We start from the raw sequence: 121896 nt of genomic DNA, 5'->3' as shown, positions 1-121896 counted from the left end.
GAGGAAATACTTTTTATAACCCTTCAACACAGTGTCTTCCCCCATCAAAATGTGTCTGATTAATGCACGCTCTATAACAAACAAGGCTCACATTTTAAATGACTTGTTCATAAGTCATAATTTGGCTTTTTTATTTCTGACCGAGACCTGGCAACGAAATATGGAATGCATCCATTTCAATGAACTCTGCCCTGTGGACTGTTCTTATGTTGGGACACCGCGTTTGACGGGCCGCGGTGGAGGCCTCGCCGTGGTCTGGAAGAATCAGTTTTCCTGCCACTTGGGGAGCACAGAATCCTATGCTACTTTTGAACTACAGCTGACTAAAGTGGGCCGGCAAAAGCCGTTTTACTGTTTTTTAATTTACCGACCTCCAGGTCCTGCAGGTCAGTTTTTATCAGAATTCACAGACTTTCTGACCTCTATTATCAAGCTAGACAAAGTGCTTCTGGTTGGTGATTTTAATCTGCATGTCAATGATACCACAGACTGTATAGCTACTGAGTTTCTCAATATTACTGAATCTTTTAATTTCACGCAACATGTTTCTGGCGCCACTCACAGGGGTGGTCACACCTTGGACCTTGTGTTTTCTCTGGGTCTTGATATTGATAATACCCGTTGTGAGGACCTATTGATCAGTGACCATGAATGTATTTTCCTTGATCTTTCTGTCAATGCTGACCCCTTGTGTCTGAAACAAACATTCCACTCACGCATTATTACTCAGAGTACAGCTGATCAGTTCTCTATGCACTTCTGCTGTGACTTTTACACAAATCTCAATGATGTTGAACACTTGATACAGTCATTTAATGAACATTGCACCACTTTGCTGGATAAAGTGGCACCTCTTAAGGAAAGGACCAGGGCTGCCTACAACACTACTCCGTGGATGACAGAAGCTGTGTGCAGCGTGAGACAGAAGCGTCGCAGGACAGAGCGGCTCTGGAAAGCTACTGGGCTAGAAGTGCATCGTTTACATCTCAAAGACCTAAGAGTTTCTTTTAATACCACAGTAAAGGAAGCTAGAACTGCTTATTTTGCCAACCTAATCTCTTCTTCAAAGAAAAATCCCAAGATTCTGTTTGACACAATTAGAGGAATTGTTTCACCGTCTGTCTCCACTGTACCATGCTATTCTGTTGACGATTGCAACAAATTCCTGATCTATTTTAATGATAAGGTAACAGGTATTAGGTCTGGCATTCAGCCTGGGATCTGTTCGGCTACTTGTAGCTCCTCGCAATCTCCTGCTGTTATGGGCTCTTTCCAGCCTATCAGCCTTCAAGACCTGATGGACTTAATTAACAAAACAAAGCCATCATCTTGCCCTCTGGATATTATACCATCCTCTCTATTTAAGAACGTTCTGTTAACTATTGGCCCTGCAGTAACATGTATTGTCAATTCCTCATTGTCTACAGGAATTGTCCCTTCCTATTTCAAACATGCCACTATCCAGCCCATATTAAAGAAACCTAACTTAGATCCAGCTTTGCCCATGAACTACAGGCCCATATCAAAACTGCCTTTCCTGTCCAAAATGTTAGAGAAAGTGGTGGCCAAACAACTTACTGCTGCACTGGAGAGGCACAATATGTACGACAAGTTCCAGTCTGGGTTTCGTAAGCAACACTCTACTGAAACCGCTCTCCTGAGGGTTTCAAATGACATTCTCATGTGTGCTGATGCAGGTGACTGCTCTGTGTTAGTTCTTCTGGATCTCAGTTCTGCATTTGACACTGTAGACCATGACATCCTGATTAAGAGGCTACGTGATTGGGTGGGCATAACTGGCATAGCGTTAGACTGGTTTACATCTTACCTCAGTGACAGAAGTTTCAATGTCTCTGTGGGTGCTTTTGTGTCTGTTACCTCTCCACTGTCTTGTGGTGTACCGCAGGGCTCGGTTCTGGGGCCTCTGTTATTTTCCCTTTATCTGTTACCTTTGGGACCGATCATAAAAAGCTATAATGTGTCCTATCACTTATATGCAGACGACATCCAACTTCATCTGTCATTCAAACCCAGCGAGGCATTCACATTAACTCGGCTCCTGGACTGTGTCAATGCCATCAGAGACTGGACGGCAGAAAACTGCTTACAACTCAACGACTCTAAGACGGAGGTCCTAGTTATTGCTCCAGAGGAGTTTGTCCCCATGATCAGGCAGATTATTAGTCCACTCTCCTCTGCTTCCCATTGCAACCTGCGCAATCTTGGGATTTTCTTTGATCGCTCCATGTCATTTGACCCTCATGTTAAGCAGCTGTCCAGGTCATGTTTCTTCCATCTAAGAAATATCAGTAAACTGAGATCTGTATTATCAACGCCTGAATTAGAAATGATCATACACACATTTATCTCCTCTCGCATTGACTACTGCAACTCACTTTTCACATCACTCAGTGTATCTGCTCTTAACCGTCTGCAGGTCATCCAAAACGCTGCCGCCAGATTACTCACCAGGACAAACCGACGGTCTCACATCACCCCCGTACTCCGATCTCTCCACTGGCTTCCTGTAGCATCTCGGATACACTTCAAAATTCTCACCATCACTTACAGAGCACTTCACGGTCAGGCTCCGACTTATGTAGCTGATCTACTTCGCCCCTATTCACCCGCCCGCACTCTCAGGTCAAATGCTCTAGGTCTTCTGTCAGTCCCACGCACACGATTTAAGACCCGTGGTGACCGAGCCTTTGAGGCAGTGGCCCCGAGGCTCTGGAATGCTCTGCCTGCCACTCTGCGCCTCGCAGATACTGTGGATACTTTTAAAAGCCAGCTAAAAACCCACCTGTTTAGGCTGGCGTTTGTGTAAAAGTAAACCCATGTCCTAGACCTGCTCTTAAAATTTGTTTTACATTTTTATTTTATTTTTATTTTATTCTCTAACATTTTTTATTCACTCTGTGTAGATAATTTATTGACCCTAGGGTCACATTGTGTTTTTTATGCTTTTAAATGTCTGCTCTGTTAAGCACTTTGTGATAGTACTGTCTGTGAAAAGCGCTATATAAATAAAATTCATTCATTCATTCATTCATTCATTCATTCATTCATTCAAATATTCAGTAATATTTCTTGGAACATATGTAGGACATTTACTTTAAAAAATCTCTTAATTACCACAGTAAAAATGTTTCATTTTCTGTATATGTGTAGTCAGAGATTTCCTCAACTTATATGCATCAGTCATTGTGTGGAATTATTGAGAAAAGTATTTCTATATCACCTCAAATATTCTGAAATGAGCTTTTTGAACGTTCAAATTTAGGACTTTTACTCTGCAATATCTCTTAATTTGTACAGTAAAAATGTCTAATTTTCAGTATGGTGGAGTCAACGATGTCCTCGACACACACATATCAGTCATTGTCTGAACTTATTGAGAAAATACTTTTTATTACACTTCAAATATTCATTTATTAGATATTTTCTCGATTCAAATGTATGACTTTTACTTTGAAATATCTCCTAATTAGGACAGTAAAAAGGTCTAATATTCAGTATGGGTGGAGTCACCGATGTCCTCAACACATACATATCAGTCATTGTCTGAACTTATTGAGAAAATACTTTTTATTACACTTCAAATATTCATTTATTCGATATTTTCTCGATTCAAATGTATGACATTTACTTTGAAATATCTCCTAATTAGGACAGTAAAAATGTCTAATTTTCAGTGTGGGTGGAGTCAACGATGTCCTCAACACATGCATATCAGTCATTGTCTGAACTTATTGAGAAAATACTCTTTATTACACTTCAAATATTCATTTATTCGATATTTTCTCGATTCAAATGTATGACTTTTACTTTGAAATATCTCATAATTAGGACAGTAAAAATGTCTAATTTTCAGTATGGGCGGAGTCAACGATGTCATCAACACATATATAGCAGTCATTATCTGGAATTATTGAGAAAAATATTTTTGTGGCATCTTAAATATTGTGATATTACCCATTTTGTCCTGAACATTATGCATTAGTCATTTTGTGGAATTATTGAGAAAAACATTTTTTTAGCACCTTAAACATTTAAAAAATGTGCCATTTGAAGATACAAATTCAGTTCAGAGTTTTTGCTTCGTAAAATATCTTAGTCAGTCAGGTATTCCAGCAACCCTCAAATCAAAGAATAAAGACACTTTACGCACAATTTAGGTGTATTTTCCATTTAACTCAGGAGATGCAGGTAGCATGTGTTGTACTTCATGAGAATATAATTCATTTAATCTCATTTCCATTATGTATACTTTGTTGGCATCTTATTCTGAAAACCGGATGTTCATCTGAAGAAAACCGGAAATCGTCTCACGTAAATCTTTCCGCTAACTTTGCAAAGTCCTTCGCTCGCTCCCGATCTGTGCCGTTTACCGTGAATTTTAGCATATAGGTGCACTAAAATGTAAGTGTCTGCTGACTTGACCGCAGTGTTTATCCTCTGCGCCATGCTAACACATCTATCGGAGAGCTCTATTTACTGTTAATATCAGAGAACATTGTGCTGACAACACCAGACACATCATCCATCACTACCGGAAGGAGATATTCACGGAATAACGTGTGTTTCGCTTCTTCAGGAGCGTCATTTCATATTCCTGGTTGGCATAAGTTGCTAGTTAGCTTAAAGCGGGTCGTAAGCTAACGTTAAAGCCGTGGGCGTTAGCCAAAGCCTGATTATTCAAGTATGTATTAGCGTTGTGGTAAAGCGGCTTCGTCCCTGTGTTTCCAGAGAGCTGTCCGGGTTACAAGTCGCGATGCAGCAAACGGAGAAGGGCGGCGCAGAGGAGGCGACGGTGGACGTCAAGTTTACCGATTTACCGAACGCCCTGATAGCCTGCAAAGTACCGGAGGATTTGTTCAGTGAAGGCAGCAGCCTGAAGGTAAGGACGGAGCGCTGTGTGTCATTTACAGACGTTGGTATTTAATGCAGCTGCGGGCCTTCTTGTGTAGGCGGACCTTTAGAGAGTCACATTTGGATTGTAAAACATGTGAAGTAATGTCCTGTGGAACATTGCTTTAAGCAAATGTGCAGGAAACGCTTAAACTTGAGACCAGCTTGAATGGAGTTTGGTGCTACACACTCTAGCTGTAGTAACAGAGATGCGCCACTAGATGGAGTTATGAGTTATTAGAATACTTCTATGGTTATGACTAAGTTGACAAAAAAAGCATCCACACTTCCTGGTTCCTTAGTCATTGTGAGTGAACTTGCCTCAGTTTAATGTAATGCTGGATGACACACACATCAGCCACAGAGATGCATCATTGGGAAGTTTCTAATAATACTATGAAAATAATAATACTCCGTTGGCGGTTGCTACCGGCCTTTCTTTGGTTCGGGGACAACGGGACGTCCTGAAGCTCGAGCCTTGCTGACGAAGTTTAACATTTAAGATGGAAGAAAAGCTCTGGTAGAAAACCATATTCTTCTATTCATGGACCTTACAATGTGGGCATGCCCAGTAGTCTCATCACAGGACATCATGTCACCACTTCTCTGCTACTTGTACCAGCCATATGCACACACAGGCCAGTGTTTGGGAGATGCTATGAGGTTTTGCCGATGGAAAAGGAAAAACAACAGAGTAAAGGGCGTCTGATGAAGAAGTGTCTGGTGTTGTGTTTTTTTTCCCCCTTCTCCCCTTTCCTCCATCTTCCTGCTGAGCATCTTCAAGGATCAGCAGGTCAGCTGATGTATCTTATGACCGAATATTCCACCGAGGGTGTGTGAATGTTTCATGAATTCTCGAGCACAGTTCATAAATAGTCCCAGCGAGCGCTGTTGGAACGTACCGTTGTTAGCAGCGCACTGTCAGAGCGGAGTGCTGCTCTGGATGCTCTGTCTATTTATATAAGTAAACATGTCGGCATGCGGTAGAGATGGTCCTGCTGGTCTTGCTGCTGGTCTTGCTGGTCTCTGTATGTCATTCTCCTCAATTGTTGTTGTTGTTCAGCACTTGTAGCCTACATACAGGATGAGACGGTTGGTCTTTGGGGCATTTGTCCTGCCCCTCCATTGCGATTGGACAGCTGGGTAAAAACGTTTTTCAACTCTAAAGCTCTCTCACAGTGATACTCGTTACTTACCACTGACTCTGAGTGAGAGATCTACTGTTGTTGTTGTGAGGCGTTCAGGGACACGTGTGTCACGTGCTCCAGGCCTCTGTTAAAGACACAAGGAAACGTTCCGTCAGTGGAGTCTAAACCGAACACAGAACTGGGGGGGGGGGGGGGGGTCATGATGTGTCATTGGAATTTGACTTGAGGGAAACTGGAATCCACCTAAAAGTACAAAGAGTGTTGTAGTCTGTTTGCATGTCTTTAACTACTGGAAGACAGACGCTGCTGAAGGGACTGCATTTCCATGTTTATTGTTAAGCTTTATAAGGATTTAATTTCTGTCTTTATTAATGGCACGCAGTTGTTTTCTTTCATAACTGTATTTTAGGGATCACTGCAAAAAGTGTCAACTGTAATCAAGTGTGTAAAAAGTGTTTCTTCTAGAACAGCGGTCCCCAAACTTTTTAGGTCACGCACCCCCTTCTACATCCCGACCGGGTTCACGCACCCCCAACCCCCCCCCCCCCCCCCCCACACACACCTTAAAAAAAAAAAGCAACAGAGCCGCATAAAAATCGGACGAATGAGAGAACAGTTTGCTCGCGCGTGGCGTTTGTTTACAAGATAAAGAACACAAAAACTCTTCCTGCACCGTGCCTTCGAAAAGGTAACGGACGTAACGTTACGAAGGTAACGGACGATTGGCCAGATTGGCCACATCTGTAGGCTCGTCTACTTGCAGAGAGTAAAACTCACTCTTCTTCACGCGACCGACCAATGTAGCCAGGATGTCTTCGGACAAAGCATCGATGCGCGCGACAGTGTTGTTGGACACCGGGATCACGTCCAACTTTTTCGCTTCTCTCTCTCCAATCATACATTCCACCATCTCTTTAACATTTGTTTCCCTCTCCACCACCACCTCTCCTCCCTATTACGCGGCCAGAATACTACCACAACACGCCGCCTGTCTTCGGCAGAAATGCGCTCATCCACGCACGGGAACAACACCGAGTTGTAATATATACCTCCATAACACCCCGCCACTCTCGGCTCATACCTCCCCAGCAACGAGGCACATCACCCGGTCACAATACCTCCAGAATGTCCCCCGGGTGAAATCCGGGACTTGGTTTTATGGTTCCGAGTGGCGCTCGCTCACCCGTTGGCGCTGGGACGCGAGGTCTCCAGCCGTCCCCGCCGCGAGGCACCCGATCGTCAGGTCTTCAGCCCTCGGAACAGGCCGCGGGTCAATAACTTGTGGGTGGCGGGGCAGAGGCGAGGCAGATCACAGAAAAATAATAAAGACTAAAGTACAGCAAAGATATGTTGATGAGAATCGTATTTGTACGTCAAACACAAACGTAATCAGGGAGAAAATACGTTCGTGGTAAAACGTAATTGAGAATGCATTTTAGTTTTGGGGGAACGTAATTTTTAGGAGACAGGACTGCACCGCCATTACACTTTTCCTCTCGCGCACCCCCTAGAGGCAGCTCGCGCACCCCCAGGGGTGCGCGCACCCCACTTTGGGAATCCCTGTTCTAGAAGATCATGAAGGAAGTGTATTTTCGTTCATGAGCATTTCTTCATACTGTGGGTCTAGTGAAGCAGCTGTCTTCTCCCTAACAAGGAGCATGAATGCATCACAGAGCAGAGGTCAAAGTTCAGAGACTGGACCCAGAGAGGGGTCTCTCACGGACTTTATTATGATGCGTTCAAGCTCTACTCAGTGCAGAGGAGTATTGGTACATTTAAACGCTGTCATGGTGTGTTCAAATGTAATTTTGTAACTTTCACCAATAAAAATCTAGCAGCTGGCTATTAGCGCAGTGTGTGTTTGTGTGTTGGCCAACCAAGAGCGGTGCATGTGTGTGTGCTCTGTGTGCACACCTGTCTGTCTGCGCATCGCCTGTCTCCCTGTCTACTGAGGGAATGGAAAAAAAAATGGGAAGATGCAACAAAAACACAGGGATGGAAACAATGCGGGGCTGTGCACACGCTCGCATAGAGCGGCCACAGCGGGGCGAGGTCTGGAGTTGATTAGCACCTTCTCTCTCACACACACACACACACACACACACACACACACAGTAATGTTTAACACCAACAAACACTTGCATGGGAGGCTCGGCAGCATTACAACACTTTATTTTCCATCCGACACACACACCCAGGACAGTGCTATTAATCATTTCACCGTGCATTTACACCTGCACTCGGTGAGCCTCCGACTTCAGTGTGCTCCAGGCACGGTGGATTTGAATACTGTCTTGTCAAATGCGTCTGTGTTGCTGTTGATTGCATAATTAATGTTCCAAAAGCAAGAATAAACACGTCAACAAGTCCAACAGAGTGCTTCTTCCTGTGTCGTTCGAATGACAGCTGTGTGTCGTCCCGTGTTCTCTGTCTCAGTGGCGTCGTGCTCTTCTTCCCAACCCACAAGTGTTTAAGTACTCGCACAAAGTGCAAATGTTGGTGGATCGGCCGCACAGCCTGCTCTTGTTTTTCCAACTGCCGGCTGCACACGCACACTCACACACACTTCCTCTCCACTTGAAGCGCTCTGCTATTAATACCTCATAAAAGCATGTTATCAAACTGCATACTTTCCATGAGCACCACCTCTTGCTTTTTAGCCCTCCATCCTGCATTCTTTCTACCAGTCATGTCTCCTGCCACTCTTTTTTTTTCTCCTATCTCCCCTCTTTTTTTTTTTCTCCTCTCTCTCTCCCCCTTTGTCTCCCCCTCTCTCTCTCAGCTTCATCCATACTAAGGCTGACGTGTTCTGCAGTCAGCTGATGCGTCTTCGGCACGTGTGTGAAATCAGAGTTCAGAGGCTCTTAGTCACATGTTTTCCATTCAACAAAGGGTTTTTGTGAATGCAACAGAAAGCAGATTGATGCGTCAGTTTGCTCAAGGGTGATGTCATTATTTTCCAGTATCTCCACACACACACACACACACACACACAGCCCTCCTCTCTGTGTGGTTAGTCAACATTGGCTAGTATCTGTCAGCAGAGGAAAAAGTAGAAAGAGGCCGCCCCTCCCTCCTCTGCGGACGATTGGCTCGCGCTGAATGAACGAATGGATGAGACCGGGCTGAGGAGAGGGGAGGGGATTGTGGGTAATGCGTCATCGGCTGGCTCGAGCTCATTTAAGCGGCGGCGGAGCAGCAGGAGGAGAGAGTGAGCTTAGAAGAGGCCCAGTGACATTTTCTGCTGCACACCTAAATCTCTGGAACATTCCTTCAGTGAGCCGGCAGGCCCAGACCAGACCTTGGACTGTGACTGTAGAATAGTGTATCGCTAACATCGTGGATGGTTCAGTGTGAAGACAGAAGAAGAGAAACGACGACTTCACCACCACAGAAGAAGATCCAGGTGGACGAGGCCAGTGCTGGAGGAAACGGAGCAGCTTCCTGTTAAGGAGCATCTATCACTTCCTCCTCATCTGTCATCCTGGGGAAGGCAACGCTCCACCGATCTCCCCCCTCCTCTCCATCGTCATCGTCGGCCCCATTGAAGGCCGTCTCAGGTATCGGGTGGACAAGGTTTCGGCTCTCCGGATCTCCCATCATGCACATCAAAACCACCAAGTGTAACCGCTTCTGCCTGGTTGCCTCGGTGACCAACCAGGAAGTGTTCCACCGTCCCGAGGCACAGGTAAGAGAGCGCCCAAACCAGCTCCATGGTGCTCATGGCGTCTGAATAGTTTTGGATTCCATGACTTAAGTTTCCAAGAGAACGCTGTGTTTTCCTCTGAGACCCTGTCAGTGTGAACAAGGACAGTTTAGTTTCTGTGTGTGTGTGTGTGTGTGTGTGTGTGTGTGTGTGTGTGTGTGTGTGTGGTCCACTTCATTCTTCTGTCTTCTCTCTTGTGTCACTGATTGGTCATTTAAACACGAGGCTCTCACACAGTCAGACACAGAGGAGGGTGAGCCTCTATTTATATCCTTCATGTCTGATAACTGTATTCATGGCTGCCTCTGGCTCCAAGCCTCCAGCTGAAGGGAAACCATTGAGTGACTTCAGTCCCTCTTTGCAGACCACCTTTGAGGCCCTGTTCCGCTCCTTCGACCCAGAGGTGCAGTTCCAGTACTTCAAGTCTTTCCGGCGGGTGAGGATCAGCTTCAGCGACGCTCTGGCTGCGGCCGAGGCCAGACTCCGCCTCCACAAGACGGACTTCAGCGGCAAAGAGATGAGGCTCTACTTCGCCCAGGTAGTGTGTTTGAACCCGTTTCCACACGCTGCATTGATCTATCGGAGGAGTTGTAGTTTACCAACGCCCCCCTGGAGCCCAAAAGAACTCAATGTGGAATTAATAAATGAAACTGTTATTTCATCTTGCATATATTTACAATCGTATGTTCTTTGTCTTGTGTCTTCAGTCCGTCCACATCGGGAATCCTCGTCTGGAGCCCCCCAAGCCAGACAAGCAGTTCCTGATCTCGCCCCCCGCCTCCCCTCCGGTGGGCTGGTCCCAGTCTCTGGATGCCACGCCAGTCGTCAACTACGACCTGCTGTGTGCCATATCCAAGCTCGGACCAGGTACGCCCCCCTTTGAACACACTCCTCCCACTAAGAACCGAGCATCATTACATCATCGCCTCATTCTTTCTCCATACCGGCCCCCTCCTGAAGGCTCCTGCATGACTTCTTGAACCTCTTCTTTGTGTGATTCCAGGGGGCAAGTACGAGCTGCACACCGCCACCCCCACCACCCCGAGTGTCGTGGTCCACGTCTGCGACGACGAGCGCGGCGGCGACAGCTCCGCCCCTGACGACAGCGACCAAGACGACAAGCCCCGCCCCCTGCGGCCAAAGATCGTCCAGACGCGCCGGCCCGACTACACGCCCGGAGAGGAGCAGTGAGCGGCTCTAACATTTTCATCCCGACGCGATAGGTCGAGAGCTCAACTCGCTCTCGGAGCTCTGAAGGTTTGGGGGACGTTGGAGAGACACCCGAGGGTGCTGCCGTGTCCCGTAGAGACCAGCGCTGCGTTCATGTCCTGTGGGAAAGACGGGAGACGTGACCTTCCTATTGGAAAACCACTATGATGAATGCGATGTCTGCCTGAACTGCGGAACTGAAGCGAATGTTCGTGTTGAAATGTAGGAACTCGTGTTTTGTCGTGTTTTGATCGTAGTGCTCCAGTACGATGACGAGACTTTGCTGGATTCTTTTGGTTTGTGGTGATATTTTGCACAAAAAAAAAGTGTGTGTGTGAGAGAGAGAGAGATGAAGCTGGTCAGGAGCAAATAAAGTCTGTCTCACTTCATCATCATGATCTGGATGTGTGTTATTCAGTCTGTGCTTTGCTTGTTGAGCTAACAGCTGTTGCTATTTGACATTTAACAGAGCTTCATCACGCGGCCTTTTCTTTTTGAATGCGAAACACGCAACACCAGCCTTCGTTAATGTGAGGGCTTCAGCCACACCCACCTTGATGTCTGTAAAAAAGAACCAGGGCTAACCTTCTAAAGTTCATACTCGGCCTAAAAAGTATTGTAAAAGGATCGTCGGAGAGAAGTGAAGCTGTTATTCAGCCTCTTCTGGTGCTGCTGCTGTGTCCATCAGCTCATGTCTTGTGTTCTTACTGTCTGTCAGACTGTGTCTATTGCTGCTTATGGTTTGTTCACACGTCTCTTTGGGATTTCTTCACTTCCATGTCTCGTAATAATGTCTCGTTATCTCAGTTTTTATACAACTCCCCTGTTTGAATTCTATGAATAGGCATCATATCGGGGCTCGGGCCTCTCTTCTTACACAGAGACACAGAGGTGAGATCTGATTGGATAAGAGCTCTACTTAAAACAAGCTGTGCTGGAAGCAGAGCAACAGAGGAAGACAGGAGCTGTGCAATGAGAAAATAAGCTCATGGGGAAAAAAAATGATGATACATGTTTATGAAAAATTATTGAATTCCTATCATATTATAATTAAATTCTCACCGCTGAGCTTGAACCATAGACTGCATTTGAGAAGTGGACGTAGTCACAGACATCATATATTGATGACGGACCAATCGCAAGCCGCGCAAGAGGCATTTTGTCCATCGCCTTCTTGGTTTCTTGGGTGGAGATCAGTACAACTGAACACTGAATGAGACATTTTTACTCCCAGACCGGACAACGCTGTGGTCGCAATCTCAATGACTGTGTAGCCCCGCCCCCTGCTTTATGGTCTGTTTGACTCTGAATGGACCATAATTTACTCAATGAACATCATGCTCAGGCAAGACTTGAAGAAGACTTGAAACTAGAGATTGAGACCATAAACTCATGTTTACAATGTTTACTGAGGTAATAAATCAAGAGAAGTAGAGTCATTTTCTCATAGACTTCTGTACAACCAGAGGAGTCGCCTCCTGCCACACAACTGCATCAAAACAGCAAAAGACTTCAAAGTTCTTGTGAAATGAGATGGGTTCATGTTCCATCTGTTGTTGCAGTGATGCTGTACCTCCTGCAGAGGGAGTGTCGTTATTGTAAATGTACTGACTTTCCACCTCGATCATGACAGTTACATTTGATTCGTCTATAACATGAATTGTCTTTCAGTCTTCTTGGTGAATGAAAGCAGCTTATAAACTAAGTCATCAAATCAGAAAAGGATCCCAACCTACACCAGGTACTCACTGGCCTTTTCATATGGAGAGGACTACATCTCAACAATGAACTTTAGCGGCTTTATTTTAAAATGCCATTTCCTCTTGCACCACTTGCAGGTTGACATGTTTAGCTGAAATATCTATTGGATGTATTGGTGTGCTATTTGGCTCAGACATCCATGGTCCACAGAGGTTGAATCCTAACATTTCATCGATCTAGTCATAGATATACAGCTTTGTAAAACATGAATAAATGGTAACAAGTGGTGCAGAGGTTAACGCTGCTGCCTCACAGGAAGAAGCTGCATCAGTTGCAACTTCTGAACCTTTGGGCTTTATCAGAAGGACTGTGAGGAACAATCCTCATTGTTTCAAAGGGGCCTCACACTGTTTTTCTCGGTGTAAAATGATTTAGAATCAGTATTAAGACAGTTATGCATTTGTAAAGTACATGCTTGTATTTGATGTATCCCAATACATTAAAGAAACTGTGTAACTAAAATGCCAACCGTATTTGTTGCTTCCAGTAAGACTAAAATATAGATTTCAAGATTTCTTCCCATGTTAACTTCTTTTCCCCACTTTTCTCCCTCTAATCCTTCCTCCATCGCTCCTCCCATTTTCCTCCACCTCCACCCCCTCTGCTCTCTCCTCTTCTTTCTTCTCGAGGAGCAGCTTGCTTTCACATTGAAGAATGGAGGAGAAGAGCGACGAGCCGATGGCTTTCTCTGTGAGGGTCTTCACTCTGCAGGAGGAGGTGCGGGCCGAGGAGGAGCACATGGAGACACCTGAGGAGGTAACAGTGGAGGCTGCAGAGGGAGCACTCGTGAATACTCATGCATTTTAAGTTTAGGGTTCAAGATGTAACTGATCAAGCTCTTCTCTCAATACTTACTCACAACTTGTGCGGTTATAATTTAACCAGCTCTAAAACGGAGCTCTTCTGGTTTAATGCTATTTGATCTGGTTAAAAATGGCAGAATCAGCAAGAAATGAGATAACAAAACCATGCTAAGCCAAAGGCAGTGTGTATACTGTGTTTATATGCACTAAAGTAGTCTAAGTATCCCTATTAGCTGAAGATATCTTGTTTAACTACTATGTTTGATAAAGTAATTAACAGAAAGGTTTTTCATAATCAATTATTTCTGACTAAATTGCCCTTTTGTTATCATGTCGTCTGACATCATGTTGGTGTGAATATGAACATTGTTTGACTTTACAAAGAAGCGGTTGTGAGGAGCAGTTCACTTTTAAGTCATTCAGGTTTGTCATGTTGAGTGAAGAAATATGTTGCTTTAAAGGGGAACGACACACATTTTCAAAATGCATACATGTTACTCCTATGGTCTAAGTGAACGTGAACAACTCTCCCAAATCCAAAAAGTAGAGTGCAAAAAACTCAAATGAGTGATGTCATCAAGTATAAAGTGTGCTCCATAGACCATGAATTGGGGGAGATTAGCACCCAGAGGAATGTTCTGAGGATATGGGAACATTTTCTGCTGAGAACGACACAAAAGAATAAAGCTTGATGACATCACAAGTAAGAGACTGACATCTCTGGTTTGTGGCTTTGAGAGACAGCAGCTCATGTTCACAATTATTGATTGAACTCTGCATGGAAATAACATATTGGGAATCCTAATTTAGGTGGTGTTGCCCTTTAAGAGATGTAAGTCCACATAGAACAACCGAGCGGCAACCTCCGGTGCTGACCTAAAATTACCTATTTTTGTCTCTATAACTAATATCCACGTTCATGACAATGTAGGTATGGGGAATTTTTTCATAACCAGTGGTGGGCCGTCCATTTTATACCTGGGCCTTCACTGCTGTCCTGCAGCTGAAATACCACCTTATGGAGCCACAGCTATTATTCATTTTTAAGGCTGTAACTATGTACATCTTTGTATTAAACCGTTCAGGACAAGTTGTTTGAATAACGCTCGAGCATTTAGAAAACGCAAAAGCCTAAATTCAGGAAAATATAATGTTCTCAGCTGGTCTGGCTGTGGGATCCACCGTCATTCCTTAATGACAAGCCACGACCCAAAGAGATTATCATAGGATTTTACTTTCACAACTTGAATGTTAAACGTACTGCTCTGCAGTGTCTTTCCTCCTCTCAGCACCCTCTGTGTCATGGTGCAACTCACTCGGTCAGAATGCTCATATTTGATTGGCAGAGCTGCATCACGTGACGTGATTCACCCATCAGCCTCTACTGGCTGTTAAGTTTCGTTTCACGATAGTCACGTGCTCGCCCACTGACCAATCACAGCACACTCTGCACCTAGTGGGAACGCTACACACGAACACTGAGCGGCATGTAATGCTGACGTCATTATAGGCCGGCTAGCAGACGCTGACACGTCAAAGAATACGCCCAACATGTCAAACTAAAGATCTGATTGGTTGAACACTATGACAATCAACAATATCGTCTCCATTTACTTTAATCTGCACTGGATGCACCTGAGACTCTGCAGGCCTCTGGCTCTGTTCTTACCTAGAGACACAGAGGTGAGATCTGATTGGATAAAAGCTCTACTTAAAACAAGCTGCACTGGAAGCAGAGCAACTGAGGAAGACAGTAGCTGTGCAATGAGAAAATAAGATAATGGGAAAATCTTTTTATAAATTATAATACATGTAGTGCATTTAAGAAAAATTATTAAATTATAAAACAGATATAACTTTGTGATTCTGTTTCGGCCAGCAGAGAAAGCCTTGCAGGCCCTGACAGCCCGCCACTGTTCATAACTCACCAGTTGTAATTAAAATTGTGCATAATTAAGGCTCTGAAATCTTGGTGTAGTGATTATTCTTGTTTGTGTGAAACAATAAAATTTACTTGACTGCTGTTCCAGCAAAACTGAAGGGTCGTCCAGGCTCAACTTTTCATAAACCTCTAAAACCACCAGGAGACAGTCTGTGTAAAACCAGAAGTCACCGTTGACTTATGCGTCATGAAACTTCCGTACTTTAGTAACGCACCACTGATTGCTCACGTTGCTGGACATTCGTTGGAAAATGCACAAAAAATAACAAACCTTTTTGTAAGATATCGTACAAACCATAGTATGTGGATACAATGTTTAAGTTCATCCACTAAGAGCTGGTCCAAAGACCATCCATCCATTATTTATACCTGCTTATCGTCTCAGACACATTCACTCTCACAGCTACAGGCAAACCTAACCTAACCCAACCTAACTTAACCTCAACCAAACCTAACCTAATTTAATCTAACCTAACCTCAACCAAACTTAACCTAACCTCAACCTAACTTAACCTAACTTAACCTCAACCAAACCTAACTTAATCTAACCTAACCTCAACCAAACTTATCCTAACCTCAGCCAAACCTAACCTCAACCTAACTTAACCTAACCTAACCTCAGCCAAACCTAACCTAACCTCAACCAAACTTAACCTAACCTCAGCCAAACTTAACCTAACCTCAACCTAACTTAACCTAACCTCAGCCAAACCTAACCTAACTTAACCTAACCTAACCTCAGCCAAACCTAACCTCAACCTAACTTAACCTAACCTAACCTCAGCCAAACCTAACCTAACCTCAACCAAACTTAACCTAACCTCAGCCAAACTTAACCTAACCTCAACCTAACTTAACCTAACCTCAGCCAAACCTAACCTAACTTAACCTAACCTAACCTCAACCTAACTTAACCTAACCTAACCTCAGCCAAACCTAACCTAACCTCAACCAAACTTAACCTAACCTCAGCCAAACCTAACCTCAACCTAACTTAACCTAACCTCAACCAAACTTAACCTAACCTCAACCTAACTTAACCTAACCTCAGCCAAACCTAACCTAACTTAACCTAACCTAACCTCAACCAAACTTAACCTAACCTCAGCCTAACCTAACCTAAACCACACACAACTAAACCTGAACCAAATCTGTGAGAGAAAACTGTAGCACCCGGAGGTTTGTTTTGGTGATGATTTGGAAAGGTTCTGTTAAATTAAAATCATACTTCAAAAAGAGGTATGGCTAAACGTGTTTAATAGACTGACAGGTGTATCACAGTCAGCAGGCTTGTCACACCCCGGGCTTCCTCCTCTTTGCCCAAACGTAGATTTGAATAGTCTGCAGGGTGAATATTAAAAGTAGCTGCACAGAGGACTTCCTACTGGATCTGATCTGGTGTAGTTTGGCCCGATGCGGTGTGCAGTCATACAATCCAGTGTGCTGTTCTCTGAAGGAGGTGCAGGTCCAGGAGGAGGTGAGCAGAGAGCAGCAGGTCAGTGTGTGCAGACAGGGAGCAGAGCAGGAGCTCACTCTGCTCCTCAGCCCAGGACTGGAGGCTCAGCAGCTCACTGTGCAGGATGGTGAGCGCGCACACACACACACACACACACACACACGCAATGTTTGTTTATTTAGAGAATGGCTGTAGTAGTGGAAAAAGTGTGTGCCAAAAGTGCAGTGTTTGGATAAAGCTGAGGACCCAACCAGAGATGGAATGTTGGAGTCCTGATGACAGCTGATCATTAATAACATCATGTGAAGTTAAAGCTGGTCAGTGGTGGAAGATTTATTATATTATCTATTATGGCGAAAGTACCACAGTGTTGAAATACTCTATTACAAGAAAAAGCTCTGCATTCAAATGGAGAGAAATATAAATTGTACCTGAGTATTAAAAACTAAATGTATGATGCAGAGTGTTCTATCATTATATATCATACCATTGGATGGTTAGGTTGTAGCTGCTCAACATGGAGCTAACTTTAACTCCTGCATAACAGTGTGTCATGTTTTATACAATGGTCATTAATCTCCATCTTAACCAGTAATTGTGTAAGTATCAATTAATTATGGAGACCTGAATGTCTTGAATAAAAATGTGTGAAATAAGTGAAACACGTAAAAAGAACCCTCTGGTTCTAGTTAGCACCTTTATTTTTGGTGTCTCAGATTTCTGTTCCTGTGTGGTTTAAAGCAAAATGTTTTCAGCCAACAGAGCATCAGTCTTCCATCTCACTGTTTCCAAGGAGATGGACTGCTGCCAGGTCGGAGGACAGTCCTTCCTGGTTACCGTCGGCAAACAGAGTCTCCTGCTGCAGTTCACAACTCCAACTGGTTTGTACATACGTGCTTAAGTTCACACTGCTTATGATCCTGGGGTTCAGGACTTTAAACTAAAACATCATGTCCTCTCTGACTCTCCAGATATGAAAAACTTCCAGCGGTTATTGAAGAGAGGGGATGATGAAGAGACTAGGAAAGGTTGCACAGAAGAAGATGAGAGGGGAAACAAGGATGTAGAGAGAGGCCAAACAAGACATCCAAGTACTGAGAATGGCCCTACACAGGATTACCAGGTAGGCCACTCAGTCGTTCTGACTTTGCAGGTGTAGGAATAAAGAGATACTTGAAAAAGAACTTCAAACTGTTCATTGTTGTGTGTTTAGTTCCACAGCTGTCTGTCCCAGCATCAGAACCTGCTTCAGGACTACCTGAGGATCACCACCTATCAGAGGGCCATTCTACTCAATGAGAGTGACTTCAGAGACAAGGTGACAGCGTGTGTGTTCACATGTTCCCCAAGACACACATCAAACTCCATCCATTTCGCTGATAGAGGCGGAAAGTTATGCATCATTAATGGGGTTGCTGCTTTAACGGCGTTGCTCAGTGTTTAGTTGTGCTAAATGACATCGTTTAATCTTTCCGGTAAGTACGTTACAAACAAGCCTTTTTTTCGCGAGCCAAAATTAGCATGCCAATTAATATCACATTAAACATGAACTGCTGATGCACCTTGATAATCAAGCTAGCTAGCTTTTTTTTTGTTTTTTAGGCCTAGCTCCTCCATAGCTCCACCCTGTCGTCCAAATATGGTCACTTTTGGTAAAAAAAAAAAACAACAACCAAGAAGTCGACGACCAAAATGCCAAACCTGAGGCTTCAAACCGGCAGTCCACGAACCAATGGGGGACGTCAAGAGGACGACGTCCACTTGTATATACAGTCTGTGGGCCAAAGCTGTACTACATTTTTCCGTACACACCATTTGGGGTTCAGCATACTGAACGATAGTTCAATCAGCCAACCCTCCAAACAATGGTCTACCTTACGATGTCACTTAAAAGAAACAGGTCATAGGTCGTGAACCTCAGTCAGACGAGGAGACGTGTTGTAAACAGGTTAGTGGTCACAAGTTATTTGTGATGTAACAGTTACCATCACAGTGTACAAACCCACTTCCTGCTTCAACTGCGATTTGTTCGAGTGATGTCACCATGTTCCCATATCTCCCAGAGAACAATTACTCTGGTGAGTATAATGTGATAATATGTCATAGGAATGATGGCAAAACTTTAAAAATATGACCCAATTTGTGATAAACAAAAATGAAATTTTTTGTTTTTTCCATTAAAAAAACAGTTTGGGTAAAATGGAACCAGAGAGTAAGCTAATACAATTAGAAAATAAACCAACCAACAGTAGCTGCTGTGATACTACATGAATCCAGCTCTGCTTGCTAAAAATAAGATCACAAACCAAATAATCAAAGTGGTTTTATCCACACAGATACACTGAAGTACTGGTTGTATGAGGGTTCGTGTTTCTTGTTGTTGGACCTTGTCAATATAATGTTGTCATGCTACTTTAATACTTCAGTGACTACACTATCATCATAACCTACATAAATGATGACCAAAACTACAAAAATAAGACTTGATGATCATTTAAAATACTTCCCGCAGTTCAATGCTTCCAAAATGAAGAAATGTAGAAAATAAATAATTGGGGGCGGGGCCTAGTGGTCTACGACTCATACCGGCTAACAGCAACCTCCCCGCTTCAAATCTCTCAGAGACGCATGTCGTATATGTTTTGGGAGTGCATTTGTATTTAGTTTGTTCTAACCAGCCCTCCCGTTCTCTTTCTGTCTCTGTAGGTGGTTCTGGATGTGTGTTGTGGTTCTGGTATTCTGTCTTTCTTTGCAGTCCAGGCAGGAGCCACCAGAGTGTATGCTGTTGAGTCCAACCCGATGGCCAAGTACACACAGGTCATCCTCCCTCTTTGTCATTATAATGGCGTAAGCTCTAATGCTCACATGCTTTAAAACGGCTCTTTTTCTCTGCAGGAAATGCACTTTGACTGAATCTCCCATGCAGATTTTTGGAGAGCAATGTTATGTGTCTGCTGGCCTAGTTAGAGCCTAAAAAGAAACCACAGCAATGCACTAAACGCACTCTCACACACATAGAGTACATACATCACATGCAGAGCATGGCATACTCGGGAGTTAATGGGTTGCAGCAACATCTGGCCCGATGTTCAGAAGGATATGGGCTGCAGCACAGAGATGCTGCTGCACACAGTACTGGATTATACCTGCCTTCGTAGGAATATTGCATTTTAGTTTTGGGGGAACGTAATTTTTAGGAGACAGGACTGCACCGCCATTACACTTTTCCTCTCGCGCACCCCCTAGAGGCAGCTCGCGCACCCCCAGGGGTGCGCGCACCCCACTTTGGGAATCCCTGTTCTAGAAGATCATGAAGGAAGTGTATTTTCGTTCATGAGCATTTCTTCATACTGTGGGTCTAGTGAAGCAGCTGTCTTCTCCCTAACAAGGAGCATGAATGCATCACAGAGCAGAGGTCAAAGTTCAGAGACTGGACCCAGAGAGGGGTCTCTCACGGACTTTATTATGATGCGTTCAAGCTCTACTCAGTGCAGAGGAGTATTGGTACATTTAAACGCTGTCATGGTGTGTTCAAATGTAATTTTGTAACTTTCACCAATAAAAATCTAGCAGCTGGCTATTAGCGCAGTGTGTGTTTGTGTGTTGGCCAACCAAGAGCGGTGCATGTGTGTGTGCTCTGTGTGCACACCTGTCTGTCTGCGCATCGCCTGTCTCCCTGTCTACTGAGGGAATGGAAAAAAAAATGGGAAGATGCAACAAAAACACAGGGATGGAAACAATGCGGGGCTGTGCACACGCTCGCATAGAGCGGCCACAGCGGGGCGAGGTCTGGAGTTGATTAGCACCTTCTCTCTCACACACACACACACACACACACACACACACAGTAATGTTTAACACCAACAAACACTTGCATGGGAGGCTCGGCAGCATTACAACACTTTATTTTCCATCCGACACACACACCCAGGACAGTGCTATTAATCATTTCACCGTGCATTTACACCTGCACTCGGTGAGCCTCCGACTTCAGTGTGCTCCAGGCACGGTGGATTTGAATACTGTCTTGTCAAATGCGTCTGTGTTGCTGTTGATTGCATAATTAATGTTCCAAAAGCAAGAATAAACACGTCAACAAGTCCAACAGAGTGCTTCTTCCTGTGTCGTTCGAATGACAGCTGTGTGTCGTCCCGTGTTCTCTGTCTCAGTGGCGTCGTGCTCTTCTTCCCAACCCACAAGTGTTTAAGTACTCGCACAAAGTGCAAATGTTGGTGGATCGGCCGCACAGCCTGCTCTTGTTTTTCCAACTGCCGGCTGCACACGCACACTCACACACACTTCCTCTCCACTTGAAGCGCTCTGCTATTAATACCTCATAAAAGCATGTTATCAAACTGCATACTTTCCATGAGCACCACCTCTTGCTTTTTAGCCCTCCATCCTGCATTCTTTCTACCAGTCATGTCTCCTGCCACTCTTTTTTTTTCTCCTATCTCCCCTCTTTTTTTTTTTCTCCTCTCTCTCTCCCCCTTTGTCTCCCCCTCTCTCTCTCAGCTTCATCCATACTAAGGCTGACGTGTTCTGCAGTCAGCTGATGCGTCTTCGGCACGTGTGTGAAATCAGAGTTCAGAGGCTCTTAGTCACATGTTTTCCATTCAACAAAGGGTTTTTGTGAATGCAACAGAAAGCAGATTGATGCGTCAGTTTGCTCAAGGGTGATGTCATTATTTTCCAGTATCTCCACACACACACACACACACACACACAGCCCTCCTCTCTGTGTGGTTAGTCAACATTGGCTAGTATCTGTCAGCAGAGGAAAAAGTAGAAAGAGGCCGCCCCTCCCTCCTCTGCGGACGATTGGCTCGCGCTGAATGAACGAATGGATGAGACCGGGCTGAGGAGAGGGGAGGGGATTGTGGGTAATGCGTCATCGGCTGGCTCGAGCTCATTTAAGCGGCGGCGGAGCAGCAGGAGGAGAGAGTGAGCTTAGAAGAGGCCCAGTGACATTTTCTGCTGCACACCTAAATCTCTGGAACATTCCTTCAGTGAGCCGGCAGGCCCAGACCAGACCTTGGACTGTGACTGTAGAATAGTGTATCGCTAACATCGTGGATGGTTCAGTGTGAAGACAGAAGAAGAGAAACGACGACTTCACCACCACAGAAGAAGATCCAGGTGGACGAGGCCAGTGCTGGAGGAAACGGAGCAGCTTCCTGTTAAGGAGCATCTATCACTTCCTCCTCATCTGTCATCCTGGGGAAGGCAACGCTCCACCGATCTCCCCCCTCCTCTCCATCGTCATCGTCGGCCCCATTGAAGGCCGTCTCAGGTATCGGGTGGACAAGGTTTCGGCTCTCCGGATCTCCCATCATGCACATCAAAACCACCAAGTGTAACCGCTTCTGCCTGGTTGCCTCGGTGACCAACCAGGAAGTGTTCCACCGTCCCGAGGCACAGGTAAGAGAGCGCCCAAACCAGCTCCATGGTGCTCATGGCGTCTGAATAGTTTTGGATTCCATGACTTAAGTTTCCAAGAGAACGCTGTGTTTTCCTCTGAGACCCTGTCAGTGTGAACAAGGACAGTTTAGTTTCTGTGTGTGTGTGTGTGTGTGTGTGTGTGTGTGTGTGTGTGTGTGTGTGTGTGTGGTCCACTTCATTCTTCTGTCTTCTCTCTTGTGTCACTGATTGGTCATTTAAACACGAGGCTCTCACACAGTCAGACACAGAGGAGGGTGAGCCTCTATTTATATCCTTCATGTCTGATAACTGTATTCATGGCTGCCTCTGGCTCCAAGCCTCCAGCTGAAGGGAAACCATTGAGTGACTTCAGTCCCTCTTTGCAGACCACCTTTGAGGCCCTGTTCCGCTCCTTCGACCCAGAGGTGCAGTTCCAGTACTTCAAGTCTTTCCGGCGGGTGAGGATCAGCTTCAGCGACGCTCTGGCTGCGGCCGAGGCCAGACTCCGCCTCCACAAGACGGACTTCAGCGGCAAAGAGATGAGGCTCTACTTCGCCCAGGTAGTGTGTTTGAACCCGTTTCCACACGCTGCATTGATCTATCGGAGGAGTTGTAGTTTACCAACGCCCCCCTGGAGCCCAAAAGAACTCAATGTGGAATTAATAAATGAAACTGTTATTTCATCTTGCATATATTTACAATCGTATGTTCTTTGTCTTGTGTCTTCAGTCCGTCCACATCGGGAATCCTCGTCTGGAGCCCCCCAAGCCAGACAAGCAGTTCCTGATCTCGCCCCCCGCCTCCCCTCCGGTGGGCTGGTCCCAGTCTCTGGATGCCACGCCAGTCGTCAACTACGACCTGCTGTGTGCCATATCCAAGCTCGGACCAGGTACGCCCCCCTTTGAACACACTCCTCCCACTAAGAACCGAGCATCATTACATCATCGCCTCATTCTTTCTCCATACCGGCCCCCTCCTGAAGGCTCCTGCATGACTTCTTGAACCTCTTCTTTGTGTGATTCCAGGGGGCAAGTACGAGCTGCACACCGCCACCCCCACCACCCCGAGTGTCGTGGTCCACGTCTGCGACGACGAGCGCGGCGGCGACAGCTCCGCCCCTGACGACAGCGACCAAGACGACAAGCCCCGCCCCCTGCGGCCAAAGATCGTCCAGACGCGCCGGCCCGACTACACGCCCGGAGAGGAGCAGTGAGCGGCTCTAACATTTTCATCCCGACGCGATAGGTCGAGAGCTCAACTCGCTCTCGGAGCTCTGAAGGTTTGGGGGACGTTGGAGAGACACCCGAGGGTGCTGCCGTGTCCCGTAGAGACCAGCGCTGTGTTCATGTCCTGTGGGAAAGACGGGAGACGTGACCTTCCTATTGGAAAACCACTATGATGAATGCGATGTCTGCCTGAACTGCGGAACTGAAGCGAATGTTCGTGTTGAAATGTAGGAACTCGTGTTTTGTCGTGTTTTGATCGTAGTGCTCCAGTACGATGACGAGACTTTGCTGGATTCTTTTGGTTTGTGGTGATATTTTGCACAAAAAAAAAGTGTGTGTGAGAGAGAGAGAGAGATGAAGCTGGTCAGGAGCAAATAAAGTCTGTCTCACTTCATCATTATGATCTGGATGTGTGTTATTCAGTCTGTGCTTTGCTTGTTGAGCTAACAGCTGTTGCTATTTGACATTTAACAGAGCTTCATCACACGGCCTTTTCTTTTTGAATGCGAAACGCGCAACACCGGCCTCCGTTAATGTGAGGGCTTCAGCCACACCCACCTTGATGTCTGTAAAAAAGAACCGGGGCTAACCTTCTAAAGTTCATACTCGGCCTAAAAAGTATTGTAAAAGGATCGTCGGAGAGAAGTGAAGCTGTTATTCAGCCTCTTCTGGTGCTGCTGCTGTGTCCATCAGCTCATGTCTTGTGTTCTTACTGTCTGTCAGACTGTGTCTATTGCTGCTTATGGTTTGTTCACACGTCTCTTTGGGATTTCTTCACTTCCATGTCTCGTAATAATGTCTCGTTATCTCAGTTTTTATACAACTCCCCTGTTTGAAATCTATGAATAGGCATCATATTGGGGCTCGGGCCTCTCTTCTTACACAGAGACACAGAGGTGAGATCTGATTGGATAAGAGCTCTACTTAAAACAAGCTGTGCTGGAAGCAGAGCAACAGAGGAAGACATGAGCTGTGCAATGAGAAAATAAGCTCATGGGGGAAAAAAATGATGATACATGTTTATGAAAAATTATTGAATTCCTATCATATTATAATTAAATTCTCACCGCTGAGCTTGAACCATAGACTGCATTTGAGAAGTGGACGTAGTCACAGACATCATATATTGATGACGGACCAATCGCAAGCCGCGCAAGAGGCATTTTGTCCATCGCCATCTTGGTTTCTTGGGTGGAGATCAGTACAACTGAACACTGAATAAGACATTTTTACTCCCAGACCGGACAACGCTGTGGTCGCAATCTCAATGACTGTGTAGCCCCGCCCCCTGCTTTATGGTCTGTTTGACTCTGAATGGACCATAATTTACTCAATGAACATCATGCTATGGCAAGACTTGAAGAAGACTTGAAACTAGAGATTGAGACCATAAACTCATGTTTACAATGTTTACTGAGGTAATAAATCAAGAGAAGTAGAGTCATTTTCTCATAGACTTCTGTACAACCAGAGGAGTCGCCTCCTGCCACACAACTGCATCAAAACAGCAAAAGACTTCAAAGTTCTTGTGAAATGAGATGGGTTCATGTTCCATCTGTTGTTGCAGTGATGCTGTACCTCCTGCAGAGGGAGTGTCGTTATTGTAAATGTACTGACTTTCCACCACGATGATGACTGAGTTACATTTGATTCGTCTATAACATGAATTGTCTTTCAGTCTTCTTGGTGAATGAAAGCAGCTTATAAACTAAGTCATCAAATCCGAAAAGGATCCCAACCTACACCAGGTACTCACTGGCCTTTTCATATGGAGAGGACTACATCTCAACAATGAACTTTAGCGGCTTTATTTTAAAATGCCATTTCCTCTTGCACCACATGCAGGTTGACATGTTTAGCTGAAATATCTATTGGATGTATTGGTGTGCTATTTGGCTCAGACATCCATGGTCCACAGAGGTTGAATCCTAACATTTCATCGATCTAGTCATAGATATCCAGCTTTGTAAAACATGAATAAATGGTAACAAGTGGTGCAGAGGTTAACGCTGCTGCCTCACAGGAAGAAGCTGCATCAGTTGCAACTTCTGAACCTTTGGGCTTTATCAGAAGGACTGTGAGGAACAATCCTCATTGTTTCAAAGGGGCCTCACACTGTTTTTCTAGGTGTACAATGATTTAGAATCAGTATTAAGACAGTTATGCATTTGTAAAGTACATGCTTGTATTTGATGTATCCCAATACATTAAAGAAACTGTGTAACTGTAAAATGCCAACAGTATTTGTTGCTTCCAGTAAGACTAAAATATAGATTTCAAGATTTCTTCCCATGTTAACTTCTTTTCCCCACTTTTCTCCCTCTAATCCTTCCTCCATCGCTCCTCCCCTTTTCCTCCACCTCCACCCCCTCTGCTCTCTCCTCTTCTTTCTTCTCGAGGAGCAGTTTGCTTTCACATTGAAGAATGGAGGAGAAGAGCGAAGAGCCGATGGCTTTCTCTGTGAGGGTCTTCACTCTGCAGGAGGAGGTGCGGGCCGAGGAGGAGCACATGGAGACACCTGAGGAGGTAACAGTGGAGGCTGCAGAGGGAGCACTCGTGAATACTCATGCATTTTAAGTTTAGGGTTCAAGATGTAACTGATCAAGCTCTTCTCTCAATACTTACTCACAACTTGTGCGGTTATAATTTAACCAGCTCTAAAACGGAGCTCTTCTGGTTTAATGCTATTTGATCTGGTTAAAAATGGCAGAATCAGCAAGAAATGAGATAACAAAACCATGCTAAGCCAAAGGCAGTGTGTATACTGTGTTTATATGCACCAAAGTAGTCTAAGTATCCCTATTAGCTGAAGATATCTTGTTTAACTACTATGTTTGATAAAGTAATTAACAGAAAGGTTTTTCATAATCAATTATTTCTGACTAAATTGCCCTTTTGTTATCATGTCGTCTGACATCATGTTGGTGTGAATATGAACATTGTTTGACTTTACAAAGAAGCGGTTGTGAGGAGCAGTTCACTTTTAAGTCATTCAGGTTTGTCATGTTGAGTGAAGAAATATGTTGCTTTAAAGGGGAACTACACACATTTTCAAAATGCATACATGTTACTCCTATGGTCGAAGTGAACGTGAACAACTCTCCCAAATCCAAAAAGTAGAGTGCAAAAACTCAAATGAGTGATGTCACCAAGTATAAAGTGTGCTCCATAGACCATGAATTGGGGGAGATTAGCACCCAGAGGAATGTTCTGAGGATATCGGAACATTTTCTGCTGAGAACGACACAAAAGAATAAAGCTTGATGACATCACAAGTAAGAGACTGACATCTCTGGTTTGTGGCTTTGAGAGACAGCAGCTCATGTTCACAATTATTGATTGAACTCTGCATGGAAATAACATATTGGGAATCCTAATTTAGGTGGTGTTGCCCTTTAAGAGATGTAAGTCCACATAGAACAACCGAGCGGCAACCTCCGGTGCTGACCTAAAATTAACTATTTTTGTCTCTAACCTAACTAATATCCACGTTCATGACAATGTAGGTATGGGGAATGTTTTCATAACCAGTGGTGGGCCGTCCATTTTATACCTGGGCCTTCACTGCTGCCCTGCAGCTGAAATACCACCTTACGGAGCCACAGCTATTATTCATTTTTAAGGCTGTAACTATCTACATCTTTGTATTAAACCGTTCAGGACGAGTTGTTTGAATAACGCTCGAGCATTTAGAAAATGCAAAAGCCTAAATTCAGGAAAATATAATGTTCTCAGCTGGTCTGGCTGTGGGATCCACTGTCATTCCTTAATGACAAGCCAAGACCCAAAGAGATTATCATAGGATTTTACTTTCACAACTTGAATGTTAAACGTACTGCTCTGCAGTGTCTTTCCTCCTCTCAGCACCCTCTGTCATGGTGCAACTCACTCGGTCAGAATGCTCATATTTGATTGGCAGAGCTGCATCACGTGACGTGATTCACCCATCAGCCTCTGCTGGCTGTTAAGTTTCGTTTCACGATAGTCACGTGCTCGCCCACTGACCAATCACAGCACACTCTGCACCTAGTGGGAACGCTACACACGAACACTGAGCGGCATGTAATGCTGACGTCATTATAGGCCGGCTAGCAGACGCTGACACGTCAAAGAATACGCCCAACATGTCAAACTAAAGATCTGATTGGTTGAACACTATGACAATCAACAATATCGTCTCCATTTACTTTAATCTGCACTGGATGCACCTGAGACTCTGCAGGCCTCTGGCTCTGTTCTTACCTAGAGACACAGAGGTGAGATCTGATTGGATAAAAGCTCTACTTAAAACAAGCTGCACTGGAAGCAGAGCAACTGAGGAAGACAGTAGCTGTGCAATGAGAAAATAAGATAATGGGAAAATCTTTTTATAAATTATAATACATGTAGTGCATTTAAGAAAAATTATTAAATTATAAAACAGATATAACTTTGTGATTCTGTTTCGGCCAGCAGAGAAAGCCTTGCAGGCCCTGACAGCCCGCCACTGTTCATAACTCACCAGTTGTAATTAAAATTGTGCATAATTAAGGCTCTGAAATCTTGGTGTAGTGATTATTCTTGTTTGTGTGAAACAATAAAATTTACTTGACTGCTGTTCCAGCAAAACTGAAGGGTCGTCCAGGCTCAACTTTTCATAAACCTCTAAAACCACCAGGAGACAGTCTGTGTAAAACCAGAAGTCACCGTTGACTTATGCGTCATGAAACTTCCGTACTTAAGTAACGCACCACTGATTGCTCACGTTGCTGGACATTCGTTGGAAAATGCACAAAAAATAACAAACCTTTTTGTAAGATATCGTACAAACCATAGTATGTGGATACAATGTTTAAGTTCATCCACTAAGAGCTGGTCCAAAGACCATCCATCCATTATTTATACCTGCTTATCATCTCAGACACATTCACTCTCACAGCTACAGGCAAACCTAACCTAACCCAACCTAACTTAACCTTAACCAAACCTAACCTAACTTAATCTAACCTAACCTCAACCAAACCTAACCTAACTTAATCTAACCTAACCTCAACCAAACTTAACCTAACCTCAACCTAACTTAACCTAACCTCAACCAAACTTAACTTAACCTCAACCAAACCTAACCTAACTTAATCTAACCTCAACCAAACTTAACCTAACCTCAGCCAAACTTAACCTAACCTCAACCTAACTTAACCTAACCTAACCTCAACCAAACTTAACTTAACCTCAACCAAACCTAACCTAACTTAATCTAACCTAACCTCAACCTAACTTAACCTAACCTCAACCTAACTTAACCTAACCTAACCTCAGCCAAACCTAACCTAACCTCAACCAAACTTAACCTAACCTCAACCTAACTTAACCTAACCTAACCTCAGCCAAACCTAACCTAACCTTAACCAAACTTAACCTAACCTCAGCCAAACCTAACCTAACCTAAACCACACACAACTAAACCTGAACCAAATCTGTGAGAGAAAACTGTAGCACCCGGAGGTTTGTTTTGGTGATGATTTGGAAAGGTTCTGTTAAATTAAAATCATACTTCAAAAAGAGGTATGGCTAAACGTGTTTAATAGACTGACAGGTGTCTCAGCCTATCACAGTCAGCAGGCTTGTCACACCCCGGGCTTCCTCCTCTTTGCCCAAACGTAGATTTGAATAGTCTGCAGGGTGAATATTAAAAGTAGCTGCACAGAGGACTTCCTACTGGATCTGATCTGGTGTAGTTTGGCCCGATGCGGTGTGCAGTCATACAATCCAGTGTGCTGTTCTCTGAAGGAGGTGCAGGTCCAGGAGGAGGTGAGCAGAGAGCAGCAGGTCAGTGTGTGCAGACAGGGAGCAGAGCAGGAGCTCACTCTGCTCCTCAGCCCAGGACTGGAGGCTCAGCAGCTCACTGTGCAGGATGGTGAGCGCGCGCACACACACACACACACACACACACACGCAATGTTTGTTTATTTAGAGAATGGCTGTAGTAGTGGAAAAAGTGTGTGCCAAAAGTGCAGTGTTTGGATAAAGCTGAGGACCCAACCAGAGATGGAATGTTGGAGTCCTGATGACAGCTGATCATTAATAACATCATGTGAAGTTAAAGCTGGTCAGTGGTGGAAGATTTATTATATTATCTATTATGGCGAAAGTACCACACTGTTGAAATACTCTATTACAAGAAAAAGCTCTGCATTCAAATGGAGAGAAATATAAATTGTACCTGAGTATTAAAAACTAAATGTATGATGCAGAGTGTTCTATCATTATATATCATACCATTGGATGATTAGGTTGTAGCTGCTCAACATGGAGCTAACTTTAACTCCTGCATAACAGTGTGTCATGTTTTATACAATGGTCATTAATCTCCATCTTAACCAGTAATTGTGTAAGTATCAATTAATTATGGAGACCTGAATGTCTTGAATAAAAATGTGTGAAATAAGTGAAACACGTAAAAAGAACCCTCTGGTTCTAGTTAGCACCTTTATTTTTGGTGTCTCAGATTTCTGTTCCTGTGTGGTTTAAAGCAAAATGTTTTCAGCCAACAGAGCATCAGTCTTCCATCTCACTGTTTCCAAGGAGATGGACTGCTGCCAGGTCGGAGGACAGTCCTTCCTGGTTACCGTCGGCAAACAGAGTCTCCTGCTGCAGTTCACAACTCCAACTGGTTTGTACATACGTGCTTAAGTTCACACTGCTTATGATCCTGGGGTTCAGGACTTTAAACTAAAACATCATGTCCTCTCTGACTCTCCAGATATGAAAAACTTCCAGCGGTTATTGAAGAGAGGGGATGATGAAGAGACTAGGAAAGGTTGCACAGAAGAAGATGAGAGGGGAAACAAGGATGTAGAGAGAGGCCAAACAAGACATCCAAGTACTGAGAATGGCCCTACACAGGATTACCAGGTAGGCCACTCAGTAGTTCTGACTTTGCAGGTGTAGGAATAAAGAGATACTTGAAAAAGAACTTCAAACTGTTCATTGTTGTGTGTTTAGTTCCACAGCTGTCTGTCCCAGCATCAGAACCTGCTTCAGGACTACCTGAGGATCACCACCTATCAGAGGGCCATTCTACTCAATGAGAGTGACTTCAGAGACAAGGTGACAGCGTGTGTGTTCACATGTTCCCCAAGACACACATCAAACTCCATCCATTCCGCTGATAGAGGCGTAAAGTTATGCATCATTAATGGAGTTGCTGCTTTAACGGCGTTGCTCAGTGTTTAGTTGTGCTAAATGACATCGTTTAATCTTTCCGGTAAGTACGTTACAAACAAGCCTTTTTTTCGCGAGCCAAAATTAGCATGCCAATTAATATCACATTAAACATGAACTACTGATGCACCTTGATAATCAAGCTAGCTAGCTTTTTTTTTGTTTTTTAGGCCTAGCTCCTCCATAGCTCCACCCTGTCGTCCAAATATGGTCACTTTTGGTAAAAAAAAAAACAACAACCAAGAAGTCGACGACCAAAATGCTAAACCTGAGGCTTCAAACCGGCAGTCCACGAACCAATGGGGGACGTCAAGAGGACGACGTCCACTTGTATATACAGTCTGTGGGCCAAAGCTGTACTACATTTTTCCGTACACACCATTTGGGGTTCAGCATACTGAACGATAGTTCAATCAGCCAACCCTCCAAACAATGGTCTACCTTACGATGTCACTTAAAAGAAACAGGTCATAGGTCGTGAACCTCAGTCAGACGAGGAGACGTGTTGTAAACAGGTTAGTGGTCACAAGTTATTTGTGATGTAACAGTTACCATCACAGTTTACAAACCCACTTCCTGCTTCAACTGCGATTTGTTCGAGTGATGTCACCATGTTCCCACATCTCCCAGAGAACAGTTACTCTGGTGAGTATAATGTGATAATATGTCATAGGAATGATGGCAAAACTTTAAAAATATGACCCAATTTGTGATAAACAAAAATGAAAATTTTTTGTTTTTCCATTAAAAAAACACTTTGGGTAAAATGGAACCAGAGAGTAAGCTAATACAATTAACAAATAAACCAACCAACAGTAGCTGCTGTGATACTACATGAATCCAGCTCTGCTTGCTAAAAATAAGATCACAAACCAAATAATCAAAGTGGTTTTATCCACACAGATACACTGAAGTACTGGTTGTATGAGGGTTCGTGTTTCTTGTTGTTGGACCTTATCAATATAATGTTATCAATATAATATAATAAGGCCTAGTGGTCTACGACTCATACCGGCTAACAGCAACCTCCCCGCTTCAAATCTCTCAGAGACGCATGTCGTATATGTTTTGGGAGTGCATTTGTATTTAGTTTGTTCTAACCAGCCCTCCCTTTCTCTTTCTGTCTCTGTAGGTGGTTCTGGATGTGTGTTGTGGTTCTGGTATTCTGTCTTTCTTTGCAGTCCAGGCAGGAGCCACCAGAGTGTATGCTGTTGAGTCCAACCCGATGGCCAAGTACACACAGGTCATCCTCCCTCTTTGTCATTATAATGGCGTAAGCTCTAATGCTCACATGCTTTAAAACGGCTCTTTTTCTCTGCAGGAAATGCACTTTGACTGAATCTCCCATGCAGATTTTTGGAGAGCACTGTTATGTGTCTGCTGGCCTAGTTAGAGCCTAAAAAGAAACCACAGCAATGCACTAAACGCACTCTCACACACAGAGTACATACATCACATGCAGAGCGTGGCATACTAGGGAGTTAATGGGTTGCAGCAACATCTGGCCCGATGTTCAGAAGGATATGGGCTGCAGCACAGAGATGCTGCTGCACACAGTACTGGATTATACCTGCCTTCGTAGGAATATTACCGATTTTGATCCTTCTAGTTTTCTTTTTCCAAAGATAATCCACAGAATTATCGGAAAGTCTTTCTGCAGAGTTTTGGATTCTGTGGACACCACAAACTGAATGATTTTGACCTCTAATGTATTGGGGTGGAAATCTCAGAGAAAGATCTCTCGAAAAGTCAACAAATGGTTTACGAATTTAAAAATCTTCCCGTAGACAACAATGCGTGTCGTCAGAGCTTGAAATGATCGTGCTTTGTTCTCAAAGTGTTCTGAATTGGCTCCCACTTAAATTCCTGCCTGTGACTGGCTTTTTCTCCATGGCAACGGCAATGACAGAGGCACTTGACTATTGTAATATTTTGAGAATTAGAAATTGGCCAGAATACAAACCGACAGGATTGCTTCATTATCTGGGAGACTTCTGTGTGTCTATGTTAAGCACCATTGAGGATGAAAGAACTCTATAGCAGCAGCATCAGAAGAAGATAACGTGGTGTTTCTTCTTCATCTTTTACTGAACTCATCGATGTTGGCAGTGAAGAGAGCATAGAACGGCTTTAGTTCCCCGTCAGAAGGGTAACACGGTGACAATATTCTGAATATTCCAACTTTGAAACGGATATTCTTCTTAGAAGAATCTTCTTAGGTGTCTAAAATACGTTTTGCTGCTGCCCTCTGCCCACAGCAGTACATGGCGTTGCTCCAGTGCTGGTCTGTTCCTCCAAATTAGGGAAGTGCCAACCTAGTTCAGGTAAAACACAGACTGTGGATAAGTACCTAAAAACGATCCCTTTAAAGGGAAAATTCACCCTGTTTCATGTGGAAAGTCGAATCAGTGCTGATGGTAAATGTCATCCACTGAAGAAATACATTCCCTCGTGCTGCTTTATTGACAGAGAAAGCTAATCTCTCCTGCTGCCGCTTATGCACACAAGTACCAGGATGCATTGCGCGCCAATGGTGTTTTTACTACTTCTACAAGAACTCACAAAACGTCAATGAGGAAAATATTCTTACGCCGAACCCGACACCTGCAGCTCTCACTCCTTCTGAGTCACTCCTTAAGAATCAGCCAAAACGCTGTCAAATCTAGATTGTAAAATCGACAATGGAACAAATGTACACTCATATTTTGGGATGCCATCTTCGCTGTTGGAAACGTAACGCAAGAACGAGCAGGAGAACAAGGATGTTTGTCAGCGGCATTGCGCCCCACAGACACCAGAACTGAAGGATCCATCTTTTGTTCTTTAGGATGCAGATGTTTAGAAAGAACAGCCGATTTTGCAGCTGCGCCCCAGAGACACAGAACATTAGTAAGACCTGCAGGCGTGTTTCACACTAAATACCTAACTCGGATAGGTAGAGATGAGGTTAAAAATCAGTGAATTGTCAGTGAAGGAAGTTGTATTCTGATTGGGCTCTTATTCAGATAATTACTGGAATTAACGGCTGTATGTGAACAGCTAATCATGTGTCATTTAAATAAAAGAATGGAATTACTGGCTGGTTTTAGTGGTAAGATTGGTGTTTGGCACAAATAACAGCAACTGGAAACCTGAAATGACTTCCCTCTCCAGATGTTCATCGCTGTAGGCCTGGTTGTATAGTATCTAGATGGACCTTTCCTTCTCACAACAATGAGACATTTACTGCCTTCTCCATACAGCATGGTCCAATGTATTTGTCATGGTCTTATGGGGAAAATGGGGATGCGTTAGTAGCTTGTTTGATAGTGCACATGTGTCTTTCTCCTGTGCAGATCCTGGTCCAGAATAACTGTCTGTCTGAGCGGATCAGGGTTCTAGAAGGGAAGGTGGAGGAGGTCAGCTGCCCCGACATGGTCGACGTCATTGTCTCTGAGCCAATGGGATACATGCTGCTCAATCTAAAACTCATGGAGAGCTTCTTGCATGCCAAAAAATGGCTCAGACCCAATGGTAGGAGTAGAGAAACATCAGGGATGCAGAGGACAAAACCTCAGTCACTGTTTCCCCAAAGTGTTGACATGACAGTGAATAAAACTAATACATTTTCATTTTAGTACTGATGTAAGGTATTAGGTCCCAATTAAGCTCCCAATCTTGAGGACTGTTGTGTGTAGGGGGCCTATGGTAAACTCTAGTTTGAGGAGGGGAATTACTTGGGACTAGTTTGTGTTGACTCGGGACTTTCTTTGGGACTTAATTGTCAGACTTGGGACTGGTTTGCATTGACTTGGGTCCTGCTTTGGGACTTTCCCGTCATGACTCAGGACAAGTTTGTGATGACTTGGGTCTTGCTTTGGGACTTTCCCATGTTGACTCTGCACTTTTAGGTATTGACTTGGGTTTTGACTTGGGACTTGTTGGTATTGACTTGGGTTTTGACTTGGGACTTGTTGGTATTGACTTGGCACTTAGAACTAGAATATCCTTTCTTGACCTGGGACAGCTCATTTCTTCCCCAAGGCCCTCCAAAGGGGTTACTCCAGCTGTTTACCTCGTCAGTCTAAGTGTCTGCTTATGTCTCTGACTTTACTTCTGTCTCTGTTTACTGTCACTGTTCGTTTAGCTCGCTGTCTTATTTGCCCTTTATGTGTGTCTCTCTCGCTGTCTCCAGGTCTGATGTTTCCCTCCTATGGTGATATTCATCTGGCTCCTTTCAGTGATGAGCAGCTTTACTTCGAACACTACGCACGAGCTAGTTTCTGGTCTCACTCACACACACACACACACACACACACACACACACACACAAGCATGTATAGGCATAAATCCATGCATGAGGACGCAAACACACTGGCTCCCTTTCATTCCCCTGTCTCCGTCTCTCTCACAGAGACACACATGTTCCTCAGTCAGCCATGTTTCCTGTTGAGTGTTAAACGCTCGAGTTCAGTCCAGTCCTGACTCACACAGGGGAACCAAGAGACTGACTGGTATGAGCTTTTGGAGGCCGATAACTTGGGGTTAAAGCTGATGTTATGTGCCATTGATATGATTACATTGTCCTCTCAGTCAGCTGAATGTTTTTGAAGAATTGGATTCTGACAGGACATGGCATCTAAAGGTGGTAGGGTTGGCCTGGGCGATTAGTCAAATTTTACAGCACATGCAATTACATTTTTTGCATCCAATGATTATGAAAACGAGATATTCAAGACAAAAAGTTCCCCATCCCACCACAGCGTACAAATAAAAAAGATCTGTGTTTAATTGACTACCATGTATAAATCTTCAGGTATATAGAATGTTACTATATTCTATCAAAACAGGATGTGACAGTATCATGCAGAGAGGACCCTGTAAAGACCAAACTACAGTAAAGAGCCTCATTCAGGCTGAACAATACAAGTCATCTGTGTAACAGTGAACCAGTATTCTGGCCTGAACAGCTGCTACATCTGGATATAGTGATGCAACGAACATAACCGAGTTCACCAAATGGGATAGACATGGAACCCATAGTGATACACAGACATGAAGATGAGAAGCATTTCTTTTTGACTCACTCATTTATTTTGTTCCACAGAATATTTCTTCTTCTTCCACAAAAGTGGAAAAGATCTATTCTGCTGTATCCATGTTTCCTGGAAAACCTGTGCAAACAATACGACATCTGCTGTACAGTTTGTTTGTGCACAAGTGCATGCAAGCATACCAGCGTGTGTGTGTGTGTGTGTGTGTGTGTGTGTGTGTATGTGCACTGCCACGGTCTGTGCCCTTCACTGCTCCTCCACTATGTGTAAAAGTCAGGCTCAGTCAGCCTTGAGGAATGAGGGTCAACTATATGCTGATGCAATTAGCAACATTACTGTGGAAAAAACATGAAGTCATTGGTTCATCGACCGTTGCGACACCATCAACGTTACGACCCTCACGTGTGGTCGTTGGCTTTGAGTAGCGACCGAAAGAATGAGATTGTGGATAAAAGCGGCCAAAGACGGCTTTGCTCCTTAAATCTGTGATCACTTCACAGATCGGTGAAATCTGTGACGTGATTTTAAAGATGGATAAGTTGGTTGCATTCAGGATATGTAACTTTTGGTGAGACCTCCAGCATCCCAACAGGAAAAAAGTTACCTGAGTCACAGTAATCATCCTCAATATATCCTTCCATCACATACTGTACACAGAGCGGCACTCGGCTGAACGACATGAGAGGCAACTCTTGATAAATCCAACAAACATGCGACAGTATCCACAGGAACCACAGTAACAGCAGAGACTAAAGAATGATTTGATCATTTGTTGAATAAAGGAATCTGCTCATGAACTACCACCTGTGTCAGTCAGCTGACTGAGTTCTCTGCTCTCTCTTCAGGCAGCAGAGAGGCTTCTATGGAGTTAACCTGAGTGCTCTCCACAGTGCTACAATGGAGGAGTTTTTCAGACAGCCGATAGTGGTACGTGTGGCACAACTCGGTAACCTTCAGTGTGTTAAGAAAGGAAATGTTGGATTTCAGATGTGAAGAATAATGCAGAGGGCATCTAAAATATTCCCCAGAAGGAAAAATGCCCCAACTCTAAGTATGGCTAAAATACAATAAAATAAATACTGAATCAGATTCTTTAATCGTTGTCTGTTTCAGGACTCATTTGATGTTCAGATCCTGATGGCCAGGTCTGTCAAGCACTGCATCAACTTCATGGAGGCTAAAGAAGAAGACTTACACAGGTTAGATCCATAATCATGACGGATGATGAGGTGTTATCGGTAAAACTGGATTTTAATCAGTGCATTTAGTGACGGTATAAGTAGTGTATACACATTTAATGAACACTATAATGCACCACAGATGCTCATCAAGCAATCAGCACTATTCTGATGTCATTTTATGGTAAACACTTCCTGTTTGTTGAAAGGGGCTTTAGATGCCTCTACTATAAGAACTTATTAAGTCCACTAACAACTACAAATGTGTGCTGAATCAGCAGAACATTGAGAGTAAATGAAATGGCGTACTGCCAGAGCTGTTTGATTGACACATGATAGTGTTTTAAAGTGAAGAGTCACCAAAGATCTGAAATATATGAAGTGATATTTCTGATGCAACCAATGATCTAAATGCTGACGTGATCAAATGAATTCGTCGAAATGCAGAACAACTTACTGAGTCTAGGAATCAAACCTGTTTGTTTCTTCCAGAATGGAGATTCCCTTTGTGTTCACACTGCTGCAGTCTGGTCTGGTCCATGGACTGGCCTTCTGGTTCGATGTGGCCTATATAGGATCCAAGTAAGAGATGCACAACAGTTGATCCACAGTGGGCGAGATATGTGAAGAACACACAGACAGACAGACAGATTCCTTGCTTTATATGATAGACTGGTACATAAGAAGTGGACGTATAGTTGCCCATTGGTTTGTGGATTGCCGCATTGAAGCCTCAAATTCTGCATTTTTGCATCTTGGCTTTTTGTAACAGTGAACAGGAAGTGACCATATTTGGACTGAGGAGTAACGTAGAGACGCCGTATACGGCACTGGTAGAGACCTGTCAATCACAAGGTAGCCCCGCCCTAAAGCATCCCCTGCTTTGTGGTCTATTTTCTCGTAGACTTCGATACAATCAGACAGCTCCCTGCTGGCCATTAGGAAGAATGCAAGTTTAAGACACTTACTCATTGGCTTCACTCTTCAGAACCGGAGGCTAGTGCCTGCTTTAGATGTACTAGTGACACCCCGCCCTCTCTCTCTGGGCCTTTGCAGGTCAACAGTGTGGCTCTCCACAGCTCCCACGGAGCCTCTGACCCGCTGGTATCAGGTCAGATGTTTGCTTCAGACGCCGCTCTTCGGCAAGCTGGGACAGACTCTGTCTGGGACGGTCCTGCTGGTCGCCAACGACAGGTACAACTGTACTTCCATCAAGCCCGGTCTTCATAATGTTTCCCCTGAAGATCTTTGAGTGGGACGGGAAACGTAGATCGTCTGTCTCCTTGCTACTGCAGCATTGTTTGCTTCAGAACAGTTCCAGATCAATCAGTCAACAGTGAACACTCTCATGATTTCTGTCTGTGACCTGTGAGTGTAACGAATAATCAGGAACTTTTTCCACATCCCAGGCAGAGCTATGACATCAACATCACCGCCACAGTTGACCAATCAGGCTTCAGATCTGGAAACGTCCTGGACCTCAAGGACCCCTTCTTCAGGTTACTCCTTTTCCCTCTGATACATTTAACAATAAGACCAGATGCTATTCTATTCACATTGACATGTCACAGGAAATTCTACTTCATATTGACCGTGGATATGTTGACCCCATTGGTTTCCTTTGGATTACCGTATATATGTTTTTGCCAGGTTTGAATCAGTCTGACTGGACTGTTTCAGAAAGCAGGTTTAACAACTCTGAGCCTAACCCTGAACTCTGAGTTCAATAATCCTGAGAAGGAGAACTCAGAGTTTTCGGTCATCTGATTAGAGTTTATTCCCCCTGAGTTAAGCTCGTGCTTTGTAAAGAAAGAAAGCCATCATCATTGGTGCCATGGTGTTAATAGACCCAGAGTTTAAGTTCACTCTCTTTCAACTCAGGGTTAGTTTTCTTTCTGAAACGCTTCTTGTACTCATCATCTCCAAGTTGCTTTATGAAACAGGTTGGTTCCGTTTGTTCGGTCCATTCAACACATGCTTGTCTTCCATGAAACAGCCCTCTAGTGAGAAAAACACGAAACATTTGAATGACAAGTGAAACTGTGTGCAGGACTCCATTTTGTTAGAGAGCCGCAGACCGTTGGCCACCAAGAGGTCCAGGCAGCGAGGCCTCTCTCCTCCAGGACAACACAGGTGACCTTTGAACTGAGTCTCGTGCACGTTATGGAACGACCAAAACATGCACAGAGAACGGCGTCCTGGAGAATCCACTAGAGGGCAGCAAAGTGCCGGCAATACTGTAGAGCGTTCACCTGCAAAGATAACATCTACTGTGAAACACCAACCACAAATATGCAAATGATGTGGAAATTAAGCACATCTTACATTTTTCATGTCAAAAATAAATATTGATTCATTTGATTGAGCTAGTACATTAAAAACATGGTCCACATGGTCAAGGGCCATCCTGCACAAATACGATTTGTTTTACTTACTGCAGTATTATTCAAATTCACCTTACACGCTATGTTAATAAGTATGATATTATTGTTATTATTCTTTACCATATGTCTCTCTTTCATCTCAGGAACCTCATCAGGAATCACCAGATGTCACACCTCCACACAAGTCAACTGACATTGTTTGTTGTTTGTTGTTGTTCTTTAATACAGGTTGTCAGCAAAACATTGGTGCTGAATATAAAGCCCGAACAAATATTAAATGTGACAACCTTTTAGTATGAAGTTCAGATTTTGTATCTTTGTATCATACACATTCATAAACAGACCTCACAATGTGGTTAAAAAACACATAAGCACAAGGAAACTGGAAACTAATATTTCTATAGCAGCAGTTTTCTCTGTGAATATATTTAATATTCAATAATAAAACTTTTCCCTCACAAGCCCTTTTAATGGGATTCATGATTGTGTTGACTCCACACGGTGTATCGCAGGGCTGTATAGTATAATATACTTTGTAGTTTGGGGCAGAACATTCATTTACTGTGTGGAATGTGTTTAACTACATCACAACAAAAGCACAAAATTATGCTTATTCGCTTATTTTTCAACAACAGAAGGAAAATAAATGTCTATATGTGTGTGTATAAAGTACCCAAAAGCCATACTTGAGTAAAAGTAAAGATACCTTCCTGGAAAATGACTCCAGTAAAAGTCACCTATTAGAATACTACTTGAGTAAAAGTCTTAAAGTATCTGATATTTATTGTACTTAAGTATCAAAAGTAATTTTCTGATGTTAAATGTACTTAAGTATTGAAAGTAAAAGTACAAGTAAATGCTGTTAATAAAGAAGCAAAGGGTCAGAATTGTGAGAATGATGAAGTTTATTCTGTTAAGTGCTGTGGCACCATGACCAAGGACATGGAGCTGTGTTGAACATAATTGGGTTGGCTGTGATCCATCCAGGAGCAACAATGTTCAACATAATATATTGTACATAAGTATACTTTTGCATCTACTATGAACTTATCATCATAATTCTCCGAAAAGCAATATGACACTATGAAGGAGTTGTAACAGTGCGTTTATAAGTCTGCTCATTAGACTAGAGGATGTAGAGGGCCAATGCATAATATTGTGTTCAGCAAAAAATATCCACTTGATGCATCAGGTCAGTGTTTAGAGAAAGGACACCTGCCTTGTAAACTCCTATGGGCCTGATTTAAACACAATAGGCAAAGGTTTTGCTCAAGTTGAATCTGCAATTGGGCGACTGCTACCATCATAACTCCATCTGATCATCCACAACATGACTCAAATATCAAAACATGATCAATACTAAAGCAGCACCGAAAGTAACAACCCAGTCATTACTTGAAACTGAAAAATGTTCTGTTCATCTTCAAAAGACAATTCTATTAGAATGTAAAGAAGTTACATTGTATTACAATGTAACTTCTTTACATTCTAATACAATGCAACTTCTTTACGTTCTATTAGAATGTAAAGAAGTTACATTGTATTAGAATGTAACTTCTTTACGTTCTATTGGAACGTAAAGAAGTTACATTGTATTAGAATGTAACTTATTTACGGTCTATTAGAATGTAAAGAAGTTACATTGTATTAGAATGTAACTTATTTACGTTCTATTACAATGTAAAGAAGTTACATTGTATTAGAATGTAAAGAAGTTACATTCTAATACAATGTAACTTCTTTACGTTCTATTAGAATGTAAAGAAGCTACATTGTATTAGAATGTAACTTCTTTACGTTCTATTGGAACGTAAAGAAGTTACATTGTATTAGAATGTAACTTATTTACGGTCTATTAGAATGTAAAGAAGTTACATTGTATTAGAATGTAACTTATTTACGTTCTATTAGAATGTAAAGAAGTTACATTGTATTAGAATGTAACTTATTTACGTTCTATTGGAACGTAAAGAAGTTACATTGTATTAGAATGTAACTTATTTACGTTCTATTAGAATGTAAAGAAGTTACATTGTATTAGAATGTAAAGAAGTTACATTCTAATACAATGTAGCTTCTTTACATTCTATTAGAACGTAAAGAAGTTACATTGTATTAGAATGTAACTTCTTTACATTCTATTAGAATGTAAAGAAGTTACATTGTATTAGAATGTAACTTCTTTACGTTCTATTGGAACGTAAAGAAGTTACATTGTATTAGAATGTAACTTATTTACGTTCTATTAGAATGTAAAGAAGTTACATTGTATTAGAATGTAAAGAAGCTACAGTGTATAGAATGATTCTATTGAAGTTATTCCTTTTTTAAATGTTTTAGACGAGTCACTTATCACTTTAAAAGAGTGATTATAGCTGATTTAACTTACAGACATGAGATTGATCTTCTCATGTCACTCTCTTCATACAATGATATAAATTCATCCCCGTTTTATTGATATCTTACAAAAAGTTACTTCTCATTTTGCGTGCGTTTTTCCTGCAAAAGTCCAGCAACATGAGTCTGTTTTGGCTTGTTACATGCATTCTGTCTTTTCAAAACAAACTTCCATCTTCACAGGAAACAACGAAGGTTTAGGCGATGAAACTACTTCGTTAGGTTTAGGAAAAGATCGTGGTTTGCGTTCAAATATCTGGCGTTTATTGAAATAAAGTGGCGTTGCTTAAGTGCGGAAGTCACGTCACAAATAAATCAACATTGGCTTCTTGTTTCACACACAGCACAAACTGCGGCCTCCTGGAGGAAACACCAGTGTTAGTTTGACCCATCCACCTCTCCTCATCCCACCCGTCCTGTGTGGAATTCTACTCATGTTGTCGCTCGCTAGCTTATAGCATGTAGCATCCTGGGCATCACTGGGAATCAAAGCACCGCGGCTTTGAGAGCACTTGTTTGCAATTGCGCATTAACGTGATTAAATGTGTCATGGTCCCTGTACCAGAGAGAACTACATGTCCCATCATGCTTTCAGCACTGGCACAAGTGGACAGAGAAAAGATCCACCAGTGGATCAGCGTGCTGTCCGGTCCAGAGACCAGAGAGTCCGCACGCGATCTGGCTCCCACGCTGTTTACCGTAGCGGACCTGCTGCAGGTGAGTCGGGCCAGTGTTTTCCACACATCTCGGGTTACACGTGCTGGATTCCCGCCAGGTTAGGCAGGAGAGGCACTGACACTCAGGCGTTATCCTCCAAAATGAAATATTCTCTGCCATTGCTAGGAAATCTACAACAGCTCTGATAGAGGAATCATATGCACACAGCTTATTATTTCGACCAGTTCAGCCTCTTCACTGTTGTTGCTGCAGCTTTCTGCATAATCCACAGCTGGTCTAGCTCATGAGCCTAGTCCTCATATGGCCCAATCCCACATGATTTATGTAACATTCTCATTATATTTAGTTTGTGACGCACAGCAACAAAATACATCACATCTCACAAGTGAGTGATGTGGATTGCGGCAATAGTTTGTAATGAACAATTCAATTTATTGCTTAATTTAATCCATGTCCATATGATTCCCGATTATTATCATGGTATTAATGCAGACATACCCATTAGAATGTGGATTATTTTGACACTAATCATGACTCTGAATCTGTTCATTTAAAGGAATGCCCCAAAAGTGGTTCCTTGAATTCTTGAAGGAAGTGTGGTTGAGACCAACAGTCTGGAGAGTAGACAAAACCTCAGACTGTTTGAAAATGTTCATCGGTCAATATGTTCAGCATGTTCATCATCATTGCATCAACATCAACATTGGCACCTTCTCCAGCAGTATTGTTATAGTATTTAGAATTCTAAGGGTGATGATGGGCGGTTGACGCTTTGGGGCGTTGTTTCTATTTGTTCTGAAAAAGAGAGGAACATTATTAATAAATGCATTATCCAAAAGGAAATAAAAAGGTACCATCTTGGTGTAGTTTAGACCCAGTGTCCGCTGTGTCTCATCTCTGATATTTATGTTACATGTTATATAATTAGTAGTGCTCGGCAAATTAATGCGTTAATTTCACGTTAATCCCTTCATCCCTGTCCTCAGGAGTCACCAGGGGAAGCTTTATGTGTTCTTGGGTTAGTGGGTTGGTGCTCCATTATGAGGAATCAATGGTCCAGTGTTTGGGATTTATAGAATATAGCACTCATAACTATGTTTTCATTCGTGCTGCAGGGATGATGTATTCTTGTTTGCCAACAGGAAGTTATAGAAGACATCCTAATAAACTTGGTGGGAGGGTGTAGAAAGGGCCAGAGAAGAAGCCATTACATTAAGGAGTGGATGTAGTGTAAATGACTTCAGGTCACTTATTGTAGAGGTGGCTGCTGGGTATTGTAGTTTTTCTCTCCTGAGAGGTCATTGTGAGGGAGCCCCTCCATTTTAGTCTTGGCTCGCTGTGTGTAATCTGAGCTGGGAAGCTGATCTGAAGCTGTGGATTATTAATGCCTCAGAACCTGAGCAGGGATCACAGATGAAGACCACAGAGAGAATATTAATATTCACAACTTCTGAACGTATGAGTGTGAGCTCTCCGCTGGGATGTGATGGGATGTCAGCAATGACTGCAGAGGTGATCTGGGGTCAGTTTGTTCATGTGATGGTCTGCTGCTAAACTGGCCTGATCAAAGTTTGATGAGCGCGTCTTAGTAACATTACACGGGACAGACAACACTGTGGAGCTCTGCTGGTCCTCCACCTGATGGGATAGAGGGGGTCCAGGACCAGATCTGGTCCGACATGAGGACCATAAAGGGTCTTTGGATCAGATGCTGGGAGGGTCCGGTCAGACACAAGACGCACCACTCTGCTCAGAGAAAGCAACATTTGTAACTCACATTTCTTTATGTATGACAGTTTCCTTAATATTAGATTTAAAAGAAATCCCAAGATATTGAATGGTAACTGTATCGTGATGCTTATTGTATTGCATTACAGTCATTTAGCAGACGCTTTCAGCCAAAGCGACTTACAATTCGGAGTCTATCACATTTCTACACCGTAGGCACAACTACGGGAGCAATTTTGGGGTTAAGTGTCTTGCTCAAGGACACATCGACATGCGACTAGCAGAGCCGGAGCCGAGGATCGAACCGCCACCCCTCTGATTGAAAGACGGCCCTGCTATCCACTTAGCCACAGTCGCCTCTGATTCTTGCAAATATACCGTCCTCCTCTCCTCGTCCACGGGACGTGATGAGGTTAGATGTCAGAGTAGTTTAAGAAATGCTAAGCGGGGCCAAACAGCTGATCGAGCAACAGGACTGAGGGGATCTGGAGAGGGGGAGGAGGGGGGGAGGGGGGAGGGGAGCGTCACAGAGAGGACACTCTGGCTTCAGTCGTCCTCCATCACTGCAGCTCGGCATGCAGAGGGACGGCAGCAGCTCCCGGGCCATCTGATCTGTTCCAGCTCTGCAGCACCGACCGGGACTCGGGGATGATCCTGCAACAGGTCAGACCCACATAGCAATATGACAAAAGGCTTCTTTTTACTTTACTCATGAAGGGCTATAAAACAGGGAAATGCGGTACGACACTTCCGTGAACAGCCAGTGATAGTTGGACCTTCAATATGTGCGGATGTATGACAACAGTAAAAGAAGAAAGCATTGGAATATTCAGTACAATTTGGCTTTTTAACCACTTTGTTAGGAAAATGTAGGACGAGACAGAAAACCAGACAACACTGTCGAGTGAATTTCTAATCTGTCGGTTTGCTAACAGACAACATTTTCATGTTATCTCTGACTTTATTTAAACTAGATGTGCCACCTGTGAGAGAACACAGGACCGTTGTCCTTCTGGAACTGAATGAATATTTCAATTCTAAACCCCCTGGGCTTTCTGATTCATGTTGTGTGTTTTTGTGTATTCTTTGTCTAAGTCATGTATTTGCTGTGTTTTATTGTAATGTATTTACTGCAGTGTATCTATTGTCTCGGCCAAGTGACCCAGTGGAAGCTTAGCCAATCATAATAGCATTACTGCCGGCTGAGAAAAGGTGGTTTTGATCAAATGATGTAGTTCTGTACATAAGAATGAACTTTATTCATGAAATAAATGACGTTAGGTGTTTTTGAGCACGGGTTGGACCAGCACTCAGTTAGTTTAGGTCATTAGTGAAAGGAATGCTGAGAACATGACAGGGATTTGGGGAGATTAGTTGACTTAGTGAGTGCGACACAGAGACAGAACAAAAAGTGCAGGACAGCAGAGAATGCAGTGAAAACATCACAGAGCAGCAAAAGAACATCCAGAGCAGCTGTGTGAGCTGCGTGGTGACACCATCAGCAACACTGGGCAACATCGTAACAACATCTGCTGTAATGTACCTGTATGTAAGTAGCCTTTTCTCTGCAGCAAAAGGCTCTGTAGACTAAGCTTTACTTAAGATGCATAAATCTACCATATTGTCTAAATCAGGAGTGAATAATTCAAATCTATTTATTACAGATTAGGTCTCAGGCCTGGCAGGGATTTCCCCAAACTGTAAAAACTGTAAAAAACAGTAAAAAGCTAAAAAAGCTCAGTAATCAAATTTCAGAGCATCCAGATGCCTTCAGAAGACCAGATTTAGAATAGCTTACAAAATAATGAATTGTTATTTATTGCAGTTGTTGTCTCATCTTCTGGTGGCAATAAATAAAGAACAAGATGGCCACTGCATATTGTTGAATGGTAGTTAAAGTCCTGCAATGGATGCAGTGATGAGGGCTTTTGTGACTGTGGACTGTCAAATACAAATAAATAATCATTTGTTTGGCTGATGAATTTGCCATCAGCTCTGAATGTCTAAAACTTCCATGAATAACTAACCTCTTTTCTTTAGATTGCAGAAGTGTGAGACGACAACGAATGGCTTCCACACTGTCTGGCCTCCGTAAGTCAGTTTTTTATGGTTTACTATTCAAAATATTAGACTGAGGACAACATGTGTCAATTCACCACTAGTGCACTATGTACATTTGAGTTTGTATTAGAACAACATGACTGATACTGGCCAGGTTGTTAAAACTTACATTCTAGTCTAGTCAGTGCATATAAAGTAAGATTTCAGATATTGTCGTAAAGAATGATTCACAGCTTGAATTAACTCGTTATAGTATATTATTTATAGAGCTTGTCTGACCAAATCTTAATTCATAAGTGTTCATTTCCATGTTTGAAATGGCATAATTACTGCCAAAATGAATTAGAATTGAAAACTCCATGAACGTATGATTTTTAGTGTACTCCATAGCATGTAAAACAGACTCTTCATGTCCAAATTGGTAGGCAACATGCAACCTAAACTTGGAAATAAAATTAAAAATGGGATGTTAACAGTTGGTTTTCGCTACATGAGAGCGGAAATATTATCTAATCATACTCTTATCAATATAAAATGAATCGGTATACCTGTCCTTCTCTTTCCAGGCATCCAGGGGGATGGCAACCTCCAGTCCATGCTGGTGGGGACAGTAATGAGGAAAATCAAGTCTCGTACCTGGAAGAAGCAGCGCTACTTCAAACTCCAGGACGACTGTATGACCATCTGGTACACATCCAAGAAGGCTGGCAACACTCACTCCACATGTAAGACCACATGATTTACTCATGTGATGGACCTCTGTGTTCAGACATTGAGACATGATGTGTTAGTAGATACAATGAGATGAAGTGACCTCTGGGGTTCCCTGTTAGCAGAGATGGGCAGTATTTCTATTACTTGTATTTGAAATACGTATTTCAATCACTTTGAGTATTTTGTAATTTGTATTTGATAGGGCCGATAAAAATCGAAAGTAATTTGTAACAAAATACTTTAGAGTGGAGTCATTTTGTATTTAAAATACTCAAAATACTTTATCCACGAATAAAAAAAACAGTTCACGCGTTCAGTCTTCAGATCTTCAAGTTGAACAGATTGTCTGTCAAGTTAAATATTGTATCTGAGTGTGACAGATATCAATTAGCTTGATGTATAATTGATGTCTGGGTCTGGCTACATAGCCTATTGTATGGTGATGGTTATAATATCAAGCTCAATGCTAACATGCTGATGATGCTAGCATGCTGTCTAGGCTAGTGCATAGCCAGTGTTTAGCAAGTTCACTTATCAGTCGAGTAGCTAGCTGAAGAGGGAGATTGGGAGCTTTTATGTTCATGATAACCTTATCAAGAGACATCTGACCATCTAATCTTGCACTGTATTACAAGTTATGCCAGTGGCGGGCCATGCATTGTATGCCTGGGCCGTCACTGCTGTACTGCAGCTGAAATACCATCGTATAACCACATGATGGCGCCACAGCTATTAGTTTTTAAGGATGTAACTATATACGTCTTCATATTAACCCGCTCGGTACGAGGCTTACAATACGTTTGAATAATACTAGAGCATTTAGAAAATGCAGAAGTTTAAATTGAGGAAATTATAATGTTTTCTGCGCTCGTGTAGGACAGTGGTTCTTAGATGGTCTGGCTATGGGATCCACCGTCATTCCTTAATGACAAGCCGCAATCCCACCGAAATTATTTTAGGATTTTACTTTCACAACTCGAACATAGAACATACTGCTCTGCAATGTCTTTCCTCGTCTCAGCACCCTGTGTCACGGTGTGTGGTACATCTCACTCCGGTCAGGAAACTTGTCAGAATGCCCATATTTGATTGGCTGAGCTGCATCACGTGATGTGATTCACCACCCGACTTCGTTTCATTTCACGATAGTCACGTGCTCGCCCACTGACCAATCACAGCACACTCTGCACCTCGTGGCAGAGCTGCACATGGAAACTGAGCTGCACGTAATGCTGACGTCATTATAGGCCAGCTAGCAGGCTCTGACACGTCAAAGAATACGCCCAACATGTCAAACTAAAGATCTGATTGGTTGAACACTATGACAATCAACAATATCGTCCCCATTCACTTAAAGTGCACATGGATGCACTTGTGAGTCTGCAGGCCTCTGGCTCTGTTCTTACCTAGAGACACAGAGGTGAGATCTGATTGCATAAAAGCTCTACTTAAAACAAGCTGCACTGGAAGCAGAGCAACTGAGGAAGACAGGAGCTGTGCAATGAGAACATAAGATAATGGGAAAAATATTTTTATGAATTATAATACATGGAGTGTATTTAAGAAAAATTATTAAATTATAAAATAGATATAGCTTTGTGATTCTGTTTAGGCCAGCAGAGAAGGCCTTGCAGGCCCTGATGACCCACCACTGAGTTATGCTGTATCTTCTCAATGTGAATGTCATCATGCCATATCAATTACTGGCAGATACTATAGTTCACAGTTAGCCAGGCTATGACAGTAGATGTCCATTTGTTAAAAAAAATGAAAAAACATTAAATATCCAATATAGTTTATTTAAAAGGCATATTATGAAAGTATTCTTAGTTTTATTATTTCATACATTTTACAGTTGGCCAGGTGGACAACATGTCTCAGCAAGATGATGTTCAAGAAGGACCATCAACAAGCACAGATGTGCTTAGTTACACTGACATGTCTGTGACTGTTCTTCCTTTTTGTGGGCTTCACCAGAGCTTTGTGACCATTGTAGCCCAAACCTGAATGCTCTGCTATACCAAATTGTGAGAAAACGGAAAATCCAGAAAAAGTATTTCCTGTATACAAAATACATGTATTGTATTTTGTTACATTTTCTGGCACCAGTATTTTGTATTTTATTTTGATGAATTTATTTGAGGGGTATTTTGTATTTTGTATCAAAATACATTTTGATGTATCTTTGCCCATCTCTGCCTGTTAGTTGAGAAAACAAGATGAAGTGACCTCTAGGGTTCCCTGTTAAATAAAACGAGATGAAGTGACCTCTAGGGTTCCCTGTTAGTAGATAAAACGAGATGACGTGCCCTCTAGGGTTACCTGTTAGTAGAGAAAACGAGATGAAGTGCCCTCTAGGGCAGTGATTCTTAACCATGGGGCCGCAGCCCACGATTGGGCCGCGAGCGCCACCTAGAGGGCCGCAAAAAACTTTCAGTTTTGCACCTGTGGGCCGCGAGGGCCGCAGGACCGCATAGGTTATCAATTGAAGACACCAGAGATATTACTGTTATCCATGAGACGCTCAGTTACAATACGTATAGCTTCCCACTACCTGGTGGTGGTAATGCGTCAGTCAGTTGTTTAACAAGCTCCAATAAGCAGAAGAAGACACTCAGCTAGCCTCTAGCCTGTAGCGAAAGTTATGGACAAGTTTTTAAAAAGAAAAAATGAAGACGACAGTGGTGCCATACCCTCCCCCCAAAAGTCTAAATGTGTGTGCAAGTACAATCCTGACTAAGTACGGCTTTGTGAACGGAGGCAACGAGGCAGAGCCGAGGGCTCAGTGTGTGGAATGTGGGCTAATGCTGTCAAACTAAGCACTGAAGCCTTCGAAAATAAAGTGACACGTAGCGATGAAGCATCCAACGTTCTGGGAAAGCCTGTTGGGCTTGTTGTTGTGTATGCAGGTTTACATACACATGATAAATAAATGTCTTTGTGACCATCAAAATGTGTCTGATTAATGCACGCTCTATAACAAACAAGGCTCACATTTTAAATGGCTTGTTCACAACTCATAATTTGGCTTTTTTATTTCTGACCGAGACCTGGCAACGGAATATGGAATTCATCCATTTCAATGAACTCTGCCCTGTGGACTGCTCTTATGTTGGGACACCGCGTTTGACAGGCCGCGGTGGCGGCCTCATCGTGGTCTGGAAGAATCAGCTTTCCTGCCAATTGGGGAGCACAGAATCCTATGCTACTTTTGAGCTGCAGCTCACTAAAGTGGGCCGACTAAAGCCGTTTTTCAGTTTTTTAATTTACCGACCTCCAGGTCCTGCAGGTCAGTTTTTATCAGAGTTCACAGACTTTCTGACCTCTATTATCAAGCTAGACAAAGTGCTTCTGGTTGGTGATTTTAATCTGCATATTAATGATACCACAGACTGGAGACGGTTGCTCCAATTTGCGCCTCAGCTAACTCGAGGCTTAATGAACTAAAAGAGAAAGGCGGATGTGGGATGAACTACTGCGTTTCTCAATATTACTGAATCTTTTAATTTCACGCAACATGTTTCTGGCGCCACTCACAGGGGTGGTCACACCTTGGACCTTGTGTTCTCTCTGGGTCTTGATATTGATAATACCCGTTGTGAGGACCTATTGATCAGTGACCGTAAATGTATTTTCTTTGATCTTTCTGTCAATGCTGACCCCTTGTGTCTGAAACAAACATTCCACTCCCGCATTATTACTCAGAGTACAGCTGATCAGTTCTCTATGCACTTCTGCTGTGATATTAACACAAATCTCAATGATGTTGAACTCTTGATACAGTCATTTAATGAACATTGCACCACTTTGCTGGATAAAGTGGCACCTCTTAAGGAAAGGACGAGGGCAGCCTATAACACTTCTCCGTGGATGACAGACACTGTGTGCAGCCTGAGACAGAAGTGTCGCAGGACAGAGCGGCTCTGGAAAGCTACTGGGCTAGAAGTGCATCGCTCATATCTCAAAGACCTCAGAGTTTATTTTAATACTGGAGTAAAGGAAGCTAGAACTGCTTATTTTGCCAACCTAATCTCTTCCTCAAAGATAAATCCCAAGATTCAGTTTGACACAATGAAGAGAATTGTTTCACCGTCTGTCTCTACATTACCATGCTGTTCTGTTGACGATTGCAACAAATTCCTTATCTATTTTATTGATAAGGTAACAGGTATTAGGTCTGGCATTCAGCCTGGGATCTGTTCATCCACATGTAGCTCCTCGCAATCTCCTGCTGTTCTGGACTCTTTCCAGCCTATCAGCCTTCAAGACCTGATGGACTTAATTAACAAAACAAAGCCATCATCTTGCCCTCTGGATATAATACCATCCTCTCTATTTAAGAAAGTTCTGCTAACTATTGGCCCTGCAGTAACATCTATTGTCAATTCCTCATTGTCTACAGGAATTGTCCCTTCCTATTTCAAACATGCCACTATCCAGCCCATATTAAAGAAACCTAACTTAGATCCAGCTTTGCCCATGAACTACACGCCCATATCAAAACTGCCTTTCTTGTCCAAAATTTTAGAGAAAGTGGTGGCCAAACAACTTACTGCTGCACTGGAGAGGCACAACATGTCCGACAAGTTCCAGTCTGGGTTTCGTAAGCAACACTCTACTGAAACCGCTCTCCTGAGGGTTTCAAATGACATTCACATGTGTGCTGATGCAGGTGACTGCTCTGTGTTAGTTGTTCTGGACCTCAGTTCTGCATTTGACACTGTAGACCATAACATCCTGATTAAGAGGCTACGTGATTAGGTGGGCATATCTGGCATAGTGTTAGACTGGTTTACATTTGACCTCAATGACAGAAGTTTCAATGTCTCTGTGGGTGATTTTGTGTCTGTTACCTCTCCACTGTCTTGTGGTGTACCGCAGGGCTCGGTTCTGGGGCCTCTGTTATTTTCCCTTTATCTGTTACCTTTGGGACCGATCATAAAAAGCTATAATGTGTCCTATCACTTATATGCAGATGATATCCAACTCCATCTGTCATTGAAACCCAGCAAGGCATTCACATTAACTAGGCTCCTGGACTGTGTCAATGCCATCAGAGACTGGACGGCAGAAAACTGCTTGCAACTCAACGACTCTAAGACGGAGGTCCTGGTTATTGCTCCAGAGGAGTTTGTCCCCATGATCAGGCAGATTATTAGTCCACTCTCCTCTGCTGCCCATTGCAACCTGCGCAATCTTGGGATTTTCTTTGATCGATCCATGTCGTTTGACCCTCATGTTAAGCAGCTGTCCAGGTCATGTTTCTTCCATCTAAGAAATATCAGTAAACTGAGATCTGTAGTATCAACACCTGAATTAGAGATGATCATACACATATTTATCTCTTCAAGCATTGACGACTGCAACTGACTTTTTACATCACTCAGTGCATCTGCTCTTAACCGTCTGCAGGTCATCCAAAACGCTGCCGCCAGATTACTCACCAGGACAAATCGATGGTCTCACATCACCCCCGTACTCCGATCTCTCCACTGGCTCCCTGTAGCATCTCGGATACACTTTAAAATTCTCACCATCACTTACAGAGCACTTCACGGTCAGGCTCCAACTTATGTAGCTGATCTACTTCGCCCCTATTCACCCGCCCGCACTCTCAGGTCAAACGCTCTTGGTCTTCTGTCAGTCTCACGCACACGATTTAAGACCCGTGGTGACCGAGCCTTTGAGGCAGTGGCCCCGAGGCTCTGGAATGCTCTGCCTGCAACTCTGCGCCTCGCAGATACTGTGGATACTTTTAAAAGCCAGCTCATAACTTATCCATAACTTTCGCTACAGGCTAGCGGCTAGCTGAGTGTCTTCTTCTGCTTATTGCAGCTTGTTAAACAACTGACTGACGCATTACCACCACCAGGTGGTGGGAAGCTGTATTGTAACTGAGTGTCTCATGGATAACAGTAATATCTCTGGTGTCTTCAATTGATAACCTATGCGGTCCCGCGGCCCTCGCGGTCCACAGGTGCAAAACTGAAAGTTTTTCGCGGCCCTCTAGGTGGCGCTCGCCCTCTATGGTTCCCTGTTAGTCGAGAAAACGAGATGAAGTTGGTATGTTCCAGTAGAGGAAATGTGATTAGACACATTTCCTGTTGTCTAATCACAGGGAGCCTTTCCAGTTGATAAAAAGTGAAAAAATGCTGTTCAGGGTGCTCTTCCAGTCGAGAAAATGTGATGAACATAATTAGTTCTCTATTCTGTGTTGGTCATTGTGCCCAGTTTCAGTGAGTGATGTGGAGGCAATACGGGATGGACACCAGTCTGAGGTGCTGCTCAGCATCGCTGATGAGTTCCCAGCCGACCGATGCTTCACACTGGTCTTCCGTGGTCGCAGGGGCAACCTGGACCTGGTGACCGAGTCAGCCGAGGAGGCGCAGTCCTGGATCAGAGGCATGAGGAAGCTGATCGAGAACCTGGAGAACATGGGAGAGAGGGAGAAACTTGACCAGTATCTTTCACTCAGGGTTTTCAGTCATCAATGCTTTCAAAGTGTTTGCTGGTTTTCAGTCCAACCAAAGTTGTGGTCATTAGCAAAAGGATAGACAGTACACAAGAGACTAAATATCATCAACTTATCAATAAAGGCTGAATTGCAATCATAAATTGTATCCCCATTGTAGCATGGAGTTCCCCACACCTGTCAACTATATATTGATACCTCAGCATCCTCTGAATTATGATCACATTGAAAGATTATGCACCTCATGATTTGTGCAGCGTGCCGATGTGTGTCATGTGGTGAGGTGGAAGGTAAGGCTGTGGAGGTCAGGCTGGACGATGGGTGTGTAGCACATTCACTTCCTGTCAAAGACCAACAATTAATGTGAGATTGAAAACATTAGATCAAATTCAATAAAACATAGAAAATTTGTACAAATGGTTCCCAGAGCACCTTCTTGTTAAATGCACCTTTTGGATTCTTGATACAGTCAGAGCTTAACTGCTATACATATTAAAGGACTGAGTAAATATACAGTAAAGTTTATTGTGCAGTGTGTCAGTCTTCATCAAGTATCTCTTCCAAAGCACTTAGAATCTTTCTGCCACTATTGAATGTGACGCTCCTGAAGTGGCCTACCCAGATGGATTGGTGACTGGTTCAGGAAGGCAGACAAGAACAATGATGGCAGGATGAACTTCAAGGAAGTGCAAGACTTACTGAAAATGATGAATGTGGACATGAACGAGCACCACGCGCACCAGCTCTTCACAGTGAGAACCTTCGAGCTGAATACCTAAACTATGGTTTCGCGTGTGATTGAAGCGTTCCACATCTACTGTTTGGTTTCTATGGCCGCTGTAAGACCTCTTGGGTTTTGATGCATTTATCCATATAGCAACAGCATGATCCTTTCTCTTCTCAGATGGCTGATAAGTCCCAGTCGGGTACACTGGAGGACGATGAGTTTGTGCTCTTCTACAAGATGTTGACCCAGCGGGATGATGTACTGAAGGTTTTCCAGGAGTACTCGGTTGATGGCCAGAAGTTATCCCAAAGTGACTTGGAGGAGTTCCTGAGAGAGAAACAGCTGGACGGGGTTGACCTCCAGCAGCATACCAAGCAGCTCATTGAGCGCTACGAGCCGTCTGACACAGGTACACAGCCTGTATGTTGTATATAATGAACCTTGGTGTATGATTATTGTGAAGGCCTGTCACTTGGTACTGAAGGTTGGGTGCCAGCACGATGTGAGGAGGGTCTGACACACCTCTGCTGTATTTTCAGCCAAGCTGCTGAATGCCATGACATTTGACGGCTTCTTGATGTACCTCGGCTCAGCTGAGGGGTCCATCTTCAACCCACAGTGGCGGGGTGTCTTCCAGGACATGAGCCAGCCGCTGTGCCATTACTTCATCTCCTCCTCCCACAACACCTACCTGATGGAGGACCAGCTCCGAGGGCAGAGCAGTGTGGAGGGATACATTAGGTGATGGAAATTAACCGATGGAAATATCTTTGGGATGTTCCAATGACCACAATAAGTGCCCACTAACAGCAAAATGTGCATTTGCACAGCGAATACTGTAACCGGTGCTGGAAGACTACTTAAAAGAAATATTAAAATAAAAGTGCCATCTGGAACCGAAAATGGTTCTTCGGAGGGATGCCATAGAAGAACCATTTCTGGTTCCACAAAGAATCTTTCAGTGCCTTTCAAATGAATTATTAATTCATTAATTTTGCGTCCTAGAGCACAACTTAACCTTTACAGGGACAGTGGTATCTTTGGTATCCATGTGCACACCAACATCCATAAATCTGCTGGGAAATCATAAAAGGAGACTTATAATTGATTGCAGGACAACTAAAGGAACGCCACTGCAACTATCGCCTAACCATTTCCAAATCCACTTACGAACCAATTTTATAGATTTCCATCAGTGCAAATCCCTTACCTAATGTGTTCCTCTCAGGGGTGATGAGCTTCACTGTGACATTGCCCTGCATTTATCTTCCAGCATTCATTCGTTTCACAAAATTCATCAACAGAATAAAGTCCAATTCTTCCTAAGTGATTCATTGAAATGAATCAAGCTGTAAACGTAAGTCTGATAATGCCATTAACAAATGAATTCAACTGGTGGCCAGTAGATGTTCTGCCATTCTGTGACCCTGAGTAAAAAGATAAAATAATGAATGAAATAATGAATGAAAGACGCAATTTGTTTTGCTGCTCAGGGCTCTGAGTCGTGGCTGTCGGTGTGTGGAAGTGGACTGCTGGGATGGTGCCAATGGAGAGCCCATCGTCTATCATGGACACACCTTCACCTCCAAGATACTCTTCAAGGATGTAGTCAATGCAGTGAGCAACTATGCCTTCAAGGTAGCATCCACTGTCTGGTTGTATCACTCAATTGATTGCTTAATTGTAGAAGTGGATGTGAATCAATCAAAACATCGAGTCGTACGCTTTGCAATAAATACCAATATTCTGAATGTTGCCTTTCTGATGTACTCGTCCTTCAGTGGATCATGTGGTAAACAACATAGTTCTTCTTTTTGAAGACATTTTTTCACACCCTCAGCCCGATTGGGGACATGATCACATTGGTCCAAATGTGGCTTTTTCAAGTAGACCAAGCATGTGGTGTAATCCCCTCTTGCTGGCATTGCAATTGCTTTTGCTTTCATTGTCAAGTAAAGCTGTATCAACAAATCGCTCAGCTTCTCATTGTACATTTATGAGAGGGAGGACAACAGTGCAATGATATCCAAGACATCATGTGAAAGCCCTATGAAGTCAGCTAGCCAGGGATCTGCCAGAGTGCCAGCCTCATGCCAGAGTGAACAGCAGCCAGGTTCACATGCATGACAGAGCCTGTTGGATGTGAGCATCTGTCCTCAGTGAATATCGAGGCCTCATGACCCCTTGTCTGAGGTCTTTCAACCAGTCAGCCACAACCCACAGGTATATGGCAGCAGGCGTATTAGCTTTCCCTATGATAATGCTCTCCAGTGTTCAATTACAAACTCCCTCCCTCCATCCCCCCTCCTCTCCCCCACCCAGGTATCGGAATATCCAGTCATCCTGTCCATCGAGAACCACTGCAGTGTTGAGCAACAGAGAGTCATGGCCCGACACCTCAACCACATCCTCGGTGACAAGCTGCTGAAAAGCACACTAGACGGCAAGGCCCCCGTCGGCCTGCCATCTCCTGAGGTGAGCAGTGCAGTCCAACGTCTCAACCCTACTCCACTCTACGCGGTTACATTTGGGTATCTGGAGTGCCTACTAACCCACGAACTCGGTATCGCAGTTTTCTCAGGCTGCCTAGATCAGAAAACATGTGATCTGTGTCTACAATGTTGAACACTGATTATGAAGGATGACCCTAGGTTTATTTGATCTCTTTGTCAGGATCTTAAGAGGAAGATTCTCCTGAAGGCAAAGAAAATCGGTGGTCTGGAGGAGAGTTTCAACGGGATGGTGGAGGACTCTCAGACCGGAGAGGTCAGCGATGAAGACGAGGTGGCTGAAATCAACGAAGATAACCTCCACCGCGAGAGTGTCTGTGGCAGGGTAAAGGTAGGTCAGCTTGTTTTGCACATGGCGGTACACCTGTTAGGCCTCAGACCCAGACACACTATTATACACAGTCTGATGAACCAGCCTGGTATAGAAGCAGGATCCTCTATTTCCGTCCTTTTTAGGCTGATGATGCAACATTGAGACAGATTTTAATGTATGAATGGAACACTTAATATATTAAGCTGACTAACCCAAAATGAGGGCAGATTAAATGCTTCTTGTTGAGTGCAGTTGGCAGAATGTTTTTTTTGCGGTGCACTCCAGGTTATTTACTAAACTCTTTAGACTTCCAACAACTGTGGGATGGACTAGAAGGTTGCCTGTTTGAATCCCTGAAGCATTCTGAGACCAGTTAATGACTTTCACCTCCTTCAAAATCAATGCCACTGAACCTGCTTTCTTTTAGGAGCTCTGGCAGGTTGGACCTCAGCTTTGTCTTTATTTACCAAGAGGTAATTCTGGCACGTCCATTCATTGTATTCATCGATGCACTGACAAAGGCTCAATCCCAGATACCTTCCCTTTGAGTACCTTCAACTGGGTAGTGGCCCTTCAGAACGGATCCACGAGGGGTAGTGGTTGAAATCCTTACCCAGGAATCCCCACAAATCTGGTTGCCTTTTTAGCCAGCGGACAAGGATTGCATGAACTCCTGTCATTCCTCATGAAAAATACAGAGGATTTAAGGGCAGGGAGCAGACTCTGGGTGTTAGATATGGTGATCTGTTTACACTGTGATAGCAGAGAAAGACACGGAGGAAAGAGTGAACGAGGATTCAACACTGTCAACCACTCGTCACCAACAGTCATCCAGATCTGAACTTTTAAAACTTAAACAAACACATCAACTCTTATTTAACTCAAGGAAATACACATCTTCCACCACTGGACAAGTCACATGTACAAGTAGACACGACAGATAGAGAAGAAGGACGAACATGAGGACCTCATAGTTGCTGTCAAACAAGACCAAGACCAAGCCATGCTGGGCCAAACTAGGCTAAGTTCAGCAGGTGAAGGTTGCACGGTCTCCTCTAAAATGGGATATTTGATACCCTGAACAGTACTAATTGCAGTCAGTAATCACCTCTGTTGGTAAATACTGAGGTGTAAGTAGGGCTAGAATGTGAAATCAAATATTTCACTGGGCAATTACATTTTAACAGTGGTTCTTAAAATACTTATAATTAACAAATCACTAAACAAATCAAACAGTCATTTGTCCTTGCAGCTTGATACTGAACATTTTAAAATACAAATTAAAAAGCCAACCCTTATCAGTACAACTGAAACTCATTAGCGAGGTTCTCGAAGTCCAGAGACTTTTTTTTGTCAAATTGCATCATTTCAAATAAAATGTGCATCAGGCACCTTAATTTGCGGACTGGATTAACGTAGTTTGACAAAGAACCTTTTGACTCAAGGGCCACTTGCAAGCTTTTTCTGGAGCTTTCTACTAAATCTTGCTTTCTTCATCACGACGTGGAGTTTGCTCGTCCTCGTTCAGACGGACTTTAGGCCTGTGTGTGTGTGTGGGGGGGGGGGGGGGGGGGGGGCTCTGGCTCATCATTTGCTGCAACGCAACACAACAGCTTCCGGCAAGTTGCTGCATTGGCCAATCAGTTGGGTTTTCATTTTGAGTTTTGAGAAAGCTGGGCCGGGGGACATGTTCTTGTTCCAGCTCTGATGAAGGTTGAACTTTGTCCTTCTGTGTTCATACCACTGCATCACAGGGAACACATGCTGCTCCTTTTTATTCCCCTGATTGCTGTGTGTACTGTATCTGTAAAATGGATTCATATTGATGGCACAGTCTTGAGTGCATACTGCAATAGAGGATAATGCTTGATGTCCCTGGCAAACTAACTGTGCAAAAGGAATCATTGGGCACTTAGAGTCATGTTTATTGATAAGCATTTGAGAAGCATGAAACACCACACTGGGACTCCTGTCAACACGGTCATGAGAGGTGAGGCCAGCGGTGAGTTTGGCAGTGATGTGAGCTCGCCGGTGCCCCTGCTGATGGTGTAGGTGTCTGCAGAGAGGCTGTCTTGCTGTCTGGTAGACGGGTGAAGGTGGAGCAGCCGGATCGGCTTTCATGTGGAAGCAGGCAGGCGTGCATGCAGAGGTGCTCTGCAGGTTACGCTCTCATTGGGCTGTTTGGGACGCCACACCTCAGATCTCATAGTCATGGAAGCTACACTGGCAGCACACCTGCTTTTGCTTGGCATTGTGGTCGAGTATCACTTTCACGATTCAAGACGGGGTTGTCTCAGGGTTTTCGATGTTCCCGGTGCTTCCATCCATGACAGGATTCCTTTGCATCACCGGGGTTTACCCTCTCAAGTGGTGGTGGGTCAGCTGACTCGGGTGCCTCTTTGTGCCATTGGGTTTGGGCCTCTTCCTACAAGTGAGCAGAATGATGAAACTTCTTTAAGTTGCATCTTCGTTCTAGACCTACACTACACTATTACCAAAATACCAGGTACTGAGTAGTATCGAAATGTCTCAGTCAAACAATAACTGCAATCAATCCTTTCTGTGGCCAGAGGGAAAAAAACAGCACTAAACAGCATGCTTCTAGTGGAATGTTGCCGCTGATCATCTGGCATATCTGGCATAAAAATGGTGTTTCATTCATGCTCCACTGCTACACAGCACTCCACTCTGGCATGCAGTACACCTGCTGACTATTGGTATGCCAGTGCTGCATGCTACATCTGTCCCACTGACAGATGCCGGTTTTGACTGGCAAGTACGTACCATGTTAAACTCGAAGCCTATGCCATAAAATGATACATAGGCAGCTGTCTGATGGGACAAACTGGGGGTTGATAAGCTGGATGTGGCCCTGGATAAAGTCTACCAACAAGTTCTCCAAATGTAACAACAAAATGTATTGTTGGTCCTTTTCTGATCTGACGTCCACGTCAGGAGGACGACGTCATTTGTCTGTGCCTCCCAAAACCATTTCATGATGGGACGTTATAATAAGCTATGCATTAATCAGTGTGTTACCTTTTTATCCCCTCTCTTCCTTTTTCCACAGAAGTCAAAGCAGCGTTTGTCCAAGGAGCTGTCCGACTGTGTTGTTTACTGCAAAAGCGTCCACTTCAGTAACTTCAAACACTCCCGCATCCACTCCAAGTTCTATGAGGTGGCCTCTTTCACGGAGTCCAAGGCCCGCAAGCACCTGAGAGAGGCTGGTGAGTCCAGCTTCATCATTCCTCTCTGCTTTACATGATTATGATGGGTACTGTAAACACAAAGGTTTGACTAATACAGTGTAATCTGGGTTTTAGTTTTATCAACATCAGATTTAGTTTCAGTTTTTAGAAGCAGTAATACATTTTGTGAAGCAATTAATACTCTCGTGGTGTCAAACTCATTTTCACTCTGGGGCCACATCAGCATCACGGTCGCCCTCAAAGGGCCGGTTGTAAATGTAAGACGGTGTAAATGTAACTACTCCTAACATATTTAGTTTAGTTTCCCGGGATATCTGTGACTTCCACAACACGTACAAATAGCCCCCGACGAGACCGGCGGCGCGAATGGCTCAACTCAACTTTTTTTTTTTTATACTCAAACATCTCCGCGACTTATTGAATGGCGTAATAATCACGCGACACAACGAATCCATAATGATATTCGTTGCCAACTCTTTTAATAATCGATTTTCATCGATTTTCTCGATTCATTGTTGCAGCCCTACAGAAAATTGGAACAGCAGCTTACTTGATGACATCACCACCTCAGCTGGTCTCATGAGTTTAATCGGTTATTTTCTGTGAAGTATTTTTACAATCAAACTAAATATGACAACCCTGCTGTTTTCGTTTTCATTTAAAATCAAAAATGATTTATTATTATTTACACATATACACATACATACAATTACATATGTATATATATATATATCAATAAATATATGTATGTGGATCAGATCCCGCTAGCAACACTTCACATCTCCGAAATCGTCGGAGCAGATTTTTAAATCGGCTGAATCTTGACAAACCGACCACAGATTTGGTGCTTAAACAACTAACTTCTCGCCTCAAAACATCCTAAAATTACTTTCTGTAACTTAACAACAGTAGTATTTAGAAAGTTTCAACTTCCAGTTGTGTGATTTCTCCTCCGCCATTGTTTCCTGTTGCTGGTGCAAAATGCATTCTGGGATATTTGGCTGTCCCAAGTACAGACAAGTCACCTCCGATGCATCCCCGGTAAAATGGGCGGAGCCACATCCGGGCATTAGGGCCGTGCTTGGCTCGATGTGAACTTTGAATTGGAACAGTACTTGGGCTGAGACTGATGACGTTTCACAAGTCCACGAGTTTACAAGTACAGAGAAGTACACATGTTGCGAAAGACACGATTACTTGTTGGAAATCCTCTTTATGGGTTGTTGCATCTCCTGTCCACCTGTTGTGATAGTTTTAATGTCGGCACACAGACAACATGCTATCTCATCACTTCGACTTTCTATCTCATAATTTCGACCATGGGGATATTTTTATTTTCACATCTAACTTTTAATTTTTGTAAAAAAAAAAAATAAAAAAAAAAATATTATTATTATTTATTTATTTTTGCTTGCGGATTCGCGGGCCACATAAAATGACGTGGCGGGCCGTATGTTTGACACCCCAGTCTAGTTATTCTTGTGCTGTGTTTATTATTGACACAATAATATGTATCAGGGGCTTCAGTCAAACCATATTTGTTGACTTTCACGATCTGATGTCATCTCCATTTCAGGGACCGAGTTTGTGCACCATAACTCCCGGCAGCTGACCCGGGTTTATCCCAGTGGCTTCCGAACGGACTCCTCCAATTTCAATCCTCAGGAAATGTGGAATGCTGGGTGCCAAATCGGTGATTGCAACTGAAATACAGACTTGACTGTTTTCTAAAGCAGACCTCCATCCATTCATTATTTGCATTTCTGTCGTATTGTTTTTACTATTATTGCTGCACGGGGCTATGGTTTGCATAATTATTTATTCTTCACTTAAATGGGTGAAGAGGCGAGTTAGGCAATACAATTTACAGCAAAAAGGATTGCAGTTCCCAAAATGTCTGACTGTTTGAGGGTTTGGATAACAGAAAGAGTCCCATCAGCACAGCACTAAGTAGCCAATATAATAACTACCTAACTATAATATCAAGACATAATTCTGGCTTTAGGACTATAAGCAGTTTAGATTATGGCTAACAAGCAACTTCCCATAATACTGATGCTACAAGAATGCTAGTTGTCTTATATGTATTGAGAGGGAACTCTAGTCATGGTCATAACTTTATAACACAACAATTAACAACCCACAACTAACGCTCTTGAACAGAGAAAAACACCACAGCACACAACAGTCTGTGACACATAAACAATTATTTATTTTTTTTTTCAAGATTTTATTTGTACAGGGACAGTTCACATTAATCGACAGCACACATTAATAAAAACATGACTGTAAATGTGACAGTGTTAGCTAAAAAAGCTAATTTTCAACCGTTGTCCCTGGGCACGGTGTTAGAAGACACTAATAATTGTACATTTATAAAATGTCACCGCCGAACTGCATGCTGGGCACAGCCTGCTCGCTAGCACAACAGTCTGCTAACAGCTGGGAGAGGCTCCGTCGCTCCAGTAACGTTACATTAAAGAACAGAACAGAGCGATGCAGGATCAACAAAGACATACCGGAGATGCACCGATAGAGTTTGACACATATGCAACGGTGATTACTGTAATATGCGTGGTATTTGTTAGAAATGTACGTTGGTGCAAAGAGGGTGATAAGAAGCTGTACAGGGAGGGGCGTAGGACCCAGGGGAATGTAGGTGAAGGAAACGGGAAGAGACGGAAGACACGCCACGCCAACAGCTGTTCACCGCTCGTCACGATCCTGCAGACCAGTGATTCTCAACTGGTGGTTCGTCGCGGACCCGTTTTCAGTGGCCTTTGCTTTATGCAGCGGAGTTATTCACGCTCCTTTCCAGCATTTACGGCACTTTGTTCAGCTGTGCAGGAAAAACACCGACCAATGCGTTGTAAATCACGTCACGTGATGCAGTTTAACCAATAAAATAAGGGTATTCTGATACGTTTCCTGACGCCAGTGAGATGTACCCACACCGTGACACAAGGGGGAGAGACAAGGAAAGACTTTACAGAGCAGAGCTCTGACAATGTTAGCTGTGACAGTCAAATATTTGTATGATCCCTTCAAATAATCAAGATGCTAAAAAGACCACAGTCATTAACCTTTACATGAGAAACTCTGTGTCAAAAAAATACCGTGTAAGATCCCAGTTAACTAATGAACACCTCAGATCTGTTCTGAGAATTGTCACACCCAAACTGCACCAAACGTTGACTCACTGGTTAAAAAGGGTGACAAACAGCACTGTTCCCACTGGAATTAAATGCAAGTTACTTTTTAGGTCATGGCTTTTACTTGTAATTTATATTAGTTCACACAAACACTCCATTCATCTGCTCCTGGCCCGGCCCGTCTGTCAAATTTTAAAACTCAATGTGGCCCGCGAGCCAAAAAGTTTGCCCACCCCTGCTATAGAAGCTCCTATTGGGTCAAATGAGGTGTCTATCGAACCGGCGGACTTGCAGGCATCCATCTTGAGACACAGAGATGCAGTGTTTAAATTTTAACGAGCGTTATGACGAGAAATGCAGCGAAGATTATCAAAATCTACTGGCTCATTTAAAATGATGCAACAGCCCCCCGTGGGTGTTTATGGACGTACTAATGTGTTTTGGACTAAATCTTTTACTGGAATCGATCGAGTAGGATCCACGAGGGAGCCGTTATGAATCATAATCGGTGAGTCACGGCGATATTTTTTCGGCTATATTTGCAGTGTATGGTTGACAGAGACGTTAACTCTACCTGCTGTTGTGATTGTATCTTGAAATGGTTTGCATAAATCGAATCACAAGAACCGTAGGTTTCTAATGAGATATAGCATCAGTACCTGTCTTGAATGGAGCAGTTGTGTACCAGACATAACTAGCCGTTCCCACTCTGACGGCCCGCGGGCGGGCCGTCAGAGTGGCAACAGGTGACAGAACATGTCATCCCCAGTGGACTAAGGTTATTGGTGTACTACCAAATCCTCCTCTCCACTATTAAAGGACGACTCGCTCCTTTCCAGGGAACATGGAAAGGATCGGTGTCTGAACCACGCAGCCAACAGGAGTTCCACACGGCTTTGTCCTGGGACCTCTCCCTCTTTTAATATGTCCCTGTGTAGAGGGCAAAATGATATTCCCATACAATTAAACTGCATTGTCAATTACTTTTCGAGTGTCCACCTGGGGACAAGGGAATTTAAAGCAAAATAAATAATTGAAGCAAAACAAAAACTCATGGTAATTTATGCATAGTTATGTTCCCTTCGGTATTGTTCATGTATTAAAGTTCAAAACCAAGCCCTGTGCAGCATTAATAACATCCTCTCAAAGTGCCTGAATCCAAATTGAATGGCAAGAGCATGAGTCAAAAAGTCATTGTTGTTTTTTTCCATTTCATTCAGTTGCATTGAATTTCCAGACAGCCGGGGAGGGGATGGATCTGAACGACGGACTGTTTGGTCAGAATGGCAGCTGTGGCTATGTCCTCAAGCCCAGTTTCATGAGAGAGGTAGAGAAAAGATTTGACCCTGAGACACCGGAACAAAGGGATGGCTACCAACCTGTCGTCCTCACTATACAGGTACAGACCTTTAACAAAGTAAGAAAAAGGTGTCCCTGCAGTTAATAGCTGTTTCATGGCTTTATTGAGGAAACCGTACTTATGTGTCTAAGGTGATTAGTGGTCAACAGCTGCCCAAAGTCAACATCAAAGAGGATTCCATCGTGGATCCTCTGGTCAGAGTGGAAATCCATGGTGTTCCTATGGACCAGGCCAAGCAGGAGACCAGATACATCGAGAACAACGGTGCAGTAGAGGCTGTGGGCCCGTACACTTACCTACATAGACATCAACACAGGAGGGAACTAGAAAGGTGCTCTCAGTGGAGAGAGTACAGACCACATAATATCTTGCCAAAAAATGAATTAAACTCACAAAGCTATCTGCCCGTTTAGCAGCAATGTACTCAGCACGTGTGTGCTTGTAGTTCCGTTAGCTGTTAGTGGTTGTACGAGGTACTTATCCATAGTCAGCATATTACCTATGGTGGTCGGCACGCCTTCAGTTTGGAGAAACAGACAGGAGAACGAGAGCAAAGCAATGCACTGCTGTGAACAAGGGCAGCAACAAAATGTATTTTTGACACCTAAAGGAAAGACCAACCTGAAAAAAATCAATACCCGTTCATGTGTATGCTATATTTTGAATATTTCACACTTAATCTTGCCATCAGACTGCTCTTTCTAACGGGGAACAGAACGGAAAGTGGATCTTATTTATTCTCTCTTCAAAGTCCTGACTCCAAAACTAAATCTCCAAAAACAGTATAAATAGGTTTAACTTTTAGTTCAGTACTCTGTCAGAAAACAATCTAAACGTAGCGTACACTAAAGCTTTTATTGGTGTCTAAAATACATTTAACTGCTGCCCCTGTTCACAGCTTTACATTGTTTTGCTCCCATGCTGGTACTGCTGTCTGTCCCACCTCAAAACACACAAAATATTTTGCCGTTTTTGCCAATTAGCCATGGACAGACACCTGCACTCTCAGTCACTCACGCATGTGACCGGTCGTAGATCCTCCTGGTGGAGATGATGAATGGATGAATGGGTCACTTTAGTGCCGTTCCACACATAGTTAGGACTTGTCTCTGCAGCATGCACGCTGATGTTGAAGGATTTGTCCTTTGTGCAGGATTCAACCCGGTGTGGTATGACACTCTGCGCTTCACCGTCCACACTCCGGAGCTGGCCATGGTGCGCTTTGTGGTGGAAGACTACGACAAGACCTCTAAAAATGACTTTCTGGGGCAGTACACGCTCCCTCTCGGCTGCATGCAGCAAGGTGAGGCCCCTTCTTTAACTTCCAGCGCACATTGATACATTTACAATCTTACAGCTAATTTCTGTTTGTAATTTCCATAAATATATATTTCGCAACCTTCAATCTGTTATGAAAGAGGCATAGATGTACATTTTCCCACAAAGAATAGCTGAACACAGCCGAGCGTTTAGCAGCTAAACATGTATTCTTCTCAGGAGATGGTGGAGACCAAAACTGAGCGTACATTGGACTTACATTTACCAGGTGAACACAAACAACTCCAGATGAATGATGATGTTGCTCTATGTCTGCTGGATGTGGAAATAATGTTATAGTATCACTCTCATAGTCTCATTTAGACACTTGTTACCAACCGCCTTTTTTAGGACACGTGAAAGCTTCTAAATTTGCCACGTTAGAAGTTCTGCTGCCGCTCCACGTTTGACTTTGTGTGTCGTCTTAAAGAAATAAATAATCCCTCTGGTTCTGTTTTGTGTTCTCAGGTTATCGTCACATTCATCTGTTGTCCAGAGATGGAACCAGTATTCCTCCTTCCTCCTTATTCGTACACATCAGGATCACAGAACTGGACTAATCCTTCTTGGCTTCCCTAACACACAGAGGTATTGGAAAGAACCTCCCCGGCACATGTTATGTAGTTATGAGAGTAGAGTCATTCCTTCCTTAGAAAATACTAATAGCTCCTAAACTAGTATTTTATTCTTATTTGATGTGAATAAATATTATGCCAAATCTTCTAGAGGTCCTTTAGGCAGCAGATGGATATGCGATCTGCATGTTTTCTGTTTTGCTCACTATAGTGTGTGTAACTTGTCCCTGTGATTGACTTGAACTTTGCTGCTCCTGTTTGGTGTACTGTATCCGTAGCACAAGTATTTGTTTCTGTTGAAATGTTGTGTTGTAGAGACGAACGTGCCACCAATGTGTTTGGATCAGGATGTACCGTACTTTCCGGACTATAGAGCGCATAGGTATATAGGCTGCACCAGCTGATTTTTAAAAGAAAAAATAATTTGTACATAGATAAGCTGCACTGGTCTATAAGCCGCAGGTGTCCCCGTTGAACAGCAAGATGCTTTTAACAGTACTAAAGTTGTCTTCTATGAACATCATAACATGTCGCTCGCTTCTAAGATAATTTTAACATTACGGCCAATGGGGAAATGCTAACCGCGATTAGCATTAGCGAATATATAATATATCTTTGTACGGCTAACTGGCTTGGCCAGTTGCTGCTAGCACAACAGCTATTCAGAGCTATGAGCAACAACAGTTATTGCCTCATTGCTTTTCGTTTGGTAGCCGTGAGAGACCTTAGTCAGTAATGCAAGTATGTCTGCATGAAAAGATGTACAAAGATATATTATATATTCGCGAATGCTAATCGCGGTTAGCATTTCCCCATTGGCCGTAATGTTAAAATTAGCTTAGAAGCTAGCGAGTCGGACATGTACTGTTAAAAGCATCTTGCCATTCAACCTTTTTTGTTAACAGTCTTAGTGAGAGGTAGGTCAAAGGTACTTCATCCATATTGTAGCGACCCTGTCAGTAACAGCTGGTAGCAGAGGGGTTGCTGGTAGCAACTGTTCTGTGTCTGTTGTGTTAGACCGGAACCGGAAGTTGCGGTTGTTGTTGTGGCGGAGAAAAGCTACGGAAAAATCCGTATATAAAGCGCACCGGACTATAAGCCGACGCCTCAAAGCGTGGGGTAAAAAGTAGCGGCTTATAGTCCGAAAAGTACGGTATATATATCCTGTCAGTACTACCCTTTAACTCACAGTCTTCATCATCACTGTGTGACCGCTACAGTCCTCAGCTTTCACTGTGGCCAACATGCAAAGCTCCAGCTACACAGACAGCACCATAGTCTCCTGTTTGGAACATGTAAGAGGGGGAACAGTGTTTGTAAAGTATACTACATTATTACATTTGTCTTGATATAGCCGTTATTATAGTGTTCAGTCATGTCCGCGCTCCTCTGTGCTGCTACAGACGTTTGTCTCAAAATCTCAAAGTACCATAAATATTTAACATAGGTGTAAAAACAGTATTCTTTACAGTATGAGAGGTTTATAATTCAGAGGTCAAATAACCTGTTTAGATTATTAGACACTACCAGAAATGACTTGAATGACAACCATAAACTAAAAGAAAATGTACCTTAAATGTACCTTTGTGTTCTTCACAGGGTTGAGGATGTTGAGCTTCAGCAGCTGGAACTATAGCACACGGAGTAGCACAGAGGTCCTGGTGACAACTTGCAAAACAAATAAATAAAAAATAATAATTTAGGCCAAAAACATCATCCTGTTTTCTCAGATTTGAAACTGTCAGTCAGGTGTTTATTGGTTCACACCTTTGATTTAAAGAAATAGTTATATTTGCACTGTCTACAGCACATTAGTTCAGTAGAGGCCTCATAGGGACCCGGTGTAGGAATGACTGAATCAGTATAATCTCTACTGTGTCTCAGAAAGTTAAATATACTGTTTCAGAATGTCGTCCCTCCACAGTTTGTCATAGAAGTCAGGTGTTGTTTTTATTTTTATAGTTCATTCTATTTTATTCATACAATTCAAATTGATTAAACACAAATGTAAGTTTACCAAATTCTAAATCGAATGCTTTACAAACATCTGAACACCACGCCATAATTATGGATTCATTTCATAATGTGTTTTCGTTGAGAGAAGGCGCGCTTCATTCAGAAACCCCTCCTCACTTCCTCTTTCTAACGTTTACTCTTCTCTGCTGTCCACTGAGCAGCTGCAGTGGAGCAGCTGGAGGTTGAAGCTCTGGGGCATTATGATGCCTCCCAGTGTTCCCAGTTGCATCCTGCGGCTGCTTGTCTGCTCTTTCCACTAACACCAGACTCCTTTGCATGTCGGCCCTTCAGAAAAGACTAAAGTGACTGTCGTGAAGCTCTCTTGATTTGCATCCATCTCCAGCTAGTGAGTGACAGGCTGCTCAGTACTCATGAGTAGTCTTGTGTCATCTGATGTTATTTTATGGTATGTACATATTACCTGTTTGTGTAAATGTGTTTTGATATGTCTATTTTTGTATACTTGGAAACCTTCATATGTACTGTACAGCATAGCACATTGTCGTGTTTTTCTTTTTTTTTATTGTAGAATACCTTATTTTCATTTGCCATTCCACCTGCAAATAAATATGATTTTCACTTCATGACTCAACTATTTAACCTTCATACTGAAGTGAGTGCTCTTCTTATTAACTCAGGGGACAAAGCACAGAAATCAGTTCGTTTTCCAGCCACTCAAACAAATATGTATTTTGAGCAAATTCAGGTGCAAAACAGACTTGTATTTTTCCGACAGCCTATCTAGTGGTAGATAATATACTGCTGTTATCGATGTGATCAGTTTATCAAATAATTTAAAGCAATAGTAAATAAAACCAAATAGTTTGAGACCGGAACAATATGGCGATTCATAGGAGGCGGAACCTTCTCTCCGTGCCGTTTTCCACCGAACCACTAAACCGGAACACCATTCACGCTTGTCATGACAACAACATCAAGTTTCCCGGAGTATAAACAGGTATTTCCGGAATTAACTTTCATATTAAAACAGTTATTAAGACATTCATGTGTTACGTACAGACGCTTTAAGAAATGATTCCCAAACTGAAAAAAAACTTGGCTCATGAGTGGTACAGTAGTTAAATGTTTAAATTAAACTGTATTGTTCTCCCAAATGTCACATTTTACAAATTTCCCCCTGGGGATAAATAAAGTACATATCTATCTATCTATCTATCTATCTATCTATCTATCTATCTATCTATCTATCTATCTATCTATATTTGTCAGAATAGCATAGCAATAGCTACTAGACACATATCATTAAGAAATTAACGTTAAGATGTAAGCAAAAAAAGAAAGAAACACTAAATAACGTGATGACGTCTCTCGTGTGGATAATCCAAACCACGGCCGTCGCTAGAAGCGAAAACACTTGCCAAGAGTGGTAAAACTGAGATTTACATTTACATTTGAAAGTAAAACAGATTCACTTCCGGTGGTAGTGGCGCTCACTTGATAATGTCACACGCTGTCGACACCGGGGAGCACCATTACAACGGATTGTGTGAAACACCGTAGCTTCGCTTCAATATAAAGTTTCTTACGCGTTTGTGGACATGGTTGGAAAGATAAAACACGTCCGTCAGAAGCTCCACCAGGAGGCGGTGAGGCTCGACAGGCCGGGCAGCCTCACACAGACCCTCGGCTCCGCGTTCCCTCCGAGTTTAGAGAAGCCTCCTGCATCGGAAGTACACAAAACAAGCGCTCCATGTCTGGGGAACACGAAGAGCAACCCCTCGACCAATAATGAACAGGTTTGTTGGAAGAATTGCCCGATGAATACAAAATGCATTCGTTGAATGTCGGTCGGTCAATATGTTTTAACGTCCGGTTATATCAGCAAATAAAAAGAGCCAGTAGAACCCCGGTGGTTACGTTACCGTAGAAGTAACAGTGATGTAGCGGGTGTTTCATTAATAGAGTGGTCTCGTGTGACGTCACAGTTTTAGCTGTCGGCCATGTTGGAGTACACACAAAGCCACTGGCATGCACGGCTGAGTCGCATAACCTATCGATCATGGTGAACTTTTGTGCGGTGATTGGTTGTGGCAGCAGAGCTGATAGAGACAAGAAATCATTCTTTCGTTTGCCAGCGGTCATTACACATCAAGGAAATAACACGAAGGAGCTATCCAAGCGACGTCGCGAGAAATGGCTGTCACGTATCTCTCGAGATATAAAGGAATGGAATTTGCCGTACACTAGAGTATGTGCGGATCACTTTATAAGTGGTAAGTGATTTTATTAACAAATTAGTTTGTGAACAGTATTTAATGAAGGAAATATAAATTAATCCGATAAGACTACTTCGGTAAACTTGTATTTCAATGTTTATTACAAACTGTTTCAGGTAAACCCTCTACTCTCCAAGATGCCGATAATCCAGACTGGTCTCCGTCTCTAAAACTTGGACATGAGAAGGTTACCGAAGCTTCATCGGCCCGTGACAGCAGTCGGTACCAGAGACGTGTCGAGCGTGTACAACAGGCGAAACACAGAGATTCAGCATTGCTTAATATGAGTTTAAAGTCGGATCATACATATCACAGCCTACCAGCAGCAGAGGATGAGGACGAGGATAAGAAGAACCAAGCCAACCAGACAGACCTCGGTGGGGCCACGATTGCAGCAATGCAAGCTGAGATGCAGCGCCTACTCTCGGAAAATCTGAATTTGAAAAAGGAACTTTCCGATGAACGATCCATGTTTGATTCAGAATTTTTCGAAAATAACGATGAAAAAGTGAGATATTATACTGGACTGCCGGACTTCTCAACCCTGCAAATTCGATACCATTTTATAGAACCACACATCCCATATTCTACTTGTGTAAGGACTGGGGGTGTTCACGAGATACGCGTAGATGTTGGCGTAGTTTACCGATGGAAGATAAGTAGGATCGGCACTGAAACGATCTGCACTCATCGTATAGGGATCCAAATTACCAATAACCTTCAATTTGGCCAGGTAGCGAACCTTTGATGCACTATCCAGTGATTCAAAGTATGGTATTTTCGCCGCACTTCCTTGTTTACTCTCCGCCATGTAGGATCTGTATGTACTCCAACATGGCGGACAGACCTCGTAACTAAGGAGATCGTGACGTCGGTGAGACCACTCTATAGCGAGGGCTTTACTTTGAAGTCTCTCCCCGTCAGTCCATCAGAACTAGAAGGCTGACGTCACCGGATCCAGAGCAGTGACGTCATGGATATGGTGCTCATTGCTATGATATACACAAATGAAGTGCCAGTAAATTGACTATAAAATTAAAACAATGCCATTGCACATCATTTTGGACTTATTATTATTATTATTATAGATAATGCCCCAAAAGCTTAAAGACAAAACTTGCTGTAGTTAAATAACTATTTTAGTTGTTTACAAATATAGCCTTTGTCTGAACATTTCATTCCCCTGTAAAAGTTTTCCTGTAAAATTTTCAGTAAACCAAAAGAGCTGATTCATACAACTTGTAATAATAATGTTTCATTCCTTATATTTGTTCAGAAATAAAACCCGTTGTGCTCTGACCCCTCACAGCCTCTGGGAGCCATCTCTTTCCCCTCTGGGATCTTTGCCGGCACCAGGATCAGCCCGGAGGCCCTGGTACAGACGCTGAGGTTTGAGGAACCTCCAGACGAACCGGTACCGGCCCAGAAAGGTAACACACTCAGACCGAGGTCAGGCTGTCTGTCAGTGCTCAAAGAAAAATACAATATTAACGTGATATCAATATTTCACTTTTGAATATCAAGCTTATCGTCGATACATAGTCCCCCTTGAAGTCAATGGCAGTGATCAGCTCAACCGGTTCCATCCAGCGCACAGGGGGGGGGGGGGGGGATACTCTATGAGCTTTGACCACATGCGAAAAACTGGAAACGCTGACCAATCAGAGCGGACTGGGCTTGTTGGGGGGCGGGGCTTAAATAGACTGCGCTAAAACGGAGCGTTTCAGACAGAGGGTGAATTCAGGTATAATAAAAACATGTTCTAGTAGAACCCTAAATACAAAGAAGAACCTGACAATGAGCAGCATTCGTCTCCATTAAACTGAAAAAATAGCCTTAAATGAGCAGTAGTGGGTCTTTTTTGCATTTATTCCACAAGAAAGCGACTCATCTTAACTAATATGTAGACTTTAATAAGGACTGATATGACTCCTCTCTGCTGTTACATTGACTGGCCACTAGATGGTGTGTGAGCCTTACTGTTGTCCTCCTGCTGCAGCAGCACCACAGCAGACTACAGTAAAGGTTTGTTTTTTGGGCGGGGGGGGGGGGGGGGGGGGTTCTGCAGTACTAATTAAGGCTGCTGGTACATCTCCTTCCAAAGCTGTTGAGGAAGAGAAACCCAAAGAGAAGCAGAGTGTGTGAGGGAGCATCTGTAGGACTGAGGACGTGTCTGGAGGAGGCGGTGATGGACGGGGGCCTAGTTGCTAAGCACGCTGTGCCGCATGAAGCCTCACCAGACAACGGCCCACTGCTATTTATAGAGCACGCGTGGTACAAATTTAGCTCATGCATGAAATCACGGTTTAGCTGCCTCAGTGTTCCCTCGCTGAGGCTGATTCTGTGTCAGTTTAAGGACACTCCTGAGACCTCAAACAGCGTGGGACTAGTTTAGAATGTTCTAAAGTGGGTCCAGACTACTTGATGCCATGAGACAGACTGAGCCCCGTGTGATGAGTCATTATGCATCTCCTACATTAAGTATCATCATATTTGAACATTGTCTCACAAATACCTCAGAAATAGAACTGAATGAGCAGATTTGTTCTTCAGTATGAGTTATTGAGAGTTTGTGGCATTCACTAATATTTATTAGTATTGATATTTAGAATTTGAACGTAGAAAAAATTCACGAATGATCCTAAACAGTTTAAAATATATGATTTAAAAACCACCGAGTGCTGTCAAGTGTTTCGTAAAATATACAAATACAAGAAGTCACCGCTGACCTCTAGTGGCCGTAGTGATTACGACGGGAGCAAAAGGAGAATACAGGTGATGTCGTACAATGTAGTTGGGGGAGGATGGGGGAGTCAGGCGAACACTCACCCATGAGACTGCTGTTTAAAACCAAAAGACTATGTTGTCTTATTTTACTGTGCTTTTGTCGTGTATGTAACTAACACCACATACGTAAGTTACATAACAAACGTCGGCTATTTTAACCCAAAGACTAAACAAACAGGACTGTCACTCAGGAGACAGCTGTTCATGTCCTGTGGGAAAGCAAGTCAATGTGGATCTAACTTGCAAACCCGAGTCAAAATCAGGATTCATCACTGTTTACCTCATTTTGTTGTCACTCTGCAACCTAATTTAGATCTGCCTGAACTAAATGCATCTCAGGATGAAACTACATTTAAAAAGGCTTTAAAAGACAATATTAAAAAAAGAAAGAAAAAAAAAGCTGCCTAAAACCAAAATGGGCTGATGTGCACGTCACGAATCAGACGGTAGATTTGCGTCAGCACTTTTTTTGTAGCCAAAGAAAGAACATTAATATATTATATTACATACATAATAGTGAATGAGGCCCAATGTCTCTTGTTGTCAAATCGAATCATTGTGTGTGATTTGTCCTGAGGCAGTAGAGTAAAGTCCCCCCCCCCCCCCATGGTCTCTTGACAAAGTGCGCCGTCTGCAGTCTAATTAGAGGTATCGTATCACTACCAGACCCTGGGGGGTAGACCCCAGATCCTCTTTATTCTGAGGTCAGCTCCCTAAAGACTGCCCACTTCCCTCCTCTCCTTTTCCTCTATCCTTCTCTCCTCTCCTGACCGCTTTCTCCCCTCCGCTCTCTTCGGTTGTTAGTCAGTGAAAAATGGCCATGGTTGTGTCATTCTACCTGTCAGCATTCCCATGTTATCAGTGCTGATACTCAGTGATGAGTTCACTTTTCACCAGTCTGTTCTTCACGAGTGTGATGGGCCAACTGTCGTGTTGACTTGCATCACTGCATGCGTCCGAGCATCCGAGCATGCAATGGGAGCAATGCTGATCTGCATGTGGCTCAGTGATGCTGTGAAGAGGAAGAGACACCACAGCATTCTCCTCCTTTGGTCCTCGTGCATTAACAGCATTTAAGTGACTATTCTGAGAGAGTGATATTAAATATACACCAGAACGTGTGTTTGCTTTATACCAGCATCATGTTCAGAAACAAATTCCTGATCTTATTAAACCTAAATTTAGTTCATATTTTGGGGTACTTTCACTTGTCATAAATAGCTTATGAAGAAATAACTGATTATTAGTATTGTTAGACTGCAAATCAACTGCATGTTATGAATTATGTCTTAGTCGTTAGAGGGGTTCTCATACTCAAAGAAAATGCATTTAGGGTGGGGAGTCTGAGCAGGGTGGGGTCTGGGTGGGTGGGGTCTGGGTGGAGATGGATGCGGGTGGATGAGGGCTGGGTGGATGCGGTCTGGGTAGGTGAGGGGCAGACTCCAGCCAGCCGTGATCACAGCTATCCCTTTCACTGAGCAGTGGGAAGACGATGCTCCCGGTGGGGCAGAGTGGTGGTAAAGCCCCCCCACTCATGAGGGTTAGGTTTCTGCTCCTCTCCCCACAGAGCAGCCAGCAGCAGATGCCTATCTCTGCCTGTTCTCTTCCTGCAAACAGCAGCAGAAACACGGCTGTTGTTGTGGCAGATAAAGGATCTCTGGAGATACTGAGCCTGTCTGAACACACCTTTGGGTTAGGACTTCAATGAGATCATGGAGCTCATTGAAGGAAAACTCCGTTCTCCTTCTCACAGTTAGCATTTAACTCTAAAAGCTCCTCCACACAAAAGTCCTTTCATCTCTGAATGTTAATTGTATTCATGTCTATGTCGGCTAGAAGCCTCCATCTAATGATCATAAGGCTGGAATATCTCTACAACTATTGGACATTCCTGTTCCCCAGAGAACCACTACAGATGTTTGTAGAGGAGCAGAGAACTGTAGAGAACAACTACAGATGTTTGTAGAGGATTAGATAACTGTAGAGAACCACAACAGATGTTTGTAGAGGAGCAGAGAACTGTAGAGAACCACTACAGATGTTTGTAGAGGAGCAGATAACTGGAGAGAACTACAGATGTTTGTAGAGGAGCAGATTGTAGAGAACCACTACAGATGTTTGTAGAGGAGCAGAGAACTGTAGAGAACAACTACAGATGTTTGTAGAGGATTAGATAATTGTAGAGAACCACTACAGATGTTTGTAGAGGAGCAGAGAACTGTAGAGAACCACTACAGATGTTTGTAGAGGAGCAGAGAACTATAGAGAACTACATATGTTTGTAGAGGATTAGATAACTGTAGAGAACCACTACAGATGTTTGTAGAGGAGCAGATAACTGGAGAGAACAACTACAGATGTTTGTAGAGGAGCAGAGAACTGTAGAGAACCACTACAGATGTTTGTAGAGGATTAGATAACTGTAGAGAACCACTACAGATGTTTGTAGAGGAGCAGATAACTGGAGAGAACAACTACAGATGTTTGTAGAGAAGCAGAGAACTGTAGAGAACAACTACAGATGTTTGTAGAGGATTAGATAACTGTAGAGAACAACTACAGATGTTTGTAGAGGATTAGATAACTGTAGAGAACCACTACAGATGTTTGTAGAGCAGATAACTGTAGATAACAACTACAGATGTTTGTAGAGGAGCAGAGAACTGTAGAGAACCACTACAGATGTTTGTAGAGCAGATAACTAGATAACAACTACAGATGTTTGTAGAGGAGCAGAGAACTGTAGAGAACCACTACAGATGTTTGTAGAGGAACGGCAGACGTAGTACCTAAATGTTCCCTCTCACTGACATGTTCCTGTTCCTATCACTTCACTATCATGAGGGGAAGACAGAGGAAGTGACATCACTGATGGTGTTCTGGCTCTGGTGGTTTTCCCATGATGGACTCTTTCCACTCAGCTGTTGTTCTGGTGGTCCGTGATGAGTGGAGGTTCAGGTCGGGCTGGGCAATACACAACCTTGAATGTTTTCACCATTGAATTCCTCCACAATAACAATAAAAACATATTTGATTTGTTTTTGATGAAGTTGTTTTTTGAATCCATTTTCCTCTACCAACAAAACACTAGAGCCAGTGTGTCACAGCCTGAATGTACTACTTTATGCTTCTGCCATCATCTCATGTTACTGTGAACAGGTAAACCTTTAAAACAGTCGGGTTTCATGTGTGCTGTCATATAACTGTGTGTGTGCGTGTGCGTGTGCGTGTGTGTGTGTTTTCACAGGCCCAGAAGAGAAGAAAGTCAAGTCAAAGAAAGAGAAGATGAAGGAGAGGAGTGAGAGGTGGCTTAACAGTGAGTTTATATCCACACGCATCCTGTCGGACATTATGTATTCATGGTATTATTATTATGGTTCTTCTAGCACTTCAGTTAAGGACATCTTATCCAACTTGGTGTGTGTGAATCTGAAACAAATAGTTCAACTCGGCCCACATCCTTATAGTCAACACCAGCAGAGCTATCCATCAAAGCCTTTCATCCCCATCTGTTCAAAAATTCATTTTTCAGATGGACGAGTGAGTCCATGAGTTTTGGGCTTTTCGTCTGAAGATGAATCTTTGGGTCTCCCTGTAATTATAACTGGGCGACCCAACACCAGCGCCATCATCTCCCGTAATTGCGCTGAGGCGTGTAACCGTAGCCGGCTGCTGAGCCAATCAATTCCCGGGTAACACGACGCATATCCTGTCCAGACGTATAATTAGGTGCTAATGGCTGAAACCCAAGAGCGGACAGTTTTCAGAAATTAAAAAAAGAAAATGGAGAGAAATATTAGCCGTTTCAGATGATAGACTCGGGGTAGGGACAGTAGAGCAGTACCGGCCCAACTGTCATAGCAATGAATGGGGCGCCATCTTTGAATGCGGTGTCCAGTTCTGCTGAAGTACAGCCTTTACAGAGCTGCTAAAACGTTTTCACCTTCTTTATTCACCACATTGTCGTTATTATTTAGAACAAGAAAAACAACAAGCAGAACCAATAAAATGCAGAGTACACTTATACAGCTAATTCTAAATAAATAGATAGTACATGTTTGAAAAGGAGTTGAACACGTATAATGGACCAGTGGAACTAGTAAAGTTAAGTTTATTCAAACTTACCTAAACCTGTATGAACACTGAACAATGTCTAACTCATGTATGTCGCGCTCTCTCTCTCGCTCTGTCCCCCCCCCCCCCTCTCAGAGATCAGCTCCATCAAACAGGCCAAGGAGCAGCAGGCGGCCGAGGCGAGGAGACAGGCCACCCCTGTGGTGGGGGACATGAGGCCGCTGGCCGACGCCCTGCCGGACCTCTCTCAGCTGGTCGCCCCCGCCGCCACGGCCCCCGCCGCTCGCCGCAAGAGCCGGAAAAACAAAGTGTAAGTGCCAAGGTGACCCTCCATGATCCTACCATTTCATCTGTATCGGTCCAGTAATGTCTTCATCAGATCAGATCTACACCGATACTACCACTACGGCAACATGACGTTAACCTCTCAATAACTGAGCGATAACCTGACGTACAAACAGGTTCAACCCATTTACAACAGGCCGCCCCCACTTCCCTCGCAGCGCATAGACTTCACATATACAACCTCCATGGATTCAAAATACTGAATATATATATATTATGGAGTTAATGCAAGCAGAGACGCCAACAAAGACCACCCTCCCTATCTGATCTAGAAGCCAATTAAAGGCAGTCGTTCCACAGAAAACATAAATCGTTTCAGGGTGAGGCTCGTACGGTGGAATCTTTTAATTACCTCTCTTCTCTTCGGAGTCCGGCTCTGCTGCGGATCCTCCCCTCAGGCCGTTACTCACGCGCTCGTAAATGTCTGAGGGTTCACCGCTCGGAGCGCAGGGCTCCTTCTCATCACATCCTGCTCGGCACCAACGGAGATAAAAGTCTATTTAGTACCAAACAGGTCGTACAGGTGAGTTATCCACGATGCAGCATCGGGCTGCAGAATGTCCTCGTGATGTCCTGATGTGAACATGTCCCCGTCTTTGTCCTGTCTCCTCCCTTCAGGCCCGTGAAGAGGCCCGACCCAACAGACTTCAGTCAGATGAAACAGTCACAGAAACGCAAACTCATGTAAGCAGCTTTCTATGCTATAATCCGAATATTCATACTATTGATTTTACATATGTTACGCTCCCCTTCCCACATCTGGACATTTCTGTGTTTCCCTTTATTGCAGGGAAACAGAGACGAACCGGTTTAGCGACGCAGTTAAGACGCTCTCGGCCAAAATGAACCCTCTGTCTGACATTGGTGAGCAGCTGAGGAAGAGGATGAGGCAGGAAGAAGAGCAGGGTCCCAGCTAACAGCAGCGGGGGAAGCGCTTTCACAGACGTTAATCAACAAATCCCAGTCAACACTTCTGTCAGGGAGAACCCGACCCCGGAACCTCCTTGGGTTTAGAAGGAGGAAGAACCCGATCGCTCTCAACCCCGGACTGAAGGATGCTGCTGACTGCTCCCCCACCAAGAAGGAGAGGAGCAGAAAGGGTGGTGTTTGTATGTGTTGACTGTAACCGATATCCTCCCAGCTTTATTAGCCACTTCTCTTCTTCTGTAATAAATCTCAGTACACTCAACAATCAGCTCTCATGTGTGTTTTCTATGTGATGAAACATCTCCAGGTGCGTTGGTTTTGGCTCCGAGTGAAAAATATGTGGTAATCAAATGATGCAAACAAATCTGCCCTGTTTCCATCAACACCTCCACAATCATCCCCTCTCTTCTATTTTTGGTTTCTTCTCATCGTGCTGTGTTGAGAATAAGATCAGCAGCAGCGAGTGACTCATCAGCAATAACCATAGCAACTGCACTGATCCATGTAAATGAACATCTTGTCAGGGCAACGCCGAGCCGAGCGCTGAATGAAAATATTGTCAGACTATCATCAGTCAGCAGATCAACATGTGGAATATTTTCAGAAACTTCAATATCTGTTTGTACAGAATCTCGTTTCTGCCGCTTCAGAATAAAATCCATCTCAATGAGTTCACATGATTCTAACATTCTATTTCAGTAAAAAACATTTTCATCAAGCAGTTGTTTCAGACATTTGAATTTCATAATTATGTAATTGTCTGTCATAATTATGAGATACTATTCATAAGTTTCTTTAAACTAATTCACAAACTATTATCTCTTATTTCAGAGGCAACATCACAATTATGACTTATTTTGTATTTATTGTATTAGTGGTAGAGGAAATACTTTATCACTGAGTAAAAGTATCAATGCCACACTAACAATACTCACAAGTAAATGTCCTGCATTGAAAGTGTTACTTATGGAGAACGATGTAAATATCTGGAAAAAGTGCTGAAAGTATCAATATTAAAATAGCTGAATGGTAATAAATATGGTGAAGTAAAATGTCTACGTGGTGGAGTAGGATTAGAAGGTTTTGGGCACATTCAAGTAAAGTACACCTCTAAAATGTACTTGAGTGCAGTACTAAATTAAAGCACAATAATATTGCAATGAAATCAGACATTTCCAGTCACTTTTAGTGAAGTTTTCCAGTTTGTGAGCTCCTCTGCACCGAGATGGAAGAAGATATGTCAGCGACAAAGAAAAGAAGGAGGCTCAGCCCTCGGCTATGATTAGATTAGAGGTAAGAAAAACCTGATCAATACGGGCTTCAGCGCTGTCATTAGGGCTCATTAATAATGGATAAGAGCACAGAGTAATCAGAGCTCATTGTTCTCTACATACACGGACGTTATGGAGCAGTGGATGTGTTGGACCTCCTCACACAGGTACGGACATACTCTTATTTTGACTGTCCGACATTCCTGCTCTGCCTAATGGACCATTGGAGACAGACTTCATCACCAGCTGATACTCTGACAGCAGAGTCTGACCTAAAGTCAACACCAGAGGCAGAGGCAGGAAGAGGATTAAGGGGCCGAGCTGCAACAAGTCTCTCCACAGACAAACGTCTTCATTTCAACTCCTGCGGAAACTCACAACATCCGGCGAAGAATGAAAGACGTGCTTTGAATGACATGGAAAGGGAAAACAAAAAGATAGAAATCATAAAAGGAGACAGCTGCAGGTGAACCACTTCACATTGAAGATCACTCGTCAGTGTGTCCGTTTTGTGTGTTCTGGGATTGCAGATTAGAGTCCCTCAATTACAGGAACATTAACTATTAAAAAGGGATCAAATCGATGCAACAGAACTCTTTTTTTATTCCACACATTTGTCTTCTTTGTGAAAACATTGCGCCTACATTACCCACAATGCATCTTGAATTCTGACAGTTGGTTGTTTGGGGTAATGCATCCTGGAGCCTTCGTCCTGCAGCAGAGATGAGCAGCGGGCTACAGAGGTCAAGAGGTCCCCTCTTGGTGAACTCTGTTAGCTCTGTTGGCACTAAAGAACCATTATTTAGTTTCTCTTTGAAGGCTACTATTATCCTGTATTTTTGTTCTAGTCACCAAACTCATGAAAAGACTAAAACCTATCAACCAACAATTTGTTAATATACTGTATATATAATATATAATATTGTCTTTCTGTACTTTATATTGCTATTTGTTTTTGGACTTTCTGAAATGAATTTCCTTCTTCCCCTGCTGCCTGCTCTCCTACACTTGAATATGCTTGAATAAATACTTCTCTGTTCCTGTCTTTATTGGCAGCAGAAATGTTAATGCAGTATTTGCTGAGTTGAGTTGGAGAGTCATTCTTCCTCCAGGTGCTTGTTGTTCTCAATGTTGCGTTTGATCAAAGTTGTGCTGCATGACTGGAGTGACTGAGCACCTGTGTGTGTTTGTTCTCCGGTGTGTACATTTCTTCTGACTCTGGATCAGCTCCGGGCTCCTCCAGCTCAGTCACATATTTCTCATTCATGACTCATTCCTGTCTGCTAATCTGGGAACCAATCTGGGAACAAAACAAACAATTTATCGGATCAACATGGTGAATAATAGAACATTCCTGGTGGTAAGGAATCATCCTGAGTGTGTTGGTGATTAAGCAGGAACGGTTGCTGCAGGGTGTCAAGAAGAGTTGACCTCTCACAGCTGCCTCGGTAACATGTCGACACATTCAAGGGAGAAGTAGTCAGGCTATAAGAGCGCAAAAGCATATATTCAACGTTGAAGTGTAATCAAACGGATAAAATGTATGAATAAATATAACGAAATGTTCTAATCAATTGTGTAACAAATGTTTAACTGCATAGAAGTGATTTAAAGTAATGAATGTTTCTGTGTGTTCTGTGGAGCTGAGATAGATGTATTGGGCAAGTATTGGGCAAGAATGACATTGCTGTAATCAAGACCAGATGTTGGGTGTAGTCAAGAGAAAGATCTAGAAACTGATGTAATAGGTTGAGTCATACAGGCAATGTTCGGCTTAACGCCCTTTCCAGAGGGAGGGGGGATGAGTAATGGACCAAACAGGTGGGGGCTGATCACAGCCCATATGAGGAATATAAGGACATGCTTGCAAAGAACAAGCTGGGATTTCATCGCGGATGCCGTACCAAGCGCATCGGAGGAAGATACTACAGCCTGCAGCTGATGTATTGAGGACTTCGTCTCTGTTCACGGAAAAGAGACCTCTGTTCGTGGACATTGAGATTGAAAGACGAAGTTTCTAAACTCTCCCCACCGCTCACCTCTAAACATCTGGACAACGGAGAAAGCCGCAGCTGCCTGAGAAAGACTTTGTACTGAGTTTTGAGAACAGCTGAACGGGCTCCGTTGCGGAGCGGGAGGATCGAGGGTCTGGCCAGACCTTCGCTCCTAACAACTCCAAAATAACCTTTTTCATCGCACCATTGGACATCCAGCTCCAACCGAGCCGTCTCGGCGACTAAAACTAATGAGTATAATCGAAGAAGATAATTAAATTGACTAATCATGTGTAGTGACATTTTATGTGAGCTGTAGCTGTAACCCTTGCAAAACTAACTAAATATAACCTGCAATAAATATCTAATCTGCATTTAAAGTGAAATCCTCAAGTGCATTAATTTGCTGATGTAGTAAAGAGTTCCTCGTGACAGTAAAAAGTTAAAGCTATTGTATGTCTAACAACTGAGTTCTGAAAGGTTATCCTAGAGACCGAATCCACTTAACAATCCCTTACGGTTTTAGCAAGAATTAATCCTAGCCGTTAAAACCTAACCTGGCATTTACCAAGAGCACGGATCCATAAGAGGGAAGCTGCCATAACCGACGCGACTGGTGTGAGCGCCCGGGGCCAGGACTGGTCTCTCGGCCGAGCGCGCTCTGACCGGAGGAAGCAGGGTAGACGTCGGGAGTAACGGCAGTTAGCGGAGCCAGGCGAGTTCCCTCGCCAGAACACCAGCTCGAGAATCTTTTAATAGAGAGCTGAGTCAGTAATTAGCCCCGTACCGGGCCAGAAGTACCCAGGATCTAACACGTGGCGCCCACAACGTGGGGCTCGACGGAAAAGGAGTACGTTGAGTCCAAAAGAAGAACCCCGGCAGCTAAGAGAGGCTGTCGTTCGTGTACGAAAAGACCTGAGGTGAGGCGTTGGGGTAGAAAGCAAAGCTGCCCAAGCCTCGAAGAAGTCCGATTGCGAAGACATCCACGAATCGAAGCTGTGTGTGGTATTTACAGGCCAACACAGGAGTATCCGCAGGCGACGGGGAGCATCGACCAGACTCGCCCGACCTGTAGAGGGACCAGAGCCTGATCCCATCCCTTCCTCAACGCGCGACGAGAGGCTTTGGGAGGAAGGCGACTCGAGACAACAAAGACAAAGACAAAGTCCAAGATGGACGAATCGCCCGGAGGATCCGATAGCGGCGGAGGCGACCCAGCGGTACGAGCCAACAGCCCTGATGGAGGAATCGCCACCGGACAGCAGAGAGGACCCAACGGCGACGGAGGCAGCCCGCTGACGGAGACGACTCAGCAGGACGTGCCAGCGCCATCGACCCCGGACCAGGCAGTAGACGACAGCCCGGACCAGCAGAGGGACGCCGCTGGACTACAAGGAGCGAAATCGGGAGAACCGACACCGGAACCGAAACCGGGGCCACAACACAGAATCAACGTCCAACATCAGATCATCCTGAATGGCAGAGGATGGGACACCTGGGACAAATCTGTTCAACTACACCTAAACCTACTGCATGAAGAAGCAGATAAGGCGAAGGTGGGAGAAAAAGTAAAAGAGAATTGCGAAAGGCAAGGGGGTTATCTTGCTCCCCTTGCCCTTGAGTCAGGACTGGTGGCGGCAGTGGTAGGGTGTGAAGGACCCCCCTCAGGCAAACAGAAAGTGACAGAATGGCTACGTTGGTGGCTGGAAGTAATGAAAGTCATTAAAGGAAAAATAGTCACCGTAATCAGCCCGTCAAAAGACTACGACCCAGTAGTGAAGATGCTGGCCGCAGAAATAGAAGCGGGGGCAGTGACTATACAGAAAAAGGTAAAAGCCACCCCCCGCTACCAAGAAAGTACAAGAGCGCGAGAAGCCATAGCGGCATGGATAGCCGAACAACCAAGTTACAACGCGGCTTCCCTCGAAGATCAGCTCAGCAACCAAGGGACCTCGGTGCACACGGACTCCTCCACGGGGGCGTCCTCGGAATCCGACATAGGGGACAAACAGGACAGCGGCAGCAACGGGGAGATCTCAGAGGAGGACGAAGTGAGGGACGACTCAACGCTGGACAGGAGCGCCGAGTACCAACTGCTCCCGCCCTCCATGGGATCCGGGACTCCCGCTGCCACTGCAGTACGCACGATCCTGCAGGACTACAATGGCCCAGGGCCGAAGCGGCCCCAGAAAGTTAGGGGTAAGACCAGACACGTTCGCTCCCCGAACCCAGAAGAGCATCTTCAAAAATTGAAAAGAATGCCCGAGGGGACCAAAAAATATGCAAACCAGACAGGGTTAACCGCATATAACCACTTCGGAGAGCCTTGGGACCTAGACAGCCATGGACTGGTTGTCTTAACCAACTCACATCTAAAGCCTCATATCTCCCGGTTCAGAAAGAATCTGGTAAGAGAGGCAGGCAGCCTCTACAAAGAAGAACTTGAGGGGCGCCTCCACGGATGTAGACAGAGACAGGAGGAGGTGGTGGTTACGAGCGGCGGAGCATCAAGCCATTTTGCGGTGCTACACGTACCGATCGAAAGATATGAAGATGGCGAAGATCAGGACACCTATCGGGACAGCATAGAGGAGGCATTAGAAAAAGGTGTCACCCGAGCAAGCGAATTGTCCTTCAAAAGAGTCGTTATATGTAACGACGGCGCCAGGTCCGGCAACCTACCATGGGAGGTAGCAGAAGAAGCGGCAATGAGGATTCTGCACCTCCTGATGAACGCTCCCCACGGGTGGAACAACATCCGCGAGTTGGTATTAGTCACCTCGGTGGCCCAATACCAGGAGAGAAAAGAGAGAATACTGAGACCCCTCTTCAAAACGGAGGGGCCAAACAACTGGAGGGCAGGACCGCCGGAATACGAGGACGAGAACGCCCCAGTTGCGAAAGCAGTTCTGCCACGGCTCCCGCAATCAGCAAGATTGAAGAAAGAAACCAGGACGGAGCAGAGGAGCTACCAGGAATCAACACCCGGTCCCTCTACACGAGAGGAGCGACGTCCACAGGTCAGCTCAAGCCAGGAAAAACCACAAAAGGAAAGAAGAACTCCAATCCCCTCTCCCCGGACAGTAGCGGTGCAGACAGAAGAGGAAACCCCCGTGCCAACCAAACCTCCACGGGGGATCCCCAGCCCAGCAGAGTCCGTCGGCCTGCAGACAATGCGCTACTCCGGAGGAGGAGAAGCGCCCATGATAAGGTTCGAAAGTCCAGCGGGGACCAGGGAAAGTCCCAGGACTCCACAGAGAACACCAGAACCAGTTCAGCCGGCCTCGCCGTCAGCAGAACCAGAACGAGAGGCGCAGGAAGAGGCCGCAGATGTAAGTTCAGATGAAGAAGAAACAGCGCCAAGCCTGACCTCCATCGAATACGAGGCTCCGGGAGGAATGACCGACCTGAGGATAGGAAGCAGAAAAGGCAAGAAGAACGCGCTGCCCCTAGTTTCAGTGTGCACGGCTTCGCTGAAATTCCCCCGAGACGATCGTTACGGGCCCATGACCACCAAAGACGGAAGAAAAGCCTATGCTCCAGAGGTCGGTCAAACCAGTTATGATGTTCCAGAAATATGGCTGCACGACCTCGAAGGAATGAAAGGAACAATGGTCTACGCGACAAAAAGAGAATGGGCGAATTTTCTAATGACCCCGACCTACGGCTCCCTCGCAACAGCCACGGAGCTGACGGGTAACTTTCGCACAGGCTTTGTGACAATCGTGTACGACGTCATGTTGCGACGCCTGAAGAAAGCAGCCTACAAGCTGGCAGCAGAGGAAGACAAAGAGCGGAGGCAAGACATCTCGGACACCGAGGACGAACAGCCACCTCAAGGGCAGGGCCTTGCACGAAGCAGCTGCCCCACCACCGCTGAAGAAAATGACTGCATAACAAAGATGCGGGCTTCCACCCAGAGCTTTGGTGAGTTCAAAAAGATCAAGGCGATGGTGACAAACCGAGACCCAAAAGAATCGGTGCAAGAATATCTGACGCAGAAATGGCTTATGGTAAAAGCTAGCTCCACAAACGATGAGGCGAAAAGATTGTGGCTAGCTCATGTGACGGACCAACCGATGGGTCCCGAAGAAACCGCGGAACAGCACTACCGAAGATTAGTGTTGGAAGACTGCGAAGACGAGGAGTCACACATCGACAAGGCAAGAAAAAGCTTAGACAAAGGGCAAACTCTCACCCAGGCATGGTACGCCTTGCGACAGGCGATTCCGCCGGACAGAAGTGTGCAAGTCCTTAGGAAGCTGACAAAGGGCCTAATGAATGACATCGATTTTGTGACCCTAAACATCAACAAAAGTACCACCGAACAAATCCAAGAAACAGTAAGAAAGTGGGATCTGAAGAAAAAACACTTGGAAGAGAAAAGAGAAAAAGGAAACCAGCCGAAGCCACCGGCTCCCAGGCCCTCGTATGACAACGCAAGGCCCACCGAGGGACCCGGTCCTTCACAGACACAGAGAAGGCAGTCGGGAGGATTCCAGAGGAGTCCACAAAACTACGAGCGTGAGCCAGGATTCCGGAGGGGTTCTCAAGGCTACCAAGGCTACCCGCGAGAGCAAGGACCTCAGAGGGGTCCACAAGGCAACCAGAGGGAGCAGGGAGCCCCAAGGCAAGAAGGCTTCCAGAGGCAGGGCGTTTACCACAGGGCCCAGCCGGATCAACAACAGGAGGGGCCACGGCCCCCACCAGCCAACAAGAGCGGTTTTCTCTCTTCCGAGGATTACAACAAGCTGACGACAGAACAGAAACAGGCCCTTCGTGCCTCCCGCCTGGAAGCTGGGAGCGAAGGGCAGAGAAAGTAATGGCTAAGCGGGCGCGGGTCACAGTGGATCATGCCTATTGGGTGGGGGACGACATATACACCGACGTGGATGGAATCCCCTATCAGGTAGATACTGGTGCAGAAGTGTCGATGACCCGCAAATGCCTTGAAACAAAAGGACACCTGACTGTTCAACTAGCCGACGGAACCATCAAAAAGATTCCGTTTGGCGTCTGGAAAGGAGTTGTATGGGCTCTAGGACCCTACAATTTAATGACAATAACAGACTTAAAAGAGCTGCATAGCAGCCCAGGAAATCGAACCCCAATACAACAGCGACTCAGAGTCCTCGGGGCAAAACTAATCCAGATGGGATCGTTATCACCGGAGTGGTACAAACCAGTGAACATTCCAGAAGTGACCAAGCAACAAATCGAAGACAGCGACCTTTCTCCGGAGGGAAAAGAAACGCTAGAAGACATACTTTCCAAAGCAGGAGTGGCTAGGTTCAAAAATGACTGTGGAGACATGGGTGCAAAATACACCCACACCATAGAAGGGGGTGTACACCCGCCTGTTCGCCAATACCCCCTGAACCCAGGGGCCGTTGCAGAAATGGACCTGATAGTCACGGAGCTCAGCGAACTAGGAGTGGTGCGCGAGGAGCCAAATCCCATCACAAACAGCCCAATACAGGCAGTCAAGAAGCCTGAGTCATCGGGAGGTGGCTGGAGACCTGTTATCAACTTCAAGGCCCTCAACCGCAGGACTGTCGCCAACCGCGCCAGCCTGATCAACCCACAAGGGACGCTGAAGACACTAAGACTAAAAAGGTACAAATCCTGTATAGATCTGGCAAACGGATTTTTCTCGTTGAGGCTAGCCAAAGCCTCCCAAGGCAAGACAGCGTTCACCCACAAAGGTAAAGCGTACGTCTGGGAACGGCTACCGCAAGGCTACAAAAACTCTCCGAATGTTTTCCAGTCGGCCGTAATGGATATACTTGACGGCCTAGAGACAACAATCTACATCGATGATGTATTCATTGCGGATGACACCGAAGAAGAACATCTGCAAAAATTGAGACAAGTCGTAGAACGACTAACAGCAGCAGGCTTGAAATTGAATCTGAAAAAATGCCAATTTGGACGATTCCAAGTGAACTACCTGGGATTCCAGGTCTCCAACGACCTGGGACTCTCGGACGGATTCCGGGATAAAGTGGAGCAGATCGACCCACCAACCTCGCTGAACGAACTACAGAGAGTACTGGGACTCTGCAACTACGTTAGGGACCATGTCCCTAGCTACCAGAAGTATGCAAGACCACTGTATGTAAAACTACGAAAAGAAAAGCCGGAAGATGCCCACAAGAAGTGGGAATGGACCGCAACGGATCAAAACAGTTTGGAAAACCTGCGGACAGCCATTAAAGACGCTTTGCGGCTGGAGCCACGAAGCCTTACAACGAAGCTGGTGGCAGAGGTCAGTTGCAACGACGACGACGCAGTGGTAAAAGTGTGCAACGAGGGCGGGGGAATAGTCACTTTGTGGAGCTACACCCTGTCCTCCGTGGAAAAGAAATATCCAGCAGAAGAGAAGGAGTTGGCAGTTCTGGCAAGGTATTGGAGCACCCTGAAAGATCTTGCTCAAGGGCAGGGCATCAGGGTCCTCACGCAAAGCCAGGTCCATCGATTCCTAAGAAAAGCCACGGTAGAGAGCACGAAGGCGACGAACGCGAGGTGGGGACGTTGGGAAGACATCCTGCTGGACCCAGACCTCGAAATCGGCCCTGCACAACCCGTGAGTAAGAAAAAGACGACACAGGACGAGAAGCCAGCCGAACCGATAGAGTGGACTCTATACACCGACGGCTCGCGAAAAGGACAAGACGACAAAGCCTACTGGGGCTTCATTCTCAAGCACAAAGAGAAGGAGCGCTTCAGACAACGAGGCCAAATCCCCGGCAGTGCCCAGACCGGGGAGGTGACAGCGATACTGGAAGGTTTGCTCGAGTTGGAGCGAAGAAAGGTGAAAAGAGCTAGAGTCATAACTGATAGTTATTACTGTGCTCAGGCCCTTAACGAAGACCTGTCCATATGGGAAGAAAATGGTTTTGAGAGTGCTAAAAACAAGACAGTAGCTCACGAAAACCTATGGAGAAAAATAGCCGAATTGCGGCTAACAATGGAGCTCGAAGTGGTGCACCAGAGGGCCCACACGCGAGCAGGAACTCATTGGCAAGGAAACGAAGAAGTGGATCGTTTCGTCCAGATGAGACAAATTGTCTTTGTTGGGATCGAGAAGTGGGAAGATTTGCCCAAAGGACGGGTAGTCCCAGAAGAGAACGTGAAGGAGGTGGTGCAAGCAGTGCATGGAGCACTTGGACATGCAGGCACCGTTCCAACGCGAAGGGAACTGGAAAAGCAGCGACTCTGGATTCCTGAAAAAGAGGTCCGCAGAATCCTTCAAGACTGTGAGTTGTGTGGTCGATACAACGCAGGAAGGAGAGGACAAAGAGTGGGAGGACTCACCATTAAAAGTACCGTACCCTGGGGTTCTATCTGCATGGATGTGGCAGGACCCTTAGGGGTACCGGGTAAATGTGGAGAAAAGTACCTGTTGGTGCTTGTGGACTCCATGTCAGGGTATGTAACCACAAAAGCCGTAAGAAAAGCTAATGGCAACAGTGTTGTTAGCATGCTGGACCAAGTCTGTGGCTACTTAGGGTTGCCTAAAGAGCTCAGGACTGACAACGGAACGCATTTTCGCAACGCTAAAGTGGACCAGTGGTGCCAACAGCATGGGGTAATGAGGATCTACTCTCCCCCATACACCCCCCAGGCTAACGGGGTGGTGGAAAGGACCATTGGCTTGGTGAAAAGTTGGATTGGGAAAAATGCCAACTCGAGAGAATGGAGCACTAAGACCCTGGAAATCGCCAAAACCCTGAACGACCGCTACCGAAGTGACAGGCCCTCCCCTGCGGAGGAGCTGATGCGCCGCCCCTTCACATCACAGGAAGTGGGGCGGGGCTCCGAAGATAAAGAGCCCAAGCTTGAGCAAAAAGTGCCACTTCGAGTAGGACAGCGCGTCTGGATCAAGGCTCAGGTCGGTGCTTCTAACTCTGCAGTCAAAGCCAAGTACGATAAATCAGACATAGTTGTCAAGATATTGGACAGTAATACTGTTCAACTCAAAAAGAAAGGAATCCAAGGAGTAGGGCAGCTGAAGCCAGTTCCGTACTAGGAGAAAACCAGGAACTCAAAAATGGCCACCCACATACAAGCTTTACCACCCTTTGTCAGAGTGGCCAATGTCAAAGGGGTGGTTAACATGAGAAGGAGTACTACGGGGCTCTGGGCAGGAAGAGCCATGAAGAAGTTGGAGTATGCAAAAAAGGGCTTTCTCTCAGAAGAGAATGAAGTCTTAACATGGAAGGAAATCAAGAATGATTGTGTGGTCTGCCTGCTGCCGACCACCCTTAACCTCACATGGCAGGGACCCGGAAACAAGAAACCACACCGGGTCTCTGGACGAAGAAAGGAATTTGACCGTATGACCCACAAACCAGTGAAGGTTTTGGATGCATATGTGTGCGGTTTTTGTCGTATCGCGCTTTTACCAAGGTTGCACTTCGTCATCCAGTGGGATCTGCGGGGGACAAAGCTGAACTTTAAGGACTGTGTCTGCCAATGGGATGGACACAGGCTGCTCCTCTGTGCGTCTTGCTCCGTACTCCAGCTGAATGGCCTGCTGGTGCAAGCTGGAGCAGCCGACGGATGGCAGGTGAGAAAGTTTCTTCAGCCAATACAAACCCTGGCACCCGCCTTGTGGGAAGGTGAGGGTGCTGCCGCTCCTGTTGATCTATCACACAAGGAGACTGGAGGACCCTCGGCACCAGCTATGAGCCCACTCGACGGCGATCCACACGAAGCAAGTGGAAACAGTGCTGTCCCCATGAGATCCTGGTGGGAGTCGGTGGAAAGGAACTGGCCATACAGCCCAGGCCAGGCCGAGGTTGCCAACCCGCCCCTGTCTTCCGTACAGATCCCGGGGGCCTTCAGGGTCTATCGCAGCCCTGATGACCCAGGCTACGCAGCCACTGCTGCATCCTTACCCGATTGCCGCTTGGAAATGGTAAAACGAGAAGGGTGGATGGGGCCCTGGGAATTAACAACCTGGCGCGTGTTAATCGAAGATGTGTTTTGTGATCCGGATGTGCCAATACGTGAGCTTGCCCCAGTGCCAACAGAGGCTGGTGCTCGCGGCACGAATCTCCAGTATAACACCACGGATCTGGACGCCTTCCACCACACCGGAGCCAGGACCAAAGAAAAGAGTAAGATTTTCACGGTCACCCCAGAGGGGTGGCGGAGAGACGGTGTTATGCAACTACCGGGCTCTTGGGCGACCAGAGCGCCAACGCCTACATGGGAGGCCAGCACAATGCGCGTCATGGTGACGCTGAAAACCGTGATGGTTCCATTCGACGGTGTGTACTCCGTCGGGGTGGAGCTGACCAGAGCGGATGAGGCGGAGCCTCCTCCAAACCCACGCGCAGACGCAAAAGGTTTGACCGCTTGGGCACGGAAGTCATTTCGCAAACTGCAGCGGGGTGGAAAGCCTCGCAGTAGCAGCACTTAGAAAAGTATAGCTGCGGGAAAAAACGGCTCTTGATTGTCAACATGTCGCTGCCAAACCCACCAAACAAAGATTGCAGGGACCTATCAATAGTCTCTCAGTCCCTCCTCGCACAAAGAAGGCCATATCTGCAATTGCCGAACGAAAATGTCTTTTTGGACAGACCCCAACGCGATTTTGCCTACCGAAAAGGCCTCTGTGGATCCGGCGCCTATTTCTGCAGCAATGGCGAATATAGGCGCTCGATTGACCTGTCAATACCCGGGAAGGCGGAATTGCTGACTGCTTTTCGCACAGGATGGCAACTCCAATATGACAGAGTCAATCGGACCCATCCGTGGCTGCTGCAGCCAGTCCTCCCTTGTCCTGACCAATCCCCCTGGATCCTGAATACCGTTTTCATCTCAGTTATGGGTCTGCGGTTAAAGTTGCGCTGGGGTCCTAACTATGCTGATTATTTGCAACACGACTATGTTGATCTTTCGCTGGGTGAAAATGTGATCTGGACCACCAGCCCGGTCATGCGGCGTCTCATAGCGCTCCACGTGAAAAACAGCGCGCGCTGTGTAATTGAGAACCAAGACATAGAGTTGCGTATGGTTCATTACCGCCTGCCAGGCCTTGGCCCACCGAACCCGGACCCATGCCTGACCATGAGGGAATTGCCTCCTTCCAGATTACGGACTAAGGGGCTTGGCCGGCTTAACCTTCACGAACCCTCTGCTGCATGGGCTAAAGTAACGGAGCTCCAGACGGACGACGGTCAGCCGTTATACGCATCTCTTGCCAAAGTCCGGATCCTTATCGACCCAGTGGACAGACAGATCTACGCATGGCTACGGCAAAATAATGCTGTGAACGAGGGTTGCTTTGAACCCCCCCCCTGCTCCCCCTCCTTAATCGTCACCTACTACCAGTGGGTGTGGCGGGGGCTGGACTTAGCCATTGGCAGATACCCATCGGTGCTATATCACCAGCTCCTGAAGGGCAGGATTAGTCAGTGCGATCCTGACTCTCCCCCGCGCCTCAGCTCCGGCTGCCTAGCTCCTCTTCCAGAGGTGCTACCGACCAGAGCACTGCTGAATCCGAAACCATGGATCTCCCACTACTTCATGGGAGAGTTCATGAATTTAGGCGATCCTCAACCTTTACCCCCGTCTCCTTAAGACGCCCCGGCAAGCGACTGGACCAATCAAGTAAACGACCTCGGAATGGAAAACGACTATGGCTTTGCTTAATGGCTAAGGTAGTAGCAGTACTTGCAGGACTGTGCTCTGTCCTGGCTATACTGTACTACTATGGTAGTATCCCATGGGCCCTCACTCATGTGAGGGTGTCCTACACTACCACAAAGAAGTTCGACCAGACATGCTGGACGGTCGACTCTGGAACGATCGTTCTCTCTCAACTCGCTGGACAGAAGCGCGCCTCGCCCTGGTTGGACCTTGAGGTTGGCTCTAATGCAACCCGTCAAGTCCAAGAAGGGGGTGGGACGGCTCCGAACCTGACAGCTACTATCATCGCGTGGATGACTATCTGGGAACAGAAAATCAACGATTCGAAAATCAACGACACGGGTGAAGAAACAGACTGGGCAGGCGAATTCCAGAAAGAAATAGAGAACTCGACATGGAGGATAGATGAAGTATCTACGCTAGGAGCGGAGATGAAGATTACGGTAATGATGAAGAAAGCACAAGAAGAAAAACGGGCACAGTGTAATTGGATCTACCCCGAAAACGGTGTCCCAGGCTGGTACTGTTCATGGGCATGTGTCTCATGGTCAGAGCAAGGGAACGAGGGATACTGGAAACCCGAGGTAACCTATGCAGCGAGCCACCGCAATGATACGTGTTTGATGATTTTACCGGCAGACGGAATGTTCTGGGGACACTACAATCTCACCTGTGAGGCCACACAACCGCGACGTAAACCACAGCGGGTGAAAGTTAAAGTGAGGCCAGAGAGGCCACTAGGTAACACCACACTAGGAAACTCCACCGACTGCCAGCGGAGCAACCTCACCAGCCGAGCCGTGAATGTCACGCAGCAGAGGGAAGAAGAAGTAGTGGAAGTACAACCTACGGCTTCAGAGACGGTTCCAGAGGAAAAAGAAGAACAGCCGCCGCCGCTATTCAAGTCAAGTGACAGTCTTCGGAGAAATAGAAGCAGGAAATGGACGCAGCATTGTATAAAAAGCAAGCTCCCTCTCCTAGATAAGTGCTTCTGGAATGTGTTCTTTTATTGCGAAGGTCAGAATTACTTCGTAATAACTCCGGTAAACAAACCACAGTATCAGGCTCATAAGTTCATCTATCTACCCGAACCTAATGCCCGGCACGAGGCTTGGCTCAACAACACCCTGCCGTGGATATGGATAACCGAGCTAAAGCATTTCAAAGGAGCCTTCAAGGAGGGATACTCCAGAGCCAGCTACGGCCTTTTGGGACCACGGACAACCGACATGTATGTACAAAAGCTGCCGAAACCCGAGGATTTAATGACAGCCCCAAGAGGGGATTTCCAAAAGATTGACACTTGTGTGACCAACAAAATGTTCATCGCTCTGAATGGAACAGAGTATCTAGCCGACGGCGCCTCCCCGAGATGCACACTCTGGCAAGAGTGGTATCGGGCTTGGGGAACGTGGCTATATGACTGCACAGGCCTGAAGACGAACAAGACGATCAAAGGAACCCTGCAGGCATGGAAAGAGGCCCACACCCGGGACGACGGTTCAACCTGGTGGGGCCTACAGAAGGATGAAGTGTTAGAATGGGTGGTGCCATGTCTAACTCAAACCAACAACTACTGGGTGAAGTATCAGTACCTGGCCACAGTGTACTCGAAAGAAAGAGACATCTGGCCTGGGGTTTGGAGCCGACCAGAACCATATGTGGGCCCACGGCCCTGGAAGATGGAATGCAATCGAGGAAACACGACCTGCAACATCAGCCTGGCCGGGGGACATTGTGAGACTGTGCCAGGATGGGAAGACCATTGCCAGACCCACTATGGAGCAGAATATGAAACCCACGTGCAAGAAGTAACCTGGGTGAAGGCTAAAGACGGGAAATGGAGACGGTCAGGGCCTCTGACTAGCAGCTGTACCAACTTAATCCTGGGCCATCGCATGAAAGACCGAGTGAACGTGAACGGCCAAATCATTCCCCCAGTAACCGACCCTACAGTCTTTCTAGCTGAGGGCCACGCCTTCAGGAAAAGCCTCTGCGAGGGTAAAGAAGACAAAGGATTTGAATGGGTAGGAGCTAACCGCCTCTACGGGAACGGAACCTGCTACGAGCCAGAAGAACACTGGCTGAGTTGCGGGAGCGGCCGACGAGAACACGAGTGCAGTTGGATCGAACTAACGGGCGCCTCCATAGTCGGGACCGCAACCATCGTAGTGGAAGAAGTGGCAGGGAAGATTGGAGAAGGATTCACGGTCATAAAGGGATGGATGGGGAGTTTGTTCTCCTGGCTTTGGCCTTATTTGTTGATGATAATTGGAATTGTCATCTTGGGCCTAATAATCTGTGCCGCCATTAAGGGCGGGGTAGCAGCCACTGTTGCCTCGTGCTTTAAGGGGAAGTTGAAGGAAAAAGGAGAAGTGAAGAAGGGACTCCTCCCACGAAGGAAGGAGGAGTCCACCCACCTATAAAGGGTGAACAACTGGAGCGCCATAGCCATTGCAGACCCGGAACCTGAACCAAGAGCCTCATACTGAAATAAGAGCGAATAAACCTAAAAAGCCAAGATGACCAACATGACCAACACCACAACCATTGCACCTCCCGGCATGAACACCACTTCTCACCCAGGCATGACCACTTTCGGAGTGAGTATGACCAACACCACGACTATAGTACCTCCAGGCATGACCACCTTCGGAATGAGTGTAACTGAAGCATTACAGAACTCCTCCGACACAGCACGCCGATGCAGGCCATTTATTCGCTTAACCGACCTGGACTTTTGGGTCCTTGAGATCATATGGTTCTTCTACTGTTGCATGGGCGAATGGTCCATGAATCAGCCGCTAAGAATACTGGCCCTGGCTGTAGGGTGTCTGAAAACAGCGATTGAAAACATCTATCGAGGATCACTGTGGCTTACCCTGACATGGTTCGCTACATACCTCCTGGGGAGAATCCACATCGACTCTACTCGCTGCGGTCTAGTAAAGGGTGGAATGGTGATCATTTGGCTGGTAATCGACGTCGCTGCAGTTTTCTACAACCCCCTGAAGATGGTCTCGGCAATCGTCGAGGCCTTTCTGGCGGTTACAGCCCTGACGTATCTCGTGGTCATGACCATGGCTATGAAAGAAAGAGGAAGAGGGCGTTGGCTCCACAAGATCGGCGCCATTGCTCTTTGGGGCATAGGTTGGGGCATAACTGTCGCCATCTACTGGTTGGGTTCTGAATCATCAATCGGGATAGCAGCCTGGCTCATGCTGTATGAGCCTTTGTTTCCAAGAAGGGTTAGGCCTACAAGCCCAGGCCTGACACCTCCTCCAATGGTGTTGGCATCTCCATGGCTGCATTCTCTGGCTCAACGGCGCTCTGCAAAGCGCTCCAATAATGAGAGGGGGCCTTAAAAAAGAATGAAAATAAGACCACCCCCTGCTTGCTAAAGCTTAGCTTGTAAAAATGCGCTGAAAATGTAATGATTAATGAAGTCTTTGTGTTCAACAACATTCAGGAGGAGGTCTGCTGTGTCCGCTGTGGGATTCCTCCGGAGCTAATGTTGCACCTGTGGGAGGTAAACCAAGCCCTATGGTGCACCCAATGCTACCTGGGGCAATTCCCGGTAGGAGCAGCCAGCGGCCTCTTCTGCAAAGGAAGTACCCCTTATATGCCTGCGATGAATGTAGTCGACTGTATGGAATTAGAGGCTAAAGCAAAACCAGTGTGGACTTCCGCTGGGAGAACCCCACCAGAGGTCCTGCTCTATGCTGATGGTGTATACTGCCCAGTATACACAAAAATATGGGCGTATCCTGATGGCATCCGGGTGTCCAGCACCCACCTCACCGATGGCCGCTTCGTCGTCATTGGACCACGCCTGCCCGCCCTGCAGTATCCAGTACCAACTCCAGAAGAAGACAACGACACGGCAAGCATCCCGGGTGTGGAACACCGAGACGTGGGTAGCCAGACGATGCTCGCAGGAGTAGTACCAAATCTAATGGGGATGTGGGGATACGACGAGGACTGCGGAGAGCTGGTGGAGGTGATCCCTGAAGGATTGATAGTTCCAGGCGAGGATGAGGACAAAGCATCAACCAGCCCCGTCCCTACTCCGGCCTCCCTCTCCCCTGACAGCATTCTGAACCAGAATGTGTTGGCCCTGGTGCTGAGCCTGGACGAGCAGATGAAGGATGCCATAGATGACGAGGAAGATGACAACGCCCTCCGGGATTTCCAGCCACCAGGTCTGGAAGGCCTGGTGGTGCTCGACAGCTGGCAACACGAATCCGAGCCGGAAGACGACGTTCTCATCATCACCGCCGAGGACGACGATGAGTTCCTAGAGGATTACCTGGGGCACGGTGCGGCAGCTTGAGACCTCAAGAAGGGGGTGTCAAGAAGAGTTGACCTCTCACAGCTGCCTCGGTAACATGTCGACACATTCAAGGGAGAAGTAGTCAGGCTATAAGAGCGCAAAAGCATATATTCAACGTTGAAGTGTAATCAAACGGATAAAATGTATGAATAAATATAACGAAATGTTCTAATCAATTGTGTAACAAATGTTTAACTGCATAGAAGTGATTTAAAGTAATGAATGTTTCTGTGTGTTCTGTGGAGCTGAGATAGATGTATTGGGCAAGTATTGGGCAAGAATGACATTGCTGTAATCAAGACCAGATGTTGGGTGTAGTCAAGAGAAAGATCTAGAAACTGATGTAATAGGTTGAGTCATACAGGCAATGTTCGGCTTAACGCCCTTTCCAGAGGGAGGGGGGATGAGTAATGGACCAAACAGGTGGGGGCTGATCACAGCCCATATGAGGAATATAAGGACATGCTTGCAAAGAACAAGCTGGGATTTCATCGCGGATGCCGTACCAAGCGCATCGGAGGAAGATACTACAGCCTGCAGCTGATGTATTGAGGACTTCGTCTCTGTTCACGGAAAAGAGACCTCTGTTCGTGGACATTGAGATTGAAAGACGAAGTTTCTAAACTCTCCCCACCGCTCACCTCTAAACATCTGGACAACGGAGAAAGCCGCAGCTGCCTGAGAAAGACTTTGTACTGAGTTTTGAGAACAGCTGAACGGGCTCCGTTGCGGAGCGGGAGGATCGAGGGTCTGGCCAGACCTTCGCTCCTAACAACTCCAAAATAACCTTTTTCATCGCACCATTGGACATCCAGCTCCAACCGAGCCGTCTCGGCGACTAAAACTAATGAGTATAATCGAAGAAGATAATTAAATTGACTAATCATGTGTAGTGACATTTTATGTGAGCTGTAGCTGTAACCCTTGCAAAACTAACTAAATATAACCTGCAATAAATATCTAATCTGCATTTAAAGTGAAATCCTCAAGTGCATTAATTTGCTGATGTAGTAAAGAGTTCCTCGTGACAGTAAAAAGTTAAAGCTATTGTATGTCTAACAACTGAGTTCTGAAAGGTTATCCTAGAGACCGAATCCACTTAACAATCCCTTACGGTTTTAGCAAGAATTAATCCTAGCCGTTAAAACCTAACCTGGCATTTACCAAGAGCACGGATCCATAAGAGGGAAGCTGCCATAACCGACGCGACTGGTGTGAGCGCCCGGGGCCAGGACTGGTCTCTCGGCCGAGCGCGCTCTGACCGGAGGAAGCAGGGTAGACGTCGGGAGTAACGGCAGTTAGCGGAGCCAGGCGAGTTCCCTCGCCAGAACACCAGCTCGAGAATCTTTTAATAGAGAGCTGAGTCAGTAATTAGCCCCGTACCGGGCCAGAAGTACCCAGGATCTAACAAGGGCTTCCTCTCGTCTGCTGCCTCCTTTTACAGAGTTAACCTGAGCGAAAACACAAATACAGGTCCCACGTGTTGAACAATTATTGTTTTAACTAGTTCATAACTTCAGTGAAAATGTGTTTAAAGAGACAATACAGCAGCTACTTATGTTTTGTCATCAATCAGGGATGTGTTCAGGGCCAAAATGATAGCAACACTCTGCAACATGGAAGACATGTGTTTGGTATTTGTGTCAGAGTAAAAAAAATAAAACAAACATGGAAAATAATTGACTTGGAAAGAGAAGAAGTAAATATATGAAAATGGGCAGGATTTCAAAATTGAATATGGATGGATTGATCATGTACTGGATGAATGAAAACAATCTCACCTGCTGCTCATTGATGCTGGAGTTCCTGCATCATTGTGTTCATGAAATATTTCTAATTCCATATCAGACCTTCTTACTCCAGGGACCTGTAGTTGTTTTTATTTTCACTTAGTTTATAATGGAATTATCTTAAGTAGATAATCCCAACCACATCTAAAAGGCAGGGTTGGTAATTTTCTTTTGATTTGTTCTCATTTCATTCTGACAGCAATCGATGAATCTAATGGTTTGACAAAAACAAAGATGTTTCATTGCTCCTCACCAGAGTCTTCCACAAGCTTCTTTCTTGACAGTTCTGAGTACGAACCGTACCGATGGTGTTTGTTTATGTCCATAATGATCATTTTGGTGGGGTGGCTTTGGTCTGAAGGGACAAATAGATTTATCAACTACTGAATCTGAAGCTTCTTTGACTGGAGAAGAGCTAACGAGATAAAATGTTGATAATCGACTAAACTCTTAGAAAGAGAGAGAAAATGTAGCTAAGAGTTTAGCCTTATGCTAATCATAGCCACAAGCACAACTCTGACATGCTGTATTGGACTCTCTTCTTGACTGACTTTTTTTTGGGTTGCTTTGCAATGTCGGCAACTGTTGCCAATGCTGGAAGAGCAACTTTTTTTCACATATTCAAAGAAACTCCTATTTTCCTCTTGTTAAAAACAAGTCAACATAAAACTTGCTAAGCTAGCTAAAGCTAACTAATGTGTTCACAGAGTTATTCTGCCTCCACCTTCGTGTTTATTCACAGAAAAGGGGTTTATACCAATATCTACTGAGTCCCATGAAAAGACGTTTACTTTCTAACCCAGAGTCACATGTCACACCTGATATCAGTTTCTTCACATTGGATGATTTCCAGTAGCTGTCATGAGGTCATACGCAACACACAACTGGTGCCTTGTCTCTGCTGCGCAAAAAATAATCAGCGTGGGATTTGGTTGCACTGCAACACCTACATGGAAAAGTTTCCTTCATTAACTCTGAACATAAAGAAAGCCGAGTATGAAAGCTGCTGTTGGCAGAGAGACATTTATCACATTGTGCTGACCTCAGGAGTAACGACTTGTGGCACAACTTCACCTACTTAAAGAGGCACGGAGAGGAGGTCCAAACTCCAGCAACACAACTTTATGGTTTGACCAACATGTTTCTGCTTGTGGCCTTGGTTTTTCAATAGTATGAAATAAAACTAATGTCCTAATGTTGCAATGACGTCACCGTTCTCCAGCACATTCTATTTGAGCCTGTCATGGATTTTAAAATGCATGAATATCACATTTTCCGAATGTAACAGCAAGCTAATTCAAGCAAGCTAATTCAGTTGTTTAGAGAGGAATGACTCTAAATTCTGATGTTTCACGATCAGAATTGTAAGTATTTCAGACCGATGACATTTGGAAAGTCCAGAAATGATTTAATCTCCATTCAAGTTAGCATAGGACTAAACAGGAAGTTAGCCGGCGGACGTCTCTGGTGCATATGCTCTGCCGACGTACTGTACATACTGTAACTGTACATATGTAATCAACACTTTGAAACCTAAATTGAATTGATCCTTTAAATTTAGCTGGGTGGTTAATAACACATGTATGTTGTGAATCACTCCGAACACCCAGACTTTAACATGTTTGCAGCTTGCTGGCTTTATGCAACACAACTACTTTGTTTGGTTTCGTAAAGGATCGTGGTTTCGGTTAGAATAACTGCGTTTGTTACTTGGCTTCAGTTACTGCAGCCTACATTATGTGAGTGACATAAGTGAAGTACTTAAACATACATAACTCTAAATAAATCATTGTTGACTCCTGGTATCACACAGGACACTAACAGCGGTCTCCTGTGTGAAAGTCCTGTGTTTGTTACACACATCCATCCACCCAGACCTCCTCTACAGACTTTGTCGAGGTCTACAGTTTAGTTACTTAAAATTCCAGTGCGCCTCATACAGATGCTGAAGGGGGACTGGTGCGTTTTTATATGATATGGTGCATGTACGGTATTCTGGAAACCTGAGGTTTATACACAAATAAAGGATGACGGCAGGATGTTCCTTTATGCTTGATGTGATAGCGACAAATAAAAACAGGGACAATAAAGGATGAAATATGTCGTCCAGACATAATAACCACAGATGTTTATCACATTCAATTACATTTTGAAAAAAGCAGAGCTTTGACACTTCTGTGGAGCTCATGAAGATGTATGAGGCATTCATATTCATTCTAATAAAACTCACAGCTGTTCTTAACGAAACCACAAAACAAAAGGCTAAAAAGAAGAGGTCAAAAGGTCACAGTGTGCCATCAGAGGCCATGTGTAGCTCTTCTTTAGTTATCCTGCAACACAAGCAAAGTCCTCAGCGCTCCTAAATGATGCTTGTGTGGAACGCGTCAGCTATTCAATTCTAATGAGCTTCCTCAAAGTCCACATTTATGGTTCCAGTAGACGGAGGAATGTTAATCAGTGCCAATAAATCCAGATGTGTTGATTCACAGATTTCACAGGGTAACACGCTCCGAGTACAACAATAGAAATTAAAACTCTTGACGCGTTTTTTGCTTGTAATTCGACAAGAAATATAATTGAGAGTAAGGATGAAGTGCAGGTTTATCCACAGACGTGTAATAAGGTTAAACCAGATGAAATGGGTCGGGGAACCCAAAGCCATTACTGCCTGATAGCAGAGATGCTCACAAGTCATTTTTTGCAAATCCAAGTCAGTGTGTCCAAGTCCTCGTCTCTGCCTGATCATAAACACAAACGTGGTTAAATGGGAAATTAAAGGAAAAATTAAAACCAGAAATGAGTCAGCATTTTTACACTTTACAAGGTTTCAAGTGTTTTTTGAACGTGTTTGTTGGTTAGATGTCTGAAATAAGGTCTGTGGTTAACGTTGCATTCACGCTTTAGAAATCATAAAGTGGTATTCGTGAACATTATCTTGCTGAACAAAACTTGTAAATGTTTGTTTTCCACAGAGTTTATTCTCTCTACAGCAGGGGTCTCAGACTCGCGGCCCGCGGGCCAATTGCGGCCCACGAGCCGATATTGTGCGGCCCCCTGCCTAACATAAAAGTGTAATGTGAATGCGGCCCCCGCGTTTTTCTCACGCGCACCTTTTTCTCACGCGCACCTTTTTCTCACGCGCACCTTTTTGCCGAGTTGTTGCGCGAGTCGTTGTGGGCGTTTTATATTTACAACGTGAATTAGCGAAACTGTCACTTGGGTGAAACGTGATTCAGGAGTGACACCAAGTGGAAGGAAAATATAAAATATCTCACCCAGTCCCAGTCATGTCTTTCTCAAAACCTGCCGTGAAGAGAAAGTGGGAGACGGAATCTTTTTTTGTTGAGCACCGGGGCACTCCGACGTGTCTTCTATGCACAGAGAAAGTCGCGGTACATAAGGAGTACAACCTCAAACGGCATTACTCAAAGAGACGTGCCGAGGAGTCTACAAAATACCGGGAGATGAGAGAGAGGCCCGGGCCGGCGATCTTAAAACATGTTTACTGAGGAGACACGATTTTTTAAAGAAAGCGAGCAAAGCGAGTGACGCGGCAGTCGAAGCGAGCTACGTGGTGAGTGAGATGATCGCCAAGGCGGGAAAGCCATTCAAAGAAGGCGAGTTCATAAAAATGTGCATGTTACAGGCTGCAAGTACTCCTTTGATGTGCAAGATGCCCCACCTGTGCTTCAAATGGAGCTCATTGACCTGCAGTGCAATTCTGAACTCAAAGCCAAGTTCAGGGAGGTGAGTGGAATAGCAGACAAGCTTGGACAATTTTTGAGAGAATTGCCCCCCCCCACCTTCCCTGAGCTTTCCAGGATGTTCAAGCGGACCATGTGCCTTTTTGGGAGCACATATCTGTGTGAAAAGCTCTTCTCAACCATGAACTTTCATAAGTCAAAGTACAGATCCAAACTTACTGATGAGCATCTTCAAGCCATACTGAGGGTCTCAACTGCTTCCTCCCTCAAGCCAAATGTGGCTGAGCTGTGTGAGAGGAAGCGCTGCCAGGTCTCTGGTAGCAAGGAGTAGGCAAGAGAAGCCTATGTTCTGAAGAACCGTTCATGTTCTGAAGAACCCTTCATGTTCTGAAGAACCCGTTCATGCTCTGAAGAACATGTTCACGCTCTGAAGAACCGTTCATGTTCTGAAGAACCGTTCACGCTCTGAAGAACACGTTCACGCTCTGAAGAACCCGTTCACGCTCTGAAGAACCGTTCATGTTCTGAAGAACCGTTCACGCTCTGAAGAACACGTTCACACTCTGAAGAACCCGTTCACGCTCTGAAGAACCGTTCATGTTCTGAACTGTTGTTATTGAAGATTGGATCAGTTGTACTTCTTTTTGGAATACTTGATGCGGCCCAGCCTCACGCAGACTCTACCTCCAGCGGCCCCCAGGTAAGTTGAGTTTGAGACCCCTGCTCTACAGTAATCCACAATCCAATGGAAAAAAACACATCGCTTTCAGTGCAGGGAACCAGTGATGCTAACTTCCTGTTGGGAAACTAGGTCACCCCTTGAGCTCTACATCAGGAGGCTGTGACATAACAAGGAAGAACGAACTGCTGCAGCAGCCGTGTCCCCAATAAAGATGTTCCTACACAGCAAAACTCCATTGTGGATTACGTTTCGAGGGAAACTTATTTTGTCATGGATGTTTGCTGTTGATGTGTCACAAATTCATTTAAATGAGTCCACATAGAGATGAGGTCTGGGTGGTGGAGCGGTTAACCCAGAAGATGGTTGTTGGAGATGAACATGTCCCGTGGGAACTAAGTCGTTTTGTTGCCTAAACACAACCAGTAGTATAAAATGTTTGTCTTATTCTGAAGGTTTGTACAGAGGGGGTTGTTCAGATATCATTCACAGCCTGCTTTATACAACATTTCTGTTTCTAAAAACATTGAGATTTTGAAAAAATAAATAAATGATTTTTATGGCTGTTGACAGAATTTTGGATTCATGAAGTGATACAAAGAGATATCCAAAATCCCCTCTGGAAATAAAAAACTTGACTCAACAAGAATTTTGAACCTGACTTTATCAAATATTCATATTTATATTATATAAATGTATGCAAATTAGCACATATCTAATAATACATATATTTGTTCATAAAAAAATAATTGCCTAATGTAAAACTGGAGGACGTTTCATGGCGATGTCTATTATTTCACTGTGTTACACTATTCACCTGAAAACCCGAATATTTTCAGAATAAAAGCTCCTCAGATGTGTTTCTTACACTGATTTATTATTAAATGATCATATTGCTCACATTTATTATCGAAAGATAATTATAAACACTGGAGCGTTCACCTCCCTCTATACAGGCTATGACTTTTACACACATAGCGTGTTACACATGGCGCATAAAAACAGTCCTCTCTCGCCAGCGTGTCCAATCAGTGCGCGTGCTGCTGCGTAACGCGCCCATGTGGCCTGGTTTTTTTTCCTGCACCCACCTCTTCCCTCCCGTCCAATGAGAACAGGCAGCTTTTGGAGCAGCCAGGAGATACCGTGCCTGGGTGATATTGCCCAGTGATTCCGTGTGGTGCGCGTTTGCCCTCCCTCAGCCCGCGGAGCGACACTCACCCCTGTTGCGTCCCCCCCCCCCCCCCCTCCCCCTCCGGAGCGCCGTGGAGCTCGGACGCTGCAGCATCACCTGCTCCAGAGAGACTCCTCGTGATCTTAGACTGAACGCTCACCGTAAGTCCCCGTTCATGTGTCGCCTTCATATTTGTATTTTATTTATGTTTTTGCTCTTGTTCAAATTGTATAGCGAGGTACATCTTCGCCCATTCAAAACTCCTTTGTAAAATGTTTCAATTTAGTCTCTCTTCACGTAATGTAAGCACACGGCGCGTGAAACAAACACTGTGTTTTATTTAAGAAATAAATCACACTGATGAACACGGTGTGTATACTATGAGGTGAAAAACAACGGTGGTGCATATTAAAACACAACTTCTTAACGCTGCCCGCCGCTGCACAGCCCGGGGAATCTACCGGGATATCAGGTGGTCCAGCAGGCAAAGCGGCTGTATTATTGGAACTACCACTGCAATGTGTTTTATCTGTACACCGAATCGAAGGATCCGTCCGAATGAGTAAGACCGTCTGTCAAGTTTATTTGTCTAAAATACCATTCAGCCGACAATCAGGTTTTCCTGAAATGAATAGTTAACTCGATGAAGTTTTGCACGTCTTTCTCTTGACGCGAGGAAACGCTCAGCGAGCACGACTCCGAAAGCATCTACTGTAGGCTATTTCGCAATATTTGAAGAATGATCAATTATGTAATATTATTAGAATTATTAACACAATTACTGTTTCACACAAAAGGACACCATTATACTAAATTATTATTCTGTATGTCCTGTTTCACACTAAACTCTGACAACATTTATTCTTGATTCTCGAATCAGCAAAAATACATAGACATTACAAAGACAAGAACATTTTAAAATCATGCATCAGGTTTGGTCAAAGTCAAACCTCATAGGAAAAATGCCCATTTTTTTTCAATTAGGGCAAAATGTTTGTGTTATAAAAGGAGAAACATTCATAAAAGTAGAATCTTCTCAGAAGTAAACACCGTAGTCTGTGAGGAGTAGAACCCATAAATAATGAACTCTTCTGGGAAACAAGACTGTTAACAACGTGAGCTTTTTTAATAGAGAGAACCCTGAAATCATCATTTGTCAGCTCTGTTCTCTGCTTCCTGGTTCTGGTGGAAACGTTACAGCCCACATCTTCCAAAACATGTTTTGCACATTATTCATCTTTGTGCATTTTACTCTATGTAAAGTGATAGGGGTGTAACGGTTCACAAAATTCACGGTTCGGTACGATACAGGAGAAAACTATAAATGCCGGAGAAACGTACTTTGATTTTAAAATATATTTATTCATTAAAACCAACATCATAAAGTTATTCTTTGACTTTGAACAATGATGGAACTATACCTGAGTGACTCATCTTCTGGGGTGTCTTCTTAGCAACACATAAGCATAAAAAACAAAAGCTGCTCCTTAAAAAAATGTAATGTAGTATTGTGACTTACATCTTCTCCATCATCATTTTAGGATGAACAATGATGGAACTTAACCTGAGTGAACGTGGCTCTTCATCTCCCATTCAGTGGTCAGGTGATGTGTGTTACAGTCAGGTGATGTGTGTTACAGTCAGGTGATGTGTGTTACAGTCAGGTGATGTGTGTTACAGTCAGGTAGCTTTGTGTAGCCCTCGACGTCCAGGCATCCGCTGTCAGAGCAGCAGCGGGTGCCTCGGACATTTGATTCTCCACTCGTGCTTTTGTTTCATTTAATTCAGTTTTATGCTGCGATTCCCGGAGCTCTTTCACCAGAGATGAGCTCATGAACATCAGGGTTACAACGCCAGCGGACTTAGTTCCATATTTTCTGCTAACTTCTGTGGAATTACTGGACATTTTAGTCAAAGGTGTTCTTACCTTAGCCCACGCGGTGAGACGAAGGCGGAGAGGGAGACGGGCCGGCGCGCTCGTGCGTCTCCGCTCACGTGGATTTCGTACACTGCTGCCGGGCCTATTTCTCTCAAACGTCCGCTCACTGTGCAACAAACTGGACGAACTCCAGCTACTGGTGGCGAAAGACAGACTTTTCTTCAACTTCCGTTTTGTGCTTCACTGAAACCTGGCTATGTGGATCGATTCCGGACTCCGCGCTCCAGCTGACTGGCTTCCGGCTGTTCAGAGCGGACCGCGACACGGAGCTCTCAGGCAAATCGAAGGGTGGATGAATCTGTTTTTACGCCAACAGTGGCTAGTGCAACGATGTGACAGTGATTCTACAGCACTGTTCTCCTGATCTGGAATATTTTATCATCAACGGCAAACCCTTCTACTCCCCCCGTGAGTTCGCTTCATTCATTCTGATCGGTGTTTACATTCCGCCGCAGAGCAACATGCAGACAGCGCAGCACGCGCTCGCTGACCAGATACTGTGTGTGGAGCGGACCAACCCGGACTCTCTAGTTATTGTCCTTGGTGACTTTAACAAAGGAAACCTCAGCCATGAACTCCCTAAATACCGTCAGTTTATTAAATGCCCTACCAGAGAGGAGAACATTCTGGACCACTGCTACACCACAATCAGCAGGGCCTATCACGCCGTCCCTCGTGCTGCACTGGGACTCTCTGACCACGTCATGGTCCATCTGATTCCTGCTTACAGGCAGAAATTAAAGCGCTGTACACCTGTGGTGAGGAAATTCAAGAAGTGGACCAGTGAGGCTCTAGAGGATCTTCGGGCGTGTTTGGACTGTACAGACTGGGATGTCTTCAGGACTGCTACCAACAGCCTGGATGAATACACAGAGGCTGTAACTTCATATATCAGCTTCTGTGAGGACAGCTGTGTTCCAACAAGCACCAGGGTGAGTTACAACAATGACAAACCCTGGTTCACAGCAGAACTCAGACAGCTAAGGCTGCAAAAAGATCAGGCCTTTAAGAGTGGGGACAAGGACTTGTACAAAGAGTCGAAATACAGGTTTAGCAAGGCAGTGAGAGATGCTAAACGACTGTACTCTGAGAAACTGCAACATCAGCTCTCAGCCAACGACTCTGCTTCTGTCTGGAGAGGTCTCAGACAGATTACCAATTACAAGCCCAAAACCCCCCACTCCATGAACAACCTCCGCCTGGCAGACGAGCTGAATGAGTACTACTGCCGCTTTGAAAGACAATGGGACAGCCCTGACTCCATCCCCCACAGCCCCATCAACCAGCCCCAGACCACCAGCCCCCCCCTCCCCCAGCTCAGCAGGGGCCCATGCCTCTGTACCACCCATTCCAGCGCCCCCCCCTCACCCCCAGTGACGACTCTCTCTATTCAGGAGAGCGATGTCAACAGGCTCTTTAAAAAACAGAATCCCCGCAAAGCAGCCGGCCCAGACTCTGTCTCCCCCTCCACCCTGAAGTAGTGTGCTGACCAGCTGGCTCCGGTGTTTACAGATATTTTCAACACCTCCCTGGAGACATGCCACGTACCAGCCTGCTTCAAGGCCTCCACCATCATCCCTGTCCCTAAAAAACCAAGGATCACAGGACTTAGTGACTACAGGCCCGTCGCCCAGACCTCTGTGGTCATGAAGTCTTTTGAGCGCCTCGTCCTGTCCCACCTAAAAACCCTCACCGATCCACTCCTGGACCCCCTGCAGTTCGCCTATAGAGCCAACAGGTCTGTAGATGACGCAGTCAACTTGGCCCATCACTTCATCCTCCAGCATCTGGACTCCCCAGGAACCTATGCCAGGATCCTGTTTGTGGACTTCAGCTCTGCTTTCAATACCATCATCCCGTCTCTGCTGCATAGCAAGCTCTCCCAGCTGCAGGTTCCCCGACTCCACCTGCAAGTGGATCACAGACTTCCTGTCTGACAGGAAGCAGCACGTGAAGCTGGGAAAGCACGTCTCATCCTCCAGGACCATCAGCACCGGCTTCCCCCAAGGCGGCGTTCTTGCCCCTCTGCTGTTCTCCCTGTACACCAACAGCTGCACCTCCAGTCACCAGTCCATCAAGCTCCTGAAGTTCGCAGATGACACCACCCTCATTGGACTCATCTCTGGTGGGGATGTACTTCTTGAGACAGCTGAATAAATTCAACCTGCCAAAGACAATGATGGTGCATTTCTACGCAGCCATCATTGAGTCCATCCTCTGCTCCTCCATCACGGTCTGGTACGCTGCAGCCACTGCAAAGGACAAGCGCATCATTCGCTCTGCTGAGAGGGTGATTGGCTGCAATCTGCCGTCCCTCCAGGACTTGTTCTCTTCAAGAACCCTGAAGCGAGCAAGAAGGATTGTAGCTGACCCCTCCCACCCTGGACATAAACTGTTTGTGCCCCTTCCATCTGGTAGGAGGCTGAGGTCCATCAGGACCAAGACCTCACGACACATGAACAGTTTCTTCCCGTCCGCAGTCGGGCTCATTAACAGAGCCCGGGACCCCCACTGACTCTGTCATCCCCAGGACAATTTCCCTCCGGTCACTCCCCCGCACATCCCTTCTATCACACTGGACACTTTCACACTACACCGCTTGTGCACTCGACTTCACTTTATTTTATATTTCACTTCATTATATTTTACTTTATCTTATATTTTCTGTAAATTGAATTTGTTCTACTTTGCATTGTTACTCGTTGTTGATTGTTGTTAAATGTTACGCACCTCCCGTCATGTCAAATTCCTTGTATGTTCAACATACGATGGCAATAAACGGTTTCTGATTCTGATTCAGATTCTTAAACGCTTCGGGGAGAGTTTGAAGCGTGTGTGCTGCTCCAGGTTTTCGTTGAGTTCCACTCACTGCCACCCTGGGGTGATGTCTGTGTAAATGGGTTAACATGTTTGAGGTATTCACACTGATGTAGCCTACCAAATGCAACAGTGTTGTTTTTTTATCCACCACTCTCTCGCCATCGCCCTCATAGTTCACAGAGAAACCAACGAGGCTCCAAACACCAGACCTGCAGGTCGTTGGAGGATCTTCTAGTTCTGGTCTATAGCCATACTGCAGCGAGCTAGCTTCGTGTAGCCGCTACACTGTAGCGTCTCACAGCGCAAAAGTGCCGACTGGAGTAGAACGTTTTTCTTTGGTGGTGGGCGTGTCAGAGAGCACGCTGTCCGTTACGTCATGTGGGTTGCCAGTTTGAGAACAGTGGCTCCACCGAAAACATAATATTTCCCACAATTTAAGCTTCTGAATTTTCCAAATGCACTAGTTTTATTCAAACGTATTGTTCGGTCTGTCATGCGTACCGAACCGTGAGCCTCGTACCGAACGGTCCAATATGAATATGCATATTGTTACACCCCTAGTAAGTGAACATATGCGTAAATGTGGTCCTTTTGGTTGGCACTCCATGCTGTGCTGAAGACCCTAATGACAAGCAGTGGTAGCACAAGCTTCATGGAAACTCAGTTGTTGTTAAAATGACTCCGATGAGAATCGTTTCAAATTCCTCCTCATGCAGGTAGGAATATTGACCTCAGAACTCCAAATAACTAAACGGATGCAACAAAAAAAAGATATTACATTTATGCTGATGTTATTGTCAAAAAACATAAATAAAAGCACAGTCCCTGTTCAGCACAAATAGGTTGTTGAAGTTGTAAATTCACGGCTCATAGAAGGAGTGTGTTAAACATCCATTTCCTTGGAAACACGCATTAATTATGCATAACACATTAAAAGACAATTCCAGTATGAAGACGGATCATCCCGTGTTACTCCCCTGTGAGGAAAACTGCCTTTGGCTGCAACACAACGACTGTTTGGCAAATTCATTTGTGCTGCGATTACTTCTGGCCTCTGCATGGCTCTGCTCAACTCGCCGTGGGATTCTTCTTTTTTTGCTCTCGTCTTCCACTTAGCCTACATGCACAGAAATATAACTAAAAAAGGCGGATGACAAAATGCATGTTCACTTCCATGCATGTGTACTCAAAGTCGGTTAGGTGTGACTCAATCAGTGGTCATCTTTAGCAAAACTGGACTCATTCTGTTGTATTTACTGCACATCACTGAAACAGGGATCCAGCGCATAGGGCTGAATCCTGTTTGATGTTTTGGGTACTAGTGCTGGTACAATGACCAACACAATCTCTTCTGGATACCTTTGAGAAGTCCTCAAATATGAAATGATGTCCGAGTACAAGCAGCCATACAACAACTTTGCCTTACAGTCTAAAAATGGCAACATTGTAGTTATAATTGAACTATAATTTAAACACATTATTGTTGAAGATTGGGATTCTGATCAGACATTGAATGAGTACTGGTGAGTTCTGGTACTCGATGCTTAGTTCACATTGTGGTTGGTACCAAAAAAGTACAGAGGTTCCAGTTTTTCCAGTTAATTAGGTCCGCCACATTTTCATAATAAACAGAAAATATTCACCATGAGTATCTTGAAGGTGAGACCCCTTTATTCCCATCTGGAAGCTCCGTCCTCTCTTTAATGCATTTGAGTGTGTCCATCCAGAACAGCCACACACACTTTTTCTTTTAGATGTGCGTCTGGTGACACGTCATACAATCAAGTTCTGACTTTTCCGTTTCTTCTGCTGACGCTTTGGATGTTTGTGACGCTTTGCATGCTTCTAAATGAGCAGCCCAGTATAGTAGGACTTTCAGAATGGACCATTCCACACCTCGGGATTTACGTTCAGCATCCACGTTTAGTGCCAATGCAGGAGGCAGTGTGTTCAAGTAGCAAGGCAGAAAGTGAAGGTGGGGAGACCAGAGTAACCACCATCTTTACTTGTAGTTCTCTGCCCTTAACCAGAGCAAAGTTGTTTTACTGTCCTTTATTCTACCAACCCGTGAGACTTGGAATTGAGTCTTGTTTATTTATTGCCCCCTGACTTCTGTCTTTAAAGGTAGACTGCAACTTTTAGAGACAAATGGAAGGATCAAAGAAATTATTATGGTCATTTTGTGTGTTTTGTTTATCTATTGATGAACCATTTTACCTGTCTTATCTGCCCAACATCTCAAAGAAATTCAATGAACGCCATAAAACAGAGGAAAGAATCAAACCTCACTCTGGACCAATGTTTGACAGGTTGGCTTGATTAATGATGGTTCAGCACATATCCACTCAGTGAGTGTGCTCGAGGTGTAAAAGGAATAGAAAGTGCTTTACGTAAATGGGTCTCTGCCCGTCCTCTCCCTGATATTAGACCTACTTAGTGATGGTCTCTCTCTGGTATCTTGGAGTAAATCCGGGGCCGAGTCGCTCCACTGTCTGGGATTAGCGGAGCAGACTGGGTGGTCCGACCGGTCTGTAGACTGCTGAATCCTCTTTTAGACAATTAATGTGCCTTCAGCTTAACCTTCGTCTTTTTTCACACCACCAGTCAGATTGGTGAGGACGAGGACTGAAAAGGAAGCACACTCACAAGGCACTGACTAATCTGGATCATGGTTCATCAAATCAGTTTGTCCTCTTCACTTTAGTCTTTTGGAATCACACCGAGACATTCAGGCGAGCTCTAAAGCAGGGGTCTTCAACGTTTTTCAGGCCAAGGACCCCCAAACTGATAGAGAGATGGAACAGGGACTATATATATTGTATAAAATTGTGTTTTATATTAAATGGGCCTAGTACCATGTATACCTCTTTATTGTGCATTCAGTACTAAGCTATTCAAATAATACACAGGTTCATATAGTCATCTTTTTATTTTAAACATGTGCAAGGTACAGAGAGTAGGGAGGCCGTACTACTGCCATTTATAAACACACCTTGTCAGCTGATACCAATGCCAATATCAACATTGTCTGTCAATTACATGATAATCATGCACACAAGCTATTTAAACTGATATTTTCATTTTAAACATAAATGTGGAAACGAAAAATGAGTGATGGCCTATTAGTGCCACTGCCATGCATAAACATACTTGTTATCTTGCATACAATACTGAACTATTACAATAATGGACAGATTCATGTTAGAGAAAAAAAAATTACCCTACATTTTTCTTAAATTGTCAAATCAAACAAAAAATTTCGCGGACCCCCTGTTGAAGACCTCTGCTCTAAAGTATTATCCTTTATGTCTGCTGGCGGAGATGTTTCCAGGCAGTGGTTCCCAACTCTTGGGTTGTGGACCAAAAGTGGACTGAGCATGTGGATTCATTTAAATATTTTTATCCACCAAGGAAGTTATGTTTTCGATTTGGTTTGTTGGTCTGTTTTCCAGCCGGATAACAGAATAACTACTGGCCTGATTTTCATGAAACTTGAAGGTGTAGCGTGGACGAGGAAGAACCTCTAGTTGACTACTGAAATTGATTCAAACACTGACGTCACATTGGACATAAAATTGAAGGGTTGGACATTGTGCTGGGCGCTGTCTCTAATAGGCCCTGGGTTTGCATCAACAGATGGAATGGATGAATGGAAATGAACAGAATCAGGTGTGGTACCTGAAAGTCTAAAAGAAAAGTGACGGCAACAACTGATCTGAAGGTTGTTTCTCCGTCCTGCCAAGAGTAGAATACCAGCTGATCGATGCAACTGCTCCTCATACCTAGCGAACAAAATAGATGATTCAAGTGTTTTGTGATCCGGCTCTTTGTTGGTCAGAGCCTTCCTGTCTGCCCAAATGTAGCCAAACCTTTACCCCAGAGGTTGCAGATCAACCACAACTACTCGGGATCGGTTGCCTTCAGAGACGGGATGAGAACAACGGTCACTAAGCGTAAGCTGCTGAATCCAAGGGCTGTGGGTTCTTCACTACTTTAAGAAAAAATACTAAAATATCAGCTTCAACACACTTCTGTTCTTGTTCCCTGTCCTGTGTCCAACACCCTGCCACCCAAACTATTTCCCTTTCCCACCGTAACAATGCAACTTTGAACTTGACACATTGTGAGAGCAGAGTGTTGAGGTGCTCAGGAATGTACAGGCACTCCTCTTATCTTAATGACAGCTTCATCCTGAGGCGACGGCCGGACAAAGACGAAGGGCCCTTATCTCAGAGAGAGGCGAGAGCCTTGACGGAGGACAAGAAGCTACACGCCGACCAGATCCATGTGATGCTGAAGGGATTCATGATCTCAGCGGCAAGGTAGACCTGTTAGTCATGGAAGAATATCCGAGTGGTTTCAGTGCAACGAGACGAGTGAATTTGTTCATTCATTGTGATCCGACTCATTATTTTGCTAATTATGGAGCCGAGTGATCGAGCCCTGCTTTGTTTGAGTCTGTGCTAATATTAGATCTGTGCTGTAAGTCAGAGGGAGAACCAGGGGGAGAGAGAGGAGCCGAATGCAGACGGCGTGGCAGATGGCTTCTCAAAACAGGCGTAAAACACACCGTCAGAGCTGTGTGCTGTGTGGTTTGGAAATATGTTAAGTCAATGTGATTGGATGCATGCGCAGCAGGTGCGGAGATGTTGCAAACGAGAGGCCTCTGTAGACAGACGGGTTTTAGAATATGTGTGTCACAGACTTACGTTTGTAGTGTTTTCAAAACCAGGCTGGTGATTATTGAAATAAGAAAGAACACATTCGTCCACAGTCGGGTTGCACGCAATTTTAGCTTCCATTGTTAGCAATGTCACAAAATAATTAAAGCTGGGGACCCTTCTGTGTTCCAGTTGGTATTGTGTGGCCCTTCGGTTCCATCAGGTACCTAACCAGTTGGGTTACAAAAGGCTCGCCATATCGTTCATTGAGCAGGTCCCATGCTGCGTGTTATGAATCAATGACATTCTAAGGCAGGGGTGGGCACCTGATATTATTCCACCTCTTTATAAAAAGTAAATTGTTTGGTTTTGATGAGCTGTGAGTGGTAAGAGTAAATGTTATGATCAGTGGTGGAATGTAACTACATTTGCTTAAGTCTGTACTTATGTACAAAGTCAAGGTACTTCTTTCTATTTTATTCAACTTTGTACTTCCACTCCATACATCTCAGAGGGGAATATTGTACTTTTTACTCCACTACATTTGTCTAACAGCTTTAGTTACTTTGCACAATATCATTTTTCAAACCTTTCCTAACGACCCAAACTGAACAACAGAGTATAAAGGAGTTAAAATAAGCTCCACCTTAAACATCTGCAGCAGCAATTATGATCCAAACAGCGTCGGAAATACACGAGGGCAAAGGGCAAAAATGCCCCTAAAAAATATCATTTTGACCCCGATATCACTAGGAGAGGGGCAAACAATTCCCCCGAACTTTCTAAACAAATAAAAAACGGAGCGCTTCTTAAATCAGACCTACTGCGAGACTGCGGTCAACTCAGAAGACACTTACATGTTAGTGCACCTATATGCTGAAAGTCACGGTAAACTCATTCAAACGGCGCAGATCGGGAGCGAGCGAAGGACTTTGAAAGTTAACGGAAAGATTAACGTGAGACAACATCCGGTTTTTTCAGACGAAACATCCGGTTTTCAGAATAAGATGCCAACAAAGTATAAATATTGCATCATGGAAATTAGATTAAATTAATTATATTCACATTAAGTATAAAACATGCTACCTGCATCTCGTGAGTTAAAGGGAAAATACACCTAAAGTGTCTTTTTTCTTTGATTTGAGGCTTGCTGGAAATGAATAATACCTGACCTGACTGATATTTTACGAAGTAAAAACTCTGAACTGAATTTGTATCTTCAAATGGCACATTTTTAAAATGCTATAAAAATGTTTTTCTCAAAAATTCCACACAATGACTGATGCATAAGTTCAGGACAAAAATGGGTAATATCACAATATTTGAGGTGCTACAAAAATATATTTCTCAATAATTCCATACAATGACTGATGTATATGTAATCAAGGCATCGTTGACTTAATAATTGTTAATAGTTGTTTAAAATTGCCCCCAAAAAAATATGTAAATTTCCTACCCTGGATCCAAACAACATATACATTTGTAATATATATAACAGTAGAACACTGACAGGGATCATGTTTCTGCAAAATGAGTACTTTTATTGCTATTGTTTGTCGTCCAATGACCTCATTTTCTGTTTGTCAGTTCAGTGAACGATGAACTGAAGTCAGGTTGAATGTGTGAGGTGAGATGTGAAGCTGACAGGTGATGGTCAGTGAGAGAGGATCTGGATCTGGATTAATTCAACTTCAACACGGAGAATGTTTGTTCACATATGTAGGTCGATCCAAAGAGAACCAACCAATCTTCCGGCCAACGGGCCGGATACGGCCCGCGGGCCGTACAATGCCCAGGTCTGTTCTAAGGCCTCTTCGGCTGCTCCTCCCACTTATTTCTGAAGGCAGAAGATTTTCTCTGCATATGTGATATTGTTCCTCTCAATTAGTGTCTGAAAGCACGACTTTCAATGCTGAAACTTGAGTGGATCGCCCCTAAAGACTGCAGGCTCTGGGATGGCCAGCCTATATCCTGAAATATCCTCAGCCAGGAAGCTCTCCCGTGTCGTTGTGAAGCACACTTCTTGGAGCCACAACTCTTATTGGTTGTGGGTGCTGATACGCAGGGTTCACCTGATTAAGTGCTTGCTGAACCGTAGGCAGCTCAGACTTATGTGGTATAAACCTTTGGTCTGGATGGACCTCACTTTCATCACAGACTTGAAGCCTTGCTCTGGCTGCTTTCAGCCTTTTTAGCTCCTGAAAACGCGCAACGTCTCTTTTCTAGTCTTCCACCGACTTTCTCGCAGCGTTCTCTTGCTGTTTCTTGAATAGATGTTTCTCTCCTTTTCTAACCTACGTTCAACCTCTACGTTAACCTACGTTAACCTCTTCCCATTCTCCTTGAGATGCTTCTTGGTCTACAACTTCAAGTCTTTGCAGCTTCTCTTAATTGGTGGCAGTCTTGCTCAGCCATACTCACCCAAGCTGTGTTAAGCTTGGGTGGCTGCATAATCAGCAGCAGCTTTTCGTCTTTTAGCTGAGGTTACATTAGAGTGAATGTCAATTGCCTTAGAACACTTGAAGTCTGGAGATGAAACCCTGGAAATCTTAGATGTGAATACAGAGCTCGCATCCGGCCAAATCAGTTCCTCCTCTGTTCCTTGAATTTGAGAATGAGAATCTTGGTGACATATGTTTTTTCTTGATGAAATTCCCTTCCTTTTTCTGTTCGTGTAAGGGCTCTTCAGACTACTGCTTGTTGGACAACACTAGACTCATCCGTCTTCTCTGCCACTTTTTCTATCGGTGCTCCTACACAAATACAAAAATATATCTACAAAGATCAGCACAAACCACAGTACGACGAATGCATTCAGGCCAAAGCTAACGTTACCTCACTGAATCTCCGTCCATGTCCAACGTCAACCCAGGAAACCATAACAGCGACCCTGCATAGCGCCACAGCGTATCCGTCCACCTCCCAAAGACACGCTGAAATAACGGATGCAATCGCATTTCATTTGGCCAAAGACATGTGTCCAATAAATACTGTGAGCAATACACATATTTATTTTTAGTTAGCCCTTTATTTTGGATAAAAATGTTATTTATATTTTGCTTCCGGTGAATAAGAACCATATGTTTTATTTTGATGCAAATACGTGTACATTAGCTGGAATGTAGCACAACATGGAAGTGAAAGCAGTGCTCTGTTGATTTCATTTTGGGTAAAAAATGTTGATACTATTTTATTTATATTTTCCTTCTACGAGATGCACTGTGATCAGGACCAGTCTGATGCAAAGATTTGTACATTAGCCAGAATGTAGCACAACAATGGAAGTGGAAGCAGTGCTCTTGTTCGTTTAAACGTGAAAGTGCAATAAAAAGATGTTGTCCCTAAAATGAATGAATAATCGTGATCGCAATATAGATCAAAATAATCGCGATTATGATTTTGGCCATAATCGTGCAGCCCTAATGCTAACAGTTGCTTATGAGCATTAGAGACAACATACAGCTGAGGATGATGGGAATGTATTAGTTCTGGTTCATAAACCAAAGAGTTGGACACATTCAATTGTTGACCTGATGATGGCGCCAGATGAAAATGGTTTTAATCTTTAATATAATGACCCAAATGAAGCGCTCAGTGCTCAGGGACATTGGCAGAAGGGTACCACTTTCATTTAAATTGAAAAGGACATCAAATGAAATGAAATGAAGTGAACGTCTTGATCGATATCCGTAAATCGTTCAGACTCATCTCCTGTTCTCCGTCTTCAGACCTTTCTTCGCAGCCGCTTGTGTCGATACGCGTTTCGCTGCCTCAGTTTCTGAGACGCTGATGTGAGTATTCCCTGAATCCTCACCTGAGTCAGCGCTACTTCTTCTGCGTTTCCCGCCTATCTCTCTTTTTCCCCCCTATTGTTTCCTTCCTCCCTTTCTTCTTGCGGGAGGTCAGGCCCCGCTCTGTGTTGCGCTGTGTTGTGCTGCTGTCAGGCTCACTTTAATATTTCATAGGTCGCCACTTTGATGTAGCAGAGGGAACGCCGGCCCTCATTAATGGGAGTCAGGCTATGGAGATGCCTGGCTGCTGAATCATTTATTGCTCCGGTTTTCCCCTCACCTGCTCTAATGCCTTCAGGCTCACCGCAGATACACCGAGACAGGCTGCTCCCTCACACTACTTCACTTGTGTATTTATACACGTGTGAAGAATGCAGCAGATGTACACTGAGTCAGTAATAGCAGCGCTGTGATGCATCAACAGTTTATGATCTGTGTTGGTGATTTCATTAGGTCTCAGCTACAATAATTACACAAAGCCAGCTGAGCAATACCTTCAGCTGCACATCATTAATCACTTCAGAATGTTAACACCCTCTCAGTTGTGACCAGGAGGCTGCTGAAGTCCTCAAGCTAAACACCGTCTTTAGAAGCATTACACAGCCTTTTATTAATATATCTGCTGAGAATTCTTGATCAATACCATTGACCTGACCATTACTTGCTCACACTTGATGCTTTCAAAATTCACTTTTGCCTCATTTCCACTGCGTAATACGGCTCCACTCAAGTAGTGTACGTAGTGTAGGGCATAGTATACAGCAGGGGTCTTCAATTAAAATTCCAAAAAGGTCCAGATTGAGAAAATCTCCTCGGGCAAAGGTCCGGAACATTACAATAATATCTAACTTGCACTATTTAGTGCCATATATATATATATTCAAGAAGCCTAGTAGTAGTAACAACGTCTCTGTGTAGTCAACAACTGTCAAATCAAATAAAGAGAGTACACATCAATTATATTTTAACAATTATTATTCTCAATTTTCAAATTGAACTGGATGGATTATAAATAATACATAGAAATACATGAATAAATGTTCTTTTAATTTCAAGTACAATAAGGGCTGGATTAAAGAACAACTGACATAACGGAAAGCTTTTCAGAAATGTGCATCTTAAAATAAAGTAATTCATTTTAGAAACAAATTATTTCACTGAATTGTCCTGCAGCTTTAAATTCAGTTCATTCAGGTGTGAAGTGATGTCAAGTGATGTCAAAAAAGCCACAATATTATATTTTTCTCATCTTCTAAAAAGAAATTAGTGTGCATGATCTTTATCTGTGGTTATCAATCCACTTGTTTCAGCTCTATTCTCTCTGTTAACATCATTGTTGTGAAGTGAATTAACGTGTTAGGATTCTGATCATGTTGGGCTCTTATGTTTATTTTCTGTTTCTTCATTTAGATGTGAGTGGGTACGTTTGCTCAAAAGAGTTGTGCTTTGTCTCGTAGTGTCGCTTCATTTACCGCTTTTAATTATCGTCACGTCTCTAAACATGTGAGACACACTGGTTATAAACTGTCCGTGTGAAGAATTAACCTATAAGAGTCTGTTCATTCTTGGTTAAAGACTCTGGTCTCTCTGGTCTCTCTGACCACTTCTCTCTTTTTGGAGAACGTCATGTGAAATAACTTCTCTGACTCATGTAATATTCTCCTGCTCTTCCTTCTCTTTCCTTGTCTCTCCCCCGGTGTGTGTACAGCTCAGAATACCCATATTTGATTCTCTGAGCTGCATCACGTGATGTGATTTACAAAGCATTGGTCGGTGCGTTTCCTGCATCGCTGAACGAGTGCCGTAAAGGCTGAAAAAGCTGCGTAGCGCCGGTTAAAATAGAAGCGCTCTGTCAAAATAAAAACGATTTTAGGTCCTGGGTCCGGATACAACGGCATCTGGGTCCGAATCCGGACCGCGGTCCGCCAATTGGCGACCCCTGGTATACAGCGTAGTATACGGTGTAGTGTACGCCCTAGTGTAGGTAGTGTACTGTGTAGTGTACGCCCTAGTGTAGGTAGTGTACTGTCTAGTGTACGCCCTAGTGTAGGTAGTGTACTGTGTAGTGTACAGCATAGTATACGGTGTAGTGTACGCCGTAGTGTACGTAGTTTGGTCCAATCAGTGGTCTGCATTGTTCTAACTCCACCTTCTAGTATCAGCTGACGTAGAACCTCGAGGTGGAACCAGAACAAGTAGCAGCTACTATCAACAACTTTGTAGTTATATGTTCAATCAACATGAACATGTTCATCTGGTACCATTACATGATCAGAAGAGGTTTAGAGTGACTGATCCATATTCAGGTGTTGAGATTGATCTGTTTGATGTTTGTGTGATTCGTTGTTGTTACTGACTGGAGATCAGTAAGATTCATATGTTAGTGTGTTTTATTTAAGTTCAGCCATGATAATGATATTACAAGGCTTGAAGTTCTCATATACTCTATTATTTATTCTCATATATATTCAAACTAACATTCAGTAGCTGAATAAAGATGATCTTCACATCAGCCTCACCATTACAGCAACATGAAGGAGCAGTTCATATGGTAACTGTGTCCAATGTTGTGTTGCTTGTGTATAGTGAATAATACAGAAGAATACGGAATGGCATTATTGATTAAAAAAAGGTTATATTATTTTCACAGCCCTTCTCTCCTCTTATCAGCTCACCAGGGTTATTGTTGCTAGAGCAGCTCACATCAGTTTGTGAATATATATATCTGACAATTAACATTGATCATATTTAATGATGCATTTCATTTCCTATTGACTTGACATGCATATAGCGAAGCTGCTGTAGTTCTTATTGTTTGGTTGCTGTATTTTTGTTCAGATATTGTACAGGTGATGTATTACCAGTATTTAATGTGTGGTTATTTGCATGGCTGTATAAACACACCAGTGAGAGGACCCGCACGTTATCTCTGTCTGTGTGAGATCAATATTGTCTCCATGTGACGGGAACACGGGACCACTCGTCTGTGTGTCTCAGTTTGTGAACGTGAAACGTGAAACTTCATCAACATGTGGTGTTTCCTTTATTTTGTCCACCCACTGTAGCTTATACATTTGAGTGTCTCCTAAGGGTCCATTTGGTGGAGAAAAAAATGTATTAATGAGCAGCTGTGTGTCCACTATGATGGTGAGCGATGCTTCCCCTCCCGTGTAGAATAATGCTGCTTATTATTATGTTATTATAAGGCGGCTGTCTCTTTGAAGATGGGACAGGAAGTAGTCACATTAAACTGCATGACAAATCTTTCTTTTAGGTTTAGACAGAGACATGCTGCTTTCAGGTGCACCACAGTAAATCGGACGGCTGAGGACATTATTAATATTAATAATAATAATGATAACTTTATTTAAATAGCACCTTTAAAAACATTTACAAAGTGCTTTGACAGACAAAGCAGCAAAAGCAAGGCAATAATAATAATAATAATAATAATAATAACAGAAAGCTCAGTGAGACAATCTAAATCAAATAAATAAAATAAAATAAAATAAAATAAAAAAAAAAGAAAAAAAAGAAAGAAATAAATAATAATAAATAAATAAATAAATAAAATATAGAACTAATAGACAGCAAGGCTGAAAAATTATTTCAGCTGTCCCAAAGTCAGTGTGATAATAATTAAATACAAAACAATAATGCAAAAATATTTTTGACGGTTTTCCTTCACTATGCTATTCATTTTAATTGTACTTTGTTTTATTTTTATTGAAAAACTTGCTTCAATTGAAATAAAATTTTGGCATAAATATTTTTAATGTCGAATGTAATCTGCTGAGGGTTAGTGTGAGGACGTTTATAATTCATTTCTAATACCTTCATCTAAACAATAAACTAGATGAATTCAACTACGGTGCCAAAAACGTACAAGATTACATTTGAACACATCATGATAGCATTATAATTTACCTTCACCCAATTCTAATTTTTACTGAATAGAGCCTGAATGCATCATAATCAAGTCAATGCAACCTCTGATAATATTAGCTGTTTAGCTTCGTGTATGAAGGCAAATCACTGTCAAAATCCGAGAGCCAAGATCAGGGACCACCGTTTGTATATTAACTGTTAAATCACTGACAA

At 44.3% G+C, this 121896-nt stretch overlaps 6 protein-coding genes across 10 annotated transcripts; all 6 read left to right on the top strand.

Annotated features, from left to right (window-relative positions):
- Positions 1-4312: 4312 nt before the first annotated feature.
- LOC306796972 (calcipressin-1-like) lies at positions 4313-13071 on the top strand. Of its 4 annotated transcripts, none has more exons than XM_079296075.1 (5): positions 4313-4422; positions 4750-4900; positions 10130-10303; positions 10473-10632; positions 10769-13071. In XM_079296075.1, exons 2-5 carry the CDS (start codon positions 4775-4777, stop codon positions 10954-10956), a joined length of 648 nt encoding a protein of 215 aa, XP_079152201.1. In that variant the 5' UTR covers positions 4313-4422; positions 4750-4774; the 3' UTR covers positions 10957-13071. The 4 variants fall into 4 exon arrangements, with proteins under 4 accessions (XP_079152201.1, XP_079152203.1, XP_079152202.1 ...); XM_079296077.1 differs by lacking the exon at positions 4313-4422 and adding an exon at positions 4467-4578; XM_079296076.1 differs by lacking the exon at positions 4313-4422 and having other exon boundaries at positions 4613-4900.
- Positions 13072-13389: 318 nt separating this feature from the next.
- On the top strand, positions 13390-19849 carry LOC306797442 (histone-arginine methyltransferase CARM1-like; the record flags this gene model as incomplete). The annotated part of the gene is made up of 7 exons (XM_079296808.1): positions 13390-13491; positions 16937-17063; positions 17692-17817; positions 17908-18059; positions 18150-18254; positions 19643-19753; positions 19832-19849. 7 exons carry the CDS (start codon positions 13390-13392, stop codon positions 19847-19849), a joined length of 741 nt encoding a protein of 246 aa, XP_079152934.1.
- A 2011-nt stretch (positions 19850-21860) lies between these two features.
- LOC306797059 (calcipressin-1-like) lies at positions 21861-23967 on the top strand. Its single transcript, XM_079296238.1, has 4 exons — positions 21861-22357; positions 22744-22917; positions 23087-23246; positions 23383-23967. Exons 1-4 carry the CDS (start codon positions 22271-22273, stop codon positions 23568-23570), a joined length of 609 nt encoding a protein of 202 aa, XP_079152364.1. The 5' UTR covers positions 21861-22270; the 3' UTR covers positions 23571-23967.
- A 2017-nt stretch (positions 23968-25984) lies between these two features.
- Positions 25985-39685, top strand: LOC306797339 (histone-arginine methyltransferase CARM1-like). Its single transcript, XM_079296662.1, has 15 exons — positions 25985-26109; positions 29353-29479; positions 30110-30235; positions 30326-30477; positions 30568-30672; positions 31919-32029; positions 34122-34299; positions 34961-35051; positions 36665-36746; positions 36933-37018; positions 37490-37579; positions 38054-38191; positions 38407-38496; positions 39048-39130; positions 39525-39685. The coding sequence occupies exons 1-14, from the start codon at positions 26008-26010 to the stop codon at positions 39061-39063; spliced, it is 1494 nt and encodes a 497-aa protein (XP_079152788.1). The 5' UTR covers positions 25985-26007; the 3' UTR covers positions 39064-39130; positions 39525-39685.
- A 6565-nt stretch (positions 39686-46250) lies between these two features.
- On the top strand, positions 46251-66579 carry LOC306797440 (1-phosphatidylinositol 4,5-bisphosphate phosphodiesterase delta-4-like; the record flags this gene model as incomplete). The annotated part of the gene is made up of 15 exons (XM_079296806.1): positions 46251-46275; positions 46812-46970; positions 53191-53419; positions 54054-54183; positions 54336-54567; positions 54698-54899; positions 55652-55796; positions 56481-56633; positions 56832-56999; positions 60052-60208; positions 61767-61883; positions 64563-64741; positions 64834-64966; positions 65856-66005; positions 66488-66579. 15 exons carry the CDS (start codon positions 46251-46253, stop codon positions 66577-66579), a joined length of 2271 nt encoding a protein of 756 aa, XP_079152932.1.
- A 3504-nt stretch (positions 66580-70083) lies between these two features.
- slx9 (SLX9 ribosome biogenesis factor) lies at positions 70084-79227 on the top strand. 2 transcript variants are annotated; one of them, XM_079296312.1, is made up of 7 exons: positions 70580-70844; positions 70964-71355; positions 72157-72277; positions 76882-76950; positions 77844-78018; positions 78672-78737; positions 78844-79227. In XM_079296312.1, exons 1-7 carry the CDS (start codon positions 70631-70633, stop codon positions 78968-78970), a joined length of 1164 nt encoding a protein of 387 aa, XP_079152438.1. In that variant the 5' UTR covers positions 70580-70630; the 3' UTR covers positions 78971-79227. The 2 variants fall into 2 exon arrangements, with proteins under 2 accessions (XP_079152439.1, XP_079152438.1); XM_079296313.1 differs by lacking the exons at positions 70580-70844; positions 70964-71355 and adding an exon at positions 70084-70367.
- The last annotated feature ends 42669 nt before the right edge of the window (positions 79228-121896 follow it).

Source organism: Melanostigma gelatinosum (assembly GCF_949748355.1).
Source record: "Melanostigma gelatinosum genome assembly, chromosome: 24".
NCBI lineage: Eukaryota > Metazoa > Chordata > Actinopteri > Perciformes > Zoarcidae > Melanostigma > Melanostigma gelatinosum.
Note: the sequence above shows the minus strand (reverse complement) of the source record. Positions and strands in the feature narration are given on the sequence as shown.

Excerpts from the sequence above, each read along its gene's own strand:
- slx9 (XM_079296312.1), top strand. The coding sequence starts at position 70,631 with ATGGTGAACTTTTGTGCGGTGATTGGTTGTGGCAGCAGAGCTGATAGA. Across the intron at positions 72,278-76,881 it reads ACCGGTACCGGCCCAGAAAG|GCCCAGAAGAGAAGAAAGTC; the intron begins GTAACACACTCA and ends GTGTTTTCACAG. Across the intron at positions 76,951-77,843 it reads GAGTGAGAGGTGGCTTAACA|AGATCAGCTCCATCAAACAG; the intron begins GTGAGTTTATAT and ends CCCCCCTCTCAG.
- LOC306796972 (XM_079296075.1), top strand. The coding sequence starts at position 4,775 with ATGCAGCAAACGGAGAAGGGCGGCGCAGAGGAGGCGACGGTGGACGTC. Across the intron at positions 4,901-10,129 it reads GTGAAGGCAGCAGCCTGAAG|ACCACCTTTGAGGCCCTGTT; the intron begins GTAAGGACGGAG and ends CCCTCTTTGCAG. Across the intron at positions 10,304-10,472 it reads TGAGGCTCTACTTCGCCCAG|TCCGTCCACATCGGGAATCC; the intron begins GTAGTGTGTTTG and ends TTGTGTCTTCAG.
- LOC306797339 (XM_079296662.1), top strand. The coding sequence starts at position 26,008 with ATGGAGGAGAAGAGCGAAGAGCCGATGGCTTTCTCTGTGAGGGTCTTC. Across the intron at positions 32,030-34,121 it reads CGATGGCCAAGTACACACAG|ATCCTGGTCCAGAATAACTG; the intron begins GTCATCCTCCCT and ends TCTCCTGTGCAG. Across the intron at positions 38,192-38,406 it reads CTGCTGGTCGCCAACGACAG|GCAGAGCTATGACATCAACA; the intron begins GTACAACTGTAC and ends TCCACATCCCAG.
- LOC306797059 (XM_079296238.1), top strand. The coding sequence starts at position 22,271 with ATGCACATCAAAACCACCAAGTGTAACCGCTTCTGCCTGGTTGCCTCG. Across the intron at positions 22,358-22,743 it reads TCCACCGTCCCGAGGCACAG|ACCACCTTTGAGGCCCTGTT; the intron begins GTAAGAGAGCGC and ends CCCTCTTTGCAG. Across the intron at positions 23,247-23,382 it reads CATATCCAAGCTCGGACCAG|GGGGCAAGTACGAGCTGCAC; the intron begins GTACGCCCCCCT and ends GTGTGATTCCAG.